This window comes from Mesoplodon mirus, assembly GCF_964341445.2.
Source record: "Mesoplodon mirus genome assembly, chromosome: 1".
Lineage (NCBI taxonomy): Eukaryota > Metazoa > Chordata > Mammalia > Artiodactyla > Ziphiidae > Mesoplodon > Mesoplodon mirus.
This window is the reverse complement of record NC_138976.1, coordinates 27,061,992-27,206,170: the sequence shown is the minus strand read 5'-3', so window position 1 is coordinate 27,206,170 and position 144,179 is coordinate 27,061,992. Positions and strand designations below refer to the sequence as shown.

At 39.9% G+C, this 144,179-nt stretch overlaps 2 protein-coding genes across 2 annotated transcripts; both read right to left on the bottom strand.

Annotated features, from left to right (window-relative positions):
• Positions 1-39,307: 39,307 nt before the first annotated feature.
• On the bottom strand, positions 39,308-49,274 carry CAVIN4 (caveolae associated protein 4). The gene is made up of 3 exons (XM_082623909.1): positions 49,183-49,274; positions 47,594-48,049; positions 39,308-40,036 (listed from the first exon to the last, which is right to left on the bottom strand). The coding sequence occupies exons 2-3, from the start codon at positions 47,999-48,001 to the stop codon at positions 39,335-39,337; spliced, it is 1,110 nt and encodes a 369-aa protein (XP_082480035.1). The 5' UTR covers positions 48,002-48,049; positions 49,183-49,274; the 3' UTR covers positions 39,308-39,334.
• Positions 48,587-142,786, bottom strand: TMEFF1 (transmembrane protein with EGF like and two follistatin like domains 1). Its single transcript, XM_082623788.1, has 10 exons — positions 142,524-142,786; positions 115,973-116,082; positions 100,169-100,298; positions 96,594-96,620; positions 94,320-94,416; positions 79,329-79,477; positions 77,294-77,359; positions 64,089-64,212; positions 53,111-53,269; positions 48,587-49,617 (listed from the first exon to the last, which is right to left on the bottom strand). The coding sequence occupies exons 1-10, from the start codon at positions 142,720-142,722 to the stop codon at positions 49,533-49,535; spliced, it is 1,146 nt and encodes a 381-aa protein (XP_082479914.1). The 5' UTR covers positions 142,723-142,786; the 3' UTR covers positions 48,587-49,532.
• Between the last annotated feature and the right edge of the window lie 1,393 nt (positions 142,787-144,179).

Genomic DNA, 144,179 nt, shown 5'->3' with positions numbered 1-144,179 from the left:
ATGACTAAAAGCAAATAGGAAATTTTAGCTGAGGCACCAAGACAATCTCAAATTCCAAGTGAAGTGCAAAGCTATGCTGAGAAATTGCAGAAGAGGTGATCAAAAAACAGTTACATAGACTTCCACTTCTGGGAGGGTGGAGTTGACATACTTTTCCCTGTCTTCCCCACTAAGTAAAACCAAACACCCTGGACATTACATACAAAACAAATGAAAGAAGATGCTGAAAGTTGGAGAAAAGAAGATAGACAAGCTAGGGAATAACACAGTGGTGAGTTTCCTGGCTTTTCTTTTTGCCTCATAAATCCCAGAGTAGGGGCTGAAGAAGCCAGCCACCCAGAAACCCAGGGCACAGACTAAAAAGTTCCCCAAGAGCCTTTGCTCTCTAGCCAAAGGACATTATAAGGATGGAACTTTAATGCATCTTAACTGTACTGATGTCAGAATCCTGGTTGTGATATTATACTACAGTTTGGGAAGATGCTATCATTGGGGAAAACTGGGTAAAGGGTACATGGGATCTCTCTGGATTATTTCTTAAAACTGCATGTAAATTTATAACTGTGTCAAATTTAAAATTTAATTTTAAAAGAGTTACATGTCTCCTACCCCCCCAGCTATATCAGGATATAAAAGGATCAGAAGTCAGAGATTAGGAGATTTTGGAGGAAGCTGTTGGTGTACCAAGAGATCCAACCCTGCTCCCAAGGTAGTAAACTAAGGGGTGTTTCCCGCATCCCAGCAAGTCAAAATAGAGGGGCTTTAAGGAGAGCACTTAGAGAGTGTGATATTTGGCCTCTAGAGATGGGAATATACAGACTGACTCCCACCTGAAAAATCTAAAGGGTGAGACCCAGCTGGCTAGAGGCTTTGATAGAAAAGCAAATGTGAGATGGCTGCATGGGGCAGCCTATGTTCCCAAAGTCTGTGGAACAAAGCATATGTGACTATTTCCTGTGGACCAGATGGGACCACACACAGGAGCTAGCATAGGTCTTCTTAGATATTGTCCAAGAGAGTCACCTGGAGTGGGAAGAAAGACCTTGGCAGGAAGAAGCCAGCATACTTATGAATTCCTAAGGGATGAGGGAGCTTTCCTAAACCTCCATGCAGAATAGAAATGCCCATGTCAACAAAGCAGTGCCTTTTCTCTTCTGAGGGATCAAAAACCAAGTCAGCACTTTTAAATTCAGATGCTGTATTATAAAAGGCCTTGTTCTGTGCTGATAAGAAACTTAATTTTATAAGCTTTCAAATTAAACATAACTGGTTAATCAACCAGGGTGAAAGAGTCAAATAATAAATTTAACTGCATTCTCAAACAAAAGTGACAGATTTCTGTTGGTTTCCTGCTATTCAATATAAAAATAAATAAGTAAAGATGATTCACTGTTAAATTATTTCATTACTCATTTTAAATGAATACATTAAGGTTTGTCAAGAATCATGAACTGGATTTAGTTAAATAGGAGAAGTCATGAGGCACAGCTAAGTGAAGGAGATAATAATAGTTTAGTCATGATATTTGTGAATCACTTCCAGTAAATCTGATTTTACAATGAACTCCTGCTTGGTATTCGGATGTTGTTCTTCATAAGCTATAAAAAGCCCAAACGACTTTTAATTATTGAGCTAGGTACCAGAATTCATTGACTCCTTTATGCAAAAGTTAAAAACAATCTAGACAACATAACCAAATAGTTGATGGATATTCTCCTTATGGAAGTATTCCAGCTACTAAAGAAAGTACAATAGAATTAGAATCCAACAATATGAAATATTCTCGCCAAGAAAATCAAACTTGAATCTTATCAAGTCTCTACATCGAACAACCAGTCTTCAGGGAATAAAGAGGGGCAGAGGAATGGGTTGCACAGCACCACAAGGATGCAAACAGTAAGCAGAGACTGTAAGCATGCCCACACATGCTACAGGACAAGTGACCAGTTCACTCAACTAAATTGTAAGGGGAAAAGAGAGAGAGAGCCAGGATGAGGACCTAGATTTTAGAAGTCTTAGGGGAACATCAGCAAGTTGCAAAGTATGGTCTGTTATGTTATGTTGAAAAATTTTTCAAGATGACCAGAGAAATATGGACGGGAAATATGAAAGGCTATTTAATGTACTAAGCTTACTATGCTGTATTAGATTATACTTACTGTTAGTATTGTATATCTTAATGTATAATGTTATTAGTATAAATATTAAGAAATTATTGTTAAACTTATGTCAAGAGAAATATGTCAAGAGAGAAAAAGATAAAGTAAATGTGGTACATTGTTAACATACAGGGAATCTGGGTGAAGGATATATGGGAATTCCTTACAACTTGACTGTAAATCAAAAGTTATGTTAAAATAAAAAGCTAAAAGAAACAAGCAAAAAAAAAAAAAAAAACACCAAGTCAGCAACACAAGAGAGGATGAGCAGAAACCCTAGATTGGAAGGAACACACAGCAGTCAATGCTGTATAACGCTCAAACACGGAGTTTCCTCGTATTGCCACAAGCTGGAAAACATTCATTATTATCAGTTCTCAAACTGAGCACTCCTGAGGACTTCTGCAAATGGGGATTAAAGATAATTTGATTTTTAATCATCACATAAACAGGTCAGGGTCTTCATTACTGAAACACACTTTGAAATTGTTTTTTAATTAACATGATTACAATATAAACAGCAAGAATAAATTCATTAAAATTAAACAATTCAATGAAATCATTATTTTCCCTAAACACGTTCTCTGATGTTGTGGTCTTTTATGAGAAGACATACTTTATTAGGTATCTCTCTTACCTCCTGTACCCTCCTCACACCCCATTCTCTCCAAAGAGGGGAAATTCTAAGTCATAGTCCAGGACACAGATCAGACCACATCTGCTAGTGGGTGAAGCCACCATGCATAAAAGGGTCAGCATATGAGTGCACTTTCTCTCCCCTTTCTCTTGTTTATATGATGCTGAAGTGATAAGCTGACCATGTCCTGGCCATGCACTCTCTTAGGAGGAAAAATGATTCTCGGGAAATTTTAAGGGGGGAAGAAGGAGGTTATAGAAAATTACTATACTATGATCACATCTTGTTTCGTTCTCATGGTCTCTATTCCATCCTTTTATTATTATTATTATTTGTGTGGTACGCGGGCCTCTCACTGTTGTGGCCTCTCCCGTTGCGGAGCACAGGCTCTGGATGTGCAGGCTCAGCAGCCAGGGCTCACGGGCCTAGCCACTCCACGGCATGTGGGATCTTCCCGGACCGGGGCACGAACCTGTGTTCCCAGCATCGGCAGGCGGACTCTCAACCACTGTGCCACCAGGGAAGCCCTCCATCCGTTTTTTAAAAAAGCATCTTAACTTATTTTTTATTTTGTACCCAATAACTATATCATTCAAATTCTTGAAGTTCTAATTCTGCTAATTATTATTCTGGTGACTCTTACTCCAGGTGAATTGTTTCCAAGCGTGTTTTGTACTTTTAGATTACAAGCTCACATTTAGTGGCGTCTCTAATTTCCAAGCTAACTAAATAACAAGAGCATTCCCATGATTTACTCATTTAACAAACATGAACTAATATGCCAGGTGGCCCTCTCATAGTCTCTACCCTCAAGAAGCTTTAGAATCACATCCACCAGTGCTGGCTGGAGACAACAGTCAACATCCTAGTCAGAATGATAATAGCTAACACTTACTGAACAATCACTGGGTACCAAGCGTTTGACACGCATTACTTCACTTAATCTTCAACACACCCCAAAGGGAGGTACTACTATTATCCCCATTTTATAGATGAGAAACACTGATGCTTGTACAAAGATTGGTAACTTTCCCATGGTCACTCTGCTAGTAAACTGTAGAACTGGAATTTAAAATCATGTCATCCTGACTCCAGCACCCAAACTCTTATCCACTAGGATATATAAATTTCAAAGCACCCAGGCTCAGGCATGAAGCAAAAATAACAACACAAGACCAACAGGGAGAGAGACTTGACTGAGATCCTGAAGTTCCTTATTCACTTGAACATAAAAGACGGGCTGAGAGTAGATAAGCTGCTGCAGAAACCCACCTCAGGGAGGACACATCCAAGGTTTGTTCTGAAGCAAGGTTTAATTCCAAGTTTCACAAAATAGATAAGCTGAGGCGGCTGGTCCCATACCGCCCCTGGAATAGGGTTGGGCGCTAGAACAACCCTGGGCTTTCAAGAGCCCAGCTGCAGGGAGTTGAGGGAGAAAATAAAGTCAGAGAATCTGTGGTAGTGAAACAGGAGGGAAGGGGGCAGGGCACAACTTTTAAAAGAATGACATAGCCTTTGAGGATACAACAAAAACTGGTTACAACCGATTAGGTCCAAGATGGCAGAACATTAAAATCCCAGCAGACCTTGAGCCTCATTATGTGCTCATTGTAATATATTAGTATATTTAACTAACGCACCCGCAGGCACCATGACAGTTCCAAGACCCACCACAAAAGGCCAAAAAGTGGGCGGTGGCCCAGATCCTGGAAATCCCTGCCAGCTCCCCAAAATAGTTGGAATAATCCTCCCACTCATTAGCATATGAAGTTACCCAGCCCATAAAAACTAACCACCCCATATTTCAGGACCTCTTGCCTTCTGAGACAGCCCACACTCTGTCTATAGAATGTATCTCCCAAGGCCTCTTACCTTCTGAAATGACCCACACTCTGTCTGTGGAATATGCATCTCTCTCAGTAAATCAGCTTCTTACCTATCACTTTGCCTGTTGCTGAATTCCTTCTGTGCTGAGACAAAAAGAACCTGAATTTCAGCAAGTCCTGAGGCCAGGTGTGCGATCGCAATTAAAAGGCAGTGGCTTCAAGTCCCAATCTGGGTTTTGGCCGGGTTCGAGTCCCATCTAAGTTGTGCGGTTTCAATAGGAGCAGGCAGGGAAGCTCAGAAGCCAGTATGGTTACACAAAGTTCGCTGATACACTGAAGCCCACCGTCTAGTGCACAATTTTCATTAGGATGATGAAATCAGGATTTTCACAGAGTGCCGTGGTATTTGAAAAATGCCACTACATAGGTCTGGAGGACACAGCTCTATAAAATTTATATTTTCTGGATTTTACATAGAAGACAAGTTCAGAAGATCTTTTGAGCTGAAAGCATGATAAGCTAAGGGTAGTTTGGGGAATAAGCTCCTGAGTGGTACTTTTTAAGTTGTTAAGTGGATAGATGGTCAGTGCCCACAAACATCAAGGATGCTTGTGACCACTTACTAGCAGATGCAACCTCTTCTAAAGAAAAGGTATTTTCAAAAACTCAGACTAAATGAGATATAGTAAAATTCTTTCATCTGAATTGAATGTTATTCAGCCTTAAAAAATCTCATTTTAACTGTTTATAATTACTATTTGCCATCTATAAAAGTTCTTCCTGGAACAATTAAGAGAAAAAATTGTATACATTCTTTCATAATAACCTGTGCTCTTGAGTATTATTGAAATAAGCATTATGTAATTATTAAACTATCAGATTAACTGTCTGAGGCTGATTAATTGCAGGAGAACACCAGACAAGGTACTAATGAAGCCATGGACAAGGGTCAGTCCTTAGGAAGGCTGTTCAGGGTCACTGGGTTTCATGACTTCCAGCTGGCCCCTCTCCCCAGCTGGTGGCAAGGGGGACAAAGTTCAATAGAGAGAGGAAATAGCCCTACTGACAGCAGAGGAGTGCCATTGCCTTACACATGAAGAAAAACGTATTAATAGGTCATGGCTGACACCTAACAGGTAATTCCCTCAAATGAGTTACCGCTTCATACCGTAATTTGATGTGATTCCCCTTTTAACAGCACTCTGAACAGATGCACGTTTCCCATTTACGTTTAAGATCACAGTACATTCTCTTTCCACCAGAATGGCTCTTCTGAAGGATGGATCATAATGATAATGTATGCAGTAAAGGGGAGCGTACTAAGGAACCACAAGGGCCTCTGGCCTCAGCTGCTTGTCCTATCATCACTCTGCCCTCTCCACCCCTACGAGCCCCTTTCACCTCCAGGTCAGGGCTTCGCCTGCTCTCCTTCCCATTTTAGAGCTACTATCACCTGGAGCGTTCCTCAGGGAGCCTCTCCCCTTGTGCTGCGGTACAGGACTCTGTTTCCTGGGTCCCTCCCCTTCCCTTGGGTATGATCTCGCAAAGGAAGTCCGAGGAGCGTTCTTGAGGGTCTTGCTGTTTATCACTCTGGGAAAACAAGCAGGAGTTATCCACAGTAAAAAAAATAAATGTAAGGTACAAACTGATAAGACTCCTGAGGTCCCCTAGTGAGTATCCTCTGGGTGGCACCATTCTGGGGACAGAGAAGACTTAACATGTATTTCCAGAAAGAAGAAACACACTACCATTTAGTAGCTTATAGTATAATTTACAAAGTTAACATCTAAGCTGCCTTTAAACAAAAAGAGGACATGAGGGTATGGGGAAGGAACTCGTATATTTATATGAAATGATCTCCAAATTATATTAAGTGAAAGCTAAGTGTAGAACAGATATATTTTGTACACAAAAGGGAGAAATATCTAGTTAAATGTATTTACTTGTAAATGCCTAAAATACTCTAGAAACAGACAACACAGATTGCCTCCCTAGAAGGAAACTGGGTGGCTGGGGGACTCCTCCTTATAGTCAAGAAGACTTCTTCTTATGGTCCCTTTTACATCTTTTGAGGTTCCATTCTCTCCTCTCTCAGGAAAGAATTTACAAGTGAATGTTCTCACACTCAATAGACAGATACCTGATAGATGGACAGATTGTAATGGTAAGAATCTGAAGAAATCATCCAAGTCTCTGGCAGGAGGAAGGTGACCCTTCTCCCGCCTCTCACTCTCAACTCCTGTCTTCACCCGTCCATCCATTAAAGGACTGTTGTGAAGTTCAAGTACATTGTTGAAGTGTAAGAGAAATATACAATAAAATCTAAATAGCTCATTCCCTTCTCTTCCCCATTCCTTTACACAGAGCCTTCCTCTTCTTAAAAATAAATTTTGAAGAAGGCTCTTAAGGGATGGTTAAGACCCTACTGATTGTTAAATTGAGCTTTAAAACATTTTTAAAAGACTTCATGAAAACATACCCTTCCTTCCCATGGCTTTTTATCTTTATATGAGTAACACCAGCAATACTAAACCACCTAAAGTTTAAACTTTCTCTAAGGATTAAGTTGAAGGCTTTGCAAGTCTTCTTTCAGAATATAAATGACAACAGCCTCTTGCACACAATGTCCCCCTTCCGTCAAGCATTTTTTTTAAATAAAATAAACATCCTCAAGTTTAGTAAGAACAATTTGATTCAAAGGAAAATCAACTGATCCTCAAATTCTGTGGCAGCTTTGAAAATATTCTTCCTGAGTAACCAAAAGTGATCTGCATTGTGAGTCTAATGTGAAAAAATTAGAACGCAGCTCAGCCACAGAAAATGTAGCAAGAGCCAGTATCTTGCGTCTCTCCCAAGTTGGAATTGAGAAGGAATAGTAGACCCAATAAAGGTACCACATTAAAATAATCATCGGTCGTGGGGTAGCTCATATTAATGTTGACAACTATTTGCTCCCTACCTTGCAACATCTTTGTTGTTTGCCATGACTCCTGCCAGAGGAGCACATCTTACTGCATATTGTCAGACTTGGCCTTGGACTTGACTAGTCAATGAATGTCAGCAGAAATGACAGTGTGCTCGCTCCAAGCAGGAGCTTCTTGAAGAGGCCTGCTCTTGCTTTTTCAACTCTAACTGACGGACAGCTTATCGTAGATGGGATGCTCCATTAGCCTGGATTCCAAAATGAAGACTCATGGAAAAGAGCCATATGGAACAGAGCCCCTGCCACAGCTGCAACCGCAGGCAACCTATAGCAAAAAGGGGAGCTCTTAAGCCCATCCACACAGGACATGCAATGAGACAAAGAAAAAATGTGTTATTTGCCACTGAGATTTGGGGGTTGCTTCTTATCACAGGTTAGATGATTAATGCAACACACAAATCATAATGATCCCAAGAACAGGGAAACTAGGTTTCTATGTTCTAGGAAAAAAAGAAAAAAAAAGAAAATATTTATAGAACATATGCTCTAGGCCAAACTCCAACTGTTCTAGGAATTTTCATGAAATTACCCACCAACTTGATGTCTGAAACAACTCCTTTAGTCTCATCTAGAAAATGAGAGGCTAAGGTTCTATGGCCTCTAAGTAAGTTTCCAAAGTTAGCATTCTGTATGAATTCCTTACTGGAGCCCTTCATAAAAATAAGATTCACTACATAGCTTATAGTCACCGTGTTTTCAAGGGAATAGATATCTGGGCTAGATTAATCCCTATATTTTTTTATAATATGACTGATATTTTAAATGAACCAAGAATTATTAGTACCATTTTCAGAGAAGATGTCTTTCAGTTCACTAGTGTTTAAATTTTTTTTTATTTCAGAGAACAAGACCATTTTTATTTCTTATTTTAACCTACTTAATATTATCTAACTACCAAAAATCTTGGAATTCTTCCATTTTTAAGGGCAATCTTCAACTAAAATTTAGCTTCCTCTTACACTGTCATGAATTTCATTTAAGATGCCTATAAATGTACCAATATTAATGTGAATCTATTAATAATTTGGCTTTTTTAAAAGTTTATATGTGATAATAGAGATATCATCAAAAGATTTCAAGTCTTCAGAGTCTAGCATTATTAAAGATCAATACCATCACCATTAATGACACAAAGGCATTGTTCTGGGAAGGGAAATACATCTGGAGTTTGATAAATGGATTTTAAATAAAGAAGAATGGAAACTAATCTATCCAGGTTGAAAGAAAGCTTTTAAAGGCAGGCAAAGTCAAATGTAATATTCTGAAGCAAAATTCTCCTATGTCTCCTCTGATTTGAAAAGAAAAATATCTGTAGAAAGATGACATATACATCTTCTGGTGATGTTAGCCTTTTAACCATTTTATTTGACATCTTAACTATATACCTAATGGACAGAATAAGAAATCTTTAAATTGCCAATCTTTATAATTCTGAGCAAAGAATGATAAGATGTTAGATGACAATAGAAATGTGGTATTAGAAAAAATATACAGAGGTTATTTTTTAACAAAGAATATCATTAAAATTCAATGTTTGAACACTCACTTAACATGTGCACTTTATTTCTGTATATGAAATAAAGGCACAGAGTGGAAAATAAAGGAGGTAAGTTTAGTGAGGGAATTATCTGTGATGTTTTGGTTTATATATCTTTTATTATTGTTACAATAACATTTTTAAACAATTTTAAATTAATGCTGCTACTAGTATCTTATTACATACACTAATTTTAATGTCCTATGGAGAATTTCAGCAAAGAACTGGAAAGCAGAAAATAAATCAAAATGAAACTCTAGGACTGAAAAACCAAACAATGTAAATTGAAAAGAGATGGACTGAATAAGAGATTACATACAACTGAAGAGACAATTAGCAAGGTAAAACATCGGAGGAAAAGATATAAGCTGGGAGATTGGTTCAAGATGGCGGAGACTGGTTCAAGATGGCAGAGATTGGTTCAAGATGGCAGAGTAGAAGGATGTGTGCTCACTCCCTCTTGCGAGAGCACCAGAATCACAACTAACTGCTGAACAATCATCAACAGGAAGACACTGGAACTCACCAGAAAAGATACCACACATCCAAAGATAAAGGAGAAGCCACAATGAGACGGTAGGAGGGGCACAATCACAGTAAAATCAAATCCCATAACTACTGGGTGGGTGACTCACAAAATGGAGAACACTTATACCACAAAGCCCACCCACTGGAGTGAAGGTTCTGAGCCCCACGTCAGGCTTCCCACCTGGGGGTCCAGCAACTGGAGGAGGAATTCCTAGAGAATCAGACTTTGAAGCCTAGGGGGATTTGATTGCAGGACTTCGACACGACTGGGGGAAACAGAGACTCCACTCGTGGAGGGCACACACAAAGTAGTGTGCACATTGGGAATCAGAGGAAAGAGCAGTGACCCCAAAGGAGACTGAACCAGACCTACCTGCTAGTGTTGGAGGGTCTCCTGCAGAGGCAGGGGGTGGCTGTGTCTCACCATGAGGACAAAGACAATGGCAGCAGAAGTTCTGGGAAGTACTCCTTAGCGTGAGCCCTCCCAGACTTCACCACTAGCCCCACCAAAGAGCCGGGTAGGCTCCAGTGTTGGGTCACCTCAGGCCAAACAACCAACAGGGAGCCCTCCATCAGCAGTCAAGCGGATTAAAGTTTTACTGAGCTCTGCCCACCACAGCAACACGCAGCTCTACCCAACACCAGTCCCTCCCATCAGGAAACTTGTACAAGCCTCTCAGATAGCCTCATCCACCAGAGGGCAGACAGCAAAAGCAAGAAGAACTACAGTCCTGCAGCCTGTGGAACAAAAACCACATTCACAGAAAGATAGACAAGATGAAAAGGCAGAGGACTTTGTACCTGATGAAGGAACAAGATAAAACCCCAGAAAAACAACTAAATGAAGTGGAGATAGGAAACCTTTCAGAAAATGAATTCAGAATAATGATAGTGAAGATGATCCAGGAACTCAGAAAAAGAATGGAAGCAAAGATCGAGAAGATACAAGACATGTTTAACAAACACCTAGAAACAGCAGATTATACTTTCTTCTCAAGTGCACACTGAATATTCTCCAGGATAGATCAAATCTTGGGTCACAAATCAAGCCTCAGTAAATTTAAGAAAATTGAAATCACATCAAGCATCTCTTCTGACCACAACGCTATGGAATTAGAAATCAATTACAGGGAAAAATCTGTAAAAAAAACACAAACACATGGAGGCTAAACAATACATTACTAAATAACCAAGTGATCACTGAAGAACTCAAAGAGGAAATCAAAAAATACCTAGAGACAAATGACAACGAAAACATGATGATCCAAAACCTATGGGATGTAGCAAAAGCAGTTGTAAAAGGGAAGTTTATAGCAATACAAGCTTACCTCAAGAAACAAGAAAAATCTCAAATAAACAATCTAACCTTACACCTAAAGGAGCTAGAGAAAGAAGAACAAACAAAGCCCAAACTTAGTAGAAGGAAAGAAATCATAAAGATCAGAGCACAAATAAATGAAGCAGAAACAAAGAAAACAATAGTAAAGATCAATAAAACTAAAGGTTTGTTCTTTGAGAAGATAAACAAAATTGATGAACCTTTACCCAGACTCATCAAGAAAAAGAGGGAGAGGACTCAAATCAATAAAATTAGAAATGAAAGACCAGAAGTTACAACAGACACTGCAGAAATACAAAGCATCATAAGAGACTACTACAAGCAGCTCAATGCCAATAAAATGGACAACCTGGAAGAAATGGACAAATTCTTTTTTTTTTTTGCGGTACGCGGGGCTCTCACTGTTGTGGCCTCTCCCGTTGCGGAGCACAGGCTCCGGACACGCAGGCTCAGCGGCCATAGCTCACGGGCCCAGCCGCTCCACAGCATGTGGGATCCTCCCAGACCGAGGCACGAACCCGTGTCCCCTGCATCGGCAGGCACACTCTCAACCACTGCGCCACCAGGGAAGCCCGGGACAAATTCTTAGAAAGGTATAACCTTCCAAGACTGAACCAGGAAGAAATAGAAAATATGAACAGATCAATCACAAGTAATGAAATTGAAACTGTGATTAAAAATCTTCCAACAAACAAAAGTCCAGGACCAGATGGCTTCACAGGTGAATTCTATCAAACATTTAGAGAAGAGCTAACACCCATCCTTCTCAAACTCTTCCAAATAATTGCAGAGGAAGGAACACTCCCAAACTCATTCTATGAGGCCACCATCACCCTGATACCAAAACCAGAAAAAGATACTACAAAAAAAGAAAACTACAGACCAATATCACTGGTGAATATAGATGCACAAATCCTCAACAAAATAATAGCAAACAGAATCCAACAACACGTTAAAAGGATCATATACCACGATCAAGTGGGATTTATCCCAGGGATGCAAGGATTCTTCAATATATGCAAATCAATCAATGTGATACACCATATTAACAAATTGAAGAATAAAAACCATATGATCATCTCAATAGATGCAGAAAAAGCTTTTGACAAAATTCAACACCCATTTATGATAAAAACTCTCCAGAAAGTGGGCATAGAGGGAAGCTACCTCAACATAATAAAGGCCATATACGACAAACCCACAGCACTCATCATTCTCAATGGTGAAAAACTGAAAGCATTTCCTCTAAGATCAGGAACAAGACAAGGATGTCCACACTTGCCACTATTATTCAACATAGTTTTGGAAGTCCTAGCAAGGGCAATCAGAGAAGAAAAAGAAACAAAAGGAATACAAATTGGAAAAGAGGTAAAACTGTCACTGTTTGCAGATGACATGATACTATACATAGAGAATCCTAAAGATGCCACCAGAAAACTACTAGAGCTAATCAATGAATTTGGTAAAGTTTCAGGAAACAAAATTAATGCACAGAAATCTCTTGCATTCCTATATGCTAATGATGAAAAATCTGAAAGAGAAATTAAGGAAACAATCCCATTTACCATTACAGTAAAAAGAATAAAATACCTAGGAATAAGCCTACCTAGGGAGACAAAAGACCTGTATGCAGAAAACTATAAGACACTGATGAAAGAAATTAAAGATGATACAAACAGATGGAGAGATATACCATGTTCTTGGATTGGAAGGGTCAACATTGTGAAAATGATTATACTACCCAAAGCAATCTACAGATTCAATGCAATCCCTATCAAATTACCAAGGACTTTTTTTTACAGAACTAGAACAAAAATTCTTAAAATTTGTACGGAGACACAAAAGGCCCTGAATAGCCAAAGCAGTCTTGAGGCAAAAAAACAGAGCTGGAGAAATCACATTCCCTGACTTCAGACTATACTACAAAACTACAGTAATCAAGACAATATAGTACTGGCACAAAAACAGAAATATAGATCAGTGGAACAGGATAGAAAGCCCAGAGATAAACCCATGCACCTATGGTCAACTAATCTATGACAAAGGAGGCAAGGATATACAATGGAGAAAAGACAGCCTGTTCAATAAGTGGTGCTGGGAAAACTGGACAGCTACATGTAAAAGAATGAAATTAGATCACTTCCTAACACCATACACAAAAATAAACTCAAAATGGATTAGAGACCTAAATGTAAGACCGGACACTATAAAACTCTTAGAGGAAACATAGGAAGAACATTCTTTGACATAAATCACAGCAAGATCTTTTTTGATCCCCCTCCTAGAGTAATGGAAATAAAAACAAAAATAAACAAATGGGACTTAATGAAACTTAAAAGCTTTTGCAAAGCAAACTACAAACAAGATGAAAAGACAACCCTCAGAATGGGAGAAAATATTTGCAAACGAATCAATGGACAGAGGATTAATCTCCAAAATATATAAACAGCTCATGCAGCTCAATATTAAAAAAACAAACAACCCAATCCAAAAATGGGCAGAAGACCTAAGTAGACATTTCTCCAAAGAAGACATACAGATGGCCAAGAAGCACATGAAAAGCTGCTCAACATCACTAATTATTAGAGAAATGCAAATCAAAACTACAATGAGGTATCACCTCACACCAGTCAGAATGGGCATCATCAGAAAATCTACAAACAACAAATGCCAGAGAGGGTGTGGAGAAAAGGGAACCCTCTTGCACTGTTGGTGGGAATGTAAATTGATACAGCCACTATGGAGAACAGTATGGAGGTTCCTTAAAAAACTAAAAATAGAATTACCATATGACCCAGCAATCCCACTACTGGGCATATACTCAGAGCAAACCATAATTCAAAAAGACACATGCACCCCAATGTTCATTGCAGCACTATTTACAATAGCCAAGTCATGGAAGCAACCTAAATGCCCATCGACAGAGGAATGGATAAAGAAGATGTGTACATATATACAATGGAATATTACTCAGCCATAAAAAGGAACAAAATTGGGTCATTTTTAGAGACGTGGATGGATCTAGAGACTGTCATACAGAGTGAAGTAAGTCAGAAAGAGAAAAACAAATAGGTATATTAACGCATATATGTGGAACCTAGAACAATGGTACAGATGAACCGGTTTGCAGGGCAGAAATAGAGACACAGATGTAGAGAACAAACGTATGGATACCAAGGGGAGAAAGTGGCGGGGGTGGGGGTGGTGGTGTGATGAACTGGGAAATTGGGATTGACATGTATACACTGATATGTATATAACGGATGACTAATAAGAACCTGCTCTATAAAAAAATAAATAAAAATAAAATTCAAAAAATTTTTTTTAAAAACATAAGGTGGAACATGGAAAATCAAGAGGAAAAAATACAGAAATGAACATAAAGGACACATGGGACATGGTGAAAAGTCCAAGAATAAGAGAGGAGATTAAAGCAGAAGCAATTTTTGAAGAAATAGTACTGTCAAAAATTTTCCCAAAAATGACCAAAACACCAAGAAGTACGACGAACTCCAAGAAGAATAAATATAAATAAAACCAGCCCTAAGCACATTATGGTCAAACTACTGAAAAACAAAGAGAAGACCTTAAAGTCACCCAAAGGTAAAGAGATATATTTCCTTTGAAAGAACAACACAAACCATCAGCTGATTTCTCAACAGGAAAAGAAAAAAAAGCAAGGAGATAACGGAATGATACCTTCAAAATGCTAAAAGAAAATAACTCCCAACACAGAATTCTGTATCCACCAAAAATAGCCTTCAAAGTTTAAGGCAAAATACACTTAATACAAAAACTGAGAAGATTTGTGATTAGCGCAAATACGCTCATGGAAATACAATTAAAGAGAAAGGAAAATAATTCCTGAAAGAACCACCAAGATACAGAATAGAATGTAGAACAATAAAAAGGGTAAATATGTCAGTTATTCTAAGTAAAATCAACTACCAAATAATAGTAACAATGTCATATGGAGTTTAAAATATATCACTAATATCCTTGACATTCATAGCACATAAGGCAGGAAGGGGCTGGTCTACCATTTTTACACTATTCAGAACTACTAAAAGTAGTAAGACAGATAATACTTAGATAATTATTTGATTAATCAAAAGGAAGGCAAAAAAAGAAAAAAGCTGTAATACTACATTTAATAAGATTTTCTAAGTTACTAGCAATCAGACAAAACAGATTAAACAATACCATTTTTCACATATCAGAATGCAGACATTCGAATGTTTGGTAATATCAAGTCTTGGTGAGTTTGTTAGGGAACTGAAACTCCTACACACTGCTGTGAGGGGAAATTGGCACAGGGAAATTAAATGGCAATGTGGAGCTGCTATCAAAATACAAAGGGCAGGGAATTCCCTGGGGCTCCAGTGATTAGGACTCGGTGCTTTCACACTGCTGTGGCCTCTGGTTCAATCCCTGGTCGGGGAACTAAGATCCCTCAAGTTGCACAGCACGGCCAAAAAAAAAAAAAAATACGAAGTACAAATGCCACATGATCCAGTAATTCTTTGAAGCACCTTCCTTAGAAAAGTATTAATGCACTTTTACAAGATGTGAAACAGGATTTGTGTGTGTGTGTGTGTGTGTGTGTTTGGTAAGCGGGCCTCTCACTGTTGTGGTCTCTCCTGTTGTGGAGCACAGGCTCCAGAAGCGCAGGCTCAGCAGCCATGGCTCATGGGCCCAGCCACTCCGCAGCATGTGGGATCTTCCCGGACCGGGGCACGAACCCGTGTCCCCTGCATTGGCAGGCGGACTCTCAACCACTGCGCCACCAGGGAAGCCCCTGAAACAGGATTTTTACTGAAGAAATAAAACAAAAACAAAAAAATTTTTAAGAAGGTAACTGCTAAACTGACATATTTGTACTTTGGAATATTATGTAGTATTTTATAAGTATTTTAGATATAAATCTATTGTTGAATAAAAGAAGCATGTGAAAAAAATTATGTATACTGAATAATAGTTTATATAATGAAATACAAAGAAAAGAAGTCAAGAAAGGAGAAAAAAAGAACAGAAACTAGTAGGACAAATAAGTATTAAGATAAGTTTAAACCCAAATATATCAATAATACATTGAACATGAATAGATCAAATACATAGATAAAAGAAAAGGTTGTCAGACTGTCAGATTAAAAACAAGCAACTTAATCCCAAAGAAAATGAGGTTGAGAATAAAAGGATAGAAAAATTATAAATGCCATGCAAACACTGACCAATTGAAAGCTGGTATGACTTGACTACTATAAAGACAAAGCAGACTTTAAGGCAGGAAGCATTACTAGACAGACATAAAGAGGGACATTTTATGATGATAAAAGAGTAGATCTAAAGGGAAAATACAAGAGGTCTAAATATGTATGAATCTCAGAACATTACCTTAAAATATATATAAAACAAAAAACTGGCAGAAATAAAAGAAGAAATAGAAAAATTCATATCATGCTTAGAGACTTTAACACATCCTTCTCAGTAACTAATAGAAAAGGCAAATATACCATCAGTAAGGATATAGATTTGAACAAGATGTACAAATGACCCTAATGGACAAATATAGAACAGTGCACTCCTACTGTCAAATATACATTCTGTTCAAACGCCACACAGAACATTTACGAAACTGTCCAAAATCTGAGTCAAAAACCAAACAAATTTCAAAAGATTTAAATAATATAGTTTATGTCCTAGCAAACCACAGTGGAATTAAGTAATAATTAATATCAAAAAGATAACTAAAAAATCCCCATATGTTTAGAAATTAACCAGTACTCTTCTAAATAGTTCATGGGTTAAAGAAGATAATGAATATGAGAATATTTGAAGTGAATGACAATTATTTTTTTTAAACTACATATGCATTTTTGCAGATGAAGAACTAGAGCCACACTGAGAAGAACATTTGTGGTCTTAAATGTGCATATTTTAAACAAGAAGGACTAAAAATCATTTATCTCAACACTCACCTTAAGAAGACAGAAAGAGAAAAGGACATCAAATTAAATCCAAAGAAAACTGAAGAGAGGAAAAAGTAAAGATAAGATCAGAAATGAATTAAATTAAAAACAACCATATGGGCTTCCCTGGTGGCGCAGTGGTTGAGAGTCCACCTGCTGATGCAGGGGACACGGGTTCGTGCCCCGGTTCGGGAAGATCCCACATGCCGCTGAGCGGCTGGGCCCGTGAGCCATGGCCGCTGAGCCTGCGCTCCGCAATGGGAGAGGCCACAACAGTGAGAGGCCCGCATACCGCAAAAAAAAAAAAAAAAAAAAAAAATCCGTATGAGAGAATCAACGAAGCAAAAGGTTGGTTCCTTGAAAGCCCTAATAAAATTAACAAACCCTGCCAAGACCAAGAAAAATGGCAAAAAAGGAATAGTTACAAAGGACATCAACTCCAGTGTCTACAGACATTAAAATATATGTGGATATTACTAACTTTATGCTGATAAATTTAAAGTGATAAATAGTCCTTAGAAAAACATAACTTAGCAAAAGCATCAGAAATCTGCATAGGCCTATATCCATTAGAGAAATTGAATATAGCCTGATTTTTTTCATAGAGCAATATATTATATAAACATTTCCTTATGTCACTGTTCAGTTATAGAGGACATTAATTATAGCAGTTAGTTAAGATTGGGGTTTCATTTAAGCTTTATTAATTCTTAACCATGTGACCTTTAATAAATTATTACAACCTTTTTATGTCACAATTTTTTTAAAATACTGACCCCAGCGATGGGATATTTCATTTACTTAGTACAATCTGTGGATCTAAGAAATGCTGATAAGGATAGCAATGAGTATGTTTAATGACTGTATAGTAGCCTAATGTCCCCTCTTATAAACACTGTAAGAAAATCCTGTTTATCTTTATACGTATCCCTAATTTCTTCAGGATAAAATCCTGGAAGTGAAATTGATGGACCAAAAGAGATTCATGATGTACAGGGCCCATTGTCCAGAAAACCTAAATCAGCTTACACTTCCAAAAACAGCATAAAAATGCTCGTTTCCCTACACTCTTGTCCACGTCGATATTTTCCTTTTATAGTTTTGCCAATTTGGCAGGACAAAGTGGCAGATCAGTATTATATGTATGTTGCATTTTGTTTACTATTAAACATGTAATTTGGCTTTCATAAACTGCCTTTTCCTATCTTTCACCAGAGCAGAAGAGAGGGAGGAAAACTGGCAAGTCACAAAGTCCTGGTGGTCAAGGGCCCCAAGGCAAATACACATTGGTCTGCAAACTGGCGCCAGTATGCGGAGGGCAAGCAGAGACTGAAGAGGCACAGCATTCCAGAGTGGTAGGGGCAGGTTTATTCAGCAAGGGGACTTACTCATGAGAGTTCTCTTGGGCGGCTGCATAACTAGTAGACCTCTGTACTGCCCGCCAGAAAGTTTACATGGAATTCTTGGGGTTCGATCACGTACACCATCCAGATGGTCTCAGCAACACATTGCTCTCCCAAGCCTACAGCCTTGAAAACGTTCCCACATGGGAATGGAGGGCGGAACATACATTCCAAGGACAGGGGAGGGATGAGGACCTCTGACTGCCCAGGTACAGCTCACAAGTCAACCAGCGGTCACGTCCTCTCTATTACCTTCTCCAAATAATACGACCTGAAAATTTTTTAGCTAGTCTTCCCTTTCTGGGGACCCATGGGCCTTCTTCTTGACAGCCCTTCTTTCCTCCATTTTCCTTCTGGGATATTGTATTTTTTCATATTGATTTATAAGAGCTCTTTACAGAGTTTGTGGTTTACTTTTTAATTCTGCTTAGGTTTTATTTACTTTCATTCTCATTTAACAGTGAAAGTATTAAGGCTATGAATTTGTCTCTGACTGCAATTTTGGTTATATCCTACGGTTCTTACAGGGAGTTTTCTCATCATCATTATCTTCTCAATTTTTGCATCTGCAATTTGTTTTTCATAGTATCTGGATTTAGTACATAAATATAAGAAAAAACAAAATCAGGACAGCACAATTACCATTCACATTATCTGTTAGGTTTTGTTTTCTTTTGTTTTGTTTTTTTGCGGTACGCAGGCCTCTCACTGTTGTGGTCTCTCCCATTGCGGAGCACAGGCTCCAGATGTGCAGGCTCAGCGGCCATGGCTCACGGGCCCAGCCACTCCATGGCATGTGGGATCTTCCCGGACCGGGGCACGAACCTGTGTCCCCTGCATCGGCAGGCGGACTCTCAACCACTGCACCACCAGGGAAGCCCTATCTGTTAGGTTTTGATTCTTTAATAATAATAGAATATTAAACAAAGCACATAAAAACCATACTATGAGGATATTCTCAATTAGAGTGATTGGGCTTCTTCCCAATTCAAAGGTTAAAAAAAAGAATACAGGGCTTCTCTGGTGGCACAGTGGTTGAGAATCTGCCTGCTAAAGCAGGGGACACGGGTTTGAGCCCTGGTCTGGGATGATCCCACATGGCGCGGAGCAACTGGGTCCGTGAGCCACAACTACTGAGCCTGCACTTCTGGAGCCTGTGCTACACAACAAGAGAGGCCGCCATAGTGAGAGGCCCACGCACCGCAATGAAGAGTGGCCCCCGCTTGCCACAACTAGAGAAAGCCCTCGCACAGAAACGAAGACCCAACACAGCAAAAATAAATTAATTAATTAATAAACTCCTACCCCCAACATCTTCTTAAAAAAAAAAAATACAGGAGCAGGAAAGAATATAAATTCTAAAAGCAAAAATTGTACATATTCACTGGCAGAAGTTGTATGTAGTTGAAATGATATCACACCCATTATCAAATAATGTTTTAACATACCAGATGTAATCTATAATGCTTAGGTCTCAGGAAATGAGACAATTCAATGCCAGGCTGTGGACAGACACCAGCTGTAGTTGAGTCTTTAGCAATCTCAAGTGAAAAATATGTCACCACAGCAAACTTCCCTGGGGTCTGTTTTACTGAAACCAGAAATCACTTCCATGATTAACAGTGTATGTAGCATTGTTTATATTGTATCACTGACAGTTTAAAAACTGTTGACATTTCCAAAAGAGCCATCTGATGAGAGACTTTGAAATTATTTCAGTTGAGGACAGCCACGGCTTCTTGTTAAATTAAGCTCCTGTTAGATGCCTAGAGAGATAGGACATGAGGAAGTCCAGAACAAGGCCCTATCCAATAAGAAACAGTATAATGGGCTATGAGAGCTTGGAAAAGCAAAGTAACAAAAGATGGGTAAAATATACAACTGTAAAAGGGAAACTGACTCTAGCTTCTATTTTGGCACATGTGCCCCTGTTCCTGTCAAAGCATAACTATAAGAATCTGGGGCACAGGCTATTCTCTCTTTTTATATATATATAAATTTATTTACTTATTTATTTTGGCTGCATAGGGTGTTCGTTACTACGCACGGGCTTTGTCTAGTTGTGGCGAGCAGGGGCTACTCTTTGTTGCGGTGCACAGGCTTCTCATTGCAGTGGCTTCTCTTGTTGCAGAGCTCGGGCTCTAGGCGCATGGGCTCAGTAGTTGTGGTGCACGGGCTTGGTTGCTCCGCAGCATGTGGGATCTTCACAGACCAGGGATCAAACCCATGTCCCCTGCATTGATTGGCATGTGGATTCTTAACCACTGCGCCACCAGGGAAGTCCTGGGCTTTTTTCAAATGCCACACACTTAGAGGATTTCTTGATACCAGCATTTGGCAAACTGATCTCTCATAGAATCCTTATAGCCCAAGACACATTTAACGCTGGTCTGGGAAACACGATTTGGAATCTATTTGTAAATATGCTTACTGACATGCATATGATATATTGCCAAATAGTGTGACACTATATATAAGATGGTAACAATTGTGTTATTATGTATTTTATATTTCTTATTTACATAGGAAATATAAAGATATGTAAAATGCATTTATATAGTATACATTTTGTTATTATATATACAGTTGATCTTCATTATTCTCGGATTTCATATTTGCAATTCTATTTGCCAAAATTTATTTGTAACCCCAGAATCAATCCTCATGGCACGCTTGCAGTCTCATTCATTGATATTTGAAAAGCAGGGGAAATTTTGAGTTGCCCAATGACCTCTTTCTCAGCTGAAGTTGAACAAGGCAACATTCTATCTTCTTGTTTCAGCTCTCCTACTTAAACAAATGTCCTTTTCATGGTTTATTTAGTGCCACGTTTCTCACATTTTTATGCTTTTAGTTGGTGATTCTACATGAGCCCCAAGCATAGTGCTGAAGTGCCATCTAGTTTCCTAAGTGCAAGAAGGCTCTGATGTGGCTGACAGAGAAAATACGTGTGTTAGATAAGCTTCATTCAGGCATGAGTTATAGTGCTGCTAGCTATGAGTTCAATATTAATAAGTCAATAATGATATTAAATAAAGTGTCTTTAGGGCTTCCCTGGTGGCGCAGTGGTTGAGAGTCTGCCTGCCGATGCAGGGGAGATGGGTTCGTGTCCCGGTCCGGGAGGATCCCACATGCCACGGAGCGGCTGGGCCCGTGAGCCATGGCCGCTAAGCCTGCACGTCCAGAGCCTGTGCTCCACAACGGAAGAGGCCACAACAGTGAGAGGCCCGCATACCACAAAAATAAATAAAATAAAATAAAGTGTCTGTAAATAGAAACACACATAAAACAACTGGTTATATGTTGACCAGTTAACAAAAATGTTGTGACCAAAGGCTCTCAGGAACCTAACCCTGTACTTCCCTTAGGAGCAATTATGCAGTATTCACTAATTCAGTGTTTGAGGCAACCTTATAGAAGATACAAGATGGATGATATACATAAATGAGTCAAAGAAACTTTAGGAACTTTAATTTCTTTTAAGCTAGAGAAACGAGCCTGAATAAGGGACATCTCTGGGGACTTTCCTGGTGGTGTGGTGGTTAAGAATCCAACTGCCAATGCAGGGGACACAGGGTCAAGCCCTGGTCTGGGAAGATCCCACATGCCACGAAGCAACTAAGCCTGTGCACCACAACTACTGAACCCCGCGTGCCTAGAGCCCTGCTCCACAACAGGAGAAGCCACTGCAATGAAAGCCTGCGCACCGCAACGAAGACCCAATGCAGCCAAAAATTAATTAATTAATTAACTAATTTTACAAAGAGAGAGACATCTCTGGTAGCCATTTATTTATTCAATCAATGAATGTATATTGAGTTCTTCTATGTGCTGGGCATAAAGTGGTACACAAAGGTATTGTCCTGACTTTCTGGAAGTTTGTGTTCTAGAAAGGAAGGGCCACCACTCATATATGTTGTATAATGCACAACCTGACTGCGGAATACAGATGTAACCAAATGATCACATTAATGAATTAATGGCCACAAACTTGGATCAGTAAGAACATGGTTCTCTTACAGAAAAGACACCCAACTTAGATGGAAGGTGATGGAGAGAATATTCCAGTCAGAAAACATGGTCTGGGCAAAGGTCTGTAGCAGGAAGGATCGTGACATTCTGTACAAACTGAGAGAACATTATGCCTGAAGCAAAAGAAAGAAAAGAAAACTGTTCCAAAATAAAGCTAAAGAGACAGGCAGGGGGTGAACCATCCAAGGCCTTAGAAGCCAAGCTAAAAAAAAGTGTTCATTTTATTCCAAGTGCAATGGGAAAACTAACGAGAGGCGATTATTTACCTTATAAAGATCACTTTGGCTGCAGTGCAAAGATGGCAGAAGTGGGCGGTCTAAATCAATGTGGGTGGGACTTCCCTGGTTGTCCAGCAGTTAAGACTCCACGCTCCCAATGAAGATGGTCCAGGTTCGATCCCTGGTCAGGGAACTAGATCCTGAATGCCGCAACGAAGATTCCATGTGTTGCAACTAAGACCTGGCACAGCCAAATAAATAAATATTAAAAAAAAAAGAAAGAAAATAATTCTATACACATTACTCTTCACCTTCCCTTTTTCTCTTAACACAAAGCATGGACATATCAGCCAGTGATAAAGGTCAAATTTCTTTATTCTAATATTTTTGTGCCTATATATATGTATAATTTTATATAGCTGGAATAGTATGCACGTTATTTTTTTCACTTCTGGGTCTTCCATTTTACCACAAGCAAATTAAAACTTCAATGCCTCAGTTTTCTCACCTGTAAAATGAAGTTAATTTTGTGAGCATTTACTGAGTTAGTGTATATAATATATTTATAACTATACCAGACATACGAAATACTATTAATTGTTATTATTGTATGGAAAAATTGGCAAAGACTCTCTAGGCATGCAGGCTTCAGTAGTTGTGGCACGCAGGCTCAGTAGTTGTGGCCCATGGGCTTCGTTGCTCTGCAGCATGTGGGATCCTCCCAGACTAGGGGTCGAACCGTGTTCCCTGCATTGGCAGGCGGATTCTTAACCACTGAGCCACCAGGGAAGTCCCCAATAGATCTTTTTTGAATCTCTTTGTAGATTCATTCCAGCATTCCTTATTTGCCTATATAATATGTGGTTCTTTGAATTTTCCTTTGAACCAATTGTAATATCTTACTGGTTCTCTTATTAACTAATGAGCTAAATAAAATCTTGATACACATTTCATTTTATATTTGTATGAGAATCATGATTCCACTTTTTTCTGAAGTATCTTCAACACTATAATTAGTAGTCTTTAAAAAAAAAACCCATTGTCAAAATGGGTTTTTATGTCAAATATTTATGCCCACTTTTTCTAAACAACACAAGGATATTCTCACACAAGTAAAGGTAACAGACACATATAAAAAATATGGAACACACATACTTTCATTATTAAAAGTGCTTGAAGAAATCAGCATACTGAAGCATAAATCAACATTAAGAACTCTAGAAGAGGGTTTTCTCTGGTGGTGCAGTGGTTGAGAATCTGCCTGCCAATGTAGGGGACACGGGTTCGATCTCTGGTCCAGGAAGATCCCACATGCCACAGAGCAACTAAGCCCATGAGCCACAACTACTGAGCCCACGTGCCACAACTACTGAAGCCTGCATACCTAGAGCCTGAGCTCCGCAACAAGAGAAGCCCCTGCTCGCCACAACTAGAGAAAGCCCGTGCGCAGCAACAAAGACCCAACACAGCCAAAATAAATAATAAAAAAAATTTTTTTAAAGAACTCTAGAAGAGCAAAGATGTTTAACACTGAAATTCCTTAAATTTAAATCATAAAAAATACAGCTCTGGGTTTGTAGCAAATGTATTTTACTGTTTAAAACTTGCAAAATGAATTAATGTGATTCTGACTCAGCGTTGTCTGAGCACTTACAAATTCATAAATGAGCCACAACAACCATGCCAAGAATATTTCTTGAATGAAAGGTAAATAGCTACAAGACCTTTGGTTGGTACCATGAAAAATGAAGTACAGGTAATTAGCATAACAGTGACTTACTAATCCTGCTGTTGGAAAGCATGGTAAGCATTACATCATGTACGCCCATATTTCCACTTAAAAAAGAAAAGATGTAGCACACTTAAATGTGCAACTCTTGAAATGAATTAATAAATATATTTCTGACTTATATGCGTACCACTATAAGTAACCTCAAGGAATCATATCATTTCCACCCAGAATGTTTACTTCTTGTAAAGAAAGACAAGTCTTTCCCCCACAAGGTCAAATCACTACTTTTTATGGAATGTCAGCTAAATGCTAACCAGATATCAAGGCTTCTAAAAAGTTTACATGCCTCTAGACCAAATGTCCCCTAATTTTGTCTGAAAGGACCAGACAGTAAATATTTTTGACTTTGCAGACCACAGGGTCTCTGTCAGAGTATTCACAGTTGTACAAAATACTGACAGTATATCAACAAATGGGTATGGCTGGGTTCCAATTAAATTTATTTACCAAAACAGGCAGAGAGCCAGACTTGGCCCTAGGGACACAGTTTGTTGACCCCCTTGCTCTAGACCTTTCCTCTCAAACTCACAGTTAGTGCAAAACAAAGACTGAGGAGAGGGGCATAAATATTCCTGTTGCCTCCGCACCCACTGCCAGGTCCCTATTTTCCCAGGTGAATCAGAGCTCAGGGTCCTTGGGTCTCCCTAGAACTGTTTTCTAAATAGCACAGTTGCCCCTCAGGCAAGCAGCGGAGAATCTCTCCTTTGTCTTGCTTATTAGTATCCCAGATTGTTCTTCCGAGTCAGTGAAGAAGTGGAGATGCAGAAGACATTTTCAGAGAAATCTTCTGTAATATGTGACTCAATCTCACTTCAAAGGGATCCTCTGCTGGCTCAGAGAAAGGCCTTCCTTCTAACCTGAAACACCACTTCTTTCTCAAAGGAAATTAAGTACCAGAGTGTCTTAGCCTGCCATCTTGTGGCGAATTGGAGTATTTCCAAAGGGAAATCCTTGGACCAAGACAAGGGCAACAAGATATTGAAAACAGTTCCCTTTAGCTCAGTTTCTGGAAAAGAATCCGAAAAGGAATACATATAAATATATATATACACACATATAACTAAATCACTGCTGTGCTGTGCACTAGAAACTAACACAACATTGTAAATCAACTATACTTCAATTAAAAACAAAAAAGACAAGGGCAACGAGGTGACATGCCTGCTTCGTAACAGCCACTCTGTAACATGTGCTAGATATGTGGCTATACAGGGAACCAAAAGAGCCACAGTCTCTTGTCCTCAAGGAGCTTACGGTCTGTAAGACAGCAGATGAATACTAATTTTTAAATTGCACAAACATATGTAAAATTACAACCAAGAAAAATGGTATGAAGGAGCCTTACACAGGTGCTCTGAAAGTAAATAAAAGGAATTCGACCGAGGCAGGGAAGGTGGAGAAGCTTCCCTGAGGGTGGGATGATTAACTCAAAGTGAGTAGGGATTTACCAGGCAAAAAAGTGAGTGAAGATGATTTCAGAGAAAGGGAACAGTGTCTGTAAAAGCTCTGTAGCAGGAGGAAAGCAAGGCGGACTCTGGTCGAGATAAGGCCAGGGAGGTAAAGAGGGGCCAGCTTAGGCAGGGCCTCAGAAACCATGAAAATGGGGGGGGGGGGGTTATCTTATAAGCAGAGTGAAACCATAAAATGGTTTTAAACAAGGAGTCATGACAAAATCAGATTTACATTTCACAACGATTACACTGTGTTATCAGTCAGGGTCCAATCAGGAGACAGAAACTACATAGTAATTTGAAGAGGGAAAGTTTAATATCAAGAATTATTAACTATTTAACAGGAGGTCAGAGTAATGAGGGACTGGCCTGTAAGACAGGAAGAGAATTCTAAAAAATACAGGTGTAGCAGCTACAAGGAAGAGCCACACCCCAAGGGAGGGCCTCCCACTCCCAGGGCTGAGACCCAGACCTTGTTGGAGAGGGAGCCTCTGTGGCTCCCTGCATGGCAGAGAAGCTGCAGAGCTGGAAACCGGTCACCATCCCCCTCTAGGGTGCCAAGGGAAGCCGTTCAAAGGGCAGGAACTCTCTGGAGGCACACTGCTATGAAGCCACCCAAAGGGGGCACCACGAGACGTTTCTGGCTGCTGGGTGCTCCTGGCCACTGTGCACTACAGAAGCTGGGCCCAGGATACTGAGGCTGGAAAAGCCGTGCACGCCGCGGAACCTGCCCAGTGCAGGACATCCCAAGGAGGAAAAAAAAAACTCCTTCCTCCTACAGTGTCTCTCTAGTGCCCTCTACTGACAAAGCTTAGCATCACGCCAGCCCGCAAAGGAAAAATATTTAAAGGACCCAGCAGAGCAGGCAATGCAAGTGGATTTGAAGCTGAGAGGCTATAAATTGATAACCAGAACACACTGGCCTCCATGTGGTGAGCCTTCTAAAAGAGGAGCAAACAGACCAGTTAGGAGGTACTTCAGTAGTTCAGGAGAGAGAAGAGAAAGTGGTAATAATCTATAAGGTGCTGGACAAAATACACTTGCAAGTCCCCCATGGGCTATAGGAAAAACACCAAAAAGCACAGTTTATGTCCTTGTGCTCAATGGACTTGCAGAAGTGCTGCCTCAGAAATCATGGCTAAGAGAACGAGGAGGGTCAGCTGGCAGGGGTCCCAGGACAAGAGATAGGCAGCACCAGCCATACTGAGGCAACTCTTTCTATACAAAAGGCACAGGAGTAGTATTGCTCCCAAGAGACAGACTTGCCAGGCTTAACAAACACATCAGGTACAATCAAAGCTGCACCCAATCCATGCAAATACTACCACAGCCGGGCTTGCAAGAGCAGGCCTTTTGGATCTCATAAGTTACTAGAGAAAAGTGAGCATGACTTGTGACACACCACCCACTCCCATTTTTAAAAAGCTTTTAAATGAGTGGTCTTTTTTAACAGCCAGCAAGCCTTTCTGTTCTTTCATACAGATCTTGAATCTACCCACTGTATCAAGATCATCAGGGGGGCAGGGTCCAGGTGAGGGGGGTAAAGTGCCACAGCTTGTCTGTAAGGAGTCACCCCCTCATTTCTCCAAACCATTAACATCGCCAAGTAGTAGAACTTGAGTACCAACTGGGAAGCGAAGGTTGAGGTAAATTTCTCAACAACTAACATTTACTAAACACAAAGGTAAACAACAGTGTATAATGGATCCCTCTGCACAGTGAGACTGAGGATGGGGAGGGGAGCGGGGCAGTGATTTTTAAATAAACCCTTCTATGTGGTTTGATATTTTTTTAACCAGGCCTGAAAGGAAAGTGGAGAGAAGCTTTCCAGTGGATAAGAGAAAGTTGTTAGATTATGACATTGGACTGGAATTGTAATTCTCAAAGAAGATTACTCTTGAGTCTGAAAGTGACCAGAGGACTTCTTATCTGAGAGTGGCTAAAGAAGTTATAGGATACGCCTGAGATAATCAGTGGGGAAAGAACAGTTTCCCTCTGCTGGCGTCCCTTTGATTCCAGCTCTCAATACAACTGCACCCCTACCGTTGAGAAAGAATTATGTAGAATAGAGCTCTGCTTGTTCAGTGGAACCAGGATTTGGACAAGTCTGAATCTAGGGGTAGCCTTGGTTCCTGAGATAGAGATCAGCAAGCTCTTTTATTCCGGGAAAGTTTTGCTTGCTTCTTGCAGTTCAATTTTGATAATGCTGCAGCATCAAACCAAAACTCTTCCTGTTTCGGAGGCGTGAATCGATATATCAAAATATTTTGAAGCATGAATCAGTCGTGAAACAGACCATCCTGGTGCATTTGCAAAGAAGGACTCAGCTAAAAACTTCTTGAATCCATCATCCTACCCATAAAGAAAATGTAAAAGGGTAAGAGTAAAGTTTGGAAGGGAATTGGAGGATTTCTTCAGAGAGCCTTGCTGATCCTCCAACCAGAGGTGGTGGGTGTCAGAGCCCTGCCTTTCTAACTTCAAGCTTAGCAAGGGGACCTCTGCAAGACCACCCAAAGAGCTTACACTTCAGGAGTCCCAGTGAATCGCTGTCTACTCCCACCTGGGAAATCTGGAGAACAGTGGTGCCTTCCACAGGTGGCTGATTCTTTTTCTTGTGGTCTTTCAGAGGTTCTTCCTGCAATGCCTCTCCTCCAGCAAATCCCTGACTACACCCCACCACCCTCCGCCACTTCTGCATCTAACCGTACACCTCTAGGCCCTCTGCTGAGGTCTCCTCGCCTCTGAGCAATGCCCTTAAGGAGAGTTCGTTTCCAAGTGACCTCCACGCCAGCTCCCTACCACAGACCCACATGGCGCAGAGAAAACTCACTCATCATTGCCCTTCTCTCATTATAACAACGTGTTCATAATCTAATTCGACCCAGGGAAAGGAAGTGCACTTGTCTCATCCTGAAAGCTTTGAATCAACAGCTTGGACACCAGCCATTAATAACAATTCAACGAGACAATGTTGGTACTTCGACTGCAAAGAGACCAAAACACACACACACACACACACACACACACACACACACACACACACAATTTAGATTTCTGGCTTGCATGGGTGGGGCTACAAAATATTCCACCCTATGTACATAACTATAGTTTAATTAACAAATTCACTATTTGTTATACGGTTCGATTGCTACCAACTTATTTTACTAACGCAATTCCTGGAAACCAAATTGCGGAGTCACGTGGGACTCCAGGCACGCGCAGAGCTGGGATTCTAACGCACCAGAAGAGAAACGCCACGCCCAGCAGGCCTCGGCGCCTGCGCCTAGAGCCCGTGCTCCACAAGAGAAGCCGCCACAATGAGAAGCCCGTGCACTGCTCAGGCACAGGCTCAGTAGTTGTGGCACGTGGGCTTAGTCGCTCTGTGGCCTGTGGGATCTTCCCAGACCAGGGCTCGAACCCGTGTTCCCCTATGTTGGCAGGCGGATTCTTAACCACTGCGCCACCAGGGAAGCCCAATTCTACTAATCTTCAGTGCTGGGGGCAAAAAAAAAAAAGTTTTTTAGTGGGGTACTATTATTACTACAATAGCCTGCTTCTCCACCTCTAATGGCTACTCATGGTTCCTCTGAAAAACAACACCTAGCTGCTACTGACTGCTTACTAAGTGCCAGCATGTTAAGTGCTTTGCATAAATTACTTGACTTAATAAAGCACCTTTACAAAGTGGGTACAATTTAGAAACTGAGATACAGAGAGTGCAATTTGCCCAAGTTCTTACAGTCAGTATGTAAATGGCAGCGTAAGACATGAAGCCAGATGTCCAATTATAAAGCTAAAGCTCTTGACTGCTGCACTCAATACCCCACTTAAGCTTTGGGAACTGCATCTGACTTTGAGTATTTCCCCACTGCCCTGAACTTCCTCCCATCATGCCCTGCTCATGAGCTCAGACCCCTTTTGTAAATCAGTGTCAACCTGACTCCAGGTCAGGTTTGGAACACACACACCCTTAGATACCACACAACAAACCACAGGCTAGAAGGCCACTCATAGAACCAGAGCACTTTCTCCCAGTGATTCCACCCAGTGCTGACTTATTCTCCCTTTACCAGCCCATGATTTTCCTGCCACAATCTTCTGGCAGCTAAACCTACCAGTTTTAACAAATACTTGTTAGAGGAATGCAAACTTACCAGAATATGATCCAAAGAAAAACAAGGAGGCAAATCTACTGTAATCTTCTCCTAAGATTATTATGACAGTTTTATCATCCTGTTTGTGATTTTTACGTTAAAGCTCACCCTCTATTTCTAATCAAGAGCTGGAATGTTCCAATTTGCAGGCTTATAAACAATTGTGACAATATCCACTAGATGTCAGCCTTGAGCTGCAATGGGGTTCCTGGGATGTGGCAAAGGACTAAACTATTAAGGAGAGCATAGAACGGAAAGTGTTTGGAGTTTGGATGATTTTTCCTTTGCACTGTGAACTAAGACAGGAACTCTAGTTAGCTTTTTTTGTTTTTTGTTCTTTATTTTTGGCTGCACTGGGTCTTCGTTGCTGCATGCAGGCTTTTCTCTAGTTGTGGCAAGCAGGGGCTACTCTTCATTACGGTGCACGGGCTTCTCATTGCGGTGGCTTCTCTTGTTGTGGAGCACGTGCTTTAGGCACGCGGGCTTCAGTAGTTGTGGCTCACGGGCTCAGTAGTTATGGTGCACGGGCTTAGTTGCTCCACGGCATGTGGGATCTTCCTGGACCAGTGCTCGAACCCGTGTCCCCTGCACTGGCAGGCGGATCTTAACCACTGCACCACCACCAGGGAAATCCCTAGTTAGCTTTTTGTATGAACACAATGGTTTGACTTTTCAACAAGTATAAATAGATCAATAAATTACATCTTGTCACTCTGCTCAACAAGCTTAATATGCCCCCTTCTCCTTCAGAGTAAAAATCACACTCCTTACCACAGCCTATGTAACATCCCACTGGTCTCACTCTTCCATCCTCACCCACTTCATCCACACTGTCCTCTGAACACACCTGAAATTCTTTTCCCAGAAATTCTTGCATTAGAGTCAGGACACTGACTGTGGCCACCTTCTCAAGAGAGGCTTTCCTGGACACACTTTGTAAAACAGCACCCATGGGGCACCACCCCACCCATAATGTCCCACCTCCTTACCCTGACTTATTTTTTCCTAACACTTTTCACCACCTAACATATTACATTTACTTACTTATCGTTAGTCTCCCTCTGGAATGTTAGTTTAGCTCTCTTTGAAAGCAGGAACTTTTTGTCTTGTTCACTGCTTTTTTCCCCAGAGCCTAGAAAAGTGCCAGGCTTATAGGAGGTGTTCAGTAAATATCAAATAAATAAATGACCTTAATTCAAAGATATTAAGAAAAGATGTCATACTTCAAAGAATCATTTGTTTTCATTCAATAACTACTTAGTAAATACCTAATATAAAGAAAGCACTGAATTATGGGAGGTACAAGATAAGACATTATCTTATTGGTGGGAAATACAGTCTCTTGCTCTTAACTCATAAAATCCCAGTGAGCAGGCATGAACAATATTTAAAGAGGCTTTACAAAAAGAATAATATGAACATGACAATCATGGCTGCACATTGTAAGAAACTATGGAACAACAAAAATATGATGCATGCATTCATCTCCAGGCACTTCATTTACTACCCTACCTCAAAACAGAAGAGGGCTCAATTCTTAAACCCTCTGAAAATGTTTCTGCACAGTAGGAGCCTTTCTTTGTGGAAATCCCCTGCATTTGAAACCCATTTATTTTGCTTTGTCCTTAATGACAGTGGAGACCACCCATTTACCCTTATTCCTCAATGTGCACTATTTCAAGGTGTTCCTGGCTTTGATCTTTAATTTGTAGCTGAGAGAGTTGTTTTTTTGCCCAGAAGACTTATGACTAAGTTTCATGATTTCCATGTCCATGCTCTCCATTCCTATATCGTCTGCCCCTGGAAAAAAAAAATGTAATAATCATTGCCTTTTCGGCACAAAATTTTTTTTTTTCTTTTTTTTTGTGGTACGCGGGCCTCTCACTGTTGTGGCCTCTCCCGTTGTGGAGCACAGGCTCTGGATGCACAGGCTCAGCGGTCACAGCTCACGGGCCCAGCCGCTCCGCGGCATTTGGGATCTTCCCGGACCGGGGCACGAACCCGCGTCCCCTGCATCGGCAGGCGGACCCTCAACCACTGCGTCACCAGGGAAGCCCCTCGGCACAAAATTTTGAGAGAAGGTCAAGAAACATAATCCACCATATGTATATGTGGCCTCCATCAAACCATAGGAGTAAATTCAGGCTCCTTTGGTCCCTATAACCAATGATTTAGTCTCTTTCCGGCCCCTCTACCCTCACAGATGCTGTCATTCTGGAGAGGAAAAACAAGGAGAGAGATGTTGAAGTAGGTTATCACTGGAAGATGATTATTTAAGAATATGGGAGAATAACTAGTAAATCTTAAGTGATTTTACTCTCCAACACAGGTTTGCCTGTAATGTTGGTGATTTTTTATGTGAAACAGATGTATGAGTTTCAGGTAGAGAATATTTGGGTGCACTCTCCTCATGCATCTACAACCTATGGTTTAATAGGATATTTTCTCTCCTCTTGAAGAAAATTTAGTCCTGTTTCTTAACAGTTGACAAGCATACAAATGTTTCCCTCTGAAATCTTCTCTGTTGCTTTGAACCAGAGCCAAGCACATCCCATGCATAATTCTGCTAATTTATTTCTTCTCCTTACAGAGACTTCCCAATTAAATGTGGCCACTTGAAAGGTACGAATACAATTAAAGTGAAAGACTCATTTCAATGGATTTTATTTTACCCTAAAACGACATATGTACATAACCACAGTCTGAGAATTTGAAGCTTATTCAGATAAAAGGCCTAATGAGACTCTGATATGTTGTGAATATTAGCCCATGAGATTATAAGGGTAACTTGGCTGCTTTGTAATATTATGCTGTAAGCAAACTTTAGCTAATACCTTAATGGACTAACAGCAAGAAACTGAACGAAACCCTTCAGACTGTGGTGCTCATTTTAGTTCTAAATTTAAGGTTAGAACAATATTTAGTGCTTCTCTTATCCTAAAGTGAATTGTATCAGGGAGGTCTGGAAACCAGACAGTGTTTAACAGAGAAATCTTGCCCTTACAGAGATAGTTAATAGACTGACCAGGAGAAAGTTCTTCTTGAAATAAGAGCCCATGAAGAATTGTTCAGAAGAAAAGCTTAATTTACAAGTTAGCCAACTTCTTTACCCATTCCTTTCTTGAAAGATCTTTATCCACTGTTTCTTTCAAAGTCAAACCGCCAGAACTTTCTCATGAAAACCCACAATTTCACTTACCTGTGCTTCATCTAACAAGTGTGTTTCTCCAGCCCTCTCCTTTGGTCTGGGACCTGTAGTATCCTACTTGCCTGCCCTCCTCGTGGTCCTCACTGAAGATCAGCACCTCAATTTAGTGTGTCCAAAATAGGCCTTAGTGGTAGTGGCTACCTTCCGTAGGCTAGGTTTAACTCTGCACGTTAGGCAACAGCACAAACCAGGCTATGGCTTCAAATCAGACCCTTCATTCTGGTATGGTGGATTTTCTGGGTCAGGAGCCCCAGCCTCCCTGCCTCCCATCTCCTTACTACCTGCCCACCTGAGCCAGGGGGCAGAGGGGGTCCCTCCATCCCCTGCTCCCCGTGGCTGAGTATGTGAGGCTGGCCTGTGGGCTTCATTGCTAGCTGATAAAATGGACCCTGCTTCTGCTCCACAAACCTTGCTCTCTCTACTGCCACACAAAGTAGGCAGGTCCCCAGGAACACAGCAGGGGCGCTCTCTCTCTCTCTCTCTCTCTCCCCCCCATCTTAGGTCTAAGCCACATTCTCCAACAGAATCCACCAGATGCTCCGCATTTGGGGGAAGTATTAGACATTTGCCCAGCCAGTAATAAGATGACACCTTGGTCTCCATTTTGCTGGTGATCCTTAAACGAACTCGTCCATCAGCCAGAACCTTGGAAAAGAAGAAAAATGGGTTGCATCAAAGCCCATCTTGAACCCTTAATACATTTGTGATGCCATGACTCAGATCTCATGTGACAGACACCAAGGGATGAGGTTTGAAACCAAAGCACCCATGATGAGATCGAGGCTCTTACTGTAGCCACAGCAGTCAAGCAGTTACATGAACCTGGGTGACTGGCCTTGGCCAAGATACCAAGTTACAGCAGCTTTTACTGTAGTGTCAGCTGCAATACCAAGCACAGCTTTGGCTAGAACCCTTGGGTGCCAAACAACAGCTGAGATTAAAAAAAGAGAAATAAACAAATCAAAGGCATCCATTCTAAGATCAAGGGCAGCTTTTCTTTGGACCATACAATGAGCAAGCAAAAATCTGGCCTTGAACAAAGATACTGATGGGAGAGAAGCTCTCACAATGGCCTTACATCTGAAAGGCAATGCTGCTTCCCAAGAACTTTTGAGTCCTGGTGGAGAGGGCAAGGCACTTGCTAGAACCAGGAAAGGATCACTCCAAATGAGGCTTTCTTCAAGCATGGGTGAGAGCCACAATGGCTAGACTAGGCAGACCTCTAGTGTGGGAGCTTCTGGAGTATACGCATGGCTCCCCTTTGTTTCTCAGGCTATGCAAGGGACCAGCAACAAAGGCTGTCAGAGCAGAGAGTAAGAGGGGCAGCAGGAGAGTACTGTCTAAGAGTCCCCGGACAGGATACCACATTTCCTGTCTCAGTGAATGGCAGGACCACTCACCCAAGTCAGAAACCTGGCTATCATTTGATCCCTGTCACAAGCCACATCTAAGTTTATCCCGTGCAGAGCTCTGTTAATGCTTGAGGTCAGGTGCTATCCTCATCTGGAAAAATGTAAGGGGCCTAGTAACCGGTCCCCCTGCCCCTGCTGTGTTAACAGAACATCCTTCCACAAACATCAGTCATGGCACTCCACAGCTTTCGATCTCAATGGCTGTCTATGGCCTTTGACATAAAACCCAAAACATCTTCATACAACCTCTCCAGCTGCATCTTGCCTTGAATTCTGTTATTTAGCTGACTCTTGATTGGTCTTCAAATGCCAAGTGAAGCACGATTTTCTCTAGCTTTCCCTGACATCCCCTCCCCAGCTTTTTAGACGCTCTTCCTCTATGCTCCCATCATCCTTTCTTAGACATGAGGCTCCAATTACATTATGCAATGATGTTGGATTACACGTCTGTCTTCTCCACCAGAGGCAAAGCTCCTTAAGTGCAGGGTCCATATTTTTCATATCATGATACCTAATGATGCCTAGCACTTGGGAGGCTCCCAAGTGCTGGGGACCCAAAGATGAATAGAATAGAGTTCCTGCCCCTGAGCAGCACAGTCTAGTCTAGAAGACAATCACACAAATGAACTAAAATGTAATGATAAGTGGTATGACTGACGTATAATCAAAATTCTATATCAACATCTTCCATCTCTACAGTTCCATCATATTATACACAGCACTAGTCACGTTGCTGAATTTTGGCTTGACGGACTCCTAGAAACAGTGAGTCTGAGATAAGGGCTGGGAAAGGGGAGGGAAGAAAAGGGGAGAGGGGGAAGGGGAAGGAACAAGGACTACATTCTATTCATCTTTGAATTCTCAGTGCCTCACACAGAATCTGGCAGATCAAAGGTGCTATGTATATTGACTATATGGAATTAATCACACCCTTCCTAAGGGGTGGGAGGTAACCAAGGAAAGCTAAAAGAAGGAAATGGACATTATCACTGAACTTGAAACTCATCTCCCAAACCACAAGAGACAAACTGCATGAGCAAAGGCATCAGTGGCAGAGCAGTCTAGGACAGCCCCTGACAAGCACAGCTGATTTTAGGAAGATGCCCAGAGTAAATTCAAAGCCTGAGGATATTCTGCCACTCCAAGCTATTCTCTTGGGGATCCTTGGATGTCCTAAGAGACTCACAGTGAAGAGCTAGTTTTCCTAGATCTCCTATCCACCCAAGAAATACACTGAAGGATTCTGACTTGCTAAGGACAGCTATAAATCCTCAGAAATCACATAACTCAGAAGTGGTCACAAGAATGACGCACAGGGCTTCCCTGGTGGCGCAGTGGTTGAGAGTCCGCCTGCCGATGCAGGGGACATGGGTTCGTGCCCCGGTCCGGGAAGATCCCACATGCCACGGAGCGGCTGGGCCCGTGAGCCATGGCCGCTGAGCCTGCGCATCCGGAGCCTGTGCTCTGCAACGGGAGAGGCCACGACAGTCAGAGGCCCATGTACCGCAAAAAAAAAAAAAAAAAAAAGAATGATGCACAAAACTCAGCACTAAGGCTTATTCATTTTTCATTCACTACAGACCAGATACTAGCATGCCCCAAATTCCAACAGAACTGAGGTTGAGACCACAGTGGTCATTCTCCCTAGTCTTGACTCAGATACGCCACAGCAATTATTTGGGGATTGTAACCTATAATATTTTTAGTAGGGTTCAATAAAAGCTATAGAAAACATGTCTTAGAAGAAAAACAGGCCCAGTAATTTCATGTATGGGGACTGTAGAGTTAACAGTGATTCTGTGAAATATTTTACATAACATGACCCATGCTCTCTAGCTGATAGAATCACAGTGAACTTCAGACTGTTCTGAACCAAACCCTTATACGTACATGGAAGGCAAACAATAAAGTCAAAATGAAATACTGTAGTTTGGTTTGTATTTTTAATTTATGAAAACTTGTTCAAGGGAGTTTACACACACCACAAATATGCTCTCAACAAGCTGAATTTTCATGCTCCTCTTATCGCTATTCACATTGGGCCCTTTTCTCTAACCTATGACCCAGAACCAGGCCACCACAGACCCTGAGAGGAAAGCCTCTGGATCCATCATGTGCAGGAGACAGAGTTGCACTTCCCTCTTCTCGTCTATTCTAGAGTAGAGCCTGAGAGTGGGCTCCATGCCCTGGGTGTCTACGGATGTTGCATTGTTCTGCCTCACAGAAAGAAAAGGGGGTAAATCCTGCTAATGGTTTTATTTCAATAAACTGTTTAAACTCTAACATATAATTTCAAAAACACAGAAGAGTAAAATGAGCAGAAAATCTGTGTTGTCTGAAACTTTAAAAATAGAGAATGTTGACTAGACTATTCCTTGCATTAAATGAAGATGTATGATTCTGCAGCCCATAATAAAGACATTCTTTACGTCAAGAGAATGGGGTGAAAGGAGAAAAAATTATGAATGTGGAATTGAGGAACGCTCTAAACATGGGGGGAAATGTTGAGAGACAGAAGTGACATAGAGGGGAAAATCCTAGTACCAAGAAAGCAATGTAAGTTACAATGAACCTCTAGGAACATGAAATCGTTCAGAGTCTACCATGATGAAGAGCTGGCCAGGCTATAATGCCTTCTAAATCAAAATTCAAACATACCTATGTGGGAAATGTTCCATAACATATCAAGTCTGCTTATATAATGGGTCAGTAAGCAAATGGACTTTACAAAAATTCCTTGACAGTGATATTTTGCTCAATTGATATTTATCCTGTGTAGGGCCAGAAAAAAAAAGCATATAACTTCTTTACATTCTGCTTAACCTAGAAACATATCTATTATGAGTAGGGTTAGAATATCAAATACATGCCATATTGTTTGCATTCATTATTAGTAAAAATATTTACAAAAAGGACACTGACATCAAGCTTTGTAATAATGTCTTTTTTCAATTCAAATTTATTATGGCTTTAAGGAAATGTGTGATTAGGCATCCAAGCTCTTTCTAAACTGTAACATTTTAAAAATTATTCCTTTTAAAGTATTGTTCAAAGCTGTATACACTTTAGTTTTCAATAAAAAAAAAGATAATGAGATGAACAATTCATGATTTTATGTATTCATGCAGAGTGAAGAGGAAATGATGCTGAATCAAACTCCCAAACCCAAACAGCTGGGTAACTGAGTTAAATATTTTAAAGCTGATTGTGTGTGTGTGTGTGTGTGTGTGAGTGCATGTGTGTGTGTATACATTACAATTTTTAATTACTTGAGCATCCAAAACTGACTGAAAGCTGACTGCTGTCCAAACTCTTCAAATTCCACAATTCCATCATTACTTCCCTTTTACAAACCAGAAGACTTAAACATATACAAGTGCAGGACTAGTATGACCATTTCTCTTTCTTTAGCAATAATATCTACTTCTAGATTGGCTAGATCTACAGCTAACAAATAAGTGGAATCTGGCTTCCTCCCTAAGCAGCTATGATGAACACCTATGAACACCGTTTTGGACGGATGGGCCCCGAGGGGTTCACTCTGGAAATCAGAAGCATCTGAGGTCATTTCCAAGCACTGCACAAGGGCTGACTTTAGAAAGGCCTCTAGAAGACACAGCCACAGTTGCAGGCTTCATGCTGCTCAAAACAATGCTGCTCCAGTCCACCAGAGATCTGAATCAGAAGAAAATCAGAAAAGAATTTTCCAGGAAACGTTTTAAGACCCAACTCAAACCCAAGGTCTGGTTTTAGTCTTTGACAAAAAAGATGTCACCCAAACATTGACTTTTGATTCCTGATTCTGTGAAAACGCTTCCGAAGACCAACTTTAGTGTCTGTCCGACCTAGGTCCTCACTGCTTGGAGCTCAGGACTTTTTCAGAAGATGGAATTATTTCGATTCAGCTTTTGAGGAACCAGTGGGGTTTGTTTTCTCTGGAAATAGCTCTTGTTCTCCCAGAATGTATAACATTTCCTTATCTTCACAACAGTCCTCTGAGAAGGGTAGGACAGGCGAACCCTCTCTGTTGTACTGACCAGACCATTAGACGACTTGCCAAGTAGCTCCCTGTAAGCAAAGCTGTGATGCCAGAACTAAATGCTCAAGTCCAGCACTTCAATGTTTTTATGCAAAGGCATCAAAAAGGGGTGTGACTGCTAATTTACTAAAAAATCTATTTGAACATATAGATAAAATCCACATGTGGCTTATTCCCCTTTGAGCTTGGCCACAATATTAATCTAGACCAAAATCGAGAGTTCACTTGCAAATAAATGATAGCCATAAATTTGGCCTTCATTTATTGTAGACTACCAAATACCTAATTGGGCCTCACTAGGAAACTATTTTTCTGATGGGCAAGAGAAAGAAACTTAAAAATCCACAGCTGCCATGAAAGGTGACCTAAGAGAGAAAGCTGATAGAATCATGTAAGTCCTGGGGGAGGGAAAAAAAAAAATTTCCCCAGAGGATGAAAAAAAAAGAATTCCCCAGGAAGTGTATATTAATTAAGGAAATGTATATTAATCATTGTATTACCTTTAAAATTTTAAACCTAAGAAATGAGACAGCCATACCACTTATGTTTTCCTATATGGCATATACATGTAAATGACTATACTAATTAAACTAAAACTGTGTGATTAAGGAGACTTACAATTATAATATACTTAATTCCCTTTATAATTACTGCTTTAAATCTAGCAAAAGAGATTCATCATCCTCTACTTTCACCTGGGGTTTAAAAGTAACTTTTAAAGGCTCGGGGGTCGAGATTTCCCCGCCTTCTCGGGGAGGATGTGAGGCTCTGGCCTCCTCGGGGTCTGTTTCACTGAGCACCTCGGTGTACAGCTCACTGATGGGGCCCAGAGACTCGCTCCTGGCAATGATGTCCACCTCTATCTCCCTGACCTCTTCGCGACCTTCGGCCACAGTACGGTCTTTAGTTTTCCGAAGGCTATGTATCTTAAAAGCTTCCTTTGAAGGAGCTGCATTAGAAATAGATTTCTTAAACCTTTCCCCTGACTGCTTCAGCCTCTCCCCCGACTGCCTTAACCTCTCCCCTGACTGCCTTAACCTCTCCCCTGACTGCCTTAGCCGCTCTCTCCTCTCTGGTGTCACTATTCTAGTCCTAATTCTGTTCACTTTCTTGTCAAAATTCTGCCGTGTCTTCTGCATGTTTTCTTTGGAAAAGGCCTTTTTGATATTATCAATGCGCTCCCTGCCTGACTTTTTAAGCCTGGCAGATCTGCTCTCTTCAACGTAATATTCTTCATCCGAAGACAGATCAACTGGGGGATCGAAGATATCGTCCTCCTCCTCTGGACCCTCAGCAGTCAAGCTTCTGTCTTTCATGATAGACAGGGACGTTGGACACCGAATATCCTCCTGAAGGAGAGAGAAAGCAAGCGTGTTAGCGATGGGTTCTTTAACCTTCCGGCCATGCCTTTGCAATCTCCTCCACGGGCTGCTTATCCTCCCCCCACTCCTTAAATGCTGGCATTTCTCAGGGTTTCTTTTTCTTCATCGCCCAAGCTCACCCCGAGCAAACTTATCCACTGCTCTACCTTCAAATCCAAGCAAGCAGACTCACAAATCTTTTACCTTCACCTCTCCCCTTCCCCTAAGATGAAAACCCATTTCTAAATGTCAGAAAGACTTCTCCACCTAGATGTAACACAGGAACCTCTAACTTCACATATCCAAAAATCAAGGCCCAGCCATCATCCTTTCCTGGACCTCTCAGCACCAATACCTCCAGGTGCCACCCAGAGAAACCTCAGAAGCATGGTCCCAAATATTCCCTCTCCTCATCCCACATCCAGCTGGTCACTAAGCGCCGTCAATGATATTGCTTAATAACTACTAACTCCTCTGTTCCCGCCTCCTTCCTCCTTGCCTCTACCAACGTCTTAATTCAGGCCCTGTCATCTCAGGCCCGAATTCGTGCAATACTTATACCTCCAAAACATCACCGAAGTATTTCCTGAGAAATGTTTCTAAAACATAGCTCTGATCACATGCTTTCTCTACTTTACAACATTGGGGAGCTCACCAATACTCAAAGGATAGAGTTCAACTGCTTCAGCATCATTAGAAGGCTCTTCAGTTTGAGCAAAACCTACTTTCCCACTCCTCCAGTCCAGCAACACAACCCCTCCTCTGAGTTCCTTAAACACATACTGTTTTCATCTCTGCATGCCTTTATAAACGAGGTTTTTGCTACCTTTCACCTCTTTCCAGCTTTGTGAATAAAATCTTTCTTCGAGTCAATTCAAATATCCCCAACTTCCCCCAGAGGTCAAACCTGTCTCCAATTTATACCAAGATGACACATGCATTCCTCTATTTATAACATTTATCACAGTCTGAATTGAATTAGAACTCTACTCATTTATATATGTCTCCCTGAGGCCTTCACTAAATAATAGCTTACAGGAAAGCAGAGATGTATCTTATTTATGTCTTATGTCTGGCATCTATCAGAGTGCCTTGTACATAGTAGGTATACTCAACAAATGACTGTTGGAACAAATAAGAAGCATACGCCTTCATTCAACAAACTGTTACTAAGCACCTACCATGCACCAGTCACTAGTCTAGGAACTGAGAACCTCCCTCTCTGAATAAAACAGAGTAAAAGAACTTGTATTCCTGAAGAGAGAAATAAACAAGTTACTTACATAGTACGTTGGATGGTGATAAGTGCTAAGGTGAAAAATAGAGCAGGGCAGGGGGATACACAGTGACTGGGGAGGATGCTCGGAAAGGCCTCACTAATAAGGTGACATCCAAGCCTAGACCTGAAGGTAATGCATGTAACTGGGAGGAAACGAGAAACAGCAAGGAAGGCAGTGTGGCTGAAGCAGAGTGACCAAGGGGCAAGAGGAGAGAGGGTGAGAGAGGTAGTGGGAGGGCCAGCTCACGTAGGGCTCTGTATCTGATCATAAGGACCGTGGCTCTTATTCCAAGTGCGATAGGAAGCCTTCTAAAAAGTTTTGAGGAGGATAGTGACATGATTTGACCCATGTTGTAAAAGGGTCACCCTGATGAAACGAGGCTATCGAGGGCAAGATGAGAAGCAGGGACAGCAGTTAGAGACCACTGAGCTCAATGAGGTGAGAGATGGATCAGGATGTGGACAGAGGTGGCGGTGAGAAGTGGCCTGATTCCAGATCCACTTTGAAGGTAGGAGCCAACAGGATCTGCTGCTGCTAGATTGAGATGTGGAGAGTGTCAAGGATGATTCTCTAGTCCAGGGCCTGAGCAGCTGAAGGACAGATGAGCCATTTACTGAGATGGGAAAGGATGGGATCTGAACATGCTGACTTTGAGATGCCCACTGTACATCCAAGCAGAGATGTTGAGTGGGCAGCTGAGTACATAAGTCTGGGATTCAGGAGAGAGATCTGGACTAGAGATAAATTTAGGTATCATTAACATAAAGATGAAACTAAAAATCATGAGACCAGATGAAAGAGATCACCAAGAGATTGAATGAATGGGTCTACACTCCATTATTCAAAACTCCTTGGAACCAAGCTACCTTTCAGAAATCAGAATATTTCAGATTTGGGGAAAATAATATATTACATAACATTCCCAGTGAGATCTTGGGAAGAAACCTTTTTGTGGCAAAAAAATACAAATATTCACTCTAAGGTGGGACAAGGAGTATAAACAGCCTCATGTTACTTGAGGTTGGGTTTTGGCATCCACTGAGTTCAGGTAAAGCTAGGTCTTGCTGCCAAATAAGTTACGATAAAAATTTTATTTTTACAGATTTTTGAATTTTGGTGTTATTGATAGATAAATGGATTTTGGACCTGAAGATAAGAAGGAAGAGATGAGGGACTTCCCTGGTGATCCAGTGGCTAAGACTCCACACTCCCAATGCAGGAGGGCCCAGGTTCAATTCCTGGTCAGGGAACTAGATCCCACATGCTACAACTAAAAGTTCACATGCCACAACTAAAGACACTGCATGCTGCAACTAAAGATCCCTCATGCTGCGACAAAGATCTCGCATGGGGCAACTAAGATCCCACGTGCTGCAACTAAGACCCAGTACAGCCAAATAAATAAAAAAAATTTTTTTTTTAAAAAGAAGAAGAAGAGGAAGGAAGAGATGAGAAAGAACCAAAAAAGGATAAATATCAGCCAGTGAGGCAGGAGGAAATCCAAGAGCGAGAGGCACCCCCAGAAGCCAAGGGGAAAAAAGTTTCAAGAAGAGAGGGAGGGACCAACTATGTCAAATATGTCAAAAGGGTAAGGACTCATCAAATTGGATTTGGGAACATGGCAGACACTGGTAACCTTGAGAACCAGGCCAGAAACATGGCTGCTAAAGGACCCCAACTTGCTATTTAGGGGTTATTTCTAAAACTAAACAGGAAAAACTTTAAAGATCATGAGATTTTTAACTGAACCCACGAGTTCAAATTTCTAAAAGAAACTGTGCTCCTACTTGAGATCCAGGTTAAATCTGTTCAACCAAAAAATTTACTATGTAAGAAATACATTTATACATATTCCAAAACCTATCATCCTGATAGTCAAGAACGTATCTCCAGAACTTTACTTCTCTGGATACTTATTTAAAATTAAATTCTTTGGCTACAGGATTGAAGAGTCTAGGAACTTAAAAAAAAAAAAAAAGGTAGCGTGGGTATCTCATAGCTCTCTGATGAATCAGAAGCAGCAACATTATTCCTCTCCTTTCCTGACACCTACTACAGGGAGTAGCTTCAGCAGCACTGAGTGGGTGGGTATGGACTGAGTAGGTATAATTAGAAAAGGAGCCAAACAATAATTGCTGTTTCATAGGGAAAAACCCTCACAATCCTGCTGTGAAGAAATCAGTTATGGCTTAACTCAGGAATCACAAACGCTTCTTCAACTGCACAACAAACTCAACAAAATCAGGCTTAAAAACAAAACAAAACAGGGGTAGAGACAGAGAAAGTACCTGCTATGTAAATCTATTTGTTGCAACTCCTCTGAGTCAAAGATACCATGAGTTAGTGGTGAATACACTGTAATAATAATTGAAAATTATAGGGCTGAATTATAGTTGATTTCCAAATACAATTATTATACATTTTTTCATGTAAAATTCTAGGTAAAAAGATGATTTTTGTAACAAAATGAGTATTATGAGTCAGAGTATAATGGCCTTGATTATCAAAGTAATACTGCTAAGAGAATTTCGAATATTTACAAGTCCGGGACTTATCATTGGGGAATGGCCAAATACCTCATTTGAGAGACACGGGCATGTGGTTAGTAAGCAAAATTGTTAGAAGATATGGTAAGCCTCCTGGCTTTCTTTCATGGTGAGGAGATCGCTAAGGTGAAAGCATGTTCAAGGAGAAATCATAACTGTATGATAAAGAGCAGATAATTTTTTTCAATGCCAATGTCCAGAATTAGGTGAAAGCTCTGCTGTACACAACAGTGGGAGATAAAATAGCAATAAAGACTGCCACCAAAAGATATACCTAGGGAAATCTTTTTGAGGAAAAAAACCCAAATCAAAATGAAAGTATACTACAGCTGAATTACTCAGCTTCAAGTTAATTTTTGTAGAAGGTGCAATCTCAATATAGCCACTTAAACATATTAACTATAAGAATGAATTATAAGAATTTTGGGAGTTCCCTGGTGGTCTAGTGGTTAGGATTTGGAGCTTTCACTGCTGTGGCCTGGGTTCAATCCTTGGTTGGGGAACTGAGATCCTGCAAGGTGTGCAGCTTGACCAAAAAAAAATACACACACACACACACACACACGACTTTGCTGTACACGGGCCTCTTCCTGTTGTGGCCTCTCCTGTTGCGGAGCACAGGCTCCGGACGCGCAGGCTCAGCAGTCATGGCTCACAGGCCCAGCCGCTCCGCGGCGGCATGTGGGACCTTCCCGGACCGGGACACGAACCCGCATCCCCTGCATCGGCAGGCAGACTCTCAACCACTGCGCCACCAGGGAAGCCCTATGTATGTGACTTTTAACTGTTAAGCATATGACTTCTGTTAAGCAAACCCATATGAATGCTGTATACAGTGTTCTAATATCTAATGAATCATTGGATCCATTGGTATTTATCTTTTCTTTACATGCTCTCCCATTACAAGAGATAGCCACTGCTTGTTGATAAAGTGCTGCTTACTCTGAACAACTTAATTTCACAGACTCTTCATAGCATTATGTCTCTCACTAGTGCCTCTCGCTTCCTTTTTCATACCATCTTCTATTTATTCAAGTAACTGTAGGCACTCAAAGAAAAAAAATAGCAACTTTCAGGGAATAAACAGGTGAATATAGAAACAACTTTAAAAAAAAAGAATTATGTCAATAGACAAACAAGGGTCAATTAGAACTTCTCAGAAACTCCTCTGCTTTCTTTAGTCTTTGTAAATCTTGATTGTTAACCTGGTCTACTCTTCACACAAAGGTTCTCAGGAGAAATGCTGGATACCAAGAATGTTTCCTGGCATGCCCCATGCAAGTGGAGGGTGAGTTATACCCATTACTGTTTGTTTGGGCTTTTTTAAAACATCTTTATTGGAGTATAATTGCTTTACAATGGTGTGTTTCTGCTTTATAACAAAGTGAATCAGTTATACATATACATATGTTCCCATATCTCTTCTCTCTTGCATCTCCCTCCCTCCCACCCTCCCTATTCTACCCCTCTAGGTGGTCACAAACCACCGAGCTGATCTCCCTGTGCTATGAGGCTACTTCCCACTAGCTATCTATTTTACGTTTGGTAGTGTATATATGCCCATGCCACTCTCTCACTTTGTCACAGCTTACCCTTCCCCCTCCCCATGTCTTCCAAGTCCATGCTCTAGTAGGTCTGTGTCTTTATTCCCACCTTACCCCTAGGATCTTCATGACCTTTTTTTTTTTTTTCTTAGATTCCATATATATGTGTTAGCATACAGTATTTGTTTTTTTCTTTCTGACTTACTTCACTCTGTATGACAGACTCTAGGTCCATCCACCTCACTACAAATAACTCAATTTCGTTTCTTTTTATGGCTGAGTAATATTCCATTGTATATATGTGCCACATCTTCTTTCATCTGTTATCCATTCATCTGTTGATGGACACTTAGGATGCTTCCATGCCCTGGCTATTGTAAATAGAGCTGCAATGAACTGTTAATGCTCGTGGAAAAGCGAATTCAAGAATGGATACTACATTCTCCAGTATTAAATTTAGATCCCCATTACATGTACTACAACTGGCTTCTGAGAGTAAGATGACTAATTTTTTTTTTTCAAAAATTTAAGTCTGGAGAAGGACTTCCAGGGACCTGGGAGGAGAGGGAAATGGTAAAGGCCTTCAGATGGCATAGCTGAACTTGACTACCTTTGAAATAAGCAATCCTCTCTCTCCTCCCATTCTTCCTCCTAAATAACCAACAGGCTCTTAAATACAGATCCAAAATACCACTCTGCCATCCCTGTGTAACCTTATCAGCCAACAGTGGGCTACAGAGAATTGCCTAAAGTGTAAAGAATGCCCCGGGAGTTATGGCCCACATCCCTGGTATCTTACAAATACCTGCCAACTGTGTTTCTATTTCAATTTGTTTTTATCCTTCTAGGCCTTTTCCCTATGCATATGGGCATACATTCATTTTAAAAATACAGTGTGATGACACTGCATATATGTACCAGTGAACATGCCCGCACACATTCCTGATTTTATGCTTACAACAAATTCTTTGACATTAAATTTTGGGGCGAAAAGGTTTGCGAATTTTTAAGGTTCTTAACACATACTACCAAAACCGCCCTCCAGAAATGTACCACTTAATATTCTACCAGCAGAATATGAAAGTGCTTATTATTTCCTACTCTTAAACTCTGCGAATGTTTCAATAACTGCAAATATTTACATAGGTGAAAATGGAATTTTGCTCATTTACTTTGTCTTTTGTGAACTGACTGATAATGACTTTCCAATTTTTCTACCATGAAAGTTCAACTTTTTCCCTTTTAATTTTTAAGAGTTTTTAAATATATTATAGATATTAGGCATTTGCCATGGATGTGTTCCTATTTCAAAAAATATGAGTATCAAGTGCAGAGTAAGATAGGAACTTATTAGCTCAACACACAACGCCACACAAAAACTATCATGTAAAATCAGCTAAGTAGGGACTTCCCAGGTGGTCAGTGGTTAGGACTCTGTGCTTCCTCTGCAGAGGGCACGGGTTCGATCCCTGATCAGGGAACTAAGATCCCACAAGCTGTGCAGTGCAGCTAAAAGAATTCAGCTAAGTAAAGACTTGGTAATCAAATATAAGGAATTACTTATGTGACTCCTACATTTATATAACTATAAGAAAAGGGACAACTGTCTGATTGTTCATTAAGAAATAGACCGTGTGTCCTATTATTGTGACTTATACATTATTATAGGTAAAAATTCCAATAGACAAATTATATTCTGAAAAGTTTACATTTTACTGTTTAGGGCTTTCTGGGCTCTCCATAATAAGGGAAAGAACCACATTGCAGGGCTACAGGTCCTCAGTTTCTTTTTTTCTACAACAAAGAGGTGTTTTAAACTGGAGTTTTCTTAGATATCTTCTAGTCCTAACCTTCTCAAAGGCTTTGAGAGGGCATCATGCTAATACGGCTAATATGCCGAAAGCGGCTTACCAATATTAAGTTTCAAAGGCAAGAAATAGACTCAGCTATGATCCACAGTTCATATTACATGAAACGGTTGAGAAGCTCAAAACACTGACATGATAGTATACCAGTTAACGTAGGAATGATTTTATCCTGAGATCTCTGATGATACAGAACTCCACCACACGCATATACACAATAGTTACCATGTGACAGGTCTGATAGGACCTGTTGGCCATTAAAGGATGCAAGAGATAGCAGTAATCGAGCTAAACACAGGTGCAAGCTTACCTGGAATATTACCACACGGAATTTGTTCTTCTTCATTATTTCCTCTTGCTTGGTTTCAACTTTTTTGACGTGAGTTTGTTGCTTCTCCACTCGGGCCCTCACTTCTTTAATGTGAGCACTGATCTTTCGCGTTTTCTCAAACAACTTGTTAATGACATAACCCGTGTTGCTGTGTGACTGCGAAAACTTCAGCAGGTCAATCTGGACGGTCTTTATGGCATTTTCCATCTCCCTGTGTCTCTCCTCTATCCTCTTCTGGCTGGCCTGCACGCTGTCCACGATGGCAGCTACTTTGTCCAGCACAGTCACGATGGTAAGAGCAGCGTCTTGGTCTTCATCTTCTGTCACACTCGACAGGCGATTCTGGTGGATTTTATCAGTATTTGAAGCAGACCCATTATGTTCCATTTTATTTATTTCTCAGTGAAAGATGTCTTAGCACAATCAATTCTGGCACTGAGAGCAAAAAGTTAGCTTGATAACAGGGAACAGGGTTGTTTAAAGGGTTGGAAACCCCACCCCTGGAGACTGGTCAAGTATTTGTAACTACAAATACCCATACGTGACTGTTCTGCAATATGAACCCTTGCAAAAGCACTGGGTGCTGTTCCAAACATGCTTACTGATGACTAAGGGACTCAAATAAGACTGTGTGGGTAGAAGAGGAAAGCTTTTTTTAAAAAAAGTTCCCTAAGGCCACCATGTTACTAATATTAAGCCTAGAAGCCAAATAACCAAAAAAGCAAACTCCAAGCGCTGGGTGAAGCTTCTATCTTTAGACAATTTCAAACAGTATTTGTAAAAGCAAATGGGAATTTTGAACTGAAATCTGCTTTTTCTATTAATTTCACATATTAAGCGTACTGATATGTCAATATCAAAGAATGCAGTAAATAAACACACCAAAACAGAGGCCGTATAGTGAAAACATTATATTATAACATGCTTTTCCAAACCAAATATTAAAATTAATATTTTGAACATATTCTTAAATTCTACATGCATACTTCTGAATACCTAAACTACATGTTAAACAGCTGAATACATTCTATTCACACTTCAGATCTTTAAACACCAACAATCTATTAGTATAGCTATTACTACAGGACAAATTTGGATAGAGGTCTTAGATGATTTTTAAGCTCACGTGAAGAGCACCAATCGTTAACAATCATTTTTGCATTTATTCACAAACACTGATACAATTGGCTTATTTATGTTAAAACAAATATTTCTTTAAAAATGAATGTGTATAGAAGTCGTTTAAATGATAGAGTAGCTTTATTCCAATCTGTTTGTTAAACGGACTATTTTCACAACATCTAAGTCTACTTTTCAGTGATCCGTTCCATCATTGCTACCATATACTTTTAAAAATTCAGAATTATTTTTTTCAAAGAGAGAAAGGATCAAGTTCCAGTCCATACATCTTATAAATATTTTACATCTAACACACACAGCTTTACAATTCATGCGATAGGCAGTGTCTAAAAAATCAGTTAATAAATCTCAAAAACATTGAAATGTCTAAACACAGAGTCTTCTAGATTTTTTTTTTTGTAAGAAAAGTAATCTGTAAACATCTTTACCTTCAGTTCATGCTTGGTCATTTGCTGTGGTCATTGTGGAAGAAGTGGGTCTGACTTTATAACCATTTGTGAAGTGGTCCATCTTTGCAAAAATATTACATTCCATGGGTAAAGAACAAGTCTTAGAATTACCATGTGGTACAAATTTGTGAAATCAATTTCTGTATTTAAAAACATAAAACAAAGACTACTAAACAGTCCAAAACTGTTGTAGCTGAATATTCTAAATACGAGCTAACAGTACGACACTAAACATGTCCAAAAATAAGGCCTCTGAAATAAATATTTCCATTCTTTAAAAAAAGACAAATGTACATCACATGGTCAGTGTACATATAAAAGTCATCAGGTTAAACCATTCTGGATGATGTATCTGAAGTAAAATGACCTAGGTTTTGCTTCTGTCGTCGTCCTCTATTGTTTTTAGGGCATTTTCTGTTAAATTAAGAAAAAAAAAAGAAAAATGTCATTTTGTTTAGGATATTTCAAATGTTTCCAGAGTAACACACACTTCACACGTAAAGCCATATTGCACGTGACCACATGAAAGGGGAACTGACGCTATTTGATGAGAGACCAACATGTCAGACTGCCATCTTCTCTATAAAGCTGGGAAGGGAGAGGGTTAGATATGATGCAGGTATGAATACAAATGAAACTCACTCCTGGGGTCTCCCCTGCTGCATGTGCATCCCCGAGAGGAATCCCCACCCTTCTTCTGGCCTGGCAGCTCCCAAGACACAGTGACTGCTATTATATAAACTTGTGACAGTAGAAAGGCTCCTGGCTTATGTACTTTCCCTGAGCATGATGACACCCCCAAAAATGACAAGGACAGCTTAAATGAAGGAGAAATCAGGAAGAAATGTGCTTATTAACCTCAGATCAGAAAACACAGGAAATGCCTAGCGATTTTAGACAGTAACTAAGAAGTCATTCCACACCCTTCTAGGGCACACCACAGAACCCAGAATAGAACTGCCCTCCGGGGCATAAGGGATATTCCTCGACTCTGCTCTCACTGTTCCGTACACGTTCCTCCACAGGGGTATAAAGCTCATCGTGCCGTCACTGCTCTTGTGCCTGCCCACTAGAATGCAAACATATCAGCTCTTACTGTGCACAAAGTGCTATGCTACACAACATGGAATAAAGGGACTGAGATGAGTCCCAGTAATTCTGAGCTTGGGCTCTGCTAGAAACTAGCTGTGCAGCCTCCTCTTCCTATAAGCAAATATTAAAGTTGGACTAACCTCTAAAATCTCTGCCAGCAAGGAACTTATAATCTAATGGAAAGGAAGTCTTGAGAGAATGAGTGCTTCTACTGTAAGGTTCCAGGTTTTTATTCAGTTTCAAAGAGCACTACTTTGTCTTGAATTAAAAGCCTTGATGGTAATGCTTCCATTTTACATACTGTTTTTCACAGATTTTACCTTACTCATCCTCATAAAAACACTTGGAGGTAGACAGTGATGGAATCATCTCCATTTCAGAAATGGGGACACTGGTTGAGAGGGCAAGCAACCCTCTGCAACTGTCACAAACTCACCTTGACATTGGACAAGTTCCAACTTCCCGGGACCACGGTTTTTTCATCTATACAATAAAGGGGTTTGGCTAAGGTGATGTTCAACATGAAAGAAGATTACAAGCATAAAAGAAGAAAATTTCACTTATGCAGTCTTGATAAGTGGGTCAGTGAGAACCTCCTTTTAAAGGAAGATTCCTCATATGTAACAGCCACCCCAGGATAAGTGAACAGCTGTCCCGTAATGGACTATGTGGGAGAGGCACTCCTTAAAAAAATGCAATGCAGATAAGTCCAAGTGCATAATTATAATATCCTAAATCCACATGAGCAAGACATTCTAGAGGAGAAAATGCCACAATAAAAAGCCCTCAGGGAGAGATCTATGATAAATTCAATGAGATGACCCTTCAGACATAGAGATGGAGGGCAGTGAAGACACTGTAACACAGTTAAAAATAAATATATGGCAATGCTGACATGTCTGTGAAGGCAGCAAATGCATTTGGGGTATAAATTGGGGGTGGGGGTACTACCTTGAAAACTACTCGCCGGGTATCTTTAATTTAGTCGTTGAGGATTACAGCACAGTGAGAATCAAAGCAGAGAGCTGGACAAAAGGCTGGATAGGATCTGTAAAAGGGCTGAACTATCTCTGTGATCTTGGCTAAGATACTTCCCATCCCAGGGCTCCAGTTTCCTCACTTCTCTAGAATGAAGGGGTTGAATGCAAAATAACTTCCTGCTGACTTTAACATCCTTTGTTCTTAAAGATGGCACTATCACTGGGTCTCAAAATCTTCCCTTACCTTTACCTTATTACCTTCTTTCTTTCGTTCATCTTCAAAATCATCTATTACTCCGCTCCTGCTTTACTCTAATAATGTCCTAAATGGTCTCCCCCAACCTCACATTTTCTCTCCTCTGGTGAATTTTTCAGATGACACTCGGATTAATGCTCTGGAAAAATGGTTCATACCAAGTCCCTCCCCTGTTCAACAACCCTGAACCACTACAAAATCGGGTTTGAACCTTGCTCCCATGCGATGGTCATACTTGGCAAATATATTTCCCAAGGTGACTCCACATAGACCCTCCTCCTCTTGGTGGTTCAGTGGAAAGAGGAATGATTTAGGAAGTGAGGCAGCACCAAATCCAAACCCAGACACTTCCACTTGCTGCTGGATGACCACAGGCACATTACTTAACCTCTGAGCCTGTGTTAAATAGCCACAGGCAGCCCTGCTGTTACATGGTAGTTTTTTTTTCTATTTTCTCTTTGTGCTGTCATTATGTTTTATAATATTATGTCTCTACTTTAATCTACTGTCAAATTTTATACTCAGTAGTCTTGCCTAAGGGCAGATCATCTGTTCTACAGAATAAAAGTCCACTGGCTTTAGTGCTTAAAGTTTATGAAAACTATCTGCTACTCAGAGAATATTTTTTATCATTTCTAGATTTATCGTTTTAGCTCCAGATGGCTGAGACCACTGAAGGTCTGCTTCTATCCTGTCTTTGGATAGAAGAGCCATAAATCCATTATGGCCTGCCAATATCTGCCCTTGATAAATTCCAACCCTCTGCCCAGAATAATACAGAAAAGTATAGAGATGATGTTTATGGGACTCTGAACCAAGCCTTAAAGGAGGTAGGACAAAGCAAGCAAGAAGAAAAGACATGAGACTGGGAAGCATAAAGACAAGATGAACTTAATTTGCTTTGACTTCTCCCAGGTCCAGTTCAGTTCTGACTTACATATTTCCACTCAGCCTGGAAAGCACCCATTTTTAGGCTAACCGCACTCCAAATATGTCCTTTAGTTTGGGGGTTAGTTATGATAAACTCCAACAGTTTGGGTTATGATAGAGAATTCTGAAGTTTAATATTTATGACTGTATTGCAGAAAATGAAGTAATGTTAAGACAACATATAAAAAAGCAGTTTTCTTTAACCTCTGATTTCTTCCCTTATTATATTTACTATGGATAAAGTATATTCTTGGGGCATAAGACCTAATCAGTTCTGCAGGACTTAAAAAGTTTCTGCATGGCTCTTACGCGCATGTGCAGACCATTCTGCTACCATCGCTGTCCCTAAATTCAGTGCTTGAAGCACACACATAGTTCTAAGATCGCGAAATTCCTTTATGCCACTGAATGTCCTCACGCTTCCTCTGCTTGCAGCCTGTAACCCTGGGAGTGAGTTCTTGACCAAATTCTAAAGCAGCAAGACACTGAGAGGTCAGGCCTACATGGAAACCTTAGAGAACTGATCCTAGGATTTCTTCCTAATAGGCTGGTGGACGTAAAGTCCCTATCATTTTGAGTGTTTCAAGGTTCTTCTTTAACAGCCACCCACCTCTAATTGAAAGTTGGTGTTTCTTAGGCCATTACCTACCTTGTTATGCACATGACAATTGCTACTATAATGGCAATCTGTACAGCTCCAATAATTGCTGCAATAAGAACATGAGTGAGCTTTTGCCTACTTGGCACTACATAGAGAATACTAAAGTCTGTCTTTTCACAGTGCTGTCCAGTGTAACCAGATTCACATCTGAAAAAGGGGAAAAAAGGGATTCCTATAAATTTCAATAATTCCAGGTTTTAAAATTAAAACATACAAAAGAATGACAAACTTAAACAAAAACAGCAAATCAGGCACTCTCCCACCATCTAAAAAAAACACATTGCCATCACTGTATTTCCTTCTACTCTTTCTAATATGACTATTTTATAAAGTGCTTCTTCCACTTATCATTATATCACATTAATTTTAAAGCTGCTAAGTAGTCTTTATACTACTTTATTACTGTCATTTAAAAATGGATTCACAATATCCCATTCAGTGGCTATAATACAGCTAACTTATCTATTCCTTGCTCTTAGACATATCAGTTATTTTCCATTTTGCAGAATTATGAATTAGGTGTGGTGGATATTATGATGAATGTGCACTTTTCTATATTTAGTGTTATCCCTTAGGCTAGATACCTGGAAGTGGGATTATTGAATAAATAGATATAAACATTTACAGTTCTCTGAACATAACACCAAATTATATTCAAGATACTTTTCAGTACACATAATATAATCATTTAAAATTCAGGGGGGGAGATGAAAATAAGTTATTATTTTGACAGCCAAGCAGTCAAATAGGTGCGAATCTTAGAAATTATCTGAATTCCAATTAAGAGTAAATAAAAAGGCAACATCAGGTGATGATAGTAATTTGAGAGGGGGAAACATTTAAGATACTTAATAGAAAATTCACATTTTTTAGTTGACAGAAGCAAAATGTGTAAATTAGCCAGCCTTCGGTTAGAACTGATTAATAAAACATCTGACATATAAGGATATTTATTAATGACCCACACTTCATTACAAAAAAATAATTTTTAATAAAACACACATAGCAAGGAAGAAACCTGGAAGTAAGTAAACAGGGGAAGCCAGGGGTGATGTGAGTCCACCAATCCTACCCTTGAGGTTCCTAGCCGCCTGCCAGAAGGTTGCACACTGGGTTCTAAGCTTCCTAGCAGACAAAAAATAGTAGTACAGTAGATATACAGATCATAAAACATAACTGAGAGCCCATAAATACACCCACACATCTATGGTCAACTGATTTTCGACAAGGGTGCTAAGACAACTTGATGGGAAAAGAACAGTCTCTTCAACAAATGGTACTGGGACAATTGGGCACCCACATACAAAAGAATGAAGCTGGACCTCTTTCTCACAACATACACAAATTAACTCAAATGGATCACAGATCTAAGTGTAAGAGCTAAAACTACAAAACTCTTGGGGGGAAAAAAGGAAAGTAAATATTCATGACCTTAGATGAGGCAATGATTTCTTCATATGACAACAAAAACAAGAACAAAAAAGTTAAATTGGGCTAAATCAAAATTAAATCTTTTGTACATAAGGACACTATCAAGAAAGTGAAAAGATAACCCACAGGAGAAAATTTTTGCAAACTATATATCTGATAAGAGACTGTATCTAGAATATATTAAAAAACTATTATAATTCATTAACAAAAAGACAAAAAAATACAAAATAGGCAAAATATCTGAATAGACATTTCTCCAAACAAGATAGATAAATGACAAATAAGCACTAACATCATTAGTCATCATGGAAATACAAATCAAAACCACAGTATGATGAGCTATCTAATATACCCATTAGAAATCAAAAAGTCAGATAATAACAAGTGATGGCAAGGTTACTGTAGAGAACATAAAATGATGCAGCCGCTTTTGATAATAGTCCGGCAGTTCCTCAAAAAGTTAAGCATAGAGTTAGCATTTAGCCCAGCAATTCCACTCCTAGGCAATTACCCAAGTGAAATTAAAACATATGTCCACACAAAAACTTGCAAAAAATTATTCAAGGCAGCATTATTCATAATAGCCAAAAAGTGGAAACAGTCTAACTATTCATCAACTGGTAAGTGGATTAAAAAATGTGGTATTACCCATCCAATAAAATATTATTCAGCCACAAAAAGGAACAAAATACCGATATATGCCACAACATGGATAAACCTTGGAAACAGTATGCTAAGTGAAAGACACAGAAGACCACATATTATATGAATATAATCCACTTAAATGAAATGACCAGAATATATAAATCTATAGAGACAAAGTAGATTATTGGTTGTCTAAGGCTGAGGAGGATGGGGAGACTTGGGAGTAATAGCTAAAGGGTATAGAGTTTCCTCTTGGGGTAATGAAATGTAAAACTGACTGTGGTGACTGCACCACTCTGTGAATATACTAAAAACCACTGCATGAAGGAAAGAAGGGGAGAGGAGAGGAGGGGAGAGGAGAGGAGGGGAGAGGAGAGGAGAGATGGGGAGGGGAGGGAAAGGGGTGGGGAAGGAAAGGGGAGGGGAGGGGAGAAGGAAAAGGAAATGGAAAAGGAAGAGGAAAAGGAAAAGAGATAAAATCATTGATACAAAATACAATCTCGGGGCTTCCCTGGTGGCGCAGTGGTTGAGAGTCCGCCTGCCGATGCAGGGGACACAGGTTCGTGCACCGGTCTGGGAAGATCCCACATGCCGCGGAGCGGCTGGGCCCGTGAGCCATGGCTGCTGAGCCTGCGCGTCCGGAGCCTGTGCTCCACAACGGGAGAGGCCACAGCAGTGAGAGGCCCGCGCACCGCAAAAAAAAAAAAAAAAAAATACAATCTCCAAAAATGAAATCAAGCCCGTTGTTCAAAAGAATCACAGTAACTGGACAACTACATGTAAAAGAATGAGATTAGAACATTTCCTCACACCATATGCAAAAATAAACTCAAAATGGATTAAACCTGAACATAAGACCTGAAAACCATGAAATACCTAGAAGAGAACACAGGCAGAACACTCTGACATAAATCGTAGCGATATTTTTTTGGATCTAGCTCCCAAGGCAAAAGAAATAAAAGTAAAACTGAACAAATGGGACCAAATGAAACCTAAAAGCTTTTGCACAGCAAAGGAAACCACAGACAAAATGAAAAGACAACCTATTGAATGGCAGAAAATATTTGCAAATGATACGATTGATAAGGAGTTAATACCCAAAATATATAAACAGCTCATACAACTCAATATCAACAAAACAAACCAATCAAAAAATGGGCAGAAGGTACTTCCCTGATGGTCCAGTGGTAAAGAATCCGCTTTACAATGCAGGGGACGCAGGTTCGATCCCTGCTCGGGGAACTAAGATCCCACATGCCATGGGACAACTAAGCCCGCATGCCACAACTACTGAGCTCACGCGCCTCAACTAGAGAGACTGCATGCCACAAACTACAGAGCCCACGTGCCCTGAAGCCTGCGTGCCACAACTAGAGAGAGAATACCCACATGCCACAGCTATAGAGAAGCCCACGCACTGCAACGAGGAGCCCTCGCGCCACAACTTAAGATCCCACATGCCTCAACGAAGATCCCACGTGCTGAAACTAAGACCCAATGCAACCAAAAATAAAAATAAATTTTAAAAATAAAAAAAAAATGGGCAGAAGACCTGAATAGACATTTTTCCAAAGAAGACACACAGATGGCTTACACGTGAAAAGATGCTCAACATCACTATTTATTAACAAAATGTAAAACAAAAAAAAATGAGATATCACCTCACATCTGTCAGAATGGCAATCATCAAAAAGTCCACAAATAACAAATGTTGACAATGATGTGGAGAAAAGGGAACCCTCCTACACTGTTGGTGGGAATGTAAATTGTGCAGCCACTATGGAAAACAGTATGGAGATTCCTCAAAAAACTAAAATAGATGTACCTTATGACACAGAAATTCCACTCCTGGACATATATCCAGAAAAAAACAAAAACACTAACTTGAAAAGATACATACATCCCAATGTTCATAGCAGCACTATTTACAATAGCCAAGATACGGAAGCAACCCAAGTGAGCATCAACAGACAAATGGATAAAGAAGATGTGCTATATGTATATATACAATGGAACACTCCTCAGCCATAAAAAAGAATGAAACTCTGCCATCTGCAGCAACATGGAAGGACACAGAGAATATTATGCTTAGTGAAATAAGTCAGAGAAAGACAAATACTGTATGATATCACTTATTTGTGGAATCTAAAAAAATAAAACGATTGTAGATAGCAAAAAAAAAAACAGACTCACAGATATAGGAAACAAACTAGTGGTTACCAGTGGGGAGAGGGAAGTGAGGAGGTGCAAGATGAGGGTATGACATTAAGAGATACAAACTACTATGTTTAAAATAGATAAGCAACAAGGATATATTGTACAGCACAGGGAATTATAGCCATTATTTTGTAATAACTTTTAATGGAGTATAATGTATAAAAATACTGAATCACTATGCTGTATACTTGAAACTAATATAATATTGTAAATCAATTATACTTCAATTTTAAAAAATAAAGAATCACAGTTACTATTTTTAATAAATTTAAGGGAACTTTATCTCATTAGTCCTCACTTAAAGAGGGTACTTTCTGGGAATTCCCTGGCGGTCCAGTAGTTAGGACTAGGCGCTTTCAGTGCCAAGGGCACAGGTTCAATCCCTGGTCGGGGAACTAAGATCACTACAAGCCGCGTGGTGTGACCAAAAAAAAAAAAAAAAAAAAAAGGAGGGTACTTTCTCATACAGAGAACATCATCCTCAGTAATATAGCTGCAATAAATTCAATAATGAAGTCTCATAGGATTATTTAAAATAATGTCTTTCATGGTAGGCTAACAGCCAAAACTCAAAGCTCAGTGAAATAAATAGTTCCATAGGGAGCTATAACAATGTCCTAGTTATTCAGCTCTCTGACACTTTAGCTTAACCCAAAGATTAAAACTCAGAATATCAAAAAGAATGTATAGGCCATATATGATTCAGGCAATCCTCCCTGGACATTATTTTCTGCACCTGACTTTAGGGTTATATTCTCCAAATACCCAGAGTATTAACTTCTAGGTTAGCACTACTTCTTCTGTTGCTGATTAAAGGCAGATCCAGACATTTGGTCCTCTACTGCCTATTCTTTCATCCCCATACCCTCCATAGTAATCTCATTCACTCCCATGGCCTCATGGGCTGACTCATTCACTCATCCATTTAACACATTTATTGAGCACTTGACATGTGCCAAGTACTATAATGGGCATTTGGGATACATCAGTGAACGAAGATCTCTGGCCTATTTACCCTCTAGTCAGGGAGGGAGGGTCAAGAAACACGATAAGCAAATTAAATGGTTATGTTAGAAGGTGACATGTACTACACAAGAGAGAGAAGAGAGAGAACTAAGGGATAACATGAGTGCCAGGTATGGGCCAGCAAGGGAGGACTGCAACTTTAAGTAAGGTGGTCAAGTAGGCTTCAGTAAGAGACATGTGAGTAAGGATGTAAAAGAGGTCAGGGAGTTTGCCATGTGGACAAGTGGGAAGACAGCATAACAGGCAAAGGAAGAGTCAGTGCAAAGCCCCTGAGGTGGGAGCACGAGTGCACGGTGTGCCCAAGAAATAACAAGTATGGCTGGAGTGGGCCAGCCAAAGGGAAGCAGGGGACCAAGACAGAGAGGTAAAGGGGCCCACCTGTGAAGTTCTCCTCATTCAGAAGACGGAGGAGTTGCTGGAAGGGCGTTAGCAGAAGAAGGACATGAACTGACTTTTATTTTAAAAGTCTCACTCTGCCTGCTGTGTTGAATATGGACTATTTAGGATACAATCAGGAAGGCTACTGCCAGAGGGGGAAAATGGTGCCTGGACTAGGAATGGCAGTGACAATGATGAGAACTAATCAAATTCTGGATATATTCTGAAATAGAGCGAAGAGGACTCCTCAACTGACTAAACATGGAGTATGACAGAGACAGAAGTCAAAGATGTATCAGAAGTGTTTTGTCTAAACCAATGAAAAGATGGAGTTGGCATCAACTGAGATGGAGAAGTTATAGATGGAATAGGTTTATGGGAGGGTAGACAGATCAGGAGATCAGCTTAGGTCCTGTTAGCTTGGGGTGTCAGACAACCATGTGAAAATGGCAGTGAGGGAGAGAGATCTGTGAGTCCCACACTGAGAAGAGAGGTCTGGGGGTCATAAGCATACGTCATGTAAAGCCCTGAGGCTGGATGGAATCACTAAGGAAAAGGACCAGGACGGGATCCTGGTGGTACACCAACACTGAGAGACCAGGAAGCAAAAGAGGACCCAGGCAAGGAGGCTGAAAGGAATGGCCAGTTAGGTAGGAGAAAACCAAGAGAGTGTCATCCAGGAAGCCAAGTGAAGAATGCCTATCACACAGGAGGTCAAACGCCACTGATCGTTCAAAAGTAATTTAAGCTTGAGAATTGACTAATGAATTTAGTAACAAGAACAGTCTCAGTGAAGTGCTGGGTGGCAAAAGCCTATTGGGGTGGATTCATGAGAGATGGGAAGTGAGAAACTGGAGACAGATTATAGACAACTGTTTTGAGTTCTTCTACAAAGGAAAGGACAGAAATGGGACAGTAGTTGGTAGAGGTAAGAATGACAAATATCTTTCAAAGTAAAAGAAATAAAAATATATTTACAAATATATTGAAAAATATATGTACACAAGAATGTATGATAAGAAGAAAAAGGGGGGAGCACTGCTGGCAGTGACAGTAAAAAGTCTGTGGGCATTCTCCTCATATTGCTTCAGTTTTCTCAGTGAACTTGGAAACAAGATCATCAGCTGAGAGTGAGGATGAGAGAGGAGGTGTTGACAGTCTGAAAAGAGGGGTGACGGTATAAAGCAGTCACCTTATCTAGGAGAGGAGGATGAAAGGACCGCAGTTATAGAGTGACTGCCAGCAGTATACAGGGCCCACTGAGTACAAAGGTCAGTGAGACCAGTCAGTCTGGTGAGTGTAGGTATACAGCAGGCGGGAAGCTGGAATGAACCTGGATTATAGTTTTGTCAAGTGAGTATATGATGAAGAAAGAGACGGACTGCAAGGATTGACCACAAGTTAAGCTGAGTAAGGAGGTGATGAGGACATGCAGGGTGAGAGATCAATTACTTGGAGGCCCAGTGGGGTGGAAGGACTGCTGAGTAGGAATTAGAAGGGATATGCTAGAGATGGAATGATTCCCAAACACACCTTCAATGTTCATCTGTCTCATGAGTTCCAAAACCACAGATACCAGTAGCCTACTAGGTAAGAGGATACCCCGCAGGCACCTGAGACCAAGCATTACTAAGCTCAGTACATCGTGTCCCCGCAAACCTCCTGCCCCCATTCTCTTTCCCCACTCAATTTTGCATCAGCCAGAAACCCGGGAGACTCTTTTGATTCTTCCTTCCCATGACCCTCCACCAACTCCCACATTCCCATCTTCATACTCAACTGGTCACCAAAACCTATGGATTCAGCCACCTATTTTCTCTCTGTAACTTATCTCATCTCACTCCCACTACAACTTCGTTACTTGGTTCAGGCTCTCACTGCTCACTCATACACAGTCTCCTAACATTCAGCCTTCTAATCCATTTTTCACCAAGCCACCAGGGTGGCTTTCAGATCTGAACACATCGTTCTTATTTAAATCCTTAAATGGCTTCTCACTGCCTTTAAGACAGAGGACAACCTCCTGGGTTGGCACAAATGTCCCTGTAAGACTTGCCCCTCCTCCTGCAATGTCCTCCATGCCCCCTTCAGGTTGAAGTGCTTTTTTGAAGTCCCAAATCACCTCATGCATATCTATGTATGATAGCATTTTTCATATTATGTTTTAATTGTGTATTATTTGTCAGTCGCTGCCACCAGACTGTATGTTTTTTTGAAGGCTAGATCCATGTCATTTTTTTTTTTGCGGTACGTGGGCCTCTCACTGTTGTGGCCTCTCCCGTTGTGGAGCACAGGCTCCAGATGCGCAGGCTCAGTGGCCATGGCTCACGGGCCTAGCCACTCCGCTGCATGTGGGATCTTCCCGGACCGGGGCACGAACCCGTGTCCCCTGCATCGGCAGGCAGACTCTCAACCACTGCGCCACCAGGGAAGCCCCCATGTCATATTTGAATTTGAGACCCCAGTACCAGGTAGGATTTGGTACAAAATAGGCAATAAATAAACAAACTAATGATGGGATAATGCTAAAAGATTTTAACCTAATAATAGGACTGTGCCTAAAGGGTGTTCATCCCTGCCTGTTTACTGATACTCAAACACATACACCTACCAGTGGAAATGCACTTGATACTATGGCCTGGTTCTTGTGGACACTATAAATGCTTAGACAGAAAAAAAAAGATCACCTGCTTTTTGGAGTTACAAGAATGCAGAAAAGAGATTCTGTAGCATTTAAGAAACACCTCTGGTCTGAAGAGGGAAAAGTTGGCCATCATCACATGTCATTCAAAAACTATTTACTGAGTAGCTACTGGAAGCGGCCCTATGCTAGGCACTAGGGAGAGAGTGGTTAGTAGAGCAGGGTCCCTAACCTAATGGTGCGTACAGTCTAATAACATCAATTGTTATTTCTTAAACACACATTGTGTAACAGGCATTGTGCTCAGCACTTTGCATACACTAGCTCATTTAACGACACTAGGAAACAAGTACCATTATTATTTTTTTTACAAATAAGGAAAATGAGGCTTAGAAATTTTAAGTAACTTCCAAAGGGCACAGCCAAAAACTGGCCAATCCGATATATCTGATTCCAAAGCCTTTAACTACTAAACCATTCAGTCTTCTTTTTTTTTATTTTTAAACAAATTTGGTCTATTCTTCAGTTCTCTTTTCTGTTATTTTATTTTATTTATTTATTTTTATTTTTGGCTGCGTTGGGTCTTCGTTGCTGCGCACGGGGCTTTCTCTAGTTGCGGTGAGCGGGGGCCACTCTTCGCCATGGTGCACGGGCTTCTCACTGCGGTGGCTTCTCTTGCTGAGGAGCACAGGCTATAGGCGTGCAGGCTTCAGTAGTTGTGGTGCACGGGCTTAGTTGCTCTGCGGCATGTAGGATCCTCCCGGACCAGGGCTCAAACCCATGTCCCCTGCATTGGCAGGGGGATCCTTAACCACTGCACCACCAGGGAAGCCCCCATTCAGTCTTCTTACTGTCAATGAGTAAAATACTACAAAGCGACCTGGTATCACCACTTCATTATCAGGACATCATCCTCTCTCATCCCTCAATGTTAGGGATCTTAAAAGACACTCTATCCTAAGAGGACAACACGATCTGATCTTCTTTCAAGGTATGTATGTCACTGTGAGACAAGTATGAGGAATCCACTGTATGATTTTATTTTAAAACTGGTCTGTTCTCCCTTGCATGGCTGTATTTTTTTTAACATCTTTATTGGAGTATAATTGCTTTACAATGGTGTGTTATTTTCTGCTTTATAACAAAGTGAATCAGTTATACATATACATATGTTCCCATATCTCTTCCCTCTTGCGTCTCCCTCCCTCCCACCCACCCTATCCCACCCCTCTAGGTGGTCACAAAGCACCGAGCTGATCCCCTGTACTATGCGGCTGCTTCCCACTAGCTATCTATTTTACATTTGGTAGTGTGTATATGTCAATACTACTCTCTCACTTGGTCTCAGCTTACCCTTCCCCATCCCCGTGTCCTCAAGTCCATTCTCTATGTCTGCATCTTTATTCCTGTCCTGCCCCTAGGTTCATCAGAACCATTTTTTTTTTTAGATTCCATATATATGTGTTAGCATACGGTATTTGTTTTTCTCTCTCTGACTTACTTCACTCTGTATGACAGACTCTAGGTCCATCCACCTCACTATAAATAACTCAATTTTGTTTCTTTTTATGGCTGAGTAATATTCCATTGTATATATGTGCCACAGCATGGCTGTATTTTTTTCAATGTTCAAGAAAAGGGGTTGCGGGGGGGGAGGCTGGTGCTAGCTCCTTCAAAGACAAGAAAACCTTTCAATCAGGAAGAAGCAGAAAGCTTCACAAAGAATTCTTAATAACCATTAAAACAGTTTATAGTGTTTTGTTTTGTTTTATTTTTTAAGTAGGAGGAGAGTGGGGTGGGGGGGGGGAAAGAGTCAGGAGAATGGCGCTAAAGGAATAGAGGAACCAAGAGACCTGGTTTCACACAGCTTTCTTTTACTTCTTGTGACAAAGATTCACTGGCCAAACTGCAGGGGGGCAGGAGTGAGCAGAATGAGAGCAATCTCCCCCAGTCTGGAAACATTGCCTGGCCCACTAGACCATCGTGAGGTGGAGGACAAGCTCCCAGAAGCAGCGGCAAGAAGTGTTATCAGTACAGACACAGAAGAGCAAAAAGCACAAAGATCATCAGGTTGACGATCAGGAAATTTGAGACCTAGTTTTGTCTCAGCTCTATTTCTAACTTGCTACTGAGTTTGAACAAGTCACATAACCTCTCTGGAATCACACAGTTGAAGACTCACCCCCTTTCTGTTTCCATCTCTCATATCACACCTGATTCTACCTCCACATTCCCTTATTTTTAGAAATCTATTTTACTATAAATTTTATTTGAGTTACATGTCCTTGGTTCTTAACACATTCTCTAGTCCCTCAAACCACTCCGTGATAGACTGCCTAAAAACCAAAATAATGTTGGTTTATGGCATATTTTTATATTAAAAAATACATAGCATAATATTAAAAATGTTAAGTCCATCTCAAAACCCTAATAGAACATCTGTTTTTGTTTTTGCATATTACTTGCCAGTTTTTTCCAAATGATACTGCTGATTTATTTTTCAACTCAGTTGCAAATAAATACTACCTTTTAGTAATATTTTTAATCCACATTTCATTGCCTTCTATAGAGCAGTGACCAATGATGGAAAAAATGTCTCACCTCTGATCTGGAGGTACTCTGACTTACCTACAAGAAGCCTTCTGAGTAGAATAAATGAATTCACATTTTCCATGGATGCAGTAACCATTGAGGTTTTCAGGGCAAGGCATGTGGTTTCCAATATAAACATCTTCCCTTTGATCACTAGCATCTTACAAGAACATAAAACAGGTCAATAAACAGTGAAAAGCAAACTGAAAAATATGGACTTTTCAAAGGTTCTAAAGCAACAAATAAATTCACCCCTTGCTGGGTAATTTGGAAAGGAAATGTATCAGATAGGAGGCTGGACAAGAACCAAGGTCTCATTATGCCACAAACACAGCAGGTAGGCTCTTTAGACTCAAAGCATTTAAAAATATTTGCAGGATGTGACCACTGTGAGCTACTGCTGTTTAAAAACAATCTGGCAAAAAAAAAAAAAAAAAAAAAAACTTCAACATCTTTGCTATAAAAATAAATGTTACTTCTAAAAGAAATCTCACCTCTGTGACAGAGAGATGGTGTATACAGCATTGGCTTTTGGAAAACTGACTTACTGTAACCATTCACCTTGAGGCTATGAAACTGAGGCCAAAGAACACTGGTATGGCAGAGAACAAGTATGAGATTCTGAAATTTTAGGATAAAAGGTTTATTTTGGAATGAAAACTATCCAGCATACTGATTTTTTCCCAAATAAAAATAGTTTTGCTGTTCTTTTTATATAGTTTTTCTTCGTATATGTTACTATAAAAAAATTAAATAATACAGAGAACAAATAAAAAAGAAATTTAAAATCACCTGAAATCCCTCTAACCAAACAGAACCATTGTAAACATGTTAATGAACATCTGTTTGGACTTAGGCATACTGATTTGCACTGAACTGTGTTGAACTGAAGAAAATAAGAAGGGTGGTGAGTAATACCACTATCAGAAATGTGAAGAGAGTCAGGAAGGAAAGATAGAAAAGGGCAGGAAAGATGAAGGCATGGAGACCCAGTCTTCTAAATCAATGATATTCACTCACTCATTCATTTCTCTCTCTATCCTTATTTGTCTCTTTCTCTCATATAGTTACATACACACGTACTCATTCACATACTCACACAATCTGGAATGGATTTTTTTTTTTTACTTTTTTTTCTGGCATATACTTAATACTTTAGCCCTCGGCTCTATGGACCCAGAGTTCCCCAATGTTTACAGGCCTGTCCATGTGTAGGAAAAATTCCCAGGCTTCCTGCCGTTTCGTACAGTTCCAGCTTACAGATTCTGTGCATAATTAGCTGTGTGACGTTGAACATACCACCCTCTCTAAGCCTGAGATTTCACAACTGTAAAGTCAGGACCACAACAGGACTATACTTTATGCAGTTTTGAGAGGATTATGTGAGATAATTAATGTACGTACAAGACCACTAAACCAACCAGCTCTCCATGTACCACATCATGCAACAGCAAAGGCTTATCTACCCCCCAAAAAATAAAGTGTTAATATAATCTGAAGAAAGTTAATGGAGACAAATTAAGAAGGAATAAATAGGAGGCTATGTGTATATCTGTTTATACTAGTGTGGGGAGAGGAAAAGCAAGGGAGAAACGGGAATAGAAGTACCAAATGTGAAAAAACTGAGAACTGAACATGCAGATTTTTCCAGAGATCAAAATTTACATACAAAAGGAAAAACAATTTAATGATTATTAAGCTCAAAGATAACATAACTACAGCAGAGAGTATCACGTCATCCTTAACAAGACCAAACTTACATCACTTTACCTCAAATTTTATATATTTACATTATACTGCTTTATGCCTAGGAAGAGAACTAGGAGAAATCCAACACGTAAAGTCTCAATTTTAAGGGTATCTCTGCTATTTTGTAACCTTAGTCAAGTCATTTCTAAGAGAGTTGAATGAGATCAGCAAAGTCTATCAGAAGTATAATACAAGACATGTACATAATTTTTTATTTTCTAGTAGTCATATTTTTAAAAAGTAAAAAGAAATAGATTAATTAATTTTAATCATATACTTTATTTAACCTAATATATCAAATAAATAGCATTTCAACACATAAAATTTTGATAGTTTACATTCTTTTTTCTTAAATAGGTCTTAAAAATCTGATGAGCACTCCACACTCATAGCACATCTCAATTCCAACTAGCCACATTTCCAATACTCAATAGTGTCACATGTGGCTAGTAGCTACCATATTGGACAGCACAGAATAGATGACTTACTCATTTATCATCATTCATCACCTTCCATATGCCAGGGACTCTGCCAGGTGCCAGGGATAGAAAAACGGTTAAGCTATACCCTGTCCTCAAAGGGCGTATAGGGTCTCCTCCAGCTCCCAAACTGTAATTCTGCTGTGGCAAAAGAAATCAACCCCTCCTTTGGGCTGCTATAACTCTAGCACCCACTTCTGTACTACAATACTCACGATATTGTCTTATAACTATTTAGGTTTTTTAAATCAGTCTCTACCATAAGACTGTGAGCTCCTTGAGAATCTAGATGCTTGTATTACTCATTTCTGTATAACTCCTGACACCTAGCATGTAGTACTTTCTTGCTATGGTATCAAGCCAAAAGTACTATTCTACCTTTGCAATCAAGCCATTAAGTGACTCGAGAAATGCAACTGTCTACCATAGTGCTTATCACCACCCTTCAACTTCTCAGAACATGATATTTTCATGGTATGATACACCAGGAAGTATATAATAATGGGATTATAGAGAACGAGGTTATGTACTAACCTGTAATAACAAAGTCTTATAAAGTGTATAACAAAAAGACCATATTGGTCTATAGAGGCTGTGGTAATGTACTAATCTACCGTAAGAGAGTCCTAGAAACAGCAGGAAATTTCAAGAATAATGCTGAGCTGAAAGCGATCAGAGAATTCACATGCACGATAGCAATAAGAAAAAGTTAACTAAATTAATAATGCGTTTTGAGAAATTAATAAAGTATGACACCAATAGCATTTATTGAATGAATTAATAAAGAATGTGGTATCAAGCTCTAGACAAAGCAAAGCCATATAAAACATGGACAAGTCTATTAAGACTTGGAAATCTGTGTCTAGTCCAGAGTCCAAATTCAGCATCCTGCTCAATGCCAGCACTATTCATTCCTTTATACTTACATACTATTTCTGTGCACATCCATATGCTCAGCTAAGCTACAGAACGTATAAAGAAAAAGTGGTCACAGTCCCTACCCTTATGAAGCTTATAATCAACTTAGGGAATCACACAAAAAGCTGAACAACAAAAGGGAAGGGGTCCCACGTGAGAGTGTACAACAAAATACCAAAAGAAGGTTTTATAATACTAGGTGCTGTGGAAGTTCACATGCAAAGGAGAACTCATTTTAGGCAAAATAACCCAGGGAAGGATTCATAGAAAAGGTAGGACTCAAGTTAGGTCTCAAAGCATAGACAGATTTAGATAGAGGAATGGTGGAAAGCGAAAGACAGGTATAACGCACCTGTTCTCACTCTCAAGAACGAGAGTTAAATGGACCTAGCAAGAGCTGTACATTCAGACTGGAGAAAGGTGTAAGTCAAAGTTGGAAAAATAAGCTGAAATCAGAGTACGGAAAAATTTGAACCTCAGGTGAGAAATGTTTTCGTAATCATATGGACAGGGAGGACCCTGAACTCCTCCTAGCTGGAAAGCAACACAATGAAAGCCACGTTTTACAAAAGAAGTTAACTGAGAGTGGTTACCTAGGGCTGGTGGCACGGAGGCAATGAGGAGTGACTAATGGGTGTGAGGTTTCTTTTGAGGGTGATGAAAAATGATCTAAAATTAGATTATGATGTGATGCTAGTACAACTCTGCAAATACACTAAAAAAAACCACTGAATTGCACTCTTTAAACAGGTCAACTTAATAGTATGTAAATTATATCTCAAAAAGCTGTTAAGAATTAATTGGGGGCTTCCCTGGTGGCGCAGTGGTTGAGAGTCTGCGTGCTGATGCAGGGGACACGCGTTCGTGCCCCGGTCTGGGAAGATCCCACATGCCGCAGAGCGGCTAGGCCTGTGAGCCATGGCCGCTGAGCCTGCGCGTCCGGAGCCTGTGCTCCGCAACGGGAGAGGCCACAACAGTGAGAGGCCCGCGTACCGCAAAAAAAAAAAAAAAAAAAAAGAATTAATTGGAAGATAAAGGTAAAACCAGGTGACCAATTAGGAGGTTACTACATAATCCAAACTGTGGCACTGAAAAACTTGAGCTCAGACGTAGGAATAGCCCAGCAGCGTGAGCGCGAACCTCCGCGCAAGCGCCAAGGCTCGGGCAGTTGGCCGGCATGCCACTGCTCATGTGTATCAACTACAAGGGTGGGTGCTGGGGTTGAGGCTTTCGATTAACACCGCAGCCAAAGAGGAAGGTAATGCTGTGCCTCTTTGTCGAGCCAAACCCACCCCCAGCTTTATTAATCTTCAGGCAAGTTCCCCACCAGCCATTTGCCTGAAAATCCCGGAAACAAAGCTGTCCTCAGGAGTTGACCACAAGCCCAAGGAATGCCTAGGACTCCTAGAACTGGGGTTTTCCAGAGGCTACATGGATGTGATATCACAACAGATTGGATACAGGCCCCTGATCAACCAAGCCATTCACCACTACCGTCCAGAACTCCATGTATACTCGACCTCAGGCCACTTCTGCCATACAAAGTAAACGACTGACAAGGTAGTTTATTTGGGAATGCGATGCAGAGAGAAGGTATGCAGAATAAGCGGAATGGACAGGGAAGAAGGGAAAGATGATATAAAGATGCATCATTCAGTTGGCCACCACTACAGGTGACTCATGCTCAATCCCACAGGACCTTTTGAGGAGCCTCATGAAATGGATCTCAGAACCATTTCTGAGAAGTGAAATGAAATGAAAAGAGGTAATGAAAAGGGGAAATGTATCTGTTGGCTCCTGACCCCTGCTGGACAAGAGTGCCCCACTATTGTTAACTCCCTGTCTTAATCAGTCTAGGATGCTATAACAAAGTACCATAGTGGTGATCATTTTGTAAGGTATAAAGATACCGAGGGAATTCCCTGGCAGTCCAGTGGTTAGGACTCCATGCTCTCAGTGCCGAGGGCCTGGGTTCCATCTGTGGTCAGGGAACTAAGATCCCGCAAGTCACACAGCATGGTCAAAATATCAAAACAAAACAAAATACAAATCGAATCACTATGTTGTACACCTGAAATTAATATAATATTGTAAGTCAGTTATACTTCAATAAACAAACAAAAAACAGAAAAAAAAAGAAGTAGGAATAGATATTAGAAACACAAAAAAATAAATATGGCTGGAAGATGCTTTGGAAAGTAAATGAGCTCAGAAACTCAGATCTGAAAGGGTCCTTGGAGGCCATTTGGTCTGATGGAGGAATTTCTTTAGTTATAGCCTCGAGATCCCATTTCTACTTAAACACTTCTAGAGATAAGGAACTCAACATAATACAGTTAATTCCAATACTATCAAATTTTCCTCATGTTAAGTGAAATCTCTCTCTCATTAACTTTGTGTGGATTTCCCCATGTCTGCTCACCACCTAACCCACTGCCTACCAATTTTTTTTCTTAAGGTCAAACTCCCCCAGTTCCACGCTTTATATAGTCTGCAACAACCAACCCACTAACATTTAAGTGCTTAGTACAACAGAACTGTCCTCCTTATTGAAGATGCTCCTAATATAGAATTGTGTAAAACAACTTTACTTCAGAGAGGATAAACAATTGGTCAATAAACATAGGAAAAGATGCTCAACATCACTAATCATTAGAGAAATGGAAGTCAAAACTACAAGATAGCACCTTAACACCCATTAGGATGACTACTACCCCAAAGCCAGAAAATACCAAGTATTGGCAAGGATGTAGAGAAATCGTAACCCTTGAGCACTGCTGGTGAAAATATATAGCAGTACAGCCACCAGGGAAAACAGTATGGTGCTTCCCTGAAAAATTGAAAGTAGAAGTACCTTATGATCCAACAATTCCACTTCTGGATATATACCGAAAAGAACTGAATGCAGGGTCTCAAAGAGATAGCTATATACCCATATTCATGGTAGCATTATTCACAATAGCTAAAACAGGAAGCAATGCAAGTGTCCATCAATGGATGAGTGGATAAACAAAATGTGGTGTATTCATACAATGGAACATTATTCCGGCCTTAAAAAGAAAGGGGATTTTGGGGCTTCCCTGGTGGCGCAGTGGTTAGGAGTCCGCCTGCTGATGCAGGGGACGCAGGTGCGTGCCCCGGTCCGGGAGGATCCCACATGCCGCGGAGCGGCTGGGCCCGTGAGCCATGGCCGCTGGGCCTGAGAGCATCCGGAGCCTGTGCTCCGCAACGGGAGAGGCCACGGCAGTGAGAGGCCCGCATACCACAAAAAAAAAAGGAAGGGAATTCTGACATATGCTATAACATGGATGAACCCTGAGGACATTATGTTAATTGAAACAAGCCAGTGACAAAAAGACAAACACTGTATGATTTCTACTTATGTGAGGTACACAGAGTAGTCAAAATCATAGAAACAAAAAGCAGAATGGTGGTTACAAGGGCTGAGGGGAGGGGGAAATGAAGAGTTGTTGTTTAATGGATATAGTTCCAGTTTCACAAGATGAAAAGACTTCTGGAGATGGATGGTGGGGATGGTGGCACCCCACCATAAATTTATTTAATACCACTGAACTAAACACTTAAAAGTGGTTAAGATGGTACGAGCTGTTATATATATTTCACCACAATAAAAAAATTGCAAAAATGACTCTAATGTGAGCCTAACAACAGGAGCATGTAGTAAACTGAGTTCAAATTTAGACCTCCAGTCCTCCGAAAGGTATTTATTAAGCACCTATCATGTTCCAGGCAAGATGGTAGTTCCTAGAGGTTCAGGCAATGGCAGTTCAAACAAAATGTAAGTGCAAAGACCCACTAGGCAGCTGAACGTATGAAACTAGTTCTTAGAGAAAGATTAAAGCTAGAGAACAAGTGTTCGCCAAGGTGATAGCTGAGGGCAGATTAAATATTCTGAAGAAAATTAGAGAAAGCAGGCAAGAGAAAGCAGGCATTATTTCCACAAATCCCTACAGTTAAGAAATTCAGTATACTCTTTCTTGCTTCCCCTATACCACCCTGCACCCCAAGCTTCATCGCTAACACATCCTTCCCTAACCCGAGTCTCCCTGGACCCCAACACAGAATTATTTACCTAGGTAGAAACTCTTACCTACCCTCCAACACCCCCTATTCTCTCATGTCTAAATCCCACTCTTTTCCTTATCAACCCTAACTCTTTCTTTCCTGGTCTTTCTACTCTGCCCAGTGAAACATCTTTTCTAATGTGCAGAATTCTGGAACAGTTGTGATACAAGAGAAAGAGCACCAGGGCTTAGGGTCAGAAAGTCTGAATTCTGATCATTGCTCTGTCATTGTACATGAACCACAAACTCTCACAGTTTCAGCTTCTTCATCTGCAGAATGACAATAATATGGCTGTGATGAGGATTAAATATGCGTAAGCACCTGGCACACAGTAGGGCAGTTCCGATTAAGAATTGTTGAGTGGATGAACACCCTACTGTCACTCATGAACCACATGAAACATGCTATAGACAGGCAGACTCACCAATGGCAAGAACTTTTAACACAGCCAGGCTACTAACAATGAAATTAGACAACAAAAATATTTACAATCACCATAATTAACACTGATAAGGAATTCAGTGACACAGCATTTAATACTTAAAGTAATCCTAGGTAGTAGATATCACTGCCCCCATTTTATAGAAGTGATCACTGAGGCTCAGAGAAATCAGGCCACACAGCCTTTAAGTGTAGACCAAGTCTGACTTCAGAACACAAGCTCTTAACCATCACACTATTACTTCACCAAGCTACGCTGGGAGCTGGGTAAGGAATGGACATAAGTGGAATGTCCAAGCACCTGTTCTCTAGGCCAAGTAAATTAGATAACTTCAAAAAGGAAAGATTAAAAGGCATTAATGATGTAATAAAGCACAGTTTCAGAAACCACAGCAGAGATGTAGCCTCACACAGCAAGAACTGGGCACAGTCCTACACAAACAGTGCCCTCGGGCAAGTGGTGACAGGCTCCATGAACAACAGCTGCAACTGTTAGTCTCTGAACAATTATAAAAAGTGCGCTTGGTCACCCATCGGCTCCTTCCACCCACAGAGGCATGCAGAAACAAATCTGCCACCAGCGGCAATGTTTTCAAATACAAAGGGGAGTATGGTTCTAAGCGATGATATTGTAAGAAAGCCCAGCTCCAGATGGCTTATCTGCAAAGCCATGTTTCACTGGCAACCTGTCCTGGTCCATCCATGCTCCACTCAAGTAAAGCATCAGGAGTTGCTATTAACAACCAAGACATACACCTAGAAGGTGCTGCTGAGGCGGAAACAACAACATCAACACTGCAAAGGTAACCTAGGGCTCATTATTTCCACATATCCCTGCAGTTAAGAAATTCAGTATACTCTTTCTTGCTTCCCCTATACCACCCTGCACCCCAAGCTTCATCACTAACACATCCTTCCCTAACCCGAGTCTCCTCGGATGCCAAAAGAGAATTATTTACCTAGGTAGAAACTCTCACCTACCCTCCAACACCCCCTATTCTCTCATGTCTAAATCCCACTCTTTTCCTTATCAACCCTAACTCTTTCTTTCCTGGTCTTTCTACTCTGCCCAGTGAAACACCTTTTCTAACGCACATAAACTCATCCATCTCCGCCGCTGTTTGCTTAGGAAGTACTCCTTTCGTCTCCCTGATATACCAAAATCACATTACTCCCCCATCCCCCTTCCTTTCATCTTCCCCTGCTGTGCTCACCACCTGTCACCTCCAGATCAGCATCCCACTCTCATCTCCCAACGACCGCCCTCCCATGGGGGTCTGTACCATCCACCTACACAGCCTTCTAACCATCCTCATCATGACTCTCCACCACGCTCCACAACACACACTCTCACCTTCCTTCAGTGATTTTAGCAACTGGCTCAGGCTTACCTTTTGATGAGGCAAATTTATCAAGACCATTTTTAAAAGGGCATATCAAACAAGCTGTATTAATACGGTTAGATTTTAGGCTGTATGAAAACAGCTTTGGATAAAAATGGCCACATTAAAATGTCATTTGCCACAAAGGAACTCTCTGGGTAGATGGAAACGTTATAGACTACGATAAGGTGTAGTGCAGATGGGGTATATCCGTTTGTCAAAACTGAGAGCTAACATTTGTGCATTTCAGTGTATGTAAATTACACCTGTAAAATAAGAATAATGATAATCCACTGGGTAGAGGTATATAGGCAAAACAAGAAAGACAGAATGCTCTTAACCATTGACGGTGGTTGGGTACATGAGGTTTCATCATACTATCCTGTTCGTTCATGTTGGAAATTTTCTACAATCAAGTTTTTAAAATGTCACATACCCAGCTCCCACATACCTCATGCTCTGCCATCATATCCCTTTATGACTTCAACATCTGCAACCAAGCTTCTAACACTGCAATTTCAATATTTACCACAGGTTTTCCAACAGCCCAAGAAAAGCACTAATTCAGCCACCATGCTGGACATTCAAATGCTCCATTCTGGGAGCACTCTTCTCCAAGAGCTCAGCTTTACAACATTCTTACTGAGCACTATCTCCCAATTTTTCTTGCTGATGCTGTGTCCCTGCTTTTCACTTTGTAGCCTCCATTCCTAGATCCTGCTTACCTAGTCTTGGTTGTGTACTGGGGACACGAATATTTACTAAGGGGCTCCTATAAATGCTTGTGAGAACAACAACAACAAAAAAAGCAAATGGGGTAAACATACAAAATAGAGTTACCTCTGACCTCTATTCCTTACTACTAGCACATGTGTGAACTCTTACAATCTGGATTTCATCTTCACAACCCTATAGAGACGCCTTAAAATTATGTTTTTGCCTTCAAATGTTAATAAATTACTTATGTTTTTATTATATATAAAAAAAAGAAACTCCTTGGTCCAAGATTACCAATGATCCCCTTGTCTTCAAATTCGATGCTTGTCATCTAAGCCCTTTATGCAGAGTTTTAAACTACTAGCCAACCTTTCTGTTTGACTTCTGTGCCACTGTACTCTTGATTTTTTTCCTCTGGATCCTCTTTCTGTTTCATCCTCTCCTTTCTTTTTTCTTTCCTTCTTCTTTTTTTTTTAAATATTTATTTATTTATTTATTTTTATTTTTGGCTGCTCTGGGTCTTAGTTGTGGCATGCAGGATCTTTGTTGTGGCATGCGGGATCTTTAGTTGCGGCATGTAGACTTCTTAGTTGTGGCATGCGGACTTCTCAGTTGCTGCATGCAAACTCTTAGTTGCGGCATGCATGCAGGATCTAGTTCCCTAACCAGGGATCACACCCAGGCCCCCTGCATTGGAAGCGTGGAGTCTTACCCACTGGACCATCAGGGAAGTCCCTAGCCTCCTCTCCTTTCTAAATAACAATGCTGTCCAGCAGAACTTTCTGCAACTCTTGATATGTTCTATTTCTATGCTGTCCAATATGGTAGCCACGGGTCACATGGAGCTACTGAACATTTGAAATATGGCTACTATAACTGAGAAACAAAACCTTTAATTTTATTTTATTTTAATAAATTTAAATTTAAATAGCCATGTGTCCAGTGGCTACCCTACTAGACAATACAGCTCTATAATCTCTCTCACTTGTTCTCATGACTTCGGTTATCACCTCGACTGACTCACAAATTTATGCTAATAAGCAAAGTCACCTGGGTGAGTTCCACAAGCAACTCAAACTACAAAATAAAATCAATCAGCTCCACCATCAACTCCTCCCTTACCTTAACCCAAACACCTTTCCCCTCCCAACATTCTTAGTTCTATAAATAGAATCCATCAACTAAGTCATCTGAGCTTGAACTCTTTATCCCCCATATCTAAACAGGAATCTATTCCTTTTGAGTTTACTTAACTGATCTCCCTGCCTCTAGTCCAAAGTAAATAATAAGCACAATTCCTGCCAGATATAATGCATTCAACTGGTTAACTTTGTTGTCTTGCCTTTTTGAAATACATAATGATTCTGCCACTGCCCACAAATGAAGTTTAAATGCCCTAGGATAACACAGCATTCAAGACTTTACACATGGGAATTCCCTGGCAGTCCAGGGGTTAGGACTCAGCCAAAAAAAAAAAAAAAAGACTGTACACAATCTGGCCCCAAGCTACTTTTCCAGTCTTGCCTTCCACTTCTGCCTCTTAAGCTCCCTACTCTCCAGCCAAAATCGGACTCCTTATCATTCTGCAATACATTCTCTATCACAATGTTTGTTTGCATCCATACCTCCACTCATGCTCTTCCATCCTCCTTAAATACCCTTTTGACCTCTGTTCAAATCCTAACCATCCTTCAAGGTTCAGCTCAAATTCCACCTCTTCCATGAGTTTCTCAGATCTTCACCATCCCCCACCAAATAGTAATCTCTTCTTTTCTGAGTTCTCACTGCACTTTTTAACAGCACTACATTTATGACAATAACCCATTTCTACTTTGTTAGAATTAGGTTATATTCATCTCTTATTGTATCACAAGCTCTTTAAAGATGGATGTCATGTATTAGATATCTTTCTATCCACCAATAATTTCTAGTAAAATAACCAGTATAAGGTAGGCACTTAGTAAATTATACCTACTGATTATGATAATTTCATTTGCATTATAGACAAATTCTTATGTGCAAAGAACGTTCAGTATCTCAAAAATGGCTTAGGCACTGTAATTTTATCAAACGCAGACAAGTATTTTGGGTATACACAATTCCCCAAATTGCCTTAAGTAGGAGCTTCTACCTACGGAAAAAGAGCCTTCCTATTCTAGTCATGTACTATCAGTATAAAGAATAAAACTAGCACCAATCTATTATGTCTCCTATGAGAATACAGAGACTTCTTATTTTAAATATAGCACTTAGTATCAACAGAGGAAACTGATATGTCAGGGGCTCATGGGATATAACTGATTCAAGTGACAGGAATAACAAATTATTCAAAGATAATAACAGCTACCATTTCTTGCACACTTATGAGTATGTCAGATACTATTCAAAGCACTTGACATGCATTATCTCATTTAACTTTTATGACACTCCATGAGATAGGGCCTGCTATTCTCATTTTATATATTTTTTAGAAATTAGGCATAAAAGGTAGATCACATATCTTTAAAAGATTGTCCATTAGTATAACCAAACAAATGTGTAGAAGATGCACATGTGGAAAAGCAATTATACAGAAGCCTTGGTCTAGGATCCCAAGATGGAGACCTGCTTTGGTTCACTAGATATAACCTCACTGAGCCTCAATGTTCCCACTGGTCCTTACCCCTCAGAGTAGTTGTAAGAATCAAATGAAATAATGAATATGAAAATGAGGAGTGAAAGAGCACTGGACCTGCAGTTGAAGGACCTAAGAATCTGACCTTTACTACATGTAGGACTTTGTACAAATAAATCCTACAGCTTCTTTGAGCTGCATCTATTCTTTTGACAAGTGTGGAACATCTATGTAAGTACCAGACATTCTGCTAAGTATTAGGAATCCCAAAGTGAACATGATAGATACAGTCTCCTGTCCTCACAGAACTCATAGCCTAGACGGGGACACAGATGAGTAGAACAGACAGTTATACTTAGAGTAAGTTAAGGGGTTGGATAGGGGAGAATGCAGGAGAGGCACCTAATCTAGATTTAAGGGTCAAGGGATAGTTCCCAAAAGGAAATGACTTCTACAGTGAGACTGGAAAGATGAATATTAGGCAAAGAAGAGTTCCAGGCAGAGCGAACAAGGTTCAAAGACCCATGCACAGAGGGTAAGCATTAACAGTAGAATCTAGAGAGGTAAAGAGGATTTTACAAGCAAATATGAGAGAACTTTCCATATAATTTCTTACAACTGCATGTGAATCTATAATTATCTCAATAAAAATTTCAATTAAAAAAAGCATATATGAAAGTACTCTGTAAACTGAGAGGTACCTTAACTATTTCAGTATTATTACAAATATTCAACTGTATATTGCTACAGAGAGCAAAGTTAGAAAGGTCGTTATAATGGAAATAGAACTACTAAGGATAGCTAGTGACCATATTTCAGTAGTTGGCCAAAATTTGGGAAATTGTGATTCAGTACCTTTCACATCTGGTCGATATTGTAGTCCATCATCTTTCTTTCCCAACAAACTAGTGTCATCTGTGTCTGTAAGAGAAAAGTTTTCAAATTAAGATACATATGATGTTTAAGTCACACCATGAAACTCCTAAATATTCCAAATGCTCCAGGTCCTTCCCAACTCTCTCCACTTATCCTGCTCACATTTTCTACCACTCTCTTGATCTATTGTGCCACTTCTATCTCAGCCTCAAGGCATCCCAGATATAAACGCACTCTGCGTGATGAACAGTCTAACTTCATTCAGACTTCAGCTCAAATATCATCTCCTTAAAAAGTCTTCCCTGAAAAAAAAAAGTCTTCCCTGTGCTAACTGAAATAACACATATCCTGAAGAGAAAGGATTAGCCCTTTCTCCAAGGGACAATGTTCTCAAGATTTACCTTCTCCCACCAGTTTCCCTGGAAAAATATCAGATTGAGATAAACGTGGAACCTCAACTGTGTTATCAGACAAAATTTACTATAAAAATGACTGCTGACTGATTAATTGTAGTAGGACAGGAAGACTGTACATGAACCATAAACACCTGTTGAGAAGCACAAGCTTCAGCTTCCCAGTACTAGTGTGGTGGGGGGGGGGGGCGGGAGGAAAGAGAAGGAATACTCAGGTGTAAATGGGAACCAAGACAAAAATTAAGGACCAGCTACTCCAAACTCACTTCTAAATCGGCATGAGTTTCAATTAACAAAATCCTCAAACGACCAACTGTTCTGAATTTGAAATTCCATACAGTACCATTCAATCATGTACCAGTTCCTCAGAAAAGATATTCTCTCTCTAAGCTACTCTTTAACCTACCTACACTCTAAATGCCACCCCATGAAAGAAAAGCAAACCATACTACTTCTTCCACCTATAAGGGGTCCCTATCAGCAGTTTCCTGTACCATGTGCATACCTGACCCCCACGTGGCAATCCTATGATGAGCTTCTTGGGCATTCTTCGGTAGCTTAGACCACAGATATTGCAATCAGTTGTTCAGTATTTCACAAATAGCTTGCTATCAGTATAAAGTAGCAAACTTTGGCTTGCAACTTTCTTCCCTTAGCTCAGATAAAAACATATCCCTTTAATAAGTCCAAAAAAGGGACGGGGCTTAGAGGGAGGGTGGGTTAGACCTTGTAAGCAGGAAAGATGCACAATCCTAGGCCATGAGAATGTGTGGGGCCCTTGTTTGTTACTAGGAAATGATATATTATTTCAGCCCATGTGTGTATTACTGAGGAAGAAGGTTGAAAACCTGTGCCTTTAGTGACTGGATATTTCTAGTAGGAAGAGAAACCAAAATTCATTCTTAGTTGGTATCATGGCTTCTAAATGATGGCAAGAAGAGAAAAAGAATTTTAAACTGAAGGTAATAATTTTTCCTTACACTCTATAACTTCACGCCAAAATCTCTAAGAGTATACAATATGTAGGAGCAAAAACTACAGAGAAAATGTGAAAACAAAGTAAACTATTATTCTCTAGAAAAAAAGATGAAAAAAAATGTGGTTGGGACTTTCCTGGTGGGCCAGTAGTTAAGACTCTGTGCTCCCACTGCAAGGGGCACAGGTTTGATCCCTAGTCCAGGAACTAAGATCCCACATGACACGTGGCGTGGCCAAAGAAAAAAAATACGGTAATACTTATAGTTTTACTATAATTAAAATAAGCTAATTCTTAAACAACTAAAATCATTACAAATTTGAGACAACTTTTAAGAACTATAAATATATCTACAAGTCCATGTTAGGATCAGCTTAGTAACTAAATAAGTAAACCAAGACCATTGTTTGTATCTTGAGATAATGAAAAATAAGTGGGAAAAAAAAGCTAAGTTAGTAACAGAACAAAGAAATTCTAAAGTACATAGTAATAAAAAAATAAAGCATCTAAGATTTCTCATTTTCCAAATTTGGAACACTACCAAAATGTACAAATAAGACTGCAGACATGTGATGTGATATTCACTATTAAAGACAGGTCTCTAGATAAGTAGAATGAATTTTACCTGTGCAATGACCAAGATGCCTTATATCAATTTGTTCTTGTTTTATACAAGATGCTTCTCGAACAAAACAGGGATTGTTATAGGAACTCCCATCAGAAGCACACACAGGATTAAAACTGTATCCACTGCAATCTATATTACATACACACCTGTCGGAAAAAAACAAAAATTACCCATGTTTTACAACAAAAGTATTTCACAATGCTGCAACAGCAAAAATGAGCAATTCTTTTTTTTTTAATTTTTAACTTTTTTATTGAGGTATAGTTGATTTACAGTATTACATAAGTTTCAGGTGTACAACACAGTGATTCAATATTTTTAGAGATTATTCTCCATTTAAACTTATTATACAATATTGGCTATATTCCCGGTGCTGTACAATATAACCTTGTAGCTTATTTATCTTATACATAGCAGTTGGTAAGCAATTCTCTTTTTCTGCTTTCTGTAACAGAAGTCAATACATTGTCTTAAGTCACTGATAAAAGTTTAAGCAAAGTGAATGCTCAGCTAACAATTTCTTTCAGGTGAGAATTTAGAGATAATTTCATCCAGATGTTATTAATCCAGTGGTTTCTCTAAAATTTTCATATCTAAAGATAATAATCAAGAAATATCAAATGTCAACAACATTAGTTAGAAAGCAACATGGTATAGCAGAAAGGACACAATTATAAGTCAAAAGTCATGAATCGGGCTTCCTTGGTGGCGCAGTGGTTAAGAATCCACCTGCCAATGCAGGGGACACAGGTTCAAGCCCTGGTGTCGGAAGATCCCACATGCCATGGAGCAACTAAACCCGTGTGCCACAACTACTGAGCCTGCGTTCTAGAGCCCGCGAGTTACAACTACTGAAGCCTGCACACCTAGAGCCTGTGCTCCGCAACAAGAGAAGCCACCGCAATGAGAAGCCCGCGCGCTGCAAGCAAGAGTAGCCCCTGCTCTCCACAACTAGAGAAAGCCTGCGCACAGCAACAAAGACACAATGCAGCCAAAAATAAAAATAAATAAAATAAATAAATTTATTAAAAAGTCACGAATCTAAATCCTAGCCCAACTAATAACCAGATTTGTGTCCATATTCTCCTTCTAAGTCTTAGTTTACTGATCTGTAAAACAGAGGTAATAATATATGTAACCTTACCAAATAATTGGGAAGATTAAAAAACATAATAGATTTAAAACATGTAAAATAGAAGACCCTCAAAATTGTTTCCTAGGTGCACATCCACCTGTAAAACTGAGTGTCCACTTAACACTGAGACTGCATTATAGAGAAGGCCAAGAAAGTCCAAGGTATGGTCACTCCTCTCAAGGACAGTAAAATCTAACTGGGAATATAAAAATAAAAAACACAGAGACTCTCCTGCTTCCAGCAACATGGTGAACTCAGAACCTGTACTAATTCTCCTAATGAAAACAACAAAAAATACTGGACAAAATATTTCAAAACGTCCTCAAATGCATTCGTAAGTTGTCAAGAAAGCAAGGAATTTTAAGACAAAAGTTATATGAAGACAGGAATAGAGAAAGGTCAGTTAAGTTTACCAAAGCTGATTTTCACCTTGAAGGCATTTACCAAACTAGGTAAATTCAATTATCAGTTTTTTGGTTTTGCAGGCCTCTGAGAACAGAAGACGAATAATACTGACCTGCCTAAGGTAGAGAGTCTAAAGACCCTAGAGAAAAGCATGAGGGTAGAGTATAAATGAGGTGCCATATTCCAAGGGAACTGTTTTAAAGGAAAAAAATATTCTGCTGTGGTTTACACAGCACTGAAGAGAGGGGGAAAAAAACATCTCCCCGAGAATTCAAAACTATAAGCCAGCCCTCACATGAGTAATTACGACTTAAAATACTACTTGGGTGTTCTGAAAAACCTCAAGTCCAGAATTTATTTTAAGGGTCAAAGACTGGAAGGGGCCCTAGACAACTGACAAAAGTAAATGCAATCTTCTCTGGAGAAACCCAACTTTATTATCCTAGACCTCAAACATTTCCAAGATACAGTTCTGAGCAAAACAAGTATATCACACACATGCTCACTCACTCCCATACCCACAAGAGACAAGGAAATAAAACACCATGGGCAGAGCAAGCTGATATGAAAAAGAAGCAAAGAGAACTTCTAATAAATAAAGAATGCATTGTTAGAAATAAAAAATTCATGGGCAGATTTAACAGGAGATTAGATAAACTAAAGGTGAATCCGTGAACTGGAAGACAGGTCAGAGGAAACTACCCAGACCATGGCAGAGTCAAAGAGACAGAACATATGAAAAAAAAATTAAGAGACATGGAAGACAGAGTCACAAGAGCTAATAAAAATCTGATTGGAGTTCCAGATGAGTTAAAAGAATAAGGTGGGGGCAATAGTCTCAGCAATTTCTCAAACTTTCTAAAACTAAAGAAAGATACTAATCTAAATAACCAAGAAGCTTAATAAATTCTAAACAGAATTATTAAAAAGGAATCCAGACAGTGAAATATCACAGTGGAATTTCTGTAACAACAGCAACAAAATAATATTTTAAAAGCAGCCAGAAAGAAGAGAAGGATTACCTTCAAAGAAGCAAGAAGAGAGACAGGTGTCTTCAAAAGCAATACTGAAGCCAAATTGTTTATTTATAGCCAAAAGACAGTGAAATAATACCTGCAATGTGCTGGGATAAAATAGAATTCTATGTAAAAAGAACTATCTTTCATGGTTGAGTATAAAATAAAAATAATTTGGAAGAAGTAAAAATTTAGAGAGTTTGTCACCTGCCAACTGTCAATAAGGGAAATTATAAAGGCAGTAGAAAAATGATCCTACAAGTAAGATCTGAGATGCAAACATAAATGAAGAACAAAAGTATAAATATATAGGTAATATTAACAAAATACTGACAATATAAAATAATGGCAACAATGCTAGGTGCTGCTAATTTTTTTAAACAGTAAATTAAAATATTAATAATGATAGCATACAAATTGGGAGGGAATGAAATTACAGTATTTTAAGAAGAGCAAAGATATTGATGAATTTTAGACTGAGATAAGTTGAATAAGCATGTTAATGCTAAGGTTACCACCAAAAGGAGTATGTATAACACTGAAACTAATAGAGAAAAAAAATCCAAAAGAATGCAAGAAAGGAGAAATGAAGAGAAAGCAAGACAAAAGTACAAAATAAGATTTTTTAAAAATCAAAGTACATCAGTATTTATTATATATATATATATCATTTTTAATTCTTACCCTTTATTTATTTATTTATTTTGGCCATGCCACGGGGCTTGTGGGATCTTAGTTCCCCAACCAGTGATTGAACCTGGGCCCAAGGCAGTGAAAGCACCAAGTTCTAACCACTGGACCGCCAGGGAATTCCCTATAATACATTTAAGTGAACTAAACTTTCTAGTTAAGATACAAAGATAGTTAGGCTGGATAAAAATACAAAAGCCAGCTATATGCTGCTTGTAAGGTACATATTCAACTGTAATGATATGGGTAGTTGCCAGGGGCTGGGGGAGGGGTGAATGGGGGGGTTACCGTTCAATAGATATAGTTTCAGTTTTACAAGATTAAAAGAGTTTTGGAGATGGATGGTGGTGATGATAGCACATTATGAATGTATTTAATACCACTGGACAGCACACTTAAAAATAGTTAAGATGGTTAATTTTATTATGTGTATTGTACCAAAATAAAAGAATTGTGAGAGATATATCATACCTGGAATGGAAGAAACCTAGTATGGCTATATGTCTATATATATGTCAAACATAAGAGATTTCAGGGCAGAAAAGATTTATGAGAAAGAAGATCCCTCATAATAAAAAATTTTATTCACCAGGAAGATATAATAATTCTGAATATTTTTAAACAGCCTCAAAATCTATAAAGCAAAAACTGATAAAATCACAATGAGAAACAGCCAAATCTACCATAGTAGATTTTAACATGCATCTCTCTGTAATTCATATATCAAGCAGATAAAATATCAGTAAAACTGAAATAACTAGAGATGAAAGGACATAATGCTGGGATTTTCTTTAAAATACTTCCCCCAAAAAAGGTGGAGGGAAGAAGAGATAAAACAAAATTGGATTTTTTACACTAACTGAAACTGAGTGATGGGTATATGGGGAGGGGTCCACTTTATTTTTTTCTCCTCTTCTACATGTTTGAAGATTTCGTTAATTCCTGATGAATTAAAGACCTAAATGTGAAAGGCAAAACTACAAAAGACTCAGAAGATCAAACGTAAGAAACCAATAAATTTAACTTTGAAATAAAGAACACCTCACAAAGAGAATAAAAACGACAATCTGCAAACAAACAAAAAAACTACAGTCCATGTAACCAGCAAATAATCAGTATCCAGAATACATATAAAAATTAATTTAAAAAATGACATAGAACTTGGAAGCATATAAAAACAATATATGTAAAAAGGTGTTCAATCAGCTCAATAATCAAAAAAATGTAAATTTAAACCACAATGAGATACCATCACATTCACTAAACAGCAAAAATTAAGAGAACAATACCAAGTGTTGACAAGGATGAGGAGCAAAGGGAATTCTTATCCTCTGCTGAAGGGAGAACTTACTGGTACAACCACTTTGGAAAACAGGCATTACCAGGAAAAGCTAGACGTGCACATGCCCAATAATTCCACTACTGAGTAAGGCCCTTGAAAATCTCTTACACATGTGCACCAGAAGACATGCATAAGAATGTTCACATAGGGAGGGTGGGAGGGAGGGAGACGCAAGAGGGAAGAGATATGGGAACATATGTATATGTATAACTGATTCACTTTGTTATAAAGCAGAAACTAACATACCATTGTAAAGCAATTATACTCCAATAAAGATGTAAAAAAAAAAAAAAAGAATGTTCACAGAGCATTATTCATGAGAACAGAAGACTGGAAACAATCCAAATGTCCATCAACATTAAAATGGACTCTAAAAGGATGTGGAAACGTTAAACAACTGAATTCAACTAAGCAACTATGAGCATTAACATGAATAAATCTTAAAAACATAATGCTGAGCAAAAGAAGATACACATAGTATGATTCCACTTATACAAAACTCAAAATCAAACAAAAGCCAAGTAATATATTATTAGGAGGGTTATCATGTGATAAAACTATAAGGAAAGCAAAGGAATGATTTTCACAAAAGGCAGTAGAGTGGATCAAAGAAAGATGCAGTTGGGGAGGGGTCACAGGGCTGGGGGCAGCTCTATAGTATTGACAATAAATACCCTATGTTTCTTGGCTTGGAAGGCAGGAGTCACAATTTGTTTCATTTTTGCACATTAAACTAAATGTGTAAGTTTTTCATAAACTTTTCAATATATGCTCTGTTTCACAATTTAAAAATTAAGGCACCATAAAAAAACTTTAAATTCATAAGAATATTTACTAACAAGTCAAAAATGGCTTTTACATTTTTAAAGGGGAGGGGAGGGAGAATATGTGACAGAGACCATATGTGGCCCCCAAAATGTAAAATATTTACCATCTGGTCCTTTATAGAAAAATTTTGCCAACTCCAGGTTTAAGGAATAAATCGTGGCCAATGGAAGAAAGTATTACAGAACAGTTTCAGGGATGAGAAAAGGCTGAGCAACAAAGGCAAGATCCCGAACCAATCTAGTAAGGGGAAACGAGCAACTCAGAAGAGGGCACTGCAGCTCAACAGGAACCTCCTTGATCACGTGTAGAAAAGGTCCATGTAAGACCAAGAGCTGTGAGAACAACCACAGCTAATGTTTTCAATAGCATGTGGCGAAAGAAAATGAAACCACCATCTCAAGGAACGTCCAGCTCAGTGAAATAGTGAGGAGAGGAGGACAGTATTAGACCCTAGAGGCTGCTGACACTACTGATTACAGCGGTTCCCCATGTTTGCATCCTGGCAATGGCAGCAGAGGGCAGGATGCTCAAGCACAGGAGTGTGCACTAAAATGGAAAGAAATCGCTTCAGCAAACACGTCAAATTCAAAACATTTAACAACCATTTACTCTGCACCTACTGTGCAGGGATAGTCACATTTGCCTCTTTAATCATGACAACAAATTATGAACAGGGAAGCTGAATATGAAAGTCGTTAAAAACCCTTAGATCACAAATCTAATGAGTGACTGAGATGGTGTTCTCCCCACTCATCACAGTTGTCACATAAAACAGACATCTCAGCAAGGAAAGTGACAGATGAAAGGAGATAAGTAGTTATTTTCCACCTTTATACCATGAAAAATCTTTTCACTAAATTGGTCTTGCTTTTCTCTCCAACACACCAGGGACACTCCTGCTTCAGGGCTTCCCCTCTTCCTGGAACACTTTTCCCTCAAACATCCACTCGGTTTGATCCCTCACCTTTTGCAAGTTTTACCTCAAATATTAAATGAACAGCCACAAGTTAAATCACTAAGCATCCATTTAAGAAATTAGAAAAAGAGCAATGGAATAAATGAAAACAAAAAAAGAAGGGGAAAAATATAGATGACACGGATATGGATATAGATTTATAGATACATCTAAACAGAAATAGAAAACAAAGTTACAACAGAGAAGATCAATAAAGCCAAAAGTTGGTCCTTTGAAAAGACTTTCAAATCAACAAAGCAGGATGAGAGAAAAAAACAGTATCTGGACTTAAAAAGACTACAGATTATGGTTTAAAAGATAATAAAAGTTTATTGTAAACAACTTTATGCCAGCAAATTTGAAAACTTCGGTGAAATGAATAACCTTTAAAAAATATTAACTATTAAATTTGACTACAAAAGAAATAGAAGCTGAATGGTACTAAAATCATTAAAGAAATCAGTTTAAAAAATGTCCCTCAAAGACAGCATCAGATCCAGGTGTTTTTTTAAAAAGAGTTCATGAACACATTCATTCCAGTCATTCAATAAATAGACATTTCTATTCTTACACAAAATCATCCAGAGAATAGAAAGAACACTTACTAATTCATTTTATAAGGCCATATAACCCCCAAAACAAGTTAAAGTAACAGATTAAAACTCACTGAATAAAAATGAATAAAAGAAAACCTCATCCTTATAGCAGATAGAATACCAATAATGCAAGCCACAAAAACATACTGCAATCATAAAACAAAAATAGGATGCTATGAAAAAGGAGCACCATAAGAACAAAAATGAGCTCTTAGAAATTAAAAAGTACAGGAGAAATGACAAATTCAAAAAAACAGCAAAAATTTTTCTAAATAGAAAATAGGAGAGAAAAGAAAATTAAAGGACTAGTCCAGAATGTCCAGCATCCAAATAACAGAAGTACCAGAAATAGAAAAGAGAGGAAAGGAAGTCATCAAAGAACTAACTGAAGAAAATTTCTCAAATCAGAAGTCAGTAAGATTCTAGGAACTGTGAAATTTCGTTATACTAAGAACCAAAAGGAGATTCTACATGCTTCAATAGAGAGAAAACAAATCATATACAAAGGACCGTGAATCAGAGTGGTTTCAGACTTCAACTGGAAGCTAGAAGCCAACAGAGCAATGCTTTCACAATTCTGAGGGAAAATTACCTGCCACCTAGAATTATGTACTCACCAAGTTATAAGTCAAGTATTAGGTGTAGGATAAAAACACCTTAAATATAAGGTCTCACCTTGTACCCTTTCTCAAGAAGCTACTGAAAGATATACTAAAATGGGAGAGTAAAATTAAAAAGTTAAAGGTAAAAAATGCAAGAAACAGGATATCGTATGTAGGAGAGAGGTAAAGGAATTTCTAGGATGATGCTTGTGGTATAACAAAAAATGTTTAGTCTTTGTCCCTTGTTCCTGGCAGAGCTCCTAAAACCCTTGGAACTTTGACAAAAGAGTCTTTTGTATGCTAATGAGATGATTCAGCTCTTTCCTTAATTCTAAGTCATTTTAGCAAATTATAGAACCTTAAGGGAGGTCTTAGGAACCTCCAGATTCCTAGTATCCTGGGCAGAAGTGCAGGGAACCTCATTTGCAGCTGGTGTCTAAAGCGGGGGCAATTTGTGGGTCTAAGTCCTTACCCTGTGGGGTCTGTACTGACTCCAAGAAGTGCATAAAAGAAATGAATTGTAGGACACCCAGTTGGTGAAGGAGAACTGAAGAACTGATTGTTGTTGGAAAAGACACAACATTGAAGGAAGATTCCAAGATGACAGCTATATTAAGAGGGCAACCAGTCCACACTGAATTTTTTTTTTTTTTTTTTTTTTTAATTTTTGGCTGCGTTGGGTCTTCACTGCTGCGCACGGGCTTTCTCTAGTTGCGGCGAGTGGGGGCTACTCTTCATTGCAGTGCTCGGGCTTCTCATTGCAGTGGCTTCTCTTGCTGCAGAGCACGGGACTCTGGGCACACGGGCTTCAGTAGTTGCAGCACGGGGGCTCAGTAGTTGCGGCATGCGGGCACTACAGCGCAGGTTCAGTAGTTGTGGCGCACGGGCTTAGTTGCTCCATGGCATGTGGGATCTTCCCGGACCACAGATCGAACCCGTGTCCTCTGAATTGGCAGGCGGATTCTTAACCACTGAGCCACCAGGGAGGTCCCCACACTGAAATATTGATAATTTCACTCTGTGGACAGTTGTATTGCTAGATGCCATTACCAAGATGCCTACTGCCCTCTTTTTAGCCAGAGAACAGAATGCCCAGGTAAGCCTGGCTCAGATTCTTAATTGTACTTGCCTTGATGAAGTTCCTGCTCTCCCCTTCATGTCAACTACCTGAACCAAACGAGCACACTCATTTAACTGACATACTCCTGAGAGCTGGAGGTCAGCTACAGTGAGACTGGAAGTAGAAAACACAGAGCAGTCCACTCTCTGACCACATTTCTGCCAATCATCCATACCTGGTGATATGAGAATCCTACCAGATGTCTCAACTATGAGCCTTATGACATTCCCCATAACACTCAGGGTCTTGCCCACCCACTTCCCCAGAAGGGAATCGTGTAAACCAGGAAGCCAAAAGTCAGACTCTGACACAGAGACTGTTCAATGTGTCTTTTTCCGTAAGCCTTCATCTAACAGTGCCGGCGGCTAAGTCAACACTCGGTACTGTGAATTTGGCAATATTCTATTTTGTACCCTAGGTGTTAGGTATATAGGTGTAGTATTCTCTAAATTGCATGTATATGTTTTAAACACATCTGTATGCAAAATGTACATTTTACAAAAAAAGTTTTAAATAAAGAGTAGAGCAGTATGTATAGTGTGCTGCCATTAGTTTAAAAAAAGGAAAGAAAGAGAATACGTGTACATACCTGCTTGTACATGCAAAAATTACCTCTGGGAGATTAAGAAACAGATCACAGTGACTGCCTCTAGTGAAGACAACTGGGTAGCTGAGGATCAGGGGTGGGGTGGGAAACAGACCTTTTACTGTAAAGCCTTTTAAAGCTTTTGAATTTCTAACACTATGAATTTCAAAGGCATGAATGCATACATACATACATGAATAAATTCAATGACTTCTCTGATTTAGCTCTAGGATTTTGGCAAATCACAACTCTGAGTCTTTAATAATAGTGATAATACCTCAAACACTGGTGACAGAATCAAATAAGCTTTTGTAAAAAGCCCTTTGAAATCATCAAATACTATGTATATCTGAAAGGTATTATTATTGAAAAATATCTATCCTGTCTCTTCCTTTCCCCTTACTGTACATAGAAAGTGTCATTCCTTCTCCATATGGTAAGTTTTATTTAGCAGTTAGGAAAAACACTGGCTTAAACTAATTCATGTGAAGTTATTTAGATTTCATAAACACCTAACGAAGACTGCAACAAGTTCACCTGCTACAAATTCCTCACAATACTACTAGTCCTTTTCACACATGTTAAACCATCACAACGACCCTTTCTGTGGCTCTAAGTGAACAGGAAAGCCGTGTGAACTGCCACGAGTTCAACAAGACCTATAAAGGGACCCTAAGATACCCAACCTTATGGCAAGTTCATCCAACATAGAAACCAGCAAGACAAAGTCCCTGTACTCAGGGAGCCCACAATCTGTTAGTGATCCCAACAGTATAAGTGCTATGTGGAGGTTGTTTTTCTCAAGACCAAGGGAGGAACACAGAGTTAGTCACCTAACTCATAGGGACTGCAGAAACAGCAAGGGAGGCTGCTAGGAAGAGGTGCTGAAGTCATACTTCATCCAAGCTGGAAGAAAGAGTAGGAATTAAACAAGTAGGTCTACAGGGGTGGGCTTCAGGCAGACAGAATAACAAGAGGCAAATCATCAAAGAGTCACAGAGCGTTCGGCAAACCGCAGGAGGCCATGAGGTAACTGTGTTCTGCATTTCTGGACAAATGAGCCTGTCATTATTAACATCTGGGTTATACTTGGTATAAAATAACGTTTAATAGTGTTTATTTCCTGTTATCAGAGCATAATGGACAACATGCAATTATTTTCCCATTATAATCTAAGGGGCCTTGGTAGAAATTTATTAAACCTAAATAGTTTTAAAAGTCTAGATTCCAAATATCCAGAGTCAGGCAATGTTAAATGATGAAAATTATTGTCATCTCTGATTAGGAGGAAATCAGAAGCAAGAGTAGATAACGGTAGAAAAGTACTCCTTTGGTTGTTCTTTTTTTTTAAAGTATATGCAACTTCTAGAAAGGAGGACATTAATGGAGATGACAGATGTATAGCATTACTCTCTCTGTTTAAACAAACAAACAAAAAATTCATTCCACGTTCTGAGGGAGAGACTCATCAGACTGTGATAGTGGCCAGCAACTGTGTCCAAACAGAAAATGGTACCATAAATGACAAAGATGTGCAACAGGTGAATTAACTGCTTGTCAGCGTTGTCTGTCAGACTGCACACCTACATGATTCTTTCTCTGAGAGCTTACATCACTCAGGGGAAAAGGGAAACAGCATCTCCAAAATGACTGACATCAAAGAGGCAGAAGAGCAGGGACAATTTCCATAAAGCACATGGCAGACAAAGTTCAAAGGAATAATTGGAGGTTTTTTATAACTCGCCTGTACTGACATTATGCCAGATGATTTTGCAGACTATTCAAATGATTCATGGCAGGGATTTAGGTCAGCTATATAAAAGGTCTACCTGGCTGAAGGAGTTCTATGATTATCTGGTCCCACTGTCCAGACAAACAGCTGAGGGCTATCTTGCAGCAATAACCTCAGCCTTGGACCGGTTAGAAATACTGTTTAGATAAAGAGGGAGTGTGGTTGCTACGATTATGTAGTTTAAGAAACAAAATTTTCTGTAAAGCAGGTATTGTTTCCAAGTTTTAAGACTAAGCAGAAAGTCTAGTCACAACGGTCACAGTGGAATACTGAAACCTCACCCATGTGGGAGTCAAATTTCTTGCAACCTCAACTACCTCGCTCTAGGTATAAATTCAAAAGGTAAGCACCAATGAAGATAGCCATCACAAACCCATGCAAAGCCCCACGATGCCATTAGAGAGACACAGTGTGCTTCAGGAAGAAAGAGGAAAAAAGCCTCCCACAAGCAAAAATAATTTAAATTATAAATAAAATAGCCACTGAGCAGACAAGAGAGACAAAATTCATGCAATATCTGAAGTTTATACACTCCACTAAGAACCTATTTACTCTGATTTTACACTTATAATTTATTCCTACATTAGATGTAGTTTCTACAAGCATACTGTTTCCTATTTCAGGGAAGCAGAGAGGCAATTAATAAGTTGGAGTCATCTATAGTCAGAATCACTGACAAGGCATACTGACAGCACCCAGATGCAACAGTGAAGAGCCTGACATGGGAGAAAAAAAATCTTTTTTTTTTTTTTTTTTTGCGGTACGCGGGCCTCTCACTGTGTCGGCTTCTCCCGTTGTGGAGCACAGGCTCCGGACGTGCAGGCTCAGCGGCCATGGCTCACGGGCCCAGCCGCTCTGCGGCATGTGGGATCTTCCCGGACCGGGGCACGAACCCGTGTCCCCTGCATCGGCAGGCAGACTCTCAACCACTGCGCCACCAGGGAAGCCCGAAAAGTCATTTTTATAAAACAATGTAGAACCCAAAACACAAAGCAGAATAGAGCCTTTAGTAGGCGTGAAACAGCTACCACTAAAAACATCATCGGCCTCTGAGAAGATCATCATATTACACATGTGTGTGCACAACAGAATGGATAAATCTCTTGTCATGAGACCTGTGTTCTGGTTCTGCTGCTTGATCACAGGCCATTCAGCTTCTTCTGAGCTCAGCTCCCCCAGTAAAATCAGGATAATACTTCCTTGCCCTACTCACTGGACAGACTGCCATAAAGAGCTGAAAAAATAATCTATATAACAGCATTTGAAAAATGTAACAAACTATACATGACTCTAAGAATATGTTAGAATATGTTTTGTATACTGTTTAATACAATATATTTAAATCAATTTCTATTTAAATGGCTAAATAAAAAACTACACTTCTCTTAATAGCAAAAACTTAACTTACATAGTACCATTTATCCCCTCCCCCAAATAGCCAGTTTTTTTTCCTACTATTAGCAAGGAGAAAAGAGTTGTAAAGCAAGAGAAAGATTTTAGCATCTGAAAAAGGATAGATATATATATGTATAACTGAATCACTTTGCCGTACACCTGAAACTAACACAACATTGTACATCAACCATACTTCAATAGAAAAAGAAATTTTAAAAAATAATAATAAATTAACCAACTACAAAAGGAAAAAAAAATTAGCTGCCCTTTGGAAACCAGATAGGTTATATACAGCATTTGTTTTGATAGGAAAGACATTTCAAAATGAGAAAAGATAAAAATTTTTTTAATGAAAAGGAATACCTATACCTAAAAATGTAACATGAAATAAAATATCTATTATAGTTACATTACAGAGCAATTTTTTTAACTGTAGGTCATATCAGTATGGAAAATATTAGAGTACATTATTTTTATTAAAGGTTAAGTATTATTTTATAGAATTTTGTTTTACTTAATATCTATTATTACTATGTATATATGTACTTATTTTCTAGGTAAAGGTATAGTTTGCTTCCTTAATGTTCTCCTATTATCGCATCAATTTCCTGGCCTGGTCTTGGCTGCCTGTCCCAATCTATCCATGTGCTCCTTAGGAAGCTCCTCAGGAAGCTCCTCAGCCTGCATGCTCCTTACTATTGGTAAGCCCTTCCCTGGTCTATGCCCACTTTCTTACGCTTAGAGCCTGTACCTGCAAGAACAGCAGTTACAAGTTCTCAAACAGACGCATACAAAATGAATTTAGTATATACAACAGAGTTGCTCTGACTGGGCATAGGCTACATATTCCATGAAGAGAAGGGGTACATAGAAAGATATGTATTTTATCTTATAGATGTCATACTTGGGGCCACCTCTGAAACTACACAGAAACCATTCTACTTCCCAGCAAAAGATCTCTATCTCTTTCAATTAAGGGATGAAAAATGAAAGCAGAGAAATGTAAAAAATAGGACTGAAGAGAGGTACTGTCAAAGGAATAACAACAGATCAAGCCAATCAATCACTGACAGCTATTCTGAATCTGAACACTAGTATAGAACAGTCCTGAGGAAAAATACTGAAAAGAACTAAATATCTACAAAAATACACACACACACACACACACACACACACACACACACACACAAATGCTGGTGTTTCATCATGCATATCATCAGTACAAAGAGAGAAGAAGAGAACATAATACCTATTTCATGTTCTACAGGCCAAAATCTACTTTGGAAAACATGTTCTTACAAATCAGTCCACTCTGATTGAAACAGATGGACATGTCAATCCAAGTGACCAATATGCAGAAACAGAGCAAACTCAGGGTTTGCTGAATTCACTTTTTATTGACTGTGTCTTTTGCCAATTCTCACCTACTTTCAAACATATATCAAGTAAATTATCAGACATTTAATTTTACCAAGTGCCAGACAAACAGGTGATTCTGTACCAAAATACTGAAAATGTGGTTATCCTGATTTGTAAAACTCATTCTGGGCATAAATGCTAATTAAACCATACTACCACTGATCAGTAAAAGGCTCAAATAGGCATTTAAGGGCTGAATAAAACATGAGTCTGGAAATTCACAGTGAAAATACATATAAGTAAGAAAGAACCTGCAAATCTCTATAAAATAAGTGTTGTAAAATATGCACTAAGGGAAAACTGAGGAAGTGAAGAAGATCCATTTGTGCTACATAAGGTCCTAATGACAGCATTAAAGCTTTTAGAATCAACTATGAAAAAAGCAAGCACCACAGAGAATTGAAAGAAGGTTGAGACTGGGAATAAACAAACAGGAACCTGATGAAAGGAAGAAACAAACATGACTGTGTTGATGAGGTCTATATTGTTACTACTCCACCAAACAACACCCTTCTCACAGGGAGTGCACAGGAAATTGGACAGACAATGCTGTCCAGCTACAAAACCCACCTTAGTGAAGGCTGAAGATGAGAAAATGAAACAAAATGTCTATCAGTGCAGCTGAGATTTCCAGAAATAATTTTTACTTATTATATAATATTTACTTACTATCTCTAAAATTTTGAATGTTTTGAATTTTTCTTAATACACTGAAATACATGAAAAGTTTGTGTATAAAAATGCAAGTTAAGAAAAAGAAAAACTGTTTATCATTGATACTAGTTAAAAATATAATAGTAAGATAATTCCAAATAAGAGCAATTCTGATGAATAAAATTAGCACTTGGTATAAAATATGTAAAACTATCAGTGAAAAAAAGGCAGTGGTACAATGAAAAAAATTATAAATGGATTTCCATTCTAAAACACTTCAATAGCTATAGTATTGTGTCAATTTAAAAGCCAATAGACTAGCATTAAACAAAAAAAAACATAGAAGGCACACACAAAATACACAGAAGCAAATTAGATGATACCTTTCTATAATATAATAATGCTGATAATTAACCTCCAAGTAAGTTTATCCCCTTCCCTCAATCAACTCACCCAACATTTTCTGCATCTTCATCACACTCAGCTTTATATTTGCAAGGTCCACACTTGGAGTGTTTTCTGTGAACTTCTGCCCCTGACCCTTCCTCTTCTGTTTAAAAAGAAAAATCAAATTTTCAACCAAAAGTTGGGATCCTTTCCAGATATGCTTCATGTTTTCAGCAGCCATTATCCTATTTCTGGGGAAAATGTACCCAAGCTCTTGAAAAAAATCAGTTCCAAAAATCTATTAATGCTTGAGTCCAAAAATGTTGTCAATACAGAGTATAACATATTCTGTGAAAAAAAAAAAGTACTGGGGCTAGAAAAATAATCCCTTAACCTATGCACAACAGAACAGTATGCTAGATTTTGCTGATTCTTTAGAAGAATTACCATAACATTAAATAAGAGAGAGGGAAAAATAACATGAGCAATAAATTTAGTCCAGTGATTACCCTACTCAATAGCCTGTGCAATCCTGGTTAGCAAATAAGTGATTAAACAAAGCAGAGTCTAACCACTACCTTTTCCTCACATCAGTTTCACACCTGCCTTAAAAATTATCTCCAAATTTTAAAAAGGAAAGGGGTCTATTTACAAAGGACTTGCCCTTTTCTACTTTACCACTTAGCACAGCCAACAACACCCAGAATACAGAAGGGTATGCGTCTCATATGACCCAGCACAAAACAACAGTGCACACCACCAGCCCCCAACTCAGCTCATATCCCACATTTAGGGAACCCTATACTCCTGGGTCTTAACTAGAGTGGATCCTATCCTGATAACCTCAAACTGGGCAGGGAGATCAGTTCTGAAGCCAATTTAGGGAATACAGTTTACTCAAGGGATTTCCCAGTCTGGTTTGGGAAAGCACACCTTATTGAGGGGGTGTCAATCAGCAGAGAAGATGTTATAAGGAAAGCACACAAACCTAAGTGCCTGTTTGGTACTATTACCAAACTTGCCATTTTGTGTGTCTGCCTATACTTTAAGTAGAAATCCTCCCCAAGTTCTAATGAATACTCCCAAAACAATTCCAGGGAGCATAATCCTAAGCATTTCTAAGGCCTCAGAAACATAATGAGATCTAGAAATCATACAGCCACCATGAGCTCACTAAAGTTTGTATATTAATCTGAGCAAACCACTTAGCCTTTCTAACTCATACTCCCTAAAAAAAAATTGCCAACAACCAACATCCTCAGGGCAAGATATCCAGTATTTGTACCATATAAGCAAATCTGGAGATCAACTTCCACTTCTTTAACATAGTAACAATGACAGTTTCTTAACTGAATATCTGACCACAGGGGCTGGACCACATGATCCTTTAAAGTCCTTTCCAGCTCTAAGATCCAGAATTTATGATCTCATCCTTCACGCATGATCACGAAGTTTCTGCTTGAACATGTCCATTTAAATTAAATTCTATTGTTGGACAGTTTAAATCTTTTTTTTTTTTTTAAGGTCAAACTGTCATCCTTGAAATTCTTTCTCAGAACAGTTCTTCTACTCTCTAGGTGACCTTCAAAGTCCCTTCCAACTCTAAAATGTTAGGATTCTATGAAATGTAGAAGGGTAGCATAAGGTTTCAGATAGTACTGAAAGGATCACAACTGTAGTTTTCATTTGCATAAGTGTGAATTTTACCAGAGTATGTTTTTTCTTTTAGTGCATCCCCAGAGCACCTCAAACTTACTTTGCATACAGTGGATATTCATTAAGAATTACAGCCTCATTAGACCATGAAATAGATCAGTCATTCTCAATTCTAATAATTCAGAGTAAACTGAATTACCAAATATTAGTTTTTCAAACAGTTTTTAAATATTGTACCTTGAAAATTCCTTATGAGCAAAAATTTGTAAGCAAGGGATGGGAGAGTGTTACATATACTCTGGTCCAAGCTAAAATCATCTGGGGATGATCCTAAGGAGAGGGAGCCTTGGTGTAACTTCAGTTTAACAGGAGCAACATTTCCCCTTTGTCTGACAACAAACCTATAATGAAAAATAAATGCAGGAAAAAAAGAATGCTAAGGGCTAAGGGGGATAGAGGGATTGGGGGTGATAGCTGAGGGGTACAGGGTTTCTTTCCAGGGTAATGAAAATGTTCTAAAGTTGGCTGTGGTGATGAATGTACAATTCTGTGAATATACTAAAAGCCACTGAATTACATACTTTCAATGGGCAAACTGCATGGTATGTGAGTTTTATCTCAATAGAGCTGTTTTTAAAAAGTAAAAGAAAAAAAAATGCTTTTTAAGGGGTATTTGAAACTTACCTCCCTCTCCAGATCCAGAACCATTATCTGAGAAGAAACATAAAGAATGAATATGAATACTTTTCCTGGAAATCTCATATTATCAAATAGTAAAATTTCTTATCAAAAATCAAACTGTGGGGCTTCCCTGGTGGCGCAGTGGTTGAGAGTCCGCCTGCCGATGCAGGGGACACGGGTTCGTGCCCCGGTCTGGGAAGATCCCACATGCCGCGGAGTGGCCCGTGAGCCATGGCCTCTGAGCCTGCGCGTCCGGAGCCTGTGCTCCGCAATGGGAGAGGCCACAACAGTGAGAGGCCCGCGTACCCCAAAAAAAAAAAAATCAAACTGTGATATCCATTCTCATGTAGCCCCTTTTCTCATTTTTTCTGGATATCTAACAGTTTATTCTTATATACTTATTTTGTACCTTTCTTCAAATATAAATTACTTGGACACATAATGCATACCTCATACATCTTTGTAGCCCATTCAGGAAATACCCAGGTGCCTTGTACAGAGTAAAAACCAATAAATATTATAAAGTAAATGGCTAAATAGAAATAACTTTAAATAACTCACTTAAAAGGTAGAAGAAATTTTTAATTTTGTTAAAGCTTGAAAGGAATAAAGAATAAACTGCTTTTATTAAAAAGGGAGGAGAAGAGCTTTGGGTCTTGCTCCAAACATCTTCTTCATTAAATCTGTGGATAACAGCCAAAAGCCAAACGATATGAAAAGCCCCAAGGTTTAGAAGGAAAGAACCTCAAGGTTGAGGTTTTCATATTACTGATGAAATTAACTTCCTCTAGGAAACCTCACCAGAAGGAATCTCACCAAGGTGTAGGTGAGAAACTTGTTACTAGTCAAATTAAAGAGGCTCCCTCAAAGTTACCAGCAAGAAGCCAGAGTAAAATGTAATTAATTTAAAATATGTATTTTATAATCCTAAAAGAACCAACATATGGCGCAGAGCATGTTGAAAAGAGGGCAATGGTGTAGTATCATAAGTGTGGAACAGAGATGGCAAGTGATGAACTTAACACTTTACCCAGCACTTTCTAGGGAGGAGGATTTCCTAGAGAATCCATTCCAGTTCTTCAAATAGTTCTCTAGAGTGGGAGACACCCTCAACAATATCGCTCCCTTCCCCCCTTCCTTTCAATCTCCTGCAGACTATAATAAAAGTCCCAAACGTGGTAGAAACAGGAAGAACTGGAAAAAAAATACATATTTTATGTAGCATCCACTTCAACTCTTCATGGGGTTTTATACAAAGTCTTACATTGTATTCATTTTGATTGATCAACCATAAAAAAAATTATATCTTCTCTGAGAAAGTAAAGAGGAAAAAAAGAGTAAAAGAGCAGAAAAAAAGACAAGGAAAAAGGGAACTCAAAAGTATTTTTATTACCAAACTTTTCTTAGGCAAACTCTCTTTTTCCCTTCTATTCCCTATACATTGACTGGGTACTTATTATGTGTTAGACAACATACACATAATAAGTAAAAGGTAGATATAAACTGATAAATAAGACAGTTCCAGTGCATGACATACTTACTCACTCCCAATCTTTTTTCCAACTAATGTCCAATTTTAATAAATATAATATCTCACACCTTCCTTGAGGGTCATTTAAAATTGTGAGATAAATTAAATATACTGTGACTATTCTGATAATGAGGTTGAGTTCTTCTTGTCAATCATATTTTCACTGGACACACGCCTTCCCCTGCCCCAACCGTGGGATTATGATATACCTCCCTAGGCAGGACACAGTACTTTCCTGTTAAGAAACAGGATCTGGCCAAAGGCAGATGTGTTGGATAAATGAAATACAGTACAATATTTACAGAGATATGCACAAAGTGTGAATAAACTCTGCCAGGAGATACCAGAAAAGAAAGATTTCACAGAGTAGAAAAGGCTTACACTCAATCTTAAAGCATAAAAAAGTTCTCAAATAAGCAAAGGAGAATGTTGTTCCTAGCACAGGAAATAGGACCAACACCAGACCAAATGACATGAACAACTCTGGCCCCAGCCAGAAGATAACAAAATCAATATAGCACCTTATAGATTAGCTCATTCAATTCTCACTTAACCCCAGGAGATGACATCCATCACGATTTAGGTATGTAACTGGGGCTCAAAGCAGCTAAGTGACTTGTGTAAGGTCATACAGTAAACAAGAGCTGGAGTTACTTTAAAGCCAAGTCTTGTAACCCGAGTGCAGTGCTCTTTCCAGCTCTTTCCACTCTGCCTCCCAATGCTTAATATTCACTGCTTATCAAAGCAGTTGGTGTCTTAAACTTCTCATAAAGGATGCATAATTAATTGGGGATTATAAAAAACTCCATATTCCTTTTTAGTTACTAAATCAAGTCTGTGAAACATAATGTACTTAGAGAAGTGTATAAGAACCATATCAAATGATAGTCTATTGGCCTAAGAGCATCTAATTATTTAGTGTATGGAAAAGAATTTGGCCTTGCCCAAAGAGAGTTTTGGCCTTCGCCCTCAGCTTCTGGAAGGCAATCGATGTTTAGGAAGGGTGTTGACCACATCAGACCTTAGGGTGGGACAAGCCACACTCAATACTCTTAGGGCAGGGGCTGGCCACACCAGAAATACCAACCACACAGTTCAGAGTGGGAGCTTTGAGTCATGTGGTATTAGTGTACCTGGAGTTTGAGATCAACCACATGGACCATCAATCAATTACACTTATGTAATGGAGCCCCAATAAAAACACAGGCACTGTAATATACAAGGAGAGAAAGGAAATGGAGTAATCACATAAGATTAGCTAAATACAAACGCAAGTAAGATACTAATATTAACGCCTTCCAAAATTAACCATTACCAATTCAGGAAGGAAAAGACAAGGAAGTAAATACAAACAATTGGGGGAGGTGGATGACTAGGGCTAGCAAACAGAAATGAGAAGATATAAAAAGAGAAGAGATTGGACAGAGACACATCCTGGGATGCCACTAATGACTTCCTATGGATACTCCCCACTCCTTCCCCACCCCCCAAGATAAAAATCAACAAAATGGATCCCACAGTATTTCCCACCCCAAATCTTATCCTGTCTTATATTCAAACCATAAGGCAAAAGATATGAAAAGTCGCCACCAAAAAAAAGCATTAAGCATTAAGAACGTCCTGGGAAGTAACACAGTCAGTACAAGACTACCTGGGGTTAAAAAGCAACGTGAGGGCTTCCCTGGTGGCGCAGTGGTTGAGAGTCCACCTGCCGATGCAGGGGACACGGGTTCGTGCCCCAGTCTGGGAAGATCCCACGTGCCGCAGAGCGGCTAGGCCTGTGAGCCATGGCCACTGAGCCTGCACGTCCGGAGCCTGTGCTCCGCAACGGGAGAGGCCACAACAGTGAGAAGCCCGCGTACCGCAAAAAAAAAAAAAAAAAAAAAAAGCAACGTGCAATGGAGGCAAAAAAGAGCTCCCCCGTTCCCCACATAATCATCACCAATCCATACAAGCAATTTTGGGAATAAATCTCTGACTGGAAACTTCCTCTTAGAAGTATGGCAGAACCATTTCTAACATTTTTTCAGAAGAATATCACACATACCAGAGTAGCATGGTCCCCTTGCTACTACTGTTATCTCTTTCTGGTGCTTACAAGCAGCCCTTCTGAGGAAGCATTCATTTTGGTACGTGTCCCCATTTGATCCACAGACGGGGATATAATTTGTATGGCACTGCAAAAGGAACAAAAATAAATTCTCAGACTAGGCATGAATATTAATAGTTCATTTCATAATCATGAATGCAATACCATAGTATTATGACATACTTCTACTACAAAAGAGTTTATTCTTTTATTTGGTTTTTAAAAAGAAGAGTTATGCTATTTTCTCATACCTTTTTTCACATTCATAATGAAAATTAATTATCAACTATCCATAAAAATGAGAATGAAAATCCCTATCCTATCTACATCATTTGCTTGTGATCCAGGGAGATAATATAAAAGGAAATGCTTGCCAATGTTTGTCATGAGCACTAATGATGTAATGTCATTTCATTATTATCAAAATTCACTTATTCAATACGTCTAGTACACAAAGTCTCAAGGTAAATGCTATAGTAGAAAAATGAACTCTGTTCTCAGAGACCTTACGATCTTATTAGTAAACCATATAAATAGGAAATACATATATATATATATATGATCATGTACTAAATCAAAAGTGTAGACAATAAGTGTAATATCTAATACCTATTACTGTAAACTGAAGTATTCAAGAAAAGCCTCCTCAGAGAAAGTGAAATGTGAACTGGGCCTTGAAGGATTAGTAGATGAAAAGAAAAAAGATGATTCATGTTTGAGAAATGACACTAAATTGGTATGTTTAAAAAACTTTAACACTTCTAAATGTCAGAAATATCATAAAGAACTAAAGTTTTAAAATCTGGGGAAAATAGTATAATATGACATAACTTATTACTAAAAGAGAGATAGTACAAATTAATACAAATGATAAATTTACAAAAAATAACAAATGGTCAATTAATATATAAAAAATGCTGAGTTTCACTAGCAATCAGAGTGGTACATGAAAACGCGATGCTATTTTTAGCTTATAAAATTGGTCATTAGACAAAAAATTCAATTTGGTGGACATACCAATATACCTGTTGTGCTAATTTAAACTGGCTCAATCTTTTGATAACATAATTTAACAATACATTTCAAGAGTTCTAAAAAAGAGATGATTTTTTATCTAGAATTACACATTTAGGGATATATCTGAAGGAAACTATTGTAGATGAAAATTTATTAGTCATTTCAAATAGAAATGTATTCATATCTAAAACATAGAAACAACCTAAATAACCAACAAGGCAATATTTATTTAAACCATGCTATATCTGTTCAAGGAGTCACTGAGCATTACCCTTTATAAGAATACTGTGTGACAGAAAAAGGTAATGTTAGGTGAAAAGTAGGTGATAATACCATATACGTAACTTCTGAGAATTTTGTGCCCTTTTTCTTTTTTTGGATGCGTTGGGTCTTTGTTGCTGCGTGTGGGCTTTCTCTAGTTGCGGCGAGCGGGGGACTACTCTTGGTTGCAGTGCGCGGGCTTCTCACTTTGGTGGCTTCTCTTGTTGCGGAGCACGGGCTCTAGAGCACAGGCTCAGTAGTTGTGGCTCACACACTCTAGAGCACAGGCTCAGTAGTTGTGGCTCACACGCTCTAGAGTGCAGGCTCAGTAGTTGTGGCGCACGGGCTTAGTTGCTCAGTGGCATGTGGGATCTTCCCAGACCAGGGATCGAAGCCATGTCCCCTGCATTGGCAGGAGGATTCTTAACCACTGCACCACCAGGGAAGTCCCTGCCATTTTTATTTTATTTTTTTTTTATTTTATTTTTTTTAAATTTTTTTAATTTATTATTATTATTATTTTTTTGTGGTACGCGGGCCTCTCACTGCTGTGGCCTCTCCCATTGCGGAGCAGAGGCTCCGGACGCGCAGGCCCAGCGGCCATGGCTCACAGGCCCAGCCGCTCTGCAGCATGTGGGATCTTCCCAGACTGGGGCACAAACCCGTGTCCCCTGCATCAGCAGGCGGACTCTCAACCACTGCGCCACCAGGGAAGCCCCCCCTGCCATTTTTAAATGTATTATCTAGTCCACAAAACTGAATGCAAATTTCTTAAATAATTCGAAAATATAAAGTAAAAATATAGCAAAAAAATAAATTACATATATATACACATATATATCTCAATTATTTAGAAAAAATAAATATTCATAGAATAAATCCTGGAAGAAAACACCAATACATTTTTCACATTACTTGTCACCATAGTTTTTTATTTCCATGTATATGGTTTTCTGTATTTCTCAATTTTTCTGCAATGAACAAGGCTTACTTTTATCATTTATTTACTTTTTAAAAAGTGGTCAACTTACTTTATGAATCATAAATATAGCATGCTACCCCAGGTCAAACACTGGTAAAAACAATTTCTAATAAAATATTTTATAACCAAGTTGATTTGCTATACAATATCAGCAGACTCCTACATCAACTTTAGTTAAAATTAAAATTTTACTTTAGGATGCCTTCCTATACTCCTCTAATTCTTCAAGGATCACTTACTTTATTCTCTCCCCCCTAAAATGTACACAATAACTTGTATGATGTCTGCAGGAATCAATGTTACTCTGTAATTATACAATGTATAATTAGCAAAAAAGGCCATAAGCTCCAAGATGTCAAATGCTAAGTCTATGGACTTCTCAAGCCAACTCTTCACTCAACAAACATTTAATAACTTTCTAACATAGTGCTTGCAAAGGTGCTAATATCGCCCCCTAGGGGTGGGTGCCCCTATGGAGACATTTTTGGTTGTCACAATGAGAAAGGGACATTACTGTCATTTAGCAGATGGATTCCAATGGTGCTCGATGTACTGCAAAGGAAAGGATAGTTCCGCACAACATACATACCATACAATTTCTGAATGCATCTCTAGCCATTCATGTAGGAACTATGGTAAGGCCATATACATATAAGACTGTTCTAGCTTCTCCTAATAGCTTTTATTCTAGCATCCACCATACCTCTACTTTTTTGTTTTCAAATACTACTAGTATGAAATTGCTGCTGATGATCTTTTTAAAAATCCAAATATTCATTATAAGTAAATATAAGCATCTACTATATTGTCTTCTAGGGTAATCATGCCCAAACATTTACATTTTGAAATACTTATTTTACTGTAAATTACTTTCATTTCTCCTTTACATTGCAAGTGTATATTATAGTGATTTCTTTAATTATGTGTTTATGTAGGTTACATTATCTACAAATTTCATTTAAGAATAGAAAAGAAATGGAATACAAATTATTGGTTATAAAAAAGGGTTATTAAGTCTGATAGGGCTGAGAATCTATATGGTAATAGCTAAGATTTATTGAAGAGTTTCTATCTAGTAAACACTGGCTACAACTTTAAATGTCCTAAACTAACTTAAATATAACAATCCTGCAAAGCACATGACTTAGTACTTAGAGCTGGGGCTCTGAAGTAAAATGCTGAGTTCAAATCCTGGGTCGACCATCCATGTGACTATGGGCTAGCACCAGTGTCATTTCCCCTATCTATAAAATGGTAATTATAATAGTATCTACCTAATAAAATTGTTATGAGAATTAAATAAATAAGAGAAATCCATCTTTGGCATTTACATCTAGCCATAGTAAATTCTCAACATACATCAGCTGGTTCTGCGACTGCTATTATCATTTCTGAGTCTTAAGTCTTATCCAAGGTCACAGCTAACAAATGGAAGACCCACGACTCCTGACAACTGATGTTCTCTAACCACTACACACCAGTTTTTTCAGCAGGATCTCACTATATGTCACTTGGTGGTAGTGAGTAGGGGGCTTAAAACAGTGTAGGCAATGTCCCTGAAATGCAACCTAACGAGCACATACCAAGGGGTGAGCATGAGATGGGAAAAGCAGACCTACAGTTCTTTGGCCAGTCTGTTTCTAGAAGTCTCTATTAAGAGCCTCTCATTATGCTACGGAAAAATTAAGGGATTTGGGCAATTTTAACAACATACAACTTCTGACTTGGGCACTGCCTCTAACCTAAGGTCTGCCTCCTCTATACTGCCACTCTTGCTGGGGCAAAGAACTCTCTCCTACACGTTCACTTTAGCTGCAAGAGTGATTTGAAGTAGTTTACAAAGGTGCAGCAGTGTACAACTCTGCAGCCACATCCATTCAAGCATTTATTGTGTACCTACTGTGTGTCAGGAACTGTGCTGAATACAATAAATAATATTAACAAAGTTGTGGTGGCTAATTTTATGCGTCCACTTGACTGGGCCCCAGGGTGCCTAGATTAAATATAATTTCTGGATGTATCTGTGAGGGTGTCTCTGGATGACATTAGCATTAAATCAGTGGACTGAATAAATGCCCTCTCCAATGTGGGTGGCATCATCCAATCCACTGATGACCTGAATAGACCAAGAGGTGAATGAAGGGAGAATTAACTCTGCCTGACTGGTGAGCTGGGACCTTGGTCTTCTCCTGGTTCTCAGGCCTTTGGGCTCAGACGGGGACTTATATATCAGCTCCCCTGATTCTCAGGCCTTCAGCCTCAGATTGGAACCACACCACCAGCCTTTCTGGGCCTCCAGCTTGTGGACTGCAGATTGTGGAACTTCTCAGTGTCCATAACTGAGTGAGCCAATTCCTTATAATCTCTTTCTCTCCTCTCTCTCTCTCTATATATATATCCTGTTGGTTCTGTTTCTCCGGAGAACTCTGACTAATACAAAGGTCCAATAAGTGGACACAGTACCTAGCAAGAGAAGACACTAAAAAACTCAGGAAAAAAGACATAGGCCCAAGAACTCCAGTCAGAAGAACAAAGAGAAAGAAAGAAGAAAGAAAACAGGGAAAAAGCCATACGCACTCCTCTTTGTATATTACCCAGGTTTTAATGAAAAGATGCAATACTGATCATTTTTCTTTGTTCAACATTAATAAAAGTAGCTTTGTTTATATATGTGGCAAGATGCAATAACTCTTATCAACAGGCTGAACAAAACAATTTTAGAATTTAAAATCCTGTTATTATCTGTTAAAATGTGTTTAAATTATGTCCCAGAAAGCTTATATTAACACTGAAAGCATGATGAATCATAAGGGTTTTTTTAAATTTTATTTTTTTATACAGCAGATTCTTATTAATCTCTTTTATATGTATTACTGTATACATATCAATCCCAATCTCCCAATTCATACCACCACCACCACCCTCCCCCCACTTTCCCCCCTTGCTGTCCATACTTTCGTTCTGTACATCTGTGTCTCTATTTCTGCCTTGCAAACTGGTTCATCTGTACCATTTTTCTAGATTCCACATACATGCGTTAATATACACTATTTGATTTTCTCTTTCTGACTTACTTCACTCTGTATGACAGGCTCTAGATCCATCCACATCTCTGCAAATGGCACAATTTCATTCCCTTTTATGGCTGAGTAATATTCCACGGTATATATGTACCACATCTTCTTTATCCATTCGTCTGTTGATGGGCATTTAGGTTGCTTCCATGTCCTGGCTACTGTAAACAGTGCTGCAATGAACACTGCGGTGCATGTGTCTTTTTGAATTATGGTTTTCTCTGGGTATATGCCCAGTAGTGGGATTGCTGGGTCATATGGTAATTCTATTTTTAGTTTTTTAAGGAACCTCCATACTGTTCTCCATAGTGGCTGCATCAATTTACATTCCCACCAACAGTGCAAGAGGGTTCCCTTTTCTACACACCCTCTCTGGCATTTGTTGTTTGTAGATTTTCTGATGAGGCCCATTCTAACTGGTATGAGGTGATACCTCATTGTAGTTTTGATTTGCATTTCTCTAATAATTAGTGATGTTGAGCAGCTTTTCATGTCCCTCTTGGCCATCTGTATGTCTTCTTTGGAGAAATGTCTATTTAGGTCTTCTGCCCAGTTTTTGATTGTGTTGTTTGTTTTTTCAATATTGAGCTGCATGAGCTGTTTATATATTTTGGAGATTAATCCTTTGTCCGTTGCTTCGTTTGCAAATATTTTCTCCCATTCTGAGGGTTGTCTTTTGGTCTTGTTTATACTTTCCTTTGCTGCGCAAAAGCTTTTAAGTTTCATTAGGTCCCATTTGTTTATTTTTGTTTTTATTTCCGTTACTCTGAGAGGTGGGTCAAAAAATATCTTGCCACAGTTTATGTCAAAGAGTGTTCTTCCTATGTTTTCCTCTAAGAGTTTTATAGTGTCTGGTCTTACATTTAGGTTTTTAATCCATTTGGACTTTATTTTGTGTATGGTAATAGGGAATGTTCTAATTTCATTCTTTTACATGTAGCTGTCCAGTTTTCCCAGCACCACTTATTGAAGAGACTACCTTTTCTCCATTGTATATCCTTGCCTCCTTTGTCATAGATAAGTTGACCACAGGTGCATGGGTTTATCTCTAGGCTTTCTATCCTGCTCCATTGATCTATAATTCTGTTGTGGTTTTTTTTGTTTTTTTTTTGTTTTTTAGTTTCTGCTTTATAACAAAGTGAATCAGCCATACATATACATCTGTTCCCACATCCCTTCCCTCTTGCGTCTCCCTCCCTCCCACCCTCCCTATCCCACCCCTCCAGGCGGTCACAAAGCACCGAGTTGATCTCCCTGTGCTATGCGGCTGCTTCCCACTATCTATCTACCTTACATTTGGTACTGTATATATGTCCATGTCTCTCTTTCACTTTGTCACAGCTTACCCTTCCCCCTCCCCATATCCTCAAGTCCATTCTCAAGTATGTCTGTGTCTTTATTCCTGTTTTATCCCTAGGTTCTTCATGACATTTTTTTTTCTTAAATTCCATATATATGTGTTAGCATACGGTATTTGTCTTTCTCTTTCTGACTTACTTCACTCTGTATGACAGACTCTAGGTCTATCCACCTCATTACAAATAGCTCAGTTTTGTTTCTTTTTATGGCTGAGTAATATTCCATTGTATATATGTGCCACATCTTCTTTATCCATTCATCTGTTGATGGACATTTAGGTTGGTTCCATGCCCTGGCTATTGGAAATAGTGCTGGAATGAACATTGGGGTACATGTCTCTTTTTGAATTAAGGTTTTCTCAGGGTATATGCCCAGTAGTGGGATTGCTGGGTCCTATTGTAGTTCTATTTTTAGATTTTTAAGGAAACTCCATACTGTTTTCCATAGTGGTTGTATCAATTTACATTCCCAAAAATAATGTAGGAGGGTCCCCTTTTCACCACACCCTTTCCAGCATTTATTGTTTCTAGCTTTTTGATACTGGCCATTCTAACTGGCGTGAGGTGATACCTCATTGTAGTTTTGATTTGCATTTCTCTAAAAATTAGTGATGTTGTGCATCTTTTCCTGGGTCTCTTGGCCATCTGTATGTCTTCCTTGGTGAAATGTCTATTTAGGTTTTCCGCCCATTTTTTAACTGGATTGTTGATTTTTTTTTTTTTATATTGACCTCCATGAGCTGTTTGGATATTTTGGAGATTAATCCTTTGTCTGTTGTTTCATTTGCAAATATTTTCTCCCATTCTGACAGTTGTCTTTTCATTTTGTTTATAGCTTCCTTTGCTGTACAAAAGCTTTTAAGTTTCATTCGGTCCCATTTGTTTATTTTGTTTTTATTTCCATTATTCTAGGAGGTGGGTCAGAAAAGATCTTGCTGTGGTTTATGTCAAAGAGTGCTTTTCCTATGTTTTCCTCTAAAAGTTTTAAAGTGCCTCATCTTACATTTCAGTCTTTAATCCATTTTGAGTTTATTTTTCTGTCTGGTGTTAGGGAGTGTTCTAATTTCATTCTTTTACATGTAGCTGTCCAGTTTTCCCAGCACCACTTATTGAAGAGACTACCTTTTCTCCATTGTATATCCTTGCCTCCTTTGTCATAGATTAGTTGACCACAGGTGCATGGGTTTATCTCTGGGCATTCTATCCTGTACCATTGATCTATATTTCTGTTTTTGTGCCAGTACCATACTGTCTTAATTACTGTAGCTTTGTAGTATAGTTTGAAGTCAGGGAGCCTGATTCCTCCACCTCCATTTTTCTTTCTCAAGATTGCTTTGGCTATTCGAGGTCTTTTGTGTTTGCATACGAACTGTAAGATTTTTTGTTCTAATTCTGTGAAGCATGCCACTGGTAGTTTGATAGGGACTGCACTGAATCTGTAGATTGCTTTGAGTAATATAGTCATTTTCACAATATTGATTCTTCCAATCCAAGAACATGGTATATTTCTCCAACTGTTTATATCATCTTTAATTTCTTTCATTAGTGTTTTATAGTTTTCTAAGTACAAGTCTTCCACCTCTTTAGGCAGGTTTATTCCTAGGTATTTTATTCTTTTTGTTGCAATGGTAAACGGGAGTGTTTCCTTAATTTCTCATTCTGATTTTTCATTGTTGATGTATAGGAATGCCAGAGATTTCTGTGCATTAATTTTGCATACTGCAACCTTATGCTGTATGATCCTTTTAATGTGTTGCTGGATTCTGTTTGCTAGTATTTTGTTGAGGATTTTTGCATCTATACTCATCAGTGATAGTGGTCTTTAATTTTCTTTTTTTGTAGTATCTTTGTCTGGTTTTGGTATCAGGGTGATCATGGCCTCATAGAATGGGTTTGGGAGTGTTCCTTCCTCTGAAATTTTTTGGAAGAGTTTGAGAAGGATGGGTGTTAGCTCTTCTCTAAATGTTGGATAGAATTCACCTGTGAAGCCTTCTGGTCCTGGACTTTTGTTTGTTGGAAGATTTTTAATCCCAGTTTCAATTTCATTACTTGTGATTGGTCTGTTCATATTTTCTATTTCTTGTTTGTTCAGTCTTGGAAGGTTATACCTTTCTAAGAATTTGTCCATTTCTTCCAGGTTGCCCATTTTATTGGCATAGAGTTGCCTGTAGTAGTCTCTTATGATGCTTTGTATTTCTGTGGTGTCCGTTGTAACTTCTCCTTTTTCATTTCTAATTTTATTGATTTGAGTCCTCTCCCTCTTTTTCTTGATGAGTCTGGCTAAAGGTTCATCAAATTTGTTTATCTTCTCAAAGAACCAACTTTTAGTTTTATTGATGTTTGCTATTGTTTTCTTTGTTTCTATTTCATTTATTTCTGTTCTGATCTTTATGATTTCTTTCTTCTACTAACTTTGGGTTTTGTTTGTTCTTTCTCTAGTTCCTTTAGTGTAAGGTTAGATTGTTTATTTGAGATTTTTCTTCTTCTTTTTTTTTTTTTTTGCGGTATGTGGGCCTCGCGCTGTTGTGGCCTCTCCCGTTGCGGAGCACAGGCTCTGGACGCGCAGGCTCAATGGCCATGGCTCACGGGCCCAGCCGCTCCGCGGCATGTGGGATCTTCCCGGACCGGGGCACGAACCCGTGTCCCCTGCATCGGCAGGCGGGCTCTCAACCACTGCGCCACCAGGGAAGCCCCCTAAGATTTTTCTTGTTTCTTGAGGTAGGACTGTATTGCTATAAACTTCCCTCTTAGAACTGCTTTTGCTCCATCCCATAGGTTTTTGATCGTTGTGTTTTTGTTGTCATTTGTCTTTCAGTATGTTTTGATTTCCTCTTTGATTTCTTCAGTGATTTCCTGGTTATTTAGTAACATATTGTTTAGCCACTATGTGTTTGTGGTTTTTATGCTTTTTTGCCTGTAACTGATTTCTAATCTCAAAGCATTGTGGTCTGAAAATATGCTCAATATGATTTTAATTTTCTTAAATTTACCGAGGCTCGATCTGTGACCCAAGATGTGATCTATCCTGGAGAATGTTCAGTGTGCACTTGAGAAGAAAGTGTAATCTGCTGTTTTTGGATGGAATGGCCTATAAATATCAATGAAATCTATCTGGTCTATTGTGTCATTTAAAGCTTGTGTTTCCTTATTAATTCTCTGTCTGGACATTGGTGTATGTGAGGTGTTAAACTCCCCCACTATGACTGTGTTACTGTCGATTTCCTCTTTTATAGCTGTTAGCAGTTGCCTTATGTACTGAGATTTATAACTGTTATATCTTCTTCTTGGATTGATCCCTACTACAATTATGTAGTATCCTTCCTTGTCTCTTGTAAAATTCTTTATTTTAAAGTCTATTTTACCTGATATGAGTATTGCTACTCCAGCTTTCTTTTGATTTCCATTTGCATGGAACATCTTTTTCCATCCCCTCACTTTCAGTCTGTATATATCCCTAGGTCTGAAGTGGGTCTCTTGTAGACAGCATATATATGGCTCTTGTTTTGGTAGCCATTCAGCAAGCCTGTGTCTTTTGGTTGGAGCATTTAATCCATTCACATTTAAGGTAATTATCGATATGTATGTTCCTATTACCATTTTCTTAATTGGTATGGATTTGTTTTTGTAGGTCCTTCTCTTCTCTTGTGTTTCCCACTTAGAGAACTTCCATTAGCATTTGGTGTAGAGCTGGTTTGGTGGTGGTGAATTCTCTTAGCTTTTGCTTGTCTGTAAAGCTTTTGATTTCTCCAATGAATCTGAATGACATCCTTGCTGGGCAGAGTAATCTTGGTTGTAGGTTCTTCCCTTTCAACATGTTAAATATATCGTGCCACTCCCTTCTGGCTTGTAGAGTTTCTGCTGAGAAATCACCTGTTAACCTTATGGGAGTCCCTTTGTATGTTATTTGTCATTCTTCCCTTGTTGCTTTTAATAATTTTTCTTTGTCTTCAATTTTTGTTAGTTTGATTACTATGTGTCTCGGCATGTTTCTCCTTGGCTTTATCCTGCCTGGGACTCTCTGCATTTCCTGGACTTGGGTGGCTATTTCCACGTTAGGGAAGTTTTCCACTATAATCTCTTCAAATATTTTCTCAGGTCCTTTCTCTCTCTCTTCTCCTTCTGCGACCGCTATAATGTGAATGTTGGTGCATTTCATGTTGTCCCAGAGATCTCTTAGGCTGTATTCATTTATTTTCATTTTTTTCTCTTTATTCTGTTCCATGGCAGTGAATTCCACCATTCTGTCTTCCAGGTCATTTATCCATTCTTCTGCTTCAGTTATTCTGTCACTGATTCCTTCTATTGTATTTTTCATTTCAGTTACTGTATTGTTCATCTCATTTGTTTGTTCTTTAATTCTTCTAGCTCTTTGTTAAACATTTCATGCATCTTCTCAATCTTTGCCTCTATTCTTTTTCCAAGGTCCAGGATCATCTTCACTATCATTATTCTGAATTCTTTTTCTGGAAGGTTGCCTATCTCCACTTCATTTAGTTGTTTTTCTGGAATTTTATCTTGTTCCTTCATCTGGTACATAGTTCTCTGCCTTTTCATTTTGTCTGTCTTTCTGTGAATGTGGTTTTCATCCACAGGCTGCAGGATTGTAGTTCTTGCTTCTGCTGTCTGCCCTCTGGTGGATGAGGCTATCTAAGAGGCTTGTGCAAGCTTCCTGATGGGAGGGACTGGTGGTGGGTTGAGCTGGGTGTTGCTCTGGTGGGCAAAGCTCAGTAAAACTTTAATCTGATTGTCTGCTGACGGGTGGGGCTGAGTTCCCTCCCTGTTGGTTGTTTAGCCTGAGGTGACCCAGCACTGGAGGCTACAGGCTCTTTGGTGGGGCAAATGGCAGACTTTGGGAGGGCTCATGCCAAGGAGTACTTCCCAGAACTTCTGCTGCCAGTGTCCTTGTCCTCACGGTGAGCCACAGCCACCCCCTGCCTCTGCAGGAGACGCTCCAACGCTAGCAGGTAGGTCTGGTTCAGTCTCCTGTGGGGTCACTGCTCCTTCCCCCTGGGTCCTGGTACACACACTACTTTGTGTGTGCCCTCCAAGAGTGGAGTCTCTGTTTCTCCCAGTCCTGTAGAAGTCCTGCAATCAAATCCCACTAGCCTTTAAAGTCTGATTCTCTGGAATTCCTCCTCTCATTGCTAGACCCCCAGGTTGGGAAGCCTGATGTGGGGCTCAGAACCTTCACTCCAGTGGGTGGACTTCTGTGGTATAAGTGTTCTCCAGTTTGTGAGTCACCCACATTGTGGTTATGGGATTTGATTTTATTGTGATTGCACCCCTCCTACCATCTCATTGTGGCTTCTCCTTTGTCTTTGGACATGGGGTATCTTTTTTGGTGAGTTACAGTGTCTTCCTGTCGATGACTGTTCAGCAGTTAGTTGTGATTCATGTGTTCTCACAGGAGGGAGTGAACACACGTCCTTTTACTCCCCCATCTTGAACCAATCTCCTCATAAGCAAGGTTTTTAAATGAATCGAAAGATACTGCTAAATCACCTGGCAGAGGAGTGTTTAATGGGCATGTGAGGTCTTTGTTCTTAAACTGGCATGAACCTAAGTCTAACTTGAACAGATTTATAAGCTTGTAAGAAGGTAGAGGAGTCAAAGGAAGGTTCACTCAGCAGCAGGATCAAATCACACTATAAGCCCTTAGGCAGTTTGCTCCTACAAGGCAAGCAACTTGTCTTTAAACATCCTTATATCCCTAGCACCTAGCCTAGTGCCTAGCACAAAGTAAGCACTGGATAAATGTCTACCGATCTAAACTCCTAACTTTTATTTTCTTTTCTTGCTTGGCCGCAAGGTAAGAAAACAAGGGATTCCAGACAGATCATGAGAAGATTCTCTAGCTGGTCAAAAGGTCAAAAAGGCTTCATAATATTAGAGTTGCAGGGAAAGACCGTCAAAGAATGAACAGCAGAATCATAAAGACAAATATCAATATGAAATGAAAATTTTAAACTTCTTTATATCAGAAAATATAAACATAATGAACATTAAAATGACACTAGGATAACTTTTTTAAAATACAGAACTCTTTTTTTGTAATTTATATAAAGTAAAAGTAACCATCTCTAAGGTAAATACTATTAAGTGATTTAGTACTTAAAAGAGAAATTGAAACACCTATGTGTTTGTACAACAGAATATTTCTAGAAGGAAGTATAAGAATTAACAGATGTTGCCTCTGAGGAGAGCAACTGGTATTCTAGAATGGAAGGAAGACATTTTTTCATTATATTATATCTTATAAAATGTTCCAGTTGTTTACTATGGGCATATATCACTCTCCTAAAAAATGTATCAAAATGGTACCTACATCATAAGTTCTCATGAGAGTTTATGAGTTATGTAAACTTATATATATACAAAATATTTAGAATAGTCAATGGATATAAAATGCTCAGCACAGTAAGCAATATTATAAGGACACAAATAGTATATTATATATAGTGTATACACATGTCTTTCCAAATCAACACAAGGGAAAAAGAAAATACTAAAAATGGACAAAGAATATGAAATGTTAATTCACAAAAAATGGTCAATAAGTTTATGGCACATTTCCAATTTCCTTAGTAATCAAATGCAAATAAAAAAGCTTTTTCCCTTTCAGATTTATATAATTTTAAAGGACTGACAAAATCCACTACCAAGAGGTTGAAAGGAGACAAGCAGCCTGATAAATTGCTCTTAGTGAGAATGTTAATCTGTACACGAACATCTCATTGGCCCAACAATTCCAGGTCAAAGAATTTAACCTAAGGAAATATAAGACAGTTGGAAGAAGGGAAGAGCCCCAGTTTTCCCCATACAGGATGCCTGAAACACCAACAAAAACCTGCAATCTTTGTGGCATGAAGAACCAAAGCCACTGGAAAGTGAGAGAGAAAATCCCAGAAAGGAGAGAGGGAGCACAGTGTCCCAGATTCTGTGGCTGACCTCTGAACCAAGCACTCATGAGGCACACTCCAAATAGCCCAGCTACGACTAAAAGAAATGATATTTGTGTTTCTATCCCCAACGGGAAAGACAGAGTCTGCAGTGTAAGTTCAGCCAATTTAACTGTTTTAAAAATGACAATACTCAGAGGAACATAATTCAAACACTCAAAAACATATCGTTCACAATGTGTAGGATATATTCAAAATAAATATGAAAAAACACAAGAAAATATAATGCATTCTCAAATGAAAAGGCAGTCAACAGAGATGATCCCTAAGATGTCCCAGATGTTGAAATTGGCAAAGGTTTTTAAAGCAGCAATATCTATGCTCAAGGAAAATATTCTTGTAATGAGTGAAAAGACAGGAAATCTCAGATAAATAGAAACTATAAATTCTTAATAAAATATCTGAAATTAAATATTCACTGGATGGGCAGAATGGAGATAACAGAAGAAAGGATTAGTGACCCTTGAGATAGGTCAATAAAACTTTTATAACGTGAAGAATAGGAAGAAGTAAAAGTTCATGAGGGCTTGGTATACACCATGTACACCAACACCTTCTTTTAAGGAAAGAAGTCCACCTTAGTTACTATCATTTTTGAGAAGGTTTAGGGAGAAGGAGGGCAGTCAGACATATCACCACCTATTTTTTTAACTTAATTTTTATTTTATATTAGAATATAGTTGATGTACAATTTTGTGTCAGTTTCAGGTGTACAGCAAAGTGATTCAGTTATACGTATACACATATCCATTTTCAGATTCTTCTCCCATGTAGGTTATTACCGAATAGAGTTCCCTGTGCTATACGGTAGGTCCATGTTGATTATCTATTTTATATATAGTAGTTACACTGGCCTGACTATTGTTACATGAGCAACCATGGAGGGGTGGGCACGAGGTTAGCTAAGCGACTTCAAAGGTGGCTAGTGTGAATAAATAGTGGATTGTAAAGTCCCTTTTGACCAAGAACAACCTTTTTGGCTGGTCAACAGTACACTCCCCAACCCTTCCTCCTTTACTTAAACTTTCTACTTCTTTTAATGAAAATAAACATGATAGTTAATAGTTTTCAAAGAGGCTTCATATTCAAGCTCCCTTTCTGATTTTAATTCTCATTACAATATCATAAGAAAGGGTGGGAAATATGCCTTCTCTTTTCAGATGGATCATACAGAAACATGCCTGAAATTATAGGGTTACTAGAAGTAACTGACTATCCTATGCTTTTATTCCTGATCTGTTCCCTTTCCTACCTTTAAAATCCAAAATGGTGGGTACAGTTAGAATAAGATTATGAGTTTAAAAAATTCTAGTTCCTTCTTTGTCTCATCTCAAATCCTTAATAAGGGACCATCTTGTGAACAATATTCTGAAGCCAGATTATAACTTAATCACAGAAAATAAACAAAAAAAAAGAATTGAAGGAATTCCCTGGCGGTCCAGTTGTTAGGACTCTGCGCTTTCACTGCCTAGGGCACGGGTTCAATCCCTGGTCAGGGAACTAAGATCCCTTAAGCCAGGTGGCGCAGCCGAAAAGAAGAATTGAATGTAACACATTTCATTTCCATTCCTTTTGTTTTTTTAAACAACAAAATCACAACTAAAACAGCATTTGAAAAGCAAAGATATTCACACTCTTGGTTTGAGGTTCCCCTTTCTAGTCCATCTCTAACCCTGATCTACCCTGAGGTACCAAATCAGTCATGTTCTTTGGCCTAAAAAGACGAGACAGCAGCAAATAAGAATGGAAGGGAGATAGACTAGAAAGATGGAAATGGGAAAAAAAGGCCAACATTTTAAATAAGTGGCTCTACTGCAATCTGTACTTTATTTCCTTTCAGTGACAATTATACCTTACATTTGAGTAGAACTTTAATATATTTTTCAAGGCATTTTCACATTCTATTAGAGCCAGTCTGCCCCCATAATTCAAGAAAAGAAGCATGGAAGGTACAAATAAGAGCACTTCATCTGACAAAAAAGAATCGGTGGGCTGTGAACCCAAATTTCTTGTGGGTTCAAGGTGTTTTAATAAGCTTTTTAATTTGAAAAATGTGGAATTACAAAATATGACAAATGTAAAAATTTTGAAAAGAGGTTTGATTTCCTTACCTGAAATTGACATGCACATTTCAAACCATCTCCATCTTCTTTACAGACTCCTCCATATTTACACGATGATTCATCACAAACCCTTATATCAGATTCCCTCACATTTAATTCTGTAAAAGAGGAAACATTGTTTCATATATATGTCTTTTTTATCCAAAGGTACATATATAAATAAAAGAAAAAATCCTTACACCTCATTCACAAGTATAATAAGACACAACATACAAAAAACAAGTTCTATAGGACACAAAATGTTCAAGATTCCCCAAAGAGAGTCCTACATAATAATATGCCTAAAAGTACATAAAAGAAAATAAAAATAAAACTCAGAATTTCAGGATTTCATATAATTCCCAAAGATAAATCCAAAGAATCTTTATATTTTGCCTGCCAAGAGCTTAAGACAGTCTTCTTACTACTGTCTTAACGTTTTAGATTATTTTTCTAGTGTTTAAGTTACTTTTAAGGATAAAAAATAATAACTAAAAAGAATCTTGATTCTTCTGGTACCCAAAATAAGTTTTGGATGATCATTATTCACTCTAGAACAAATAAACAGTTTTAATTACAAAAGAATTATGAAGTAAGCTTGAATCTCATACAATAGGTACATATGGAGCATTTACATGCAAAGAAAGATTCAAAATCTTTCTAAACTTAAATTTTTTAAATGACTGATTTAATTTTTCTACCACAGGAAGCAGAGCCTATCAATAATACTAGTATTCTGTGGTCATTCTGTGCCTGTTCCAAAACTGTCAGTCTTATTCTGGAACTATCAAAATAATCTCTCCAGGAAACCTAATAAACTGCTTCCAGGTTAATGCTAAGTAAAGCAGCCAATCACATGGAATTGGGTGAAAACCACTACAAAGACAATTTTCATATCCTCCCTACTGGGAATGAGAGCTATAACAACAAATGCACTTACACAAACAGTAAACAAATGGTTGCTTAAAAACTCATCCCAGTGCAGAGGTGAACTCATGAGTCTGGGAGCAGAGAGGCCTAAGTTAGCTTCTGACCCTATGGCTCAATAGCTGAGAGACTCTGGAAAGAGCACAAGATCTCATGCAGCTCTAGATGGAGACAAGGTCTTGGCAAACAGATCTCAGCGAGCTTTTCTCCAGCAATCCTTCATCCCTGGTTGTTTTCTGCTTCTAGACTTCAAATCAGGACTCGGTGGACTGAGTCAAGGAGGTTCTACTTCTCTATCTAGTGACATCTGTCCTGGTTGACCATCATTTCCTCTCTCTGCCCCAAGTGTCCTCAGTGCTCTGCAATGTGTCTCAGGTCTCCTCCTCCTAGCTGACCCTCCAACGAGCTGGCAGTCAAGTACCTAAATAAACAAGGAGTTGATAGTCACAGTACTTATTTGAGAAACCACTCTGCACCAAGCACTGTACTAAAGTAAGCATATGTCTATGTAACTATTGGTTAAAAATTTTTTTTCTTCTTTTCCTTAAATGGATCTCAAGTGCACAAAATTGGATTGCTCTAAAGTTCAAGCATATGTGTAAAATTAAAAAAAAAAAAAGATGAGTAGAAATGAAAAGTACAGGAAACTAATGCAGCTGTTTTGTTGCTCTCTCTCTCACTATTCAAGGCACAAATGACCATCTTTCTAGTCTTTCATCCTGGCTCTGGAGGCTTTATGTTCTTGGTTTTCCTCATCTCCCACTTTTTGCTTGTTCTTCCCTTCCCCCCTTAACCTCTTGCATTAGCTCCTGAGGCTCTATCTTAAGTGTGGGGGTTGCTTTTTTCAATCTGCCTACATTCCTACTGGGAACCTGCACAAGGTCAGGGTTCCAGTTACTGTCTAATGTACATTTTAAAACCCAAGGCAGATAACTATACATTAATAAAGAACTGCTCTGGAAAAGAAGATAAGAATGCATAATATCTTTGCTCAACCACAGGCTTCATCAATTTAAGGGACCATAGAAATAAAAACAATTGCACAATTTGAGAAATAAAATTTAGTGTATTTCTCTTATTTCTTTTCTTTGTAGCCTTAAAGTTCACACTGGGTTCCAATACAATCACACATACCAAACAAGAATAAAGTTTTTATTTTGTCCATGGGTCAAGATCATGCTCTGAGTTAAGACTTGCTATCCTGGCTTGAGATTCTTTTTTGAGTTGTAATGTTTTGCCTGTTGCATTTTAAAAGCACAACGGGATTGCAATCGAGAGCCTAAACCCTCCCTGCCATTAAGATTCTCACATCTCTGTGAGAGTTGTTCAGGCATCTGTTTGCATGAGGGACGAAGGAACGTTTTTAGAGAATAATCATCCTTACTAAAGTGAGGCAGAAAAGCTCAGCCTGATAAACAAAACCTTGGTTGGAAAGGAGGAGTGATCCCAAGCACAGTGTGGTGTCTCATCCAGACTGCCCCAAAGGGTCATCATGACGGAGACAAAGAGGCTAACAATGAGAAACTAAAGAATGTCTTTCACTAAAAACTCTGAAGCACCCAAACAATCCCACTCCTGGGCATATACCTGGAGAAAACCATAATTCAAAAAGTACATGCACCCCAATGTTCACTGCAGCACTATTTGCAATAGCCAGGACATGGAAGCAACCTAAATGTCCATCAACAGAGAAATGGAAAAAGAAGATGTGGTACATATATACAATGGAATATTACTCAGCCATAAAAAAGAACAGAAATAATGCCATTTGCAGCAACATGGGTGGACCTAGAGATTGTCATACTGAGTGAAGTAAGTCAGACACAGAAAGACAAACATCATATGATATCGCTTATATGTGGTATCTAAAAAAAAAAGGGTACAAATGAACTTATTTACAAAACAGAAGTAGAGTCACGAATGTAGAAAACAAACATGGTTACCAGGGGATGGGGGGAGGGATAAATTGGGAGATTGGGATTGACATATACACACTACTATATATAAAATAGACAACTAATAAGAACCTGTTGTATATAGCACAGGGAACTCTACTCAATACTCTCGTAAGGGCCTATATGGGAAAAGAATGTAAAAAAAAAAAGTGGATACATGTATAACTGATTCACTTTGCTGTACACCTGAAACTAACACAACATTGTAAATCAACTATACTTCAATAAAAATTAAAAACAAAAACAAACCAAAAAAAGCTCTGAGGCAACAAGACACAAAGAGCTCCACTTTGATACCCACATGACAAGATATAAGAGGGGTAGAAAAGGGGCTAGGACACCTCACCATCCCTGGCGCAGCAAACCTGGGCAGGCCAGCACAAAGCCAAGGAGATAGTGGTGTCAGGCTCCAAGGTACACCTCTGATACCTAGGAGGAGGTACCAATGCACAACTTCAGGGGCAGCTAACATCACAAGAAAAACAAGACATGCTGTGTGGCAGCGGCCAGAATACATTAGTGAGCCTACATGGTACACCCTTGAGTAACTCCAAAAATAAACTTGGCAAGGAGGCATTCTGTGGGGGCTAGAGGTCCTACATTAACAGGTAAGGGTGAAGAGTCATGAAATTCTGATTATACTGGTTACTTGTCATGTTTTATTTTACACCTATCTTGCTATCAAATCCATGCTATTTTCATGTGTGTTAATGTGGTAAATGTGATTACGTAGTTGATCAGGAAGCAATTATGTATCGCCTATGTATCTAATATTATGCGAAGAATTTGGGATACACGGGAAAGAACATAACAGGGAGCTTATGATCTTGCTAACATATGGAATGATAAGTGATTAATTCAATATAAATATAGTCTATAATAAGGGGGAAATTGTGTTGTACAGACTATGTTTGCTCTAGGAGTTTCAAGAAGTAGGAAATAAAAATGGATTTGAAGTATAGGGCGCAGTGTCAATGATGGCAAGACTTTGCACTGACCTTGAAAAATTAGTAAGACTTTTTCTGATTATAAAACTAATATAGATAGGTTCATTACACAAAATTTAGAAATGGCATTGTTTTAATTGCCCACAACATGTGGTAATATTAAAAGAGAGAGAAAAGAATGTTCTTATCTATGAACAACATTAAGTGAAAGCAGAGACACAAATAATTTAATAGTACGCATAAATATTATCAGTGGTTCCCAAACCATGTTCCTTAGGAAAACTCGTGTCCTAGACTATAATGTACCTTCATTAAAATCAAGTAGAATTTCAGTTTCTCATTTGAAAGGGAAAAACTTCAATGGAGAGAATTTTTTCATTTTAAGTGAGTTTTCTTTCACTTAGATTTCTTAAACCCTCACTATCTGAGATTACTTCCCTGTTAGCTGTCAACAAAACTAATGTTCAACAAATAAGTGAAGAATATTAATAGAAAAATTCCAACAGTGTTTTATTTTTTTTAATGTATCTTTTTTTTTTTTTTTGGCTGCATTGGGTCTTTGTTGCTGCACACTGGCTTTCTCTAGTTGCAGAGAGCGGGGGTTACCCTTTGTTGTGGTGCACGGGCTTCTCATTGTGGTGGCTTCTCTTGTTGCAGAGCACAGCATCTAGACCGCAGGCTCAGGAGCTGTGGCGCACGGGCTTAGCTGCTCCGCGGCACGTGGGATCTTCCCGCACCAGGGCTCGAACCCGTGTCCCCTGCATTGGCAGGCGGATTTTTAACCACTGCGCCACCAGGGAAGTCCTCCAACAGTGTTTTATGAGAACACAAGATCATGAATGTCCCAAGCTCACGAACATATACTTTAAATTGTTTTGTCATTGTGGCCGTTGTGGCTAATTGCCTACTTTGGATCTATTCTCTCCTTCTTACTTAGTAAGGGAACCCCAATTTTGTTCTGGGAAACAAGGTACTCAGCTAAGTAATCTACTTCCCCAAATCCCTTGCTGTGTACCACAGCTGATATATAAGCAATGTCCATTCCTCCTTCCTTCTTCCGTTCTTTGTTCTGTTTGGAAAGTAAACCTCTTGCCTAAGGTTGTGGAAACCATCTTACATGCGTGAAGGTGAAAGCTACAAGGTAAAGATGGTAGACCAGACAGACAGGAGCAAGAGGGTGGAGAGACTTATGGAATCACCACACCCACCCTGGATTTCATCCCTCCAGACTTACTGTTATGGGAAATGAACACATAAAGTCCTTATCATTTAAGCCACTATTGGTCAGGTCACTGATACATGTAAGTTAAAGACAATCCTGACATAATGAGTGCATGTAAATTTAAGATAAACATTTCTAAGGAAAGTCTTAAATAATCTGGTGCTACATCATAGTTTACATGATAAAATTACATTATCGGGCTTCCCTGGTGGCGCAGTGGTTGCGAGTCCGCCTGCCGATGCAGGGGACGTGGGTTCGTGCCCCGGTCTGGGAGGATCCCACATGCCGCGGAGCGGCTGGGCCCGTGAGCCATGGCCGCTGAGCCTGCGCGTCCAGAGCCTGTGCTCCGCAACGGGAGAGGCCACAGCAGTGAGAAGCCCGCGTACCACAAAAAAAAAAAAAAAAAAAAAAAAAAAAAAAAAAATTACATTATCAAGAGCATCATGACTTTCTGGTGCTCTGACTCCTCCCAAATTTGAGAACTACTGCCTTAGCTCAAACTCAGTATAGAAGGAATTCTATATTGGGATCATCTTCTGAATGTTATTTCTTTTCAAGTATTCTGTTCAGTACCAGGCATCAAGAGGGCACTCTACTACCTGTCAGTGATGATGATGATTACACACCTGCCTTCCTGAGCCCAAAATGGAAATTCAGCGAAAAGGATGAGCCATTTCTAAGGCCCTCAAAACTCAGTTCTCCAGATAGAAATATTTTACACAAGGAATCACTCAGCAGAGTGGCTCAAAACAGAAATACTTTGCTCTGGTTACAAATGTGCCAGTCATATAATTCTCTAAATGTAAAACTTGTCTCAATTTTCCTCAACGTTTCAAAGCTGGGGAACAATAAACAGTAAGCGAAGGAACCCTACTTACTGTGAACCTGAACCGCCAGAATCCCCAACTTTTGGCAGCACTAACTAGGTTCAGGCTGCAGTTCAAAATGAGACCTATTAGCACCCCAGAATGATGTTACTTTCCTACCACTGTTCCAATTAAACAGAAGGTAGCTGGAGGATCTTATGAGTTAGCTAGTAATTACAGGAGCCAAAGGCGAATTAACTTTGGAAATGTTACGCCAGAATTGAAGGCTTCTCAATCTCGGCACTACTGACATTTTGGGTTAGCTACTTATTTGTTGGGGGCGGGGGCTATCCTGTTCGCTGCAGGATGTTCAGCAACATCCCTGACCTCCACCCACTAGATGCCAGTAGGACCAGCTGTAACAACCAAAAATGTCTCAACATTACAAAACGTCCCCTAGGGAACAAAATCACCCCCGGGTTAGATCCACTATAAAAGATAAAATGAAAGGTTTTACATTTAATTCTCTAACACAATCATCATAAAGAAAGTGAGTCAAAGAAGCAGCAATCTGCAAGATCTCTGCACATTACTACGGCTGTTTTTCATTTCAATAGGAGTACCCAAATATATTGCCTCCAAGTTTATGTCAAGTCCTGGCTCAGAGTGGGTGCCCCTCCTTTAATAATGTCTTAACCTCTAGAAAGCCTGGCTTCTTCCCCCTTCATATCAAAACTCTATCAAAGGTCAACATGACCTCTATTCTAAAGATCCATACCTTTTTTCTTAGTCTTACAACTCTTTTCTTGACCTTTCTACAGCAGTTGACACACCTGGCCTCCCCTTCCAAACTAATAATCTTCATTATCCCCCCAACTCTCTGACCACTTCCCTTTTAATCACTCCTTTTCCCTTCTCCTACTGCTCAGTCTATGTCACTCTTAGAATTTATTCCCAATTTAATCAACTCTCCAGATTAACCAAAGTATGCTTTTCTCTGTAAAACATACAAACCAATGCCCATGGCTCAATGAATCCTCAAGGCTACTAGGTCACTCTAGAACATTCATGAGTAGTTTAGCTCCAACCAGGAGAGCAGCTCTTGTGCTTCAAGAGTCAGTTATGTATGTTATACAGCTTGTGTATGCCAACTGTATTTGTTATTGTAATTCTGTGGTTTCAACTCTTCATAAGAGTGAAAATAAATTGTTTCTATGAAAGCAAAATTGAATGCTACAGAAAGACTTAAGATGAGTTGCTTTTTACAAATAGCTATTGCCTTAGGTGTAGGCAAGATAAAAACCTAGATTTTTGTATCCACAAGTCTTTAAATTCCTTTTTCACATTTTTTTTTTTTTTTTTTTTTTTTTTTTTTGCGGTACGCAGGCCTCTCACTGTTGTGGCCTCTCCCGTTGCGGAGCACAGGCTCCGGACACGCAGGCTCAGCGGCCGTGGCTCACGGGCCTAGCCACTCCGCGGCATGTGGGATCTTCCCGGACCGGGGCACGAACCTGTGACCCCTGCATCAGCAGGTGGACTCCCAACCACTGCGCCACCAGGGAAGCCCTAAGTTCCTTTTTAAAGCCATTAAAACTGGAATGTGTACTCAATGCATTATGAATCTGGTTTATTCAAGAAAGGGGAAATTCCAGCTATTCTCAAAGAAAAATTCTGGGCCCTCTTTCAAAATACTGTTTAATAAATATATATTTTTAAGTTAAAACACTACATGCATTTATGAATTATTTTGTGACTCCACACTTTAAAAACTTTGATTAACCAACTACCAGAATCTTAAAGCACTGAGACAAGACAGCTCCTACGATATATAAAAATATTCTGCCCTCAGCCATCCCATTGTGATATCTCATTTTACTTCTCTCAGCATTCTCATGCACTCCCACCACTCAAGTCTTCAGTTGCTTTTCTCCAACCTTATTAAAGCCATTTCATCTGCTTTTGCCAGTGCTATTTCCAGCCTTTAGAGCATTGGGCAAAGTCCTATAAATGAATACTTAAATAACACTTAACAATAAGTATTCTTTAAGTACTTATCAACACGTGGAAATTTTCAGTTCATCGCCAGTTGATTCCTTATTGACTCCCCTTCAGGACATGTTCAAACTTTGTACCTTGCTCTTAAGAAAATTTCAATGGGTTTATTCTCATTCTCTAGATGTTAATAGTATTTGGGAAAGCCTGCATACCAATCCAGTCTTACAGGACCCCTGTAGGATGCTTTCACTCCCAAAATAACCCCATCTTGTTCATAACCCCATATCCAACTGCCTACAAGACAGTTCCATGATCTCTACACTGAAAACAGTGGAAATATTAAGAATATTTAATGTTTAAATATTAAATATTTAAACATTAAAATATCACCAGGAAATGGTGTGACACAGCCATGGAACATTAAACAGCTGTTTAAAAGGTTGTATATATTATATAGCAATGTGGAAATAGCTGATGAATGTCAAGTGAAAAGGCAGAAGACAAAGCTATACACATACATCAAGATAATGTATAAAAAACACATATAGGAAAATCCAGCCAGGAAAAAACAAAATTGGTTAACAGGGGCTGTGTTTGCACCAGTTGAACATGGATGATTTTTTCTCTTTAAAAGTTTCTATACCAGTTATATTTAATGGGGTAAAAGACTCAATGTGATTTCAAACAACCCCAGAGACAGCTTGCCATACAATGGACAAAGCGTGAGTTTGGGGGTCAATATGGGCCAGGTTCACATGTTGGTGCTTCACATTGTAGAGTATACCACCTTCCCTAGGTATTGTAATAATTAGATGAGATAATGTATTAAAAAGCAACAGTGCCTAGAACAAGTAGGTATACAACAAAGATTCACTTCCTCTCTTTCCTCAGACCAGTGTGAGAGATACCTTTAATGACACAAATCATTGAAAATCAAACAACAGATCTATCTAGTAAATGTTGACTTCAGGGACTTCCCTGGTGGCGCAGTGGTTAGGAGCCCGCCTGCCAATGCAGGGGACTCGGGTTCGAGCCCTGGTCCGGGAAGATCCCACATGCCACAGAGCGGCTGGGCCTGTGTGCCACAGCTACTGAGCCCACGTGCCACAGCTATTGAAGCCCAGGTGCCCTAGAGCCTTGGAGCCTGTGCTCTGTAGCAGGGGAGGCCACCGCAATGAGAAGTCCGTGTACCACAACTAGAGAAAGCCCGTGCGCAGCAACGAACATCAATGCAGCCATAAATAAATAAATAAATTTATTTATTTAAAAAAATGTTGACTTCAGTCTCAGCAAATGAGATGAATTAGGAATTAAATTCTCTTCAACTTGTTTACTAAATTAACCATATTACATTACTGATTTTCTGCTATAAAGATATGAGGGGGAAAATAAACTGCACTCATACTTCATGATATAAAATCAAAAGCAGTTTACATTAATATTAAACAGCATCCGCAGCAGAGATGACTAAAAGTTCTCTAAGCTATATTTAACAAAAGAAATTCACATGTGCCACATAATTATCTGACTCCAATATTTTTCATCCCATTCTGCACACTACTGCCAAACCACCCTTTGTTAAACACCACTTTGATCATGTCAATCCTCTACCCCAACACCTACAATCATTCCCTGCTGCCTACTTCAATTCTAAATGCCTCTATGTCAGTATGCTTCAGGCAAGGTGATGGGGAGGACAGTCTATTGCAGGATCAGAAAGAAATACCTAGATCTCGAGCTGGGTATTAATGGTACCCAGGGTCTTTCTAACCCTATCAAAGATCTTGAACTTCAACACTCTCTCCCTTACTATTTCTCACTAGCTTGGCAAGCCTGTGTGCTTCACTCTCACAGATACATAAAGTGAAGTCCCATATGGTTGCCAGGGGACAGGGACAGAAGAGTATTGGGACTATTAATAGGTATGGAAATTCTTCTGGGGGGCAATGCAAATGCTTTGTAATTAGATAGTAGATAGTGGCGATGGTTGCATAACATACTGAATATATTAAAAAACACTGAATTGTATACTTTAAAATGGGGAGTTTTATGTTATGTGAATTTATATCTTAATAAAAAATTTTAAAGTTTAAGAATCAGAGAGAATAATCATGTTACCTAAATTTAAAAAAGAAAATGAACAGGCATTATAATTCAGTGTTTAAGAGGCAGACCCTAGAATCAGACCTCCTAGATCAGTATCCTGGCTCTGTCACTTATCAGCTATGTGACACCTTAGTAATTTACCACTCTGTGCCTCCGTTCCCTCATCTGTAAAATGGGGACAATAACACTAAGGACAATAACAGTTCCCATCTCACAATGTTGATGAAGGATTAAATAAAGATAGGGAAAGCACTCAGAGCAGTGCATGACACATCATAAGTGCTATGTTAAGTGTTTGCTATTATTTTTTTATTAACACCAGCTCTGGACAAGGTGTGGAAAATGAGCACTCAAACCAACTATAAAAGTATAAATTGGCAGAACCTCTCACAGCATAATATGGCTGTATACATGGAAATTTTAATTGTCTCTATGCCTTAACCCCACAATTCTATTCTTAGGAAATTATGATAGGGATAGAAGACAAAACATATAAAAATGTAGGTACATGATTGGTAACATCAGCTTTTTTTTTTTAAAGCAGCAAAGTGGAAAAAAACCTAAGTGTCCATATGTTGGGAATTAATTAAATAAGTTATTGATGAGATATTATGCAGCCATGAAAGTATGCAGCAGAAACATATACACTGATATGGAAAGACCAAAATCCATTATGAAGTGGAAAAAAGCAGGTTATAAAACTATATAGGGACTTCTCTGGTGGTCCAGTGGTAAAGAATCTGCCTTCCAATTCAGGGGAGGCGGATTTGATCCTTGGTCGGGGAACTAACACCCCACATGCTGCAGGGCAACTAAGCCCACACGCCACAACTGCTGAGACCTCACGCCTCAACTAGAGCCTGCATGCCGCAAACTACAGAGCCCACGAGCTCTGGAGCCCGCGCACCACAACTAGAGAGAGAAAACCCACACACCACAACTAGAAGGAAGCCCGCGCAACACAGCCAAGAGCCCTCGCTGCAATGAAAGATCCCACATGCTTCAACGAAGATCCTGCATGCCACAGCTAAGACCCAACGCAGCCAAAAAAATAAAGAAAAATAAACTATATAATTATAATGCAATTTATATTTTGCAACATATACATGTTTATATAAGTATTTTAAAATTCTGCATGTATATTCAGTATTTCCTCCATCAAAAAATTTAAAATATCAATAAATAAATCTAAATACAAAAAAAACCCTCTGGTTCTATTTCTTTTTTCTTTTTTTTTTTTTTTCTTTTTTTGGCCGCTCCACACGGCTTGTGGAATCTTAGTTCCCCGACCAGGGATCGAACCTGGGTCCACAGCAGTGAAAGTACTGAGTCCTAACTACTGGACCGCCAGGGAATTCCCATCTCTGGCTCTATTTCAAACCACTATTCCTTAGTGTCTGCAATACCAAATGGAATGGGAGGTAGCCAGAAACCAGAAGTCACCCACAAGGACAAAAATCTACAAAACAACCTGCAAGTTGGCACGGAAGAAACTGATATTAACTATTTTAAAAGAGAACTTTAAAAGGACTTCACAAACTCTGGTGCATTAGAAAGAGTTCCAGATTGAGAGTTTTGATTATTTGATTAAGTAACTATGTAATTTTGGCCAACACTAAATCTCTCTGAGAAATCCCAGTTCCTTAGAGTAAAAATGGGTATAATATCCCTCCTCACAGGGTTGCAAAGATTAAATGACATCTTTACAAAAGACCACTGGAAACTGTAAAGGTTACTTCTCCCCTTTGGGACAGAAACTCTGATACAACCACAACCTTAAACCATGGCAAACTGTTATAAAATAGTGAATAATTTTTTTAAAAAACTAAGTTTAATTAAATGGTAATTAGGAAGCACTTATGGTCTGAACATGGAGAAGGAAACAATGGTAAACATAATGGTACCACCTAAAAAATATCTCAAACTACTTTAAAATGAAAAAAAACTATGAAAAAATGAACACAAGACACTAAACAAAGACTGAGCTGACTTGTGAACAATAGAGGATCTAAATATACAATAAGGCTATAAATAACAGAATTGAAATAGAAATATCAGCAGTTTAGATTCACTTGTAAAACGGTATTATACGAAAGCTGACAAGGCAAAATAAGCTAAACTTAAAAATTCCAAAAGATCTTTCCTGTGAACAATAGTGGCTCCAGGTTAAACAGGATATGCCAAAGCAAACACCCATATAAAGGAAAAAGTTCAACTTTTTCTGGTATAAATTGAAATAGTTTCAGCGTAAACATTACGATACTGCAGAGGAGAATGGCAATCATCACAGACTTCTTTACATTTTTCCATATTCCTCAAATTTCTTATATCAAACAAATACTGCCTTTATAACAAAGAAAAAAGGTGTGGGTTTTTTTTTCCTTTTTCTTTTTTTTTCTCTGCTTTTTTTTTTTTTTAAAAACCATGGAAAAGAAAGACTCAGAATATTTGCACAAAAATGAGAGGAATGGCACCATGGCTGAAAAGTTTCTGAAGGCAGAAGAATATGTTAAGAACTTTAGAATTCAAAAAATGATGAAACTACTGAGCCATGAAAAATACATGACACTTGTAAAAAGGAAATAGATTCAAATAGTAACAAAAGATTAACAGTAAATCATCTAATAAACTAAAAGCAAATACTGAGGGAGTTTTAAGATTTAAATATAGAATTTCAAAGTGCATGAGAAGAAAAATATGCAAAATCCTAAATGTTTCATTTCTCCCATGAGAGAAGCTAATAATGGAATTAATAGTAAGAATAATGAAAATAGTTCTGCTAAAACAATGTTTCTAATAATGTAGAAAAGGGGGGAGAGGGAAGGAGGAGGTAAATGGGTTGACATTATCTCCCAATTCAGCTTTTAAAAAATTGAGGGCTTCCCTGGTTGAGAATCTGCCTGCTAATGCAGGGGACACAGGTTCGAGTCCTGGTCTGGGAGGATCTCACATGCCGCAGAGCAACTAGGCCCGTGAGCCAAACTACTGAGCCTGCGCATCTGGAGCCTGTGCTCCCAACAAGAGAGGCCGCGATAGTGAGAGGCCCGGGCACCGTGATGAAGAGTGGCCCCCGCTTGCCGCAACTAGAGAAAGCCCTTGCACAAAAAAGAAGACCCAACACAGCCAAAAATAAATAAATAAATATTTTTTAAAATTGAAAATTTACACGCCATTAGAGAAATCACATATATAGGGGATGGGCTTCCCTGGTGGCGCAGTGGTTGAGAGTCCACCTGCCAATGCAGGGGACACGGGTTCGCGCCCCGGTCCGGGAAGATCCCAAATGCCGCGGAGCGGCTGGGCCCGTGAGCCATGGCCGCTGAGCCTGCGCGTCCGGAGCCTGTGCTCCACAGGGGGAGAGGCCACAGCAGTGAGAGGCCCGCGTACTGCAAAAAAAAAAAAAATATATATATATATATATATAGGGGAAATGAGGGATAACATATATGAACTTAAAAGATGGTTGGTTATAATCAAAAAGACAGGGCTTCCCTGGTGGCGCAGTGGTTGAGAGTCCGCCTGCCGAGGCAGGGGACGCGGGTTCGTGCCCCGGTCCGGGAAGATCCCACATGCCGCGGAGTGGCTGGGCCCGTGAGCCATGGCCGCTGAGCCTGCGCGTCCGGAGCCTGTGCTCCACAGGGGGAGAGGCCACAGCAGTGAGAGGCCCACGTACCGCAAAAAAAAAAAAAAAAAAAAAAAAGACAATAACAAGTATTGGCCAGAATATGGAGAAATTAGAACCCTCAAACATTGCTGGTGAAAATGTAAAAAACGGTGCAGCCACTTTGGAAAACAGTTTGGCAGTTCCTCAAAATGTTAAACATAGACTTACCATGTGACCCAGCAATTCTACTCCTAGGTATGTACCCAAGAAAACTGAAAACATATGTGCACACAAAAATGTGTACATGAATGTTCATAGCAGCATTATTCATAATAGCTCAAAAGTAGAAACAAACCAAATGTCCATCAGGTGATGAATGGATAAACAGAATGTGGTATTATCCATACAATGAACTATTATTTGGTCATAAAGAGGAATGAAATTCTGATACATGCTATGACATGGATGAACCTTGAAAATATTATGCTAAGTGAAAGAAGCCAATCACCAAAGGCCACATATTGTATGATTCCACTTACATGCAATGTCTAAAATTGGCAAATCTACAGCAAAAGATAGATTAGTGGTTGCCTAGGGCTGTGGGAGTGGGGTTTGGGGAGTGACTGCTAAAGAATATAAGGTCTCTGTTGGGGAGGACAAAAATGTTCCAAAATTGATTGTGATGATGGTTGCACAACCTTGTGGCTATACTAAAAACAACTGGATTTTACATTTTAAAAGATAATCATGATAATGGAGGGTAGCACAAATATCATAATTATTTCACTTAATGTAAATGGGCTGAATACCTATGAAAGCAGAATGGTCTACATATACATTGGGAAACAAATCCCAACACTTAAAACTAAAAAACAAACACAAATCCAAAAAGGAATGGGCAACATTATGACTTCAGGAGATTCTTTAAATCTGCCTTGCACAAAAATAAAAAGTACAACAAAAAATGAAACAAAAACTATACAATGTATATGGCCCTAACAGAATAACAAAAATATAAGAAAAATTGTGAAAAATAAACCTGTATCATAACTGGAGGCTTCAATGTTTCATTAACAATAGATGACAACGCAAAGAATTAAAAGTACAGAACTGATATAAAGCATAAATTAAACCATTTCCCTTGGTAGAAGCCAACTTGGCAGAGTCAGGTTCAGAAAAGAAAGATTTAGATATATAGATATAGATATAATATAGATATAGATGTAAGGTAGATAGAGATATACATACATAGAGATAGAGATATACATACATAGAGATAGAGATAGATAGGCTTAGATACAGAAAGAGACTATGATAGAGCAAATGTGGTGAAACCTTAATTGGGAAATCTGGGTATACTACATCAACTTATCTCAAAGTTTGAAATTCAAAAATTTGTTTTAAGTAAAATTAATAGTTATATAATAGGAGGGCTTCCCGGGTGGCGCAGTGGTTAATAGTCCGCCTGCCAATGCAGGGTACACGGGTTTGAGCCCTGGTCCGGGAGGATCCCACATGCCGCGGAGCAACTAAGCCCGTGCGCCACAACTACTGAGCCTGTGCTCTAGAGTCCGTGAGCCACGACTGCTGAGCCCACGTGCCACAACTACTGAAGCGCGGGCGCCTGGAGCCCATGCTCCACAACAAAAGAGGCCACCTCAGTGAGAGGCCCGTGCACTGCAGGGAAGAGCGGCCCCCGCTCGCCGCAACTAGACAAGAGGAAGCCCACGTGCAGCAACGAAGACCCAACGCAGCCAAAAATAACTTAATTAATTAATTAATTTTTAAAAAATAGTTATACAATAGGAGACTAAGAAGCCAAGGAAATAACACTTTCTTTTCTGAGGTATATTTCATAAAATGTGTTCTCATACTAGAACGCAGAGACACAGCTAGTTCTAACGTGAAAACCTAGAAATTCTATGACACATTCTTAGACCATAATGCAAAACCACAAAACAATCTATCTGTAACATATCTAAATTCATAAATTTTACAACAATGATGAAAGAAATGTTATCATAAATGCCTGTGGTCTTAAGGGAAAAAAAAACAATGATCTGTTTCCACCTCAAGAATTCAGAAAGAAAAAAAAGGGAAAGTTGAAAAAGAGGAAGTACTAAAACTAAGATATAAAATTAATAAAGGAAAACTAAATATGATAAAAATATCATTAGAGTGTTTCAAGGAAAATCGTATAGTCAGAGATAGCAGGGTAGCTTTCAAATACGAAGAGGTAGGAGGTGGATTCAAGGCAAAGGTTGAGAAGGAAAAGAACAGAGTGCAGCACTGTTGGTGGGAATGTAAATTGATACAGCCACTATGGAGAACAGTATGGAGGTTCCTTAAAAATCTAAAAATAGAACTACCATAGGACCCAGCAATCCCACTACTGGGCATATACCCTGACAAAACCATAATTCAAAAAGAGTCATGTACCACAATGTTCATTGCAGCTCTATTTACAATAGCCAGGACATGGAAGCAACCTAAGTGTCCATCGACAGATGAATGGATAAAGAAGATGTGGCACATATATACAATGGAATATTACTCAGCCATAAAAAGAAACAAAATTGAGCTATTTGTAGTGAGGTGGATGGACCCAGAGTCTGTCATACAGAGTGAAGTAAGTCCGAAAGAGAAAAACAAATACCGTATGCTAACGCATATATATGGAATCTAACAAAAAAAAATGGTCATGAAGAACCTAGGGGCAGGACAGGAATAAAGACACAGACGTAGAGAATGGACATGAGGACACGGGGAAGGGGAAGGATAAGCTGGGACGAAGTGAGAGAGTGTCATGGCCATATATACACTACCAAATGTAAAACAGATAGCTAGTGGGAAGCAGCCACACAGCACAGGGAGATCAGTTTGGTGCTTTGTGACCACCTAGAGGGGTCGGATAGGGAGGGTGGGAGGGAGATGCAAGAGGGAGGAGATATGGGGATATATGTATACATATAGCTGATTCACTTTGTTATAAAGCAGAAACTAACACACCATTGTAAAGCAATTATACTCCAACAAAGATGTTAAAAAAAAAAAAGAACAGAGTTCAGCAGAAGTTGCAAGGAGTACAGGCAGGAGAGGTGCTCAGATGGTAAGGATTTGAAACTGCAGAAATAAGGATTTGCATTTAAGTTGGTGATGGTGAGTAACAGGAATGAGGGAAGGAATACACACCAATTTGACCCTCCTCCAAACAAGCTCTCCATCCCAAATCAAGAGCATCACAGTTCATCCCGCCTCCTATGGCAGGTGATCCAGAAGCTAAGGGAGAAAAAGGTCAATGAAAGGATGGCTGGGTAGGGACTAACAAAGTGAACAGCTGATGCCCCACTAGACAACTCTGGAGGATTTCTGCCACGTGGCAAGAGCCTAATGTTACCAATACCTCCAAGTTTAGAAGGGCAGACCACAATCCAGATTTTTAAGTGACACCTCAAGATTTTTAATGGTTAACAACCAATGCAATTTTTAAAAATACAGTGCAGGCCAAACAAGTCCTCTGACTTCTCCCCATTTCCACTACTGTTATCTTCCACCATGCTCCCAGTCTCTTCCCTTCTCCCTTTCATCTTCAACAATTCCAGACTTTGTTTTCTAAAACCACAATGTCACTCGAATCCTTTAAGTTTCCCTTTGTCTTCAGAGCAAGTGCCAAACCTTCAGCTCAGCCTTCAAGGCCTTCCTCTAACATTGTGGCAGTTGTGCAACTCACCTCCTGCCTTAATCCCCACATCCCAGTATCCCCAAATATTCCCCTAGCTGTTGCATCTTTGTACCTTTTCCAACAGCATTCCCATGGCCCAGAGAATACCCCTTCCAACTCTTCTCAGTTTCTACGTTCATTCAGTCATTAATTCCACAAATAAATATGAGATGGGGGGCTCCCCTGTTGGCACAGTGGTTAAGAATCCGCCTGCCAATGCAGGGGACATGGGTTCGAGTCCTGGTCCGGGAAGAGCCCACATGCCGCGGAGCAGCTAAGCCCGTGTGCCACAACTACTGAGCCTGCGCTCTAGAGCCCGCATGCCACAACCACTGAAGCCTGCGCGCCCTAGAGCCCATGCTCCTCAACAAAAGAAGCCACCGCAATGAGAAGCCCGCGCACTGCAACGAAGAGTAGACCCTGCTCGCCTCAACTAGAGAAAGTCCGCGCGCAGCAACAAAGACCCAACACAGCCAAAAATTAATTAATCAATTAATTTAAAATATATATATATGAGATGGGCATCTAATTTTGTGCCAGACACAGTTCTAGGCACAGATAACACAGCGGTGAAAGAAACAGACAAAAATCCCTGCCCTCATGGATCTACACAGAGGAGTCGGAGAATAAGTAACATGTATAACAGGTCACACAGGAAAAGGTGCTTTGGAGCAGGAAGAAAACATAAATGAGGATTAGAGTGGGAGAGGGGCAGAATGGGTGGAAGGTGGAAAAGCGTGCAATTTTAAGGCATCATTTTGCAAGTGATATTAAAGACGTGAAGGAGATGAGGGGATAAACAACTGGGACAAGAAGGTTCCAGGCAAAAGGAACATCAACAGCAAAGGCCTCAGGCAAAAGTGAGGCTGGTGTTTCAGGCTGACATTCTGCCTGTAAAGCCCAGCTAGAGTGCCACTTATTCAGAGAAAGTGTTGTTTTCATTCCTAGAAATCATAATTATTCATTCCCTCAACACTGTATCTGTATCTTCCTTAGGGCACCTTGCATAGTGGAAACTCTCACTGATAAATTAATCATAAAAGTCAGGTAGAGCAAGGAATCATTTTTCAAAATGACACATACATATTATAATCATTTTTAACTTTAAACATATAAATGTACATTCATTTCCTCATGTAGCATCAGGACCTTTGGGCCTGCCAAATGCAGCTCCCCCCTTCCTTGGATAAACCACACTCATAATCCATTATCTACAATGTCCGTTTTCCTCTCTTTTACAGTAGAACGGGACTTTAAAATACTTGCAAAGTTTTCTAGGAGCAGAGTCCTTCCAGAGATTTATAAGGTTTCCCAATCTGTTTCAGCTGTCTTGACCACAATGTAATTCACTGAAAGGCAATTCTTTCAGCTTCATGCCTTTATCAAGTCTTTCCAAAGCAATGCATAAAAACAATTCCTTGTGCATTCACATTTCATCTATTTGAGTAATATTTATTAATTTATACTCACAAGTACCAGTGGTATAAGTAAATCTGAGAACAAACACAACTAATTCTTGGTAAGCAGAGAAATCAAATGATACACAGACAAACCAGAGTTAACCTACCCCTGGAGCATCTGTGTGCTGTGGGATTTGGACAGTATGGTTTACTAAGGGAATGTTTAATACAGAAAGTTAAAATCAAGCCCAGCAAAGGATCTGAATAGACATTCTTCCAAACAAGATATATAAATGGCCGTTACACATATAAAAATGTGCTCAACATCATTAGGGAAATGCAAATCGAAACCACATTGATCCACAACTTCAACTAGGACTCCAACTAGGATGACTATAATCAAAAAGACAATAACAAGTGTTGGAGAGGATGTGGAGAAATTAGAACCCTCATACAGTGCTGGGGAAAATCTAAAATGGTTGCAGTTCTTTAGGAAAGTTTGCTAGTTCCTCAAAATGTTAGAGTTAAACAAGAAAATTGAAAACATATGTCCACACAAAGACTTGTACATGAATGTTCACAGCAGCATTTTTCATAACAGCCAAAAAGTGTAAACAACCCAAATGTCCATCAACTGACAGAAAAACAAAATGTGCCATATACATCCATACTGTGGAATATTACTCAAACATAAAAAGGAATAAAGTTCTGATACATGCTACAACATGGATGACTCCTGAAAATGTCAGGCTAATTGAAAGAAGCCAATCACAAAAGGCCACATACTGTATGATTCCATTTACATGCAATGTCCAAAATAGGCAGATCCATAACGTCAGAAATAAGATTAGTCATTGCTAAGGGCTGGGGGGAAAGAGGAACATGGAATCACTGTTAATAGGTATGGGATTTCTTTTGGGGGTGAAATGTCCTGGAATTAGATAGTGGTGATGACTGTACAACTTTGTGACTATACTAAAAATCACTTAACTGTACACCTTTTTTTTTTTTTTTTTTTTTTTTTTTTTTTTTTGCGGTATGCGGGCCTCTCACTGTTGTGGCCTCTCCCGTTGTGGAGCACAGGCTCCGGACGCACAGGCTCAGCGGCCATGGCTCACGGGCCCAGCCGCTCCGCGGCATGTGGGATCCTCCCAGACCGGGGCACGAACCCGTATCCCCTGCATCGGCAGGCGGACTCTCAACCACTGCGCCACCAGGGAGGCCCCTGTACACCTTTTAAAAATTCCATTCATGCCCCGGTCCGGGAGGATCCCACATGCCGTGGAGCGGCTGGGCCCGTGAGCCATGGCCACTGAGCCTGCGCGTCCAGAGCCAGTGCTCCGCAGTGGGAGAGGCCACAACAGTGAGAGGCCCGCGTACCGCAAAAAATATATATAATAATAAAAATTCCAGTGCTGTCAGTGTTCAATAAATGCTTACTTTTGAGTGGGGTGGAGGGAAGTGGGAGAAAGCCCAGGTCTAGTAAATAGAAATTTCCTGTGTATATTTATAAGAGGCTAACTAACCACCTCTGTTGGAACATAAGGCCCTTGAAGGCAGAGATGACCTCTCATATATTCCCTTAATATCTAGTATATTAGGTTATACTAAGCAGGTATTCAATCAAGTTTCACTAAATAAGTTAATAAACACCCACATATTACATACCAGGGATCTAGAAATGTCCTGTTCAAGATTTTATACTAATTAGGAAAAATTCACTTTTTATTCCCCAAAATCCTGAATTGCCACTAAAAAGGCACTTCTGTTAGGTCCCATTTGTTTATTTTTGTTTTTATTTCCATTACTCTCGGAGATGGATCCAAAAAATTATTGCTTCAACTTATATCAGAGTATTCTGCCTATGTTTTTCTCTATGAGTTTTATAGTATCTGGTCTTACATTTAGGTCTTTAATCCATTTTTAGTTTACTTTTGTACATGGGGTCAGAGAATGTTCTAATTTCATTCTTTTATTTATTTGTTTGTTTGTCTGTTTATTTTTTGCCATGCCACACAGCTTGCAGGATCTTAGTTCCCTGACCAGGGATCAAACTTGGGCCCCGGCAGTGAAAGTGCCAAGTCCTAACCATGACCACCAGGGAATTCCCTCCAATTTCATTCTTTTACACATAGCTGTGCAGTTTTCCCAGCACCACTTATTGAAGAGATTGTCTTTTCTCCATTGTATATTCTGCCTTTGTCATAGATTATTTGACCATAAGTGCATAGGTTTATTTCTGGGCTTTGTACCCTGTTCCATTGATCTATATGTCTGTTTTTGTGCCAGTACCATACTGCTTTGACTATCGTAGCTTTGTAGTATAGTCTGAAGTCAGGGAGCGTAATTCCTCCAGCACCGCTCTTCTTTCTCAACATTGCTTTGGCTATTCAGGGTCTTTTGTGTTTCCAGATTTTTTGTGTTTACAGATTTTAAAATTTTTTGTTCTATTTCTATGAAAAATGCGATTGGTAACTTGATAGGGATTGCACTGAATCTGTAGATTGCCTTGGACAGTATGGTCATTTTATTTATTTATTTTAAATTTATTTATTTTTGGCTGCATTGGGTCCTCATTGCTATGTGCAGGCTTTCTCTAGTTGTGGCAAGTGGGGGCTACTCTTCATTGTGGTGCATGTGCTTCTCATTGCGGTAGCTTCTCTTGCTGCAGAGCACATGCTCTAAGCATGTGGGCTTCAGTAGTTGTGGCTCATGGGCTCTAGAGTGCAGGCTCAGTAGCTGTGGCATACGGGCTTAGCTGCTCCACAGCATGTGGGATCTTCCCGGACCAGGGATCAAACCCGTGTCTCCTGCATTGGCAGGCGGATTCTTAATCACTGTGCCACCAGGGAAGTCCCAGTATGGTCATTTTAACAACACTGATGCTTCCAGTCCAAGAACACGGTATATCTTTCCATCTGTTGTGTCATTTCAATTTCTTTCATCAGCGTCTTACAGTTTTTGGAATACAGGTCTTTTGCCTCCTTAGGTAGGTTTATTCCTAGGTATTTTATTCTTTTTGTTGTGATGGTAAATGGGAGTGTTTCCTTAATTTCTCAACAAGGCACTTCTCTTAATCTGAAGTTTATATCATCCATTTATATCATCCTTACCACCACCACAATCCAGAGGATCCACTTCTAATTCCCGTGACATTTTAAAAACCTACTTCAAATTCTCCACCTTACGTCTCTCACCAATGCGGCTTATTGGTCTCTCTGAATGTTTTTCTTTCTCTTTAACCCCATTCCCTAAGACATCTATGTCTCACATGTTTAGCCTCATTTTTTCTTCTCTAACACCCTAGAGCCAAAAAAGACTATTATCATTATCTCCACATTATAAATGAAAAAGGGGGGTGCATATCTAAGGTTACCTGGTCTCCTGGGTTCAAGGTTCATTTTTCTTCACATATATCCTGTATTTCCAGACTTTTTTCTCTTTGGATGAACATGGATCTTTCTGATAAGTTAGATTTTTAAAAGAATAAGTACAACTAAAAAGATATAAAATCAAAACAATAAGTATAAAGTCCACAATGAGTGGAGAACTGAGACAGAGGACAATTTTTTTTTAAAGTCTTGTTTAGAACAAGAAGAAATAAACAAAGGGCCCACTGCTTAGGAAAGATGTTGTAATATCAAGAGATAACAGGGATAATACAGATCCTTTCAGTTTCTTCTTTGTTTACGTAATCTTCTCCAAAGAGCATGATTTTCAAACTAGGAAAGGTAGAACTCTGATAAAACAAAGCTAACATCTAAGGTAAGTGGCAGGGAAAGTGGACAGTAAGGTAATAGAGAGCTAGTTCAAAAGAATTTGCTTTCTGATCCAAACAAATCATACTCCATGGTACTGAAAAAACTTTAAGAATCTGACTGCTGATTATCTAAGCTATCTTGACAACGTGCCAGAAGACCAGAAATGAGAGAATGCATTCTCAATTTTCAAAAAAGGAGAAATGGAAATCCAGGAAAAAAATCCATAAGTAAAGTTGCCACATATCCACTGAAAAACTCTAGAATGGGTAAATAAGTTTTTGAACACAATAAAAAGAAAAAGCCACCATGTGCTCTTGATTAAGGCAGACTATATGACATTTGCTTCTTGATATGATTACTAAAATGGAAAATGGATGATACAGACATATATATATATACTGATTCAAACAAGACAATCTGACAGAATCTTTTAATGATAGGCTGGCAAACAAAATGGGAAAATGTTGAACAGCAGAAGCTCAAAAATCTGTTAAATGCAACTAGGAGGATGCATAGCTGGCTGAACATCTGGTTGATTAATGTATCAACATCAACCGATTTAGAAGCAAGTCTGCAGTAAAATATCACATAGTTCCATTCTTTTCCACAATCTAGACAACTTCTATTAATTCAATAAAGCCACAGATCTGCTCTTCACATTTACAAGGGCCACAAAGCTGTGAGTGACCCAACTCACACAGCCAGACAGAATCAGGCTTCAGAAAGGTCAGAGTAGGCTGAAATGACGGTCCAAAACCCAAAATGAAAATCAACAGGGAGTAAAGGCCAGCATTTAGATTTTAAAACTCAAACATGTAAAGGAGTAAACTTTGTGGAAAATACCTGGGTACTAAAAAAGTCTGTGCACAATCTCAACCTGCATTAATAGATGCCTATGTTCAGACTGGAGTATTATAGCTCTCTAATTAATCAACTTAAAAAAATTTATTTTCCGGGGCTTCCCTGGTGGCACAGTGGTTAAGAAACCACCTGCCAGTGCAGGGGACACGGGTTCGAGCCCTGGTCTGGGAAGATCCCACATGCCACAGAGCAACTAAGCCCATGCGCCACAACCACTGAGCCTGTGCTCTAGAGCCCTCAAGCCACAACTACTGAGCCCACATGCCACAACCACTGAAGCCCGTGCGCCTAGAGCCCGTGCTCCGCAACAAGAGAAGCCACCGCAATGAGAACCCCGCACACCGCAATGAAGAGCAGCCCCGGGGCTTCCCTGGTGGCACAGTGGTTAAGAATCCGCCTGCCAATGCAGGCGACACGGGTTCGAGCCTTGGTCCAGGAAGATCCCACATGCCATGGAGCAACTAAGCCCGTGCGCCACAACTACTGAGCCTGCGCTCTAGAGCCCGCAAGCCACAACTACTAAGCCCGCGTGCTACAACTACTGAAGCCCACGCGCCTAGAGCCCGTGCTCTGCAGCAAGAGAAGCCACTGCAATGAGAAGCCCACGCACCGCAACGAAGAGTAGCCCCCACTCGCTGCAACTAGAGAAAGCCCGCACGCAGCAAGGAAGACCCAATGCAGCCAAAAATAAATAAATAAATTCATTTTTTAAAATTTTATTTTTCATATGAATCATTCCCAGGTCTTCATCCTAGAAAGAGTTATGACAAGAATCTACAAATATCATTTAGTTAAAACTCTAGCTTTAGACCCAGTTATTCAAGTATATCTTAGCATTAGGAAACATTTTATTTGATGAGCGTAATTTACTATTATATATATCAAAATATCAATATACCCTTGAAAGAAGACTCAGATATTATTAAATCTAAATCCCTCTTTTAATAAAAGGGGAAACTAAGAAGAATTAAGTAACTTGCTCCAAATCACACAGTTGCTTAGCAAGGGCCCAAATCCCCAAATCAGTCCCTTTTTTCCACACCATGTGGGTTTCCAGCCCTGTATGTCCTTTCTTAAAACTTATACTATCCATAGAGTTAGAATGCATACACAAAAACATCTGTCAATACACACTTTATTTTGCTAAGGACAAATTATCTCAGCAAGAACAAATAACCACAGCACATTAGCCCATAAAATATTTTGACAGGGTGTGATCACTTACTAGTTTGATAACCAGTATTTGTTACAAAAAGGCACTCTAATATACAAATGACTTTTATTTTTAACCATTAAAGTGTGATTAATGGTTAAAATATTATCCCATATTCCACTTAACATTAGAAAAATAGGGACTTCCCTGGTAGCGCAGTGGTTAAGAATCTGCCTGCCAGTGCAGGGGACACAGGTTCCGAGCCCTGGTCAGGGAAGATCCCAGATGCTGTGGAGCAACTAAGCCTGTGCGCCACAACTACTGAGCCTGTGCTCTAGAGCCCACGAGCCACAACTACTGAGCCCACATGCCACTACTACTGAAACCCGTCCACCTAGAGCCCGTGCTCTGCAACAAGAGAAGCCCGTGCACCCCAACTAGAGAAAGCCCACACACAGCAACGAAGACCCAGCACAGCCAAAAATAAAGTTTTTTTTAATTAGAAAAATAAAGTAAAAGTTATTTCATGGATGGAAAAGTTTTAATGGATACACTGTTGTTTACTATGCTAACCCCTCCCCCATCATAAAACATGCCATTATGAAAATTATTAAAAGATTTTTAGACCTTCAAACCTTAACAGCAGGCCAAAGGTTTTCTTCATGTAGGGTAGCATAAGCATCTGTGCTGAGGCCCTCTGGCTCCCTCCTCACTCCCCCCAAAACAATGCCCCTTCAAGAGCTCTTTGGGTACAAAGGTTGTCTGGCAGGCAGACCAGCCGGATTCCCTGTGGCCTGTCCACCCTCTCTTTCCCCCTCTCCCCCACCCCCCATGCTGCTTCTCCCACCCTTGGTTCAAAGAAGACAAGTGGAGAATGAGAACTGGTAAAAGGGCAAGTTAGCAAGGCTGTGGCTTATGATCACTAGCATCTGCCAGGCCAGCTCCAGGAGGACCTACCCACCCCTAAATGAGACCTGGAAGCCTCTCCTTGCCCCAGGGCTCCTCTGGGACCCATAGTGAAAGGAAAAGGGAACTTCACGGCCAGGATACCCTCCTCCACAGTCTCGTCCCCAGCAGGCTCTTTGTTTCCAGCAGCTGCGGGGGTGCAGACGGCCTTGGAGAGAGGGGAGAGGTCACTCCTGTACTCCCGTGCTCCCGTGGCTGCCAACCTCCAGGCCCTCCCGCAAAGCAGACAAACGCACGCACACGATCACTTCCTCGGAACCGCTTCCCTCCTTCCACACCACCTTAACCCGGCTCACACCTTGCTGCACAGAGGCACTCCCTGAGACCTAACTGCCTCTTTCTGTTAGCCAAATCCTACACAGGATGATTCCCTAGCTAACCTCCCTCTGAATCGACACAAACGAGGTTCACCCCAGGACCCGCACCCTTCCTCTTCAGTGCATACCCCCGGCACATCCCTGAGCTCCTGGCTTCATCCAGCGCAACACACAAAAGCAGAGGGTCACTTCCCGGGCCCCAGGACCTTCCCTGCTCATATCCACAGACCCGGGGTCACTCCAAGCTCCGAGCGCCCACCTCTCAACCCAAAAGACACACACACACTGTCACTCTCCTCGGTCAATCTGCGTCCTCTGGGCCACCCGTTCCCTTTACCCACACGACCCCTCTGAAACCCGAGTGCCCGAAGAAGGAATCTCCCCAGCGCACGGTCACTCCCCTGGCCTCTCACCGTCACACATACACACAGAAAATCCCTGCCTGGGGCCGCCCTCCCTCCCCTGAGCCTTCACAACACAAACACGCGCTCCCGCGTGTACACCCACGATCATACGGGGGCCCCGGCCGCTGCCTCCCCTTCGCCGGCCGGGCCTCACCTCCTCCCAACACTCCCGGCCGCCCGCGCCCAGCCACCCGGCACACACGGACGCACGCACAGCCACTCCCCGGCCCCACGCCGGTCCCCAAGCCCGCACCGCGCGCTTGCGCCCTGCCCCGCGCCCTCGCTCACCCTCGGCCCAGCTCCCGGGACCCCCACGCCCGGGCCCGGCCCAGCCGGGTCGCGGGGACCTGCAGGGAGGCGGCAGCGGGAGCGGAGGGAGGGAGGGGCCGCAGGGGCGCGCTCCGGCCAGTCCTACCTGAGCAGTTGATGCTCTTGCCTTTGCCGCCGGGACAGTCCCCGCCGCCGCCGCCGCCGCCGCCACCCGGGGGCTGGTTGGACGCGCGGCTCCCGGGCAGAGAGAAAGCGAAAAGCAGAAGCACCGACGTGTAGCAGCAGAAGGCGAGCGGGGGCGCGGCCGGCAGCCGGAGCGGCGCCTCAGCGGCCGTGGCGCCCATGACTGGCGCCCCTGGACGGCGGGAAGCGCAGGGAAGCGCAGGCCCCGGGCATCCAGCCGCGCGCCAGGAGCCCCGCCGCTGCCTCGGCGCCAACTACCAGCCGCGCCGCTGCGCCCGGGAGCAGCCCCCCAGCATCCCCGCCCCACCCGCAGCGCCCGCCAGGCCCTGGCCCGCCGTGCTCGGGACGGAGTCGGAGGGTCGGGACGGGTGCGCGCGAGGGTTCGAGCCCGCGCCAGAGAGACCGAGGCCGGGGGACGAGCGGGCGCGCGCGCGGCGGGAAGGGGTCGTGGGGCGGGGGTCGCGGGGCGGGGGCAGGCCCAGCCCCTCGCTCGCCTGCTTGCCTTCCCTTTGTGTCCGCAGCCGTCGCCGCCGCGTCACAAAAGACCCCAGCCCGCCCGGTGAGGGGAGCGTGACAGAGCCGCCGGCGGGAGGGGTGGCTGCGACCCCGCCCCGCGCACACCCCCAGCGCTCGCGCCGGCAGCTCCGCCCCCTCCCGCGGCCGGCGCCGCCTCCGGGGGAGCTATTGTTCCTGCGGCGGGGCGGGAGCGCGGGGGCGGGAGGTGCTGTAGCCCTTTGGTCCGGCCACGGGGGGCTGGCGGGCGCCGAGGAGGCTCCGAAAGCATTACCCTAACAGACGTTTTTGCCGCCCTTTGTGAGCATTTTTGAAGCGTTTCTTTGGCCCAGCAGTCGGGGTGGGAAAAGGGCAGGTGGTCTATGATATAGATATTTTCTAGGTGAAGAAAAACTGAGCCGCAGAGAAGTGAAGGTGACTTGTACAAGGTCACCTACGAGGAAACGGGCAGGACCCTAGAATTGGAACTCAAGTTCTGACTCCAGCTTTGTAGCTCTTAGAGATGGGGATAAATGGCTAAAGTACTCTGATCCTCATCCCCACCCTATTCCCACAAACGCCAACTGAATTTAAAATAGTTTTTAAAATTCTATACTGCACTCTCCCCCTAATAATAGCTAATATTTAGATAGGATTTGCTACATACGAGACCTGGACAACGTACTTTACATGAATCCCCTCCAGTTCTTTTTTACAGCCTGCACGGGATTTTTCATCCTCCTCCCCATCCTATTCCCACAAACGCCAACTGAATTTAAAATAGTTTTTAAAATTCTATACTGCACTCTCCCCCTAATAACAGCTAATATTTAGATAGGGTTTGCTACATACGAGACCTGGACAACGTACTTTACATTAATCCCCTCCAGTTCTTTTTTACAGCCTGCAAGGGATTTTTCATTCTCATCCCCATTCTACAGAGGAGGAAGTTGAGACCCAGAGAGGTAAAGTGATGACTCCCAATCCAGTGCTCTTCCTACCACATTGTGCGAAATGAGACCCAGCCACAGGCAGTAAGAGTATGGACTGAATTGTTTGAAATTCCTCTACTTTTTTCATTCTATTATGCTGCCTCTCACCTCAGAAGGAATTTTAAAATCTCATT

Excerpts from the sequence above, each read along its gene's own strand:
- CAVIN4 (XM_082623909.1), bottom strand. The coding sequence starts at position 48,001 with ATGGAACATAATGGGTCTGCTTCAAATACTGATAAAATCCACCAGAAT. Across the intron at positions 40,037-47,593 it reads TCCGTGTGGTAATATTCCAG|GAGGATATTCGGTGTCCAAC; the intron begins GTAAGCTTGCAC and ends TCTCTCCTTCAG.
- TMEFF1 (XM_082623788.1), bottom strand. The coding sequence starts at position 142,722 with ATGGGCGCCACGGCCGCTGAGGCGCCGCTCCGGCTGCCGGCCGCGCCC. Across the intron at positions 96,621-100,168 it reads AAGGGGACCATGCTACTCTG|ATAATGGTTCTGGATCTGGA; the intron begins GTATGTGTGATA and ends GTTTCTTCTCAG. Across the intron at positions 94,417-96,593 it reads TTCTGGATCTGGAGAGGGAG|AAGAGGAAGGGTCAGGGGCA; the intron begins GTAAGTTTCAAA and ends CTTTTTAAACAG.